This window comes from Solanum dulcamara, chromosome 12 (genome assembly GCF_947179165.1).
Source record: "Solanum dulcamara chromosome 12, daSolDulc1.2, whole genome shotgun sequence".
NCBI lineage: Eukaryota > Viridiplantae > Streptophyta > Magnoliopsida > Solanales > Solanaceae > Solanum > Solanum dulcamara.
This window is the reverse complement of record NC_077248.1, coordinates 6,276,333-6,415,761: the sequence shown is the minus strand read 5'-3', so window position 1 is coordinate 6,415,761 and position 139,429 is coordinate 6,276,333. Positions and strand designations below refer to the sequence as shown.

Sequence of the window (139,429 nt, the reverse complement as noted above, 5' to 3'; positions counted from 1 at the left end):
GTGAGCAAAATATTTTAAATTTTATTTTTAAAAAAAAAATCTTGGAATAGAAATACTTTAATCTTTAACTTTTAACTAATATTAATAGTTTATTTAACTTTTGTTAAGATGGAATATTTTATCCATGTGATAAAGTTTTTTTCAAAAAATAAAGAGAGTAGAGAAATTATATCACACACACCACTAAAGTGTGTTTTTCAAACTAATAAGTGATAGTTTAGATATGAAACTCACACTTTCAATAGTTTAGGTCTAAAATACAAAAAAGAGATAATTTAGATGTGTTTTTGACACATATCTCAAATATTTTTTGTATTCTACTTTAATCAGCTATTTTAGGACTTGTATGCGGCTTAGTTTTGTGATGTGTATCCTTGGAAGCGCTCAATTGTATGTTTTAAAGAAGTGTAATTTTCAATACTCTCCTCGTTCAATAATTTTTATGTAAATCACGTGATAAATTCTTTAATTAGCATTGTTGAACCTCAGAATTCTATAATACATGAATGATATAAGCTATTGAGAGTATGTGAAGAGTATTTGAACATTTCTTCTGAAAATATATTGTCAAAATTGACATCTTCACTCAGAATTCTATAATACATGAATTATGTCTCTCAAAATTATTAGACTTTTATTATCTTTTTATTTAAAAAGAAATTTGTATATATCAATAAGTTTTACGTGATAGACAAGAGAGAATTATTCGAGTAGTAAACAATCCTCGCCTCCAATACTAAAGTTGTAAGTTTGAGTCGGTAAAAGAGCGAAAACGTGGAGTTTCTAAGGAGAGGTAAAAAAAATGAAAAAAGTTACGTTACAGGATTAGTTTATTCCTTGGTGGAGCGAGGGTTGCAAGCGAGTTCATTTGAATTTTTTTTCGTCCGAAAATGATAATGTATATACGAGTTTGAATTAATAGATGTCGACCTTTTAGCTTTTGAAAACTACACACAAAGTTGATCGAGACACTACCGTTATAAAAATAATAAGAAAGTATAGACATCTTTATTTAGTTACAAGAGGATCACCAACACACCAACATGAAAGTTGCTTATGGGTTTCTATGAAACCAAAATACACTAGAACAAGATTGACCATCACTACCCATATTCCTCATCTTAAGAAGCAAATGAACCACAATCCCACACAAAAAGCCCAATGCAGCACTAGAGCCAACTAATGAAACTGATGTGCAAACAAGTACCACAAATGCCTCTTCTTTAGTGTTCATATCTCTTGAACACATAGCCAATTCAATCCCAGCAAACAACAAAAGAACCCCTAAAACCCCAACAGGAAATTGTGTCAAAACTTTCACCATTGAACTCCCTAAAACCAATCCCAAAACCAACTTAGCCACACCAAGAAGTGCCACACAACCACCACTCCTACCACCAAACTTGTATTGCCCTGCTAGCCCACCTGCACCATGACAACATGGCATTGCACCAAACCAACACCCTATTAAGTTCATCAACCCGACCGTCATCGACACAGAGGTAGCTGTAATATCCTTATCTGGAAACAAATCTGTTGACAGTTTACACACTGCAATCACAGAGTTTAGTACAGATAAAGGGAGTTGTGGTATAGTACCCTTAATAAACCCCTGCTTCCAAGCATGTTTTGATATACTCACAACTTCAATTTTTGATGGACCAAATTTAAACCCTTTCACAGCATTAGGCCCTCTTATAATAGCCAAAATAACACCTAACAAAAATATAAGAAAAGCTGAAGGAAGTGAAAAAATTATTTTCTTTATCCTTTCAGAAGAACCTGTTCCTCTACTTTGTTGATTCTCAATGTGATCTTCACCAGCCCCATTTACAATCACAATAAAAACCGCACAAATTAAAGCTAACAACAATCCATCTAACCCTACCCAATCCCTCTCCCCTCCAGATTTCGATTTCGCGAAATCTTGTACATTTTTAATGTACTTAACTGCTGTCATTGCAAATGACAAACCTTGCGCTAGTTGAATTCCCCTAACAACAGAAATTGGAATCAATCTATACACAATCTGCATCAATCCGGTGACACCCAGTACGAACAAGATCCCGGCGGTGCAAATTCCGGCAGCCATAACTTCCGGTATGCCGAATTCCGGGTTACTGATAGCTACAGCTGCAATAGATTTCATTGGCTGAACAGGCATTGGTACACCATAAATAGCTCCAGTGACAAAATTGTATACACCAGTGAAAATTAGTGTTGTACCAAGATTTAAGTGACTGGCAAGGGTTAAAGCCAAGACAATTGGTATATATGTGCCTAAATCACCCATTGCACCATTCAATTCAGCCCATTTTGATTTGAATGTCAAATTTTCCTTCAAGTTCACCATGAAATTTGGCTTAGGTGCTTGAGAATCAGGATTATTTTCTTGAAATGTGGACTCCATAATGATGAATTTATTGATATGCAAATACACGTCTGTGTATATATAATGGGAAATTGAAGAGGGTAACAGTTGACTTTACAATAATAATTAAATTGGGACAATAGAATTATTTATTGACACATTTGGATTTGACAAATGAGGCTTCATCTTCATTGCGCATCTCCATCATTAACCAATAAGTTAGAGGAATTGAGTGACGCGGAAGAATAAGTGAAAATATTACTCATTGATCTTCATGGGTTGAGGTGGAGAAAAAGGATAAATTTGAATACTCTCTCTATTTTAAAATAAATGAATTTCTCACACTTTATGAATGGTCCAAAATGAATAATTTTTTTCAAAATTTAAATATATATTAATTAACTTTTAAAAAAATTACCCTTCTTTTAATAGGGTTTTCAACCATCTTCGGTTTTAAGAATGATTTGCAAGAAATAAAAGGGTAAATATTGACACACTTCAAAATCCTTTATTTTGGAATGAGAGAGTATAAATCATCATATTTATTTTTATTCCGACAAAAATATGTAGTAATAAAATCGAAGAATAAGATAGTACAAAAAATTATACAACATTCAAATACTTACTAACCTTCCACTATAACCCCCACCCCCCCATCCCACCCACCCCACACATATTTCTATCTAAAATTACATTCTTGATAAGTTATAAATGTGTCACGTAATATTTCGCAAGTATTAAAAGCAAAATTTAGTAATAACCGAGGGAACAAAATTGCTATTAATCCTATTAAATAAGAGATGACAAGGGCAGCAAGCTAATTAATGTCAACGTAGAGCATCAAATGTCCCATCAAAGTGATGAAGGGACATTATAAGATACCAAAAGAAGAAAAATTGATGAGAGGTTGTTATAGAATGAAAGATATTTGCCGCTGAATGTGGAGAAGGCATTATTCTTCTTATAAGTACCAAAGTGTTGTGAAATATAGAGAGAGTACAAATATGTTTTCTTCTCGTGTGTATTTATCTGTGTTCTATCTTTTTTTCTATCTTTTCGTATTTCATTTCATTACCAACATTGGCAATTTATAGCCAAAGTGAGAGATGAATTGTAGTGGCAACTTGACCACTATAAGTGTTGCTCATACAAAAAGATTCCACTATTATAAAGTGGACATCCATTATTATAACCTAATACTCCCCCTTGAATGTTCATGTGAAATGTGTCTCGTTAAAACCTTACTTGGAAAAACTCAGTGGAAAAAGCCTAATGAAGAAAAAAGAGTACACAGATCTGGTAATACGTCTTGATTGCTTCCTCATTAAAAACCTTACCAGAAAAACCCAGTGGGACAAAACCTTGGTTAAGGAAAAAAGAGTGCAACGCGTATTTTACTCCCCCTGATGAAAACTTCATTTGATATTTTGGAGACGATGCATTCCAATCTTATATCTTAGTTTCTCAAAAGTTGATGTTGGTAATGCCTTTGTGAATAAATCTACCAGATTATCACTTGAACGAACGTGTTGTACATCAATATCACCATTCTTCTGTAGATCATATGTGAAGAATAATTTTGGTGAAATATGTTTCGTTCTATCTCCTTTTATGAAGTCACCCTTCAATTGAGCTATGCACGCGGCATTGTCTTCGAATATAATTATGGGTACTTTAACATTATTGTCCATACCACATCTTTCTTTGATGAACGGTATCATCGATCTCAACCACACACATTCTCTACTTGCTTCATGAATTGCTATTATTTCAGCATGATTTGAAGAAGTAGCAACTATAGACTGCTTTGTAGATCGTCATGATATAGCAGTTCCTCCGTGTGTAAACAGATAGCCTATCTGAGATCGGACTTTATGTGGATCTGATAAATAACCTGTATCTGCATAATCAATAAGGTCTGCGTAACCTTTGTTAGTATAAAACAAACTCATATCAATAGTACCCTTCAGGTATCGCAAAAAATGTTTGATACCGTTCAAATGCCTTCGCGTTGGGGATGAACTATACCTTGCTAGCAAATTGACAGAAAATATTATATCAGGCCTAGTTGCGTTAGCAAGGTACATAAGTGCGCCAATAGCACTGAGATATGGTACTTCAGGACCAAGAATTTCTTCATCATCTTCTGGAGGTCGAAACTGATCCTTTTATACTTCAAGTGATCGAACAACCATTGGAGTACTTAATGGATGTGCTTTGTCCATGTAAAATCTTTTTAAGATTTTCTCAATGTAGGCAGATTGATGGACAAAGACCCCGTCTGCTAAATGTTCAATTTGCAGACCTAGACAAAGTTTTGTCTCTTCAAGGTCTTTCATCTCAAATTCTTTCTTTAGATATTCAATCGCCTTTTGGACCTCTTTAGGGGTTCCAATGAGATTTATGTCATCAACATAAACGGCGAGTATAACAAACTTTGATTTTATTTTCTTAATAAAAACACGTGGACAAATGACATCATTTATGTAGTCTTTATTTTTTAAGTATTCACTGAGGCGATTATACCACATACGCCCTGATTGTTTTAGACCATATAATGATCTTTGTAGTTTTATTGAGTACATCTCCCGAGACTTATTACATACTTCAGGCAATTTTAATCCTTCTGGATTTTTTATGTAAATTTCATTATCAAATGAACCATAAAGGTAAGCTGTAACTACATCCATTAGATGTATTTTAAGATTTTTATGTACAGCTAAACTGATGAGATATCGAAAAGTTATTCCATCCATAACAGGTGAATATGCTTCTTCATAGTTGACTCCGAGTCTTTAAGAGAATCTTTGTGCAACAAGGCGTGCCTTGTATCTTATAATTTCATTTCTCTCATTTCGTTTTCGCACAAAAACTCATTTGTAGCCAACTGATTTTATACCTTCAGGGGTTTGGACTACAGGTCCAAAAATTTCACGTTTAGCAAGTGAGTCTAATTCTGATTGAATTGCCTTTTGCCATTCTGGCCAATTACATCTACGTCGATATTCTTCGACGGATTTAGGCTCAAAACTTTTAATATCTTGCATGAGGTTAAGTGCAACATTATATGCAAAAACATTATCAACCGTGATTTTAGATCGATCTAAATTTATCTCATCACCGAAAGAACTTATTGAAAGTTCTTCATTCACTTGAGTCTCAGGTTCACTGATTTCTTCAGGAATATCAGGATTACTCAAATCTTGATCTTCTTCAGGAGGCTCTTTTGTAGTATCATCTTTATTATTTCTCACGTTTCTCTTTCTAGGATTTTTATTCTTTGAACCCAATGGTCTACCATGCTTCAGACGTGTTTGGGATTCAGAAGCTATGATACTAGTTGATGGTCCTTTTGTGACATCAATCCGGATAGGCACATTCACTGCAGGGATATGTGACTTAGTTATCCGTTTTAAATCAGTAAATGCATCTGGCATTTGATTTGCTATTTTCAGTAAGTGGATGATCTTCTGGACCTCCTGCTCACATGTGCGTGTGCGTGGATCAAAATGAGATAGTGATGAAACTTTCCACGCAATTTCTTTTTCTGATTCCTTTTTCTCTCCTCCTAATGGCGGGAAAATTATTTTATCAAACCGACAATCTGCAAATCGAGCAGTGAATAAGTCTCCAGTCAACGGTTTAAGGTATCGAATTATGGAGGGTGAGTCAAACCCAACATATATGCCCAACCTTCGTTGAGGGCCCATCTTTGTACGTTGTGGTGGTGCTACAAGCACGTATACCGCACAATAAAAAATTCTTAAATAGACTATATTTGGCGCATGACCAAATACTAATTGTGACGGAGAGTATTTATTATAATGTGTCGGTCTGAGACGTACAAGTGTTGTTGCATGTAAGATAGCATGACTCCAAACAGTGATTGGTAATTTTGTTTTCATTAGTAGAGATCTTGCTATCAATTGTAGGCGCTTTATAAATGACTCTGCAAGGCCATTTTGAGTATGAACATGAGTAACAGGATGTTCAATTTTTATCCCAATTGATAAGCAATAATCATTAAATGCTTGGGATGTAAATTCTCCAGCATTATCAATGCGAATGGCCTTAATTGGATAATGTGGGAATTGCGCTCTCAATCTTATTATTTGTGCTAACAACTTCGCAAACACCAGGTTGCGAGATGATAACAGGCACACATGAGACCATCTAGATGATGCATCTATTAGGACCATAAAATAACTAAATAATCCACTAGGTGGATGAATATGTCCACATATATCTCCATGTATACTCTCTAAAAAGTCAGGAGATTCGATGCCAACCTTTAGGGTCGATGGTCTGATAATTAATTTATCTTGATAACAAGCAGCACATGAAAACTCATCATTTGTAAGAATCTTCTAGTTCTTTAACAGATGTCCAGTTGAATTTTCAAAAATTCATTTCATCATTATTGATCCAGGATGACCTATTCGATCATGTCATAGCACAAATGTATTTGGATTGGTAAACTTCTGGTTTACGATCATATGTGCTTCAATTGCACTAATTTTTGCATAATATAGGCCAGAGACAAAGTTGGTAATTTTTCCAAAATATATTTCTGAACTGAGACACTCTTGGTTATACCAAGATATTCAATATTCATTTCATTTAGTGTCTCAACATGATATCCATTTCTGCGGATATTTTTAAAACTTAACAAGTTTCTTGGGAATTTAGAAGAAAATAGTACATTTTCTATAACAATTTTTGTCCCCTTAGGCGAAATTATAGTAGCTCTTCCGGAGCCTTCTATCATTTTTGAATTACCAGAAATTGTAGTAACATTAACTTTTCTTCTAAGTAAATTGGAAAAATATTTCTCGTCTTTAAAAATAGCATGAGTTGTTCCACTATCAATTACACAAATATCCTCTTGATTTATCATTGATCCAAACAAGATTTGAGGCATTTTCATATTTTCTTCAATAAGAAATAAAATAAGTATTAACACATGGTATATTACACATATTTTATTTATTTACATTGACTAGGAAAATACAAACATCATATTTAATACAGATAAAAAGAAAAATATTTACATATTATTAGTCTTATCAATATTCATATTTTCGTCTCGAAAATTAAAGAAATCAGATACATCCAAATGCATGGGTTCAATATTATCTTCAGAGATAAAATTCGTCTCTGGATTATTTTCTGCCCTTTTCAGAGATGCCTGATATAGCTGAACAAGGCGATTTGATGACCGGCAAATCCGCGATCAGTGCCCCACACCTTCACATCTATGACATATTGTTTTTGAATTATTCTTTGGTAAAGCTTCTGGCTTTTTACCCTGCCTTTTATATTGTTGATTATTTCTCGGTGCAAGCCGAGCATCATTATTAAAATTTCTTCTTTGACCACGACCACAACCACGACTGGGGCCATGGCCTTTTTCTCGTTGGTTATAATTTGTCTGATTCACTTCAGGGAGGGGCAAAGAACCAACAGGCCGACTATCATGATTTTTCATTAATAGTTCATTGTGGCGTTCAGCAATCAGAAGGTGAGAAAGTAATTCAGAATATTTTTTAAAATTTTTTTCGTGATATTGCTGCTGCAGGAGCATATTCACGGGTGAAAATGTGGAGTATGTTTTTTCCAGTTTATCCTCCTCAGTGATCTCTTCTCCGCATAAATTTAACTGAGCTATAATTCTAAACAGAGCAGAATTATATTCAGTTATATTTTTAAAATCCATTAATCTCAGATTTAGCCAATCATGACGAGCTTGTGGAAGCATGACCAACTTCAGGTGGTCATATCTTTCTTTTAAATTTTTCCACAATTTAAGGGGGTCTTTTAATGTGAGATATTGTAATTTTAGCCCCTCGTCAAGATGGTGACGGAGAAATATCATGGCTTTAGCACGATCTTGATTGGATGTCATATTGTCATCTTTAATAGTGTTTGTCAGACCCATTGATTCTAAATAAATTTCGGCATCAAGTGCCCATGATGAGTAGCTACAAAGCTAATTATTAGGAATTTTCTTTGATAGCAAAGTTTTATGCAACATAAAGAACAACTATTTTTTGACTGGAAATGTATAGACGTGTTTATAAAGAAGATATGGTATAGATTCATGAGTTAAAAGTCTTATTAAACAAATTATTTACAATAATAGATTATTTTTTGTTAAAATAATAATAAATAAGTCTAATAAAAATGATAATATAAAAAAAAACTGCATTGTAAGTGAATAATTATTCAAAGTAACTATTGAATTTGGACAATATAATCATTAAACTATGCCCATATTTCCTACAAAATAAGAACTAACGAAAAAGCGATTACTTTTTTTTAACGGGACATGTCATATATTTAGAATTCATTTTTAGACACAATACCTCTTATCCCTTTAGTCAGAAATTATTCTCTGAAAAGGATTTTCATATATAGTGCTTTTGAAGAGTTTATGCTTATTTTTTTTTATTTTTAAAATAGAGTTCGAAGATTGTAAACTTGACATTCTTTTTTTTTTCGCTTTTAAATAAGAAAGACCAAATCTTATATTACCCAAACAATTTCCAGTTATTTAAGTTGGTACAATTAGCTAAAAAAAAAAAACAATAATAATAATCCATAAACAACAATGTGAAGGAAAGAGAGTACATAAGCCGCCAAAAATGTTCAAACTCATCAAAACTTTAAACTCTGCAACGTCCAAAAAAATATCATACTCAAGAAATGTCGCTCTTGAGCTTCGCTATACGAGAAAACCACAGATACAAAAGAAAAAAAATACATCAGTAACTTGCTCAGTATAACTCCTCACGTTGGTCTGATGTAGGTGATATATACGCACACCTTACCTTACCTCTCATGAAGCAATGCATCGGCTTGATCGATGCAACAACGTGATTTTCCGCAATTAATTGCGCCTAGAGGATGACGAACTGGTCCTTGAGCCACCACCAAACAAGTTGCGTTCTTCGCGCCTGACACCACTGCTCCACCTGTCAGTTTCGGGTGGTGGAGCCTCGCCTGCCACATCAATTTTCTCTCTCTGCTGTTGCTGCGGGAGCAGTTGCTCCAGCCAGTGGTGGAATCAGATTTTTTAATAAGGGGTTCAAAATTTGAAAAAGTAGACATACAAACTAGCCGAAAGAGGTTTGACATCTACTATTTATACATAAAAAAATATTTTAACCATGTATAATATGTATAATTTTTCGCCGAAGGAGTTCCCTGAACACCATGTAGGTCCGCTACTGGCTCCAGCTTCTGAGGGACGACCTACAGTTGAAGGCTCAAGAGGCCTTGGTGACACAGGCATAGATTTCCCCAAGACCTCTCTCTCCAGCCTTTTCTTCTCTTCAAGTTCTAGCTCTCGTAGCCTCTGCTTTTCTGCAATTGCATCTAACTTGGCCTTCCGATCAGCTTCCTCTCTTTTTCGCTTATCCGCTTCTGCAAAATTCTCAAAGCATTGTCTTAGGATTCAAATTCTAAATTGACTACAAATAACTACTCAAAACTACAACCCCAAAAGAAAAAGGGAAAGGGGAGATAGGTGAGAGGATAAAAGGAACTTGAGAGGGGTCAGTGTAGCTCCTAAACGCTTGAGAATTACAAACCAGACAATAACACAAGCACAAAAGGAGCACATTCCAAACGGTATGCATAACCTCAAAAAGGTAAGGTAACCGCTTAAATAAGCAATGACAACAAAATGCTGCTGCTAAAAAGAGGAGCAGATGAGATGAGCAGAAGCATAAACTTTTTGGTGAAAAACACTTCAATGAAAAGCCGCTAGATTTAATGCATAAAATGCATCTTTAACCAGAAGGATAACTTCACGTTTCCTCACGTCCTCCTCTTCCTGCAACCTCTTCTGTTGTTCCTCCTCAGTTCGCAGAAAGAACATCAGCTTCCTCCTACTCTCCCTGTCCTGTTTCGTCGTCTGAATTATCTGGTTTATTCGCTCCTGTCTCTCAGTTTCCTCACGTCCTCCTATTCCTGCAACCTCTTCTGTTGTTCTTCCTCAGTTCGCAGAAAGAACATCAGCTTCCTCCTACTCTCTCTGTCCTGTTTCCTCAGCATATCCTTTTATATATTAAATTCAAAAAGACATCAATGTGCAAGAATATAAAAGAATTTAGTTGGGGATTAGCTTACTAATTCCGAGAGAATTGATGACCGGGAAAGCTGAAAAGGAGAAAGCAGAAAAGAAACGAAGGTGAGAAACTAAAAATCAAGACAAATGTCATATAAGAAACCAACATTGATCTACCGCTTCTCTATTTTTTATTAAAAAGAATATTTAAAAATAAAATTAAAATTACCACTTCTCTCTTCTCTGCTCTGGGTTCAACATCAAAGCCAATGAGATTGGCTACCCTTAAACTCCTCTCCCTCTCATTTTCAAGCTCCAGATGGAATGCACCATATAAGTTATCATAAGGAAACACAGACAGTGCAGCTAGAACAACAGATGATGCTATCAACTGCAAATCATTCTGGTTTAAGTTCTTATTGAAACTTTTCTGAAGAGAAAAGAGTTTGAGCCATGCGTAAGAATGATAAAGATGATTTGATGACATCCAAAATATTTCTGTTCGCTTTCCATAGTACACAACCATTAACGATGGTTTAGGGGTTTTCTTGACCATGCACATTAATCCATATATATTGTGAAAAAGCACCGAAGCGCTCACTTTAAGCGTGAAGCGAAGCGAGGCAAGGCACTAGCGCTTTAACACCGTGAAGCGAAGCGATTTCAAAAAAGTGTGCGCTTCATGGGAGAAGCGAGATCTAGAAGCGAGAAAAAACCTCACTTTTTTTGAAAAAGCGGCACTAGGGTTTTTATTTTTAAAAAAATCTATAAAACTTATAATTAATTGTTCCAAGCTGCTGCGAATTCTTCTTCAACTTCGACAATTCAACCAGGTTAGTTTTTCTTCTTCTCTTCTTCTGTTCTTTTCTTTCTATTTCTATTTTTATTTCCATTCAGCAGTTCTGCCGTCTGCGCAACTGCTGCGATGTTCTTCTCTTCATCTCTTCTTCTCTTCTTCTTTTTCTATTTCTGCGCAACTGCCATCTGCGAAGAATTATTTTTTTCAAATTTTATTCAACAGTTTAACCATTTTTTTTTTGAAGATAAAGCATATGCTCTGTTTTTTTTCCACATAGTATGGCTGCTTTATTGTTTTTTTTTTAATTTTGCTTCAGTTGCTCTTTTAATTTTGCTGCAACTGCTCTGTTATTGTTTTGACAATTTGACTTGTGTGACTGAATTATTCTTCTATTTTTTCTTTATAGTAAGTTGTATTTTCTTAATGGCACAAAAAAGAAATCTAGCTTGGGCATATGGAATTGTCATGGGAAGTAACACAAAAATCAAATGTGTTTTTTGTGATATGACATATAATGGCGGAATATTTCGTCACAAGAAGCATCTTATTGGTGGTTATAAGATGTTAAAGTGTGTCCAAAGGTCCCGAATAGTGTGAAGGAAGAAATAAAAGAGTATTTTACAAAAAAAATGAATTTAAAACTCAAATAAATCCTGAAGCATCCATGGTTAATCTTGTTGATGATGATGAAATGGATGATGAAGTTGAAGTGAATATGCCAATGGGGCATATTTTATTATCTATGCATATTTTATATTTTATATTTTTATACTAAATAGCGTTTTTTCTGAAAAAAGTATACGCTTCACTTCACGCTTCTCGCTTCTGTGAAGCGAGCCCCTGTCACTTTTTTCCGCTTCTCGCTTCTCAAAACACTGAGTCTGTTCAATAGAACGAATCGCTTCCTGCTTAATCTCCAACTAAAATGGTGACAAACAAATTCATGCACCTCAAAGCAAGCTCAAAAGGCCATTGCCAGTGTATGAAAGTTCTACGCCTCTTATACGAATATTGTATATGATATCAGAGAAACTAATAGAAACCTGTCAAAGTCCAAGTTCTGTGCAACTTTGAGTTGCTCAATTCTTGTGTCCAGATAAAACTGTAGGCTTTCTGGAGATGACAGATCTGGACGGTCCCTCTGGTCTATAAACTTGTTAAGATTTGCCAGATGATTCCGTATGATTTCACAAAATCGACGAAACTCTGTTGTACGTTTGTACTGCTTACAGAACTGAAAGGCACGGTGCGCCGTCATCTGAGCATATCAAGAACACTTAATTCAATTTCATTTGTTGCACCCACACAATATATATTCTTAAAATTCAATTGGTACGAATATAGAAATTATTGTCAGCACTAAACAAAGATGCAGCAAGCTCAACAAACTGGATTTAGGTGTAACATTTAAGTTGCAAACAAGATCCCACCCTATGATTTTAAGCAAAAAAACGCAAATAATACCCGAGAAACGGCTATCTGATTTAACAATTTATGTTGTCAGATAGAAGCCCATCACATCAAGATAAGTAAATCCAATCAGTAGTAAATGAATAAGGAATGTTTTTCTGACAAGAAGCAAGTAACATCATAGTGCATGCAGACAGCTGCCTCAAAAGTAAACAAGAAAAAAGAAAGAGGATAAACAACCTACTAATTTTAACAGCAACTAGGTCCATGGGGTTTGATGCGAAAATACAAGCTAAGAAGTGAAGCATACAGTTGAGCGAAAATTATATAACATACATGAACTTAGCACCATTAATAATCATATTGCAATTAAAACAACAAATCTCATCATCCAATATACAGTAGTGCAATGTTGATCCAACTCCTGAGTTGAGATTCAGAGAATCGTCGTTTCTCATTTGGATCACTCTGCGCATTGTTACTTCAAGCACATACTTCTGTGAAACACCTCACTTATCAATTTATCACTTTAAGCGACGAAGCAATGGTTTTTAATATCATTGAAAGTTGAAACAACTTGCTCAGTAACTTACTATCTAAACAAGCTACTGAAAAGTCGGGATACCCAAATCCCTCATGTGCCGACATAAACACAGAATGAGGTGTAACCAGCTCACGATCAGATCTATCGTTACCTTTCTCTCCACTTACATAACTCAACATAAGATCTTCAGGTCTTTTATCAGCTTCTAAATCTTCCACATCCAGAGCTTCCTCTAGGGCCTGTGCTTGACTGCAAACCAGTTCAGCTCGCTCAGTGGCTAAATGCACAAAATGCTTTATCACCTCCTCCAGTGAATTAATGTTCACATGTTGACAAACACTATGTTATTGAATTAGGCCATCCTTGACAAACCTCCCCCTCTCATGTCAACACATAACTCTACATACTTGAACATTATTTTCTCATGTGTCTTTGTCCATGCTCTATACCTCCTTGATGTAATAAGATCATGAAGTGATTGCAAGGCTTCTTGCTTTTGTTCAACATTAATCAGCTCTGCATCAGAAAATTAAGCTCAGCACTGACTAAAGAGAACAAATGAGCACTTTTGAATGACCAATACAACCAATTCAGCAACCTAAAGACATAATTTGTGCTTGTAACTTTTCTAATATAAAACTATTAAGACACCTAAAGTTTACTAAGTGCTCCTCCCCCCCCCCCCCCCCCAAAAAAAAAAAAAAAAAAGTTGATGACAGAAATAACTAACCTTCAGCTCGCTTCAAAGCATTCTCAGGTTTGGCAAAAGTTGCCATTCTGAGGATCTAGATAACTAGACCTTTCCACCTGAAGATGAGTAGTTAGATGAGAGAAAATTAGAAAAAATCTTTCAACTAGAAATAACAACAATATGACCATCAAATACTTGAATCACACATCAAGGAATTGCTAAGACAAAATCCTATCAATGAGCCAAAGAAAAAGCAGGTATATTAGTCTTTTTTGCTAAAAACAAATAGCACAGATTTTGCAAATTTACAGAAAACTAAGAAGTTTAGAACAGAATACGTAATGTAACAGAAGTACAACGACTATTTTCTTTCCATCTCCGATTTTACAAACCGGAAAAGAAAAAAAGAAACTTTCTGCAAGACAATACAATCTCAATTCTTAAGCAAATCCTCACACAACTATCCAGATGAACAATGTTTCATAATCAACTAAACCTCAATTTGTGGTCCAAACTAGTAAATAATTATGTATCTCAAAACAAAGATAAGAGCATTAACAACAACGAAATAATGCGGAAAAAGATTATTATTACTAATAAACTAAGATGAAAATTCAACTTCAAATCTAAAAATTTACAGCACAAACTCAACGCAAAATATTCATTAAAAAATCCAAAAATTACTGAACCAAATGCATTATATGCATGTTAATGCACAACATACTCGTATAGATAATTATATATACTAAAACTCCAATTATAACCAAAGCAAATCAAAAAAGGGTGAAAAATAGAAAAACATGTGAAAACAAGTAACATTGCTGTACAAATTTATGAAAAATAGAGAAATTAATATATACCTGGATTTCGATCTATTTAACCGAACGCTGTATTTTCTTGCCATAAAACCTGCGAAGAAGAAGAAGAAAGAGCTGAAGGGATGAGATGTTAAGGTTTATAGTTTTTGGTCCTTTTATAAGGACCGGGAATAGTGTATAATAGTAATATCTCAGCTCCGGTTCAATTAACCCGGGTTTTTCTTACCTCTTGCCAAGAGGATCTTGGAATCGCAGTTCAAGGTAATTGGAGGCCTAAAGTAAAATATTAATTAGATGTCTAAAATTTGTATAAATTTATAAATTTATAAATTTCATAAGTAGGACCTGTTTGGTCATAGATTTTGGGGCTTGAAACAAACGTTTAGGGCCTGTTTGGTCATAGATTTAGGAAGCAATGTTTGAGTATTTTTGGGTCAAATATTTGTTTGGCCATAGAACTTATCTAATTTTCAATAGTTTAATTTTCAAATCTCAAAAAAAAAATCAAAACTATTTTTGGGCCAAGATGTAATCGTTGATCTTTTAAAATTATAAATATTGCGCCAAGCTTTTATATTTTATACAAAAAAATCTCATCTATTATTTTAGATTTGTTTTGCTTAATTTGTATTTACTTCAAATTTGTTTTACTTGATTTGTTCAATTTTTCTTCAGATTTGCAAATTTTTGCCAAAATATGAGGACTCTCATCGCCTACATTTAACTAATATTTGCTTACGATGCATCCAATTTTTCTTCATATTTTTAAATTCTTGTCAATATATGAGGTCTCTCATATCCTACCATAGTTATTATTTAATTTTGCACTTGTGAATTTTCGTAATTAATTGTAATTTGACGAATTGTAGTAACTAGTAATTGTGATAACAATTTTTATTAAAATACTATGTTGTAATTTTAAGATAAAATATTATCTAATTCATTATAAGAAAGATGATTTTCTGTCAAACTAATATGCATATAGGATTATGATTTGCGATAATGATAGTTTGAGTATTTTTTATAGTTTTTAGAACTTATAAGTCATGCTTCATGTTTTTCAAAAGAAAATCTACAACTTCAATCCAAACTTCACCAAAATCTATTTTTTTCAAACATATTTGAAAACCTATGATCAAATGCTAGCTTACTAACTTCGCCTTTTTTTGTTCCTTCAACCGAGCCACGATCTTACCATCACATTAGTAATTTTACATTTGATGAACAAGGACTAGGCCTGACCTGCATTAAAATTAGTATTTGCCAATCTAGATGAATACATCATATTATTATTCTGTCATTACATAGTGTCACATCACTCAATAATTTATCAACCATCTAAAGAATAAGTTAATACAAGGGCATCAAAAAGTAATTGTTTTTACAATTTTATCCCATTGAACTGCAACTATTCTTATAATATGATCCATAGTTTGACGAAGCACTCTCTAAATGTGAAATCTTCAGTTGTTATTACTTATTAGCATCTTCTCAAACTCCAGAACAAAAATCATAGGGTAAGATGTCAAACTTCAAAAACAATTTAAACGTGTCCTATCCTTCACAACAAATTCATATTAGTAGCTCGTAGAATCAAGCAACAAGTTAAACACTCACATGAATAATTTCTAAGAAAATAAAACACATCTTATATTAGACCACATAAAGCTCATTCAAGAACCAAACTGTAACGCTTGGTACTGATATCATCTCTAGCCAAGTTTTTGTCCCACAAGCTATGAACATTTTAACAAAGATGATTTTACATCAAGATTCTCCCTTTACAGGTCTATCTGATATCTAATCATCCATACCTAGTTCGCCCGGCTTTTAATTACATCAAGTCCCATTTCAGTTGGATCAGTAGCCTGCAACTCGATCTGAATTCCATCGAGCTCTCTCTTGAATCTGTCCTTTGAACTGGCATAGATCATCTTGCTTCTCACTCTTGCTGTGTCAGGGGACCTTACAAAGGAAAACCACAAATGAGACAAAACTGCTTCTATAGTATCCAATTAATGCATAGAAACATTAAGAATACCATGCGATGAAAAAGATCCTGCTTTTCTGGCAATTTTCCTCAGTCACGAAGTCAAAATCATAGACAGCATATCTGCATTCATCAGCAGGAAGACTTTCAGCAAAGTCCTCGTAGCTTTGAGTTGGCTCACCAACTTTTTCAACCACAACCTGTTTTTGCTTCTCTTCTATCTTGAAAACAATAAATCGGTGAGTTCTTTTTGATTTCAGCTCCAAGAATCTTAATTTGCAGTCATCATGCACTGCCATCCCAGATGCTGCGTTAGCCTATATAGCATGAACAATCACATCCCGCAATCATGTTAAAAAATTTCCACATTTTATTGATCACATGAGCATCTATAGCTCAAACATTCTAATGCAATTAAAAGAGTTGAAGAAAATTGTAGGAATGGACCTTCAAGATAAATATGTTGATCAATCAACACCCGTAAACCAGTAAAATTCAAATTCTACTCTGTTTCTTTTTTCTTTTCTTTTAACCGACATTTTGGTGATTTGAATTCCAAATTCATGGTTGGTGGTGGAGACATTTTCATTAGGTTATTCCTCACTTATCATGCCATTGCATTACTATGAGGGGTAAAGGTTTTACCAGATCCTGGCAACAAATGCAAGCAAAGTCATCATAAAAAAAGGGATTGAGAACCACGAGGTCTCAGGTTCAAATCCAAAAAACACTAGTTGATTTTTTCTCATAAGTTCAAGCCTTGGTGGACAGAGTTATCCATTACTTGGGTTGGCGGGAGGTAACATGTAATTATGAAATTAGTCGAGATTGACGCAAGTTCAGACACCATGATCCTATTCATTATAGAGTTAACTAGGATCCATTATACAGGAACAACATTTCTAAAAACATAAATCCTATATATTTTTCTTTTTTTAATTATAAGTCCAAAAATCCTAAAATAAAAATAAGAATGCAATCAGTTTGAATAAGTATCCATGTCCATAATATCAAAGGCAGTAGATCAAGCAAATTATCAAACACCTTCTATACCAGCTCACTTTCAGCTAAACCCAGATGAAAATGAATCAGAAATTTTCAACTAGAACTTCACAAAGTAATCAATAATCGGATCAATCCTAAAATTCACAAGATCTCCCACACAGCTGATCTCAAAAAATTCTACAAAAATCATATAACCAAATAGCTTCTATCTTATCAGATAAAACAAAACCCGAAACCCATATAACCAACCAAAATACATATAAAAATAAATTTAAAAAAACGATAAAAGCAAGAGAAAAAATGAATGAAAGACTCACCATGTTTGTTGTAGTGAGAAAGTGTGAACTTTGAAGGAGAATAAAAATTCAGAGAGATAAAAGTATGAATAGAAGAAGTTAAGAAGGAGGATTTTATGGAGCTGAATAACGGGATTTATGTGAATTTACAACGGAGAGGCAGTTTACTTGCGTAGGTTTGGGTGGGGGTGGGGGTGGGGGTAAAAGCAATGACTTTGCGCCGCGTAATACTATTCTCCCATAGCGGCGTTTAATTATGAAAAATTGTGAGTATTTTAAAAAAATATAATTTATATTTAAATTAAAATAAAATTTAAAATTTGAAATTGTGTTTGACTATGAATATAAATTAGAGTTGTTTTAAAATTTTTGTGAGTAATTTAGAGCGACAAAAGTGAAAATAATATTTTGGTATTTTTTTAACAATCAGGATTTTATAGCTAAAAGTATTTTTTAGAGTTTAACTTCATAAAAAAGGCTTTTCAAAAAATTATCGTCAAATGGCTCCTTATATTTCCTTCATTCTTTTTTACTTGTTCACAAAAGACTTTACATTCCTCTTGAAAAATAATAATAAAGCTCATATGTCACCACAATATTCATGATATTGAGCACAGTGACGTGGTAGTTAGTTAGGGAAGTTATAACTAACTTATGCAGAGTTAACTAGAGTAGTTTGTTATAACTATGCTAAGTAGGTTACTGATGAGTTAGTTTTAGTGTGAATTGGAGGTGTATATAATACCATATATCTCATTGTAATTGAGTAACAATTTTCTCTGAAATGAAAACTCTCTTTCTCTATTTTCTTTCTCCAGCTTAGATGTTTTGATCTCAGCTGCATTACAGCTCTAAATCCATGACACAAGTCCAAGGTTACTGAAGTTTACATGGTATCAGAGCACTCGATCTAGTGCAGAAATTCCGCAAACTCGATTCCTTCTTCTTCTTCCTTAATTTGATCCTTTCTTCTCTTCTGGTAATGGGTGATTCGGCTGCGACTGCAACTCGTACTGATCTAATCACAGATCACAATGATCCTTTATTTCTACAGACTACAGATACTCCAGAGATAACACTGATTGTTATTCAATTAATTGGTATAGAAAATTATGCTTTATGGAGCAGGTATATGAAAATTGTTTTGCTTGGAAAGAACAAGCTTGGATTTATTGATGGTACTTGTGTCAAGTCTTCCTACACTGGAGCTCTATTGAAACTGTTAGAATATGTTAAAATATATTATGCCTTTAATAATATATTTTGAATATATTCTAATTAATATTGTACTTTTGTATTTATAGCAAGCATATGTTAGAATATGTTAAAATATATTATGCCTTTAATAATATATTTTGAATATATTCTAATTAATATTGTACTTTTGTATTTATAGCAAGCATATATTTAGGTTCCTTAGTTTTAACTATTAGTATCAATCTTTGTATTTAGCATATCTTGTAATTTGTATATATTGACCAAGTTCAATGAAATTAAGCAAGAAATTCACTTCCTTCATGGTATTAGACTAGTACGATCTCCTAATCCTAGCCTTATCTCTTCTTCTTCCTATCTCCTTTCATCTCTTCTCATGGCAGATTCGCCCAAATTTCATCCCGCTCTCACCGTCACTAATATTAAGTCTCTCGTACCCGTAATATTAGACAATGAGCAAGGCTTGTATCATTCTTGGGCTACTCTGTTCATCAATCTTGCTAGGATTTATGATCTTTACAATCATTTGGTTCCACCCACGGAAGCGTCGGCTTTGTCTGCCAACACTACGACCAAGTCGGCTGATATGGCTCTTTGGAAGCGTTTGGACGTTGTTATATTGCAATGGATTTACACTACCATTGCTCTTAATCTTCTTCTAGCCATCGTCAAATGCAATGACACGGTAAAGGGCGCGTGGAACCGTCTTGAATCTCTTTTTCAAGACAACAAAGCCTCTCGAGCCACCCATCTCGAGGAGGACTTTAAGAACGCTGTTTTTGAAGGTTTCACCTCAATTGACAGTTATTGTAATTATTTACAATCTCTGGCGGACAGGTTGGCTGATGTTGATGCTTCGATGACTAATAGTCGCCTGGTTTTACGTCTTACCGGCTCTTTACCGGAGGCATATAGTGGTACGGTGGATTTTATACAAAATCAAGAGGCATTGGGTTCTCTCATAGTAAGTCAGATCACTCTTTATTCGTTTACAAGAATGGTTCTGCTATTGCTTATATTCTGTTATATGTGGATGACATTATTTTTACAGCTTCTTCTGACCATCTTCGTAAGCATATTATGGCTCTCTTGTCTTCTGAATTTGCTATGAAAGATCTTGGTCATCTGAGTTTCTTCTTGGGTATTGCTGTCACCCGTAACACCCACAGTGTCTTCTTATCTCAGACACAATATGCTACAAAAATTATTGAACGTGCCGGAATGTCTAACTGCAGTCTATGTCCTACTCCTATTGACACTAAGTCCAAACTTAGTGCAACCGTAGATACTCCATATGATGATCCGAATATGTATTGTAGTCTTGCAGGTGCTCTTCAGTATCCCACATTCACTCGGCCAAATATTTTATATGTCGTGCAGCAAGTCTATCTTCATATGCACGCTCCGACTAATGAGCACATGCATGCCCTCAAGCGTATTATACGCTATCTTCAGGGTACTTTAACCCGCGATTTGTATTTGTACAAATCCTCAATTAATCGACTTATCTCTTATACATATGCTGATTGGGGTGGGTGTCCTGACACCCGTCGTTCCACTTCTGGGTATTGTGTTTTTCTTGGGGATAATCTGGTCTCTTGGTCTTCCAAACGGCAACCTACTCTCTCCCGTAGTAGTGTAGAGGCGGAGTACAAGGGTGTTGCTAATGTTGTTTCTGATTCATGCTGGATTCGAAACCTACTATTAGAGTTGCATTGTCCCATTCAAAAGGCTACCATAGTTTATTGTGACAATGTGAGTGTGATATACTTATCCGGCAACCCAGTTCAACATCAACGCACTAAACACATTGAGATGGATATTCACTTCGTTCGTGAGAAAGTGGCTCGTGGCGAAGTATGTGTTCTTCATGTGCCGTCCCGTTATCAAATTGCTGATATTTTCATAAAAGGGCTTCCGCGCATTTTATTTAATGATTTCTGGGACAGTCTAAGCATAAGAGAACCTCCCGCTTCGACTAAGAGGGTGTGTTAGAATATGTTAAAATATATTATACCTTTAATAATATATTTTGAATATATTTTAATTAATATTGTACTTTTGTATTTATAGCAAGCATATGTTAGAATATGTTAAAATATATTATGCCTTTAATAATATATTTTAAATATATTCTAATTAATATTGTACTTTTGTATTTATAGCAAGTATATATTTAGGTTCCTTAGTTTTAACTACTAGTATCAATCTTTGTATTTAGCATATCTTGTAATTTGTATATATTGACCAAGTTCAATGAAATTAAGCAAGAAATTCACTTCCTTCAGAAATGCTAGGAAAGATGCAAGGCAATTGTATTATCCTGGATTATGAATGTTGTTTCGAAGGAATTGATGATAGGCATTGCGTATGCATCTAATTCTCGAAGAGTCTGGAGAATTTGAAGGAGAAATTCGACAAGGAAAACAGTATAAGAACTTTTCATTTGCATAAAGAAATAGCTTTTCTTACTCAAGGAAGCAACACAGTATCAGTTTAATTTTCAAAACTCAGTGACCTTTAGGATAAGTTTGAAGCCTTGGTACCTCCTCCAATATGTGCCTGTGAAACCTCTAAAACATTTGCTGAACATATCCAAAAATATAAAATTTTCCAATTCCTCACAGGTTTGAATGACTCATATTCTAGAGACAAGAGTCAAATCCTCATGATGCAATCATTGCCTAACTTGAACCAAATTTATTCCTTAATTATGCAAGAAGAAAGTCAGAGATCTCTATCAACTGTGATGCAAGAGCTGAAAGTGAATGAACCTGCTGTAATATTGCCAAATAAAACAAGTCCAAACTATAAACCTAAGAGAGTAGATCTATACTGTGACTACTGTAGAAGAACAGGACATACTAGACCTTATTGTAGAAAATTACTTGGACATTCCAATGACAAAGGTTTTCAGAATAATAGGGGATATCTACATGACAGAAGTGACTCTCAGCATGATCGAGGGAGGCATCAATATAATAGAACACCCCATGATCATAAGGCAAAAGGGAAGTATCCACCTAAACCTACAACAAACTACACTACTGAGGATACATAAAAACAATCATCCATATAGTTGACTCCAATTTTCTCACTAGAATAATACTATCAGATTCAGTAAATGATTAAAAGAGGTCAGGATAATGAGGTCACGACAAACATAGCCATAGTCAACACTGCTGGTACTTCTAACACTACTAATATACTTCAGGTATTGTATTGTCACTTTTATCTAGATTAGAGTAAACACAGTGGGTTGTTGATATAGGAGCTTCTAATCATATGGCCTCTAGGCTAGAATTATTAGATTACTCAAAACAGATGATTAAAATTGGAAAAGTCCACATGCCAAATGGTGAGAAATCTGTTATCACTCACACGGGATCTGTAAATATAATGGAGAATCAGCAGATTAGTAATGTACTTTATGTCCCAAACTTCAAGTTTAATCTACTCTCAGTGTCCAAAATTACTAAAGAACTGAACTATATGATAGAATTTTATCATGAGTTTTGTGTCTTTAGGACCTTTGCAATGACAAAGTGTTAGGGATTGGTAGAGAATCTAAAGGTCTATATCTATTTGAGATTGAATCTAAGTCACCACAATGCGTCCTTTAAGTTACTAATAAAGATGAAGTTGATGCTCAGCCACCACAATTTATAGTTGCTAATAAAGTGTAACATCATATCTCCTCAACTGCAGTCAAGGATTCCATTACACTAAGCACTTGGCATAAGAGACTTAGACACATGCCTATTGCTACAATAAACAAAATGGACAAATTTATGCATAGTGTGATAGATAGTTCTTGTGGTCTATGTTCTGTATGTCCTCTAGCTAGACAAACTAAACTTATTTTTTCAGTTAGTAGTACTCATTCAAATGCAATATTTGATTTGTTACATGCTGATGTCTAGGGTCCATATAGAATACCATTTGTTGATGGAAAAAGAGGTTTTCTCACTCTTGTAGATGATTTCTCAAGGTTGACCTGGTTGTTCTTAATGAATTTCAAAGATGAGACTATTTATCTATTGAAAAAATTCTTCTCTATGGTTCAAACTCAATATAATTCTACTATCAAAGTACTTAGATGTGACAACTCAGAGTTCATTAATACAGCAGTTGCATAATTACTTGCCACTCAGGGCACCACACATCAAACTACATATGTGTATACACCTTAGCAAAATGAGGTGGTTGAGATAAGGCATAGATATATTTAGAGGAAGGGATCTTTTTTCTGCAACGGAAAAAAGGGGATCTAGAAGTAGCTAGGGCCCTGAGGTTTAAAGAAGCTATTTCTATTACTTTTTAGGGTGATTGTGTTTTTACTGTTGTTCACATTATAAATAGGTTACCTTTTTCTGTTCATGGAGGTAAGTCTCCTTTTGAACTGTTTTTCAAAAAAGTTCCCACTTTAGATCATCTTAGAGTGTATGGTTGTTTAGCTTATACACTTAATGTTGAAAGGAGAGATAAGTTAGCAGCTAGGGCATTACCTACTGTATTCTTGGGATATTCAGTAATTAAGAAGGGATATAAACTACTTGATCTACATTTCAAGGTGCTTTTGTACAGCAGGGATGTTATCTTTCATAAGTCCATCTTTCCTTTTAAATAACTCAAGAGTAGTAATGATCCCATATTTTCTGTTATGGAATTTACTGATGATATGCTAGTTGATGCAGTAGAGCCTCCTTCTGTTACTTCTCCTATTTCACAATTTGAGCCTTTCCATGTTGTGTCTGATCCTTCACCACCACATGTAGAGCCTATGGTAGTTGAGTCACCACCACCTATTGTGCCATTGAGACAGTCCCAAAAGGCTAGGACCACTGCTAGATGGTTCACTGATTATGTTTCTAACAATTGTGCTTATCCTATGTCCAAATTATTGTGTTATGATTCTTTAAATCCTGACTATGCTAGCTGCCTAGCAGCTCACACTACTGAGGTAGAACCTCAATCTTACCATGAGGCTGCCAAAGATGCTAGATGGGTTCTAGCTATGCAACAGGAGATTACAGTTCTTGAAAAAAATGGCACTTGGGATATAGTTGATCTGTCTCCTCGTAAAGTTGTTATTGTCTGCAAATGGGTGTTTAAAATCAAGTACAAAACTGATGGTACTATTGAGAGATTCAAGGCCAGATTAGTAGCCAAGGGGTTTATCCAAAATGAGGGTCTAGACTACAAAAGACCTTCTCACCAGTTGCCAAAATGGTAACTATGAGATTAGTCCTTGCTATTACTACTTCTAAGCAATGACACATTTATCAAATGGGTGTGTATAATGCCTTTTTACAGGGTGATTTATTTGAGGAAGTATATATGCACCTTTTTCTGGTTTTGGTTCTTCACCAGAACCTTCACAACAGGTTGGTGATCTTGGGCGCATTTATAAGCCCATGCACTATGTTTGGCCATTGTTCTGTGGCATTCTGAGAAGTAATTGAAGCCAAATGACGTGTTTTGGATGAAAATCAAGCAAGTGTGAAATAAGGTATGAGTTCCAACATGTGCAGGGATTTTGCAAAGCAAAAGGCAAAATAAATATGGTCCTGGCGCTATAGTAGCGCGATGCGCCACTGCAGCGCCAAAACCTGCATATACTTTAGTGGCACGACGCGCCAGGATGCAAACTACTGCGGCATGTTTTGGGTGCGATAGTGGCGCAATGCCCCACTGCAGCGCCAAACGAAATTCTTCAGAAATTCTCTGGGCGCGATAGTGGCGCGATGCGCCACTACAGCGCCATCACCTTTCCACTTGTTTATTATTCTTCTCTTCAATAATTGAAAGGAGAGAGAACACTATAAATAGTGGGGTGTGCTAGGGCAAGAGCAGGCGGCCAGAGAGGTGTTTTTGGAGGCAGAAAGAGAAAGAAGAAGAGAAGCACAAAAACATCTTAGGTTCTTTTCTTACCTTAGTGTGTCCTAATGTATTTGGAATTGATTCCTGGTTGTTGTTATTTACATATGAGTAGCTAAACACCCAAATTCCGGGGCTATAGCTACGAAACATGATTTAATAGCATTTAAACTTGGTGGAAGATGGGTTGTTGATTCTAATTACTCTTTCATTCTTGTGATTATAATTTTGATGCTTGGCCAGCATTAAGATATATATGTTGTTTATCTTGAATTCGGAAGAGGACAGGTAGATAGAACAAAGAAGGGAAGGAATGTGTTCATACTAACATACGTTAGCATGATTAGTAGATAGGATGCTTGTGACACATACCTATTTACCACATTTGGTTATGATAAAGGATGATAGTTAAATGCGTTTTTATTGTTTCATACCTATCACCGCTCAAAGATGTAGTTAGGTTGGCAATGAAGATAGGCAATTATAGATCGGAAAACCATAATTGGATTATTAACCCTTTTTATCAGTAATTAAATAACCCATCGGAAACTAAGATTGAATGATAGTAAACATGATTTCACATGATGCTATAGCCCTGGAATCTCTTAAAGCCCGATTAATATACATAATTATAGCATTGTCTTCACTTCGAGAAAGTGTTTATATTTCCGAAAATTAGTAACAAACAATCTCAACCTCATTGCATAACTATAATTAGTGGAGGCATTTGAAAGAAACTGTTTGCCTTATCAAGGTCCCTGTGGGTTCGATATCTGGCTTGAAAGAGCCGCTTTACTACTTGAGAGACTACGTACACTTGCGTATGCAGTTGTAGCTATAACAAGTTTTTGGCGCCGCTGCCGGGGACCTCAGGAATTAGGCAAATTGACTCTCTATGTTGATTATGCTAGCTTTAACAACTTGGTCTTAGCTGTGAATTTTCGTAGGTAACTTAAACATTACACTGGACAGAGACAAAGAGCTTGTAGATCCGTTATCCGAGCCTGAACGATTCTTTCAACGGAAGAGGCGAACAGCGGCTTCGCAAAACTTAAAGCATAAACTAAATCTGGCGGAAAATCACGATTTAGAAGGAGAGGTCTTGCCAGAGGAGCTCCCTGCAGCCATGGCAGCCAGGATCGTACGTGATGTGGCAGTCCCACTCACTGCAAATGTCACCTCCAGCATTCAGAAACCGCCAGCTGGAGGGAGATTTGAATTAAAACAGAACATGGTGCAATTGTTGCACTCTAATGGACAGTTCACGGGATTGTCTCATGAAGACCCTCAAGTTCACATCCAAAATTTTTTGGAGATCAGCGACACTTACACGCCAATTGGGGTATCTCCTGATTATGTGAGACTAACATTGTTTCCTTTTTCTTTGATAGGAGAAGCCAAGAGGTGGTTGAAGTCGGAACCACCAAATTCAATCACTTCGTGGAATGATTTGGCCCGCAAGTTTCTTATAAGGTTCTTTCCTTCGGGGAAGACGGCTAAGTTGAGGGCTGAAATTTTGAGCTTCAAGCAAAAGTTAGGAGAAAATTTGTACCAATCTTGGGACAGATTTAAATCATTACTCATTAGTTGCCCTCATCATTATCAGGCTAACGAAGTTTTGGTCCATACCTTCATAGAAGGGTTGGAGCCTAACACCAAAATTCTTCTTGATTCAGCTGCAGGTGGGCAAGCCCTGGAGAAAACATATGATGAGTTATACACATTGTTAAATCGCATATCCCAAGGAAATCCGGAGTGGAATGGAGGAAATGCTCGATCTGTCACCCAAAAACAAGCAGGCATGTTAGAGGTTGATGCAGTAACTGCATTGACAGCACAAATTGCAGCAATGCAAAATATGATGACAACACATTTCAACACACTAGCAAAAGGACAGCAGCAGGCTTCAGTGAGCATGGTTCAACAACAACATATGTGGTGCGAAGTATGTGGAAGCAGTGAGCATGTGGCCGAACATTGTGGAGCAAATCCAGAATCAATAAATTTTGTAGGTAATGCACCTAAGGGTGTTGATAACCAAAACTATGGAAATACTTACAACCCAAATTGGAGAAACCATCCTAACTTCTCATGGGGTGGAAATCAACAAAATCATCATCATGGGCTAACTCAATACAGACCACAGGGAAGTGGACACCAATACAGTAATCCTAGTCAAGGATACAATGCTCAAAGTCAAATTGATCAAGCATCAACAAAATCGGGAAGCATGAGTGTTGAGGACATGTTGAAACAAATCATGACAGACCAAGCCAAGCTAGCTTCCGATGTCCGATAAAATCAACTGGCTACCCAAAATTTGGAGAAACAGCTTGGGCAATTAGCAAGTGCACATAGCTCTCGCCAACAAGGGGGCTTACCAGGTAATACTGACCCCAATCCCAAACAGGTGAATGTCGTGACTACTCGCAGTGGTCGCCCACTCACTGAATTGGCTCCCAAAGAAAAATTGGCAGAGAAAAAAGGCAAAGAGCAAGTCGGGCAAGAAGGTGAACCTAGCAGGTCAAAAGAAATAGAGGAACCAAAGACAAAACCTCCTCCTCCATTTCCTCAAAAATTTAAAAAGAAGAAAGAAAAGGAGTGTTTTGCAAAGTTTATAGATTTGTTGAAACAGGTGCAAATTAATTTGCCTTTGATTGATGTTTTACAGGGAATCCCAAAGTATGCTAAATTTGTCAAGGATATCGTGGCCAATAAAAGCAAGTTGGCTGAATTTGCAACTGTGGCACTCACTGAAGAGTGTAGTTCAAGAATCTTGAACAAAAGCAAGCTTCCAGCCAAACTAAAAGATCCAGGTAGTTTCACGGTGCAGGTAACCATCGGTAAACATAGTAATGCAAGAGGTCTCTGTGATCTGGGTGCTAGTATCAACTTAATGCCTAGATCCATGCTTAAGAAATTAGGCCTGGGGGAACTTAAAGCAATAATTATTTTGCTACAGTTGGCTGATCGTTCTGTAGCTAGACCTGATGGTATCATTGAAGATGTTTTGGTACAAGTAGGATCCCTTATCTTCTCTGTTGATTTTGTCGTTTTAGATTTTGAGCCGGACCCCGATGTTCCTTTTATCTTAGGACGCCCGTTCTTAGCAACAGGCGGGGCACTAATTGATGTGGCTGCAGGTAGATTGACTATGAGAGCACATGATAAAGTGGAAGTGTTCGATGTATATCATGCACTGAAATTGCCTGCAATTTATGAGGAGCTGTCTGCTGTAACCATCATTGACGAGGAAATATCAGCTCAATGTACTACCTCAAATGACCCATTAGCGAAAGTCGTAATGGGTCAAGATATTGCAGAGGACATGGAAGCTAAAGAGCTAGCAAGTATACTCGATATGCCAAATATTAACATGTGGAAGAAGAATGTAGAACCCTTAAACAGAGAGTTGGGTCCTTCACCCAAGCCTTCTCTCGAGGAAGTCCCTAAATTGGAGTTAAAAAAACTGCCAGCACATCTCAAGTATGTTTTTCTTGGAATAAATAACACTTTACCTATAATCATTTCATCTGCTTTGTCTGAAGCACAGGTCCTAGCAGCACTGGAGGTACTAAAGAGGCACAAAAAGGCCATTGGGTGGCAAATGGCTGATCTTCATGGCATCAGCCCCGCTTTATGCATGCACAGAATTTTCATGGAAGAAGGACATAAGGCTAGTGCACAACCACAACGCCGGTTGAACCCCATCATGAAAGAGGTTGTGAAGAAAGAGATAATTAAATGGCTAGATGCAGGCATAATATACCCAATTTCTGATAGTAAGTGGGTAAGCCCAGTTCAGTGTGTACCAAAGAAAGGGGGAATGACTGTGATAACCAATGAAAAAAACGAGTTAATACCTACAAGAACAGTGACTGGGTGGCGCATATGCATGGACTACAGAAAGTTGAATGATGCAACAAGAAAAGATCACTATCCTGTGCCGTTCATTGACCAAATGCTTGATAGGTTAGCAGGCCAAGAATACTACTGTTTCTTAGATGGATATTCAGGTTACAATCAAATCACCATTGCACCAGAGGATCAAGAAAAGACAACATTCACATGCCCTTACGGAACTTACGCATTCAAGCATATGCCGTTTGGCCTTTGCAATGCTCCTGCCACTTTTCAGAGGTGTATGATTGCAATATTTCATGATATGGTGGAAGACTTTGTAGAGGTTTTCATGGATGACTTTTCAGTTTTCGGAGAGTCTTTTGATCTTTGCTTGAAAAATCTAGAGAAAGTACTTGCAAGGTGTGAAGACACAAACCTTGTCTTAAACTGGGAGAAGTGTCATTTCTTGGTAAAAGAGGGTATTGTGTTGGGACATAAAGTGTCAAAAGATAGGTTGGAAGTGGACAAAGCAAAAATTGAAGTGATTGAGAAACTTTCGCCACCAATCTCAGTAAAAGGAGTTCGAAGTTTTTTAGGTCATGCCGGATTCTACCGGCGTTTCATCAAAGATTTTTCCAAGATAGCCAAACCAATGTGTGGGTTGCTCGAAAAAGAGGTAAAATTTGTTTTTGATGATGAATGTTTGCAGACATTTGAACTCTTGAAGAAAAAGCTGATTGAAGCCCCTATCCTACTAGCTCCTAACTGGGAGTTACCTTTTGTGCTGATGTGTGACGCAAGCGATACAGCCGTGGGTGCAGTTCTGGGACAAAGGAAGGAGAAAATTTTTCATTCCATTTATTATGCGAGCAAAACTCTTGATTCTGCTCAGGCAAATTACACGGTCACGGAGAAAGAAATGCTGGCGTTGGTCTATGCGTTTGATAAATTCCGTTCTTACTTGGTAGGTACAAAAGTGATTGTTTTTACTGACCATGCAGCTCTTAGGTACCTATTCAACAAGAAGGATGCCAAGCCAAGGCTCATCAGATGGATTCTGTTGTTACAAGAATTCGATATTGAAATCAAAGATAGGAGGGGATGCGAAAATCAAATAGCAGACCATCTATCAAGATTAGAGGGTTCGCCCCATGTGGCTGAGCAGGAGCCGATAAAGGAGGAATTTCCGGATGAGCAACTGCTGGAAATAGAGGTACAAGATCTCCCATGGTACGCAGATATCGTGAACTACCTTGTTAGTGGAGTGTTCCCTCCTGATGCTACCTCACAAAAAAAGAAGAAGCTTATGCATGATGTTCGCCTCTATATATGGGACGAGCCTTATTTATTCAAGCGAGGTGTTGATCGAATGGTGAGTAGATGTGTGCCAGAAGCAGAGGTACACCAAGTATTGGTTGCATGCCACTCATCACCATATGGCGGCCATCATGGAGGAGAGCGCACTGCACATAAGGTACTTCAATCGGGTTTCTTTTGGCCTACGTTGTTTAAGGACGCTGCAGGTTATGTAAAGAACTGTAACCAATGTCAAAGAACGGGCACCATATCACGAAGACATGAAATGCCTTTGAACAACATTCTAGAGGTTGAAATCTTCGATGTATGGGGAATGGACTTCATGGGTCCTTTTCCTCCCTCATGTGGAAATCAATATATATTAGTGGCAGTGGATTACGTGTCCAAATGGGTTGAAGCCGTGGCCCTTCCTACAAATGATTCGAAAATGGTGAGCAAGTTTGTGAAAAAGCACATCTTCACTCGATTTGGCACTCCCAGGGCAATTATCAGTGATGGAGGGTCACACTTCATAAATCAAACAGTAAAGAATCTCTTGGCTAAGTATGGGGTGAGGCATAAAGTTGCTACATCATATCATCCTCAAACCAGTGGGCAAGTGGAGGTATCCAACAGAGAGGTAAAACAAATATTACAAAAGACTGTGAATGCGCAAAGGAAAGATTGGTCAGAAAAATTAGATGAAGCTCTTTGGGCATACCGAACAGCATACAAAACACCCATTGGAACCTTCCCATACCAAATGGTATTCGGTAAGGCGTGTCACCTACCAGTGGAGTTAGAACATCAAGCGTACTGGGCAATCAAGAAGCTTAATTTGAATCCAGAGCTAGCAGGACGGAAGAGGTTGAATCAATTGCACGAGATGGAAGAGTTTAGGCTCCATGCTTATGAAAATGCTAAGCTCTACAAGGAGAAAACAAAGCGATGGCATGACAAGCACATCATCACCCGCACTTTCGAACCTGGGCATAAGGTACTCCTCTTCAATTCTAGACTCAAGCTCTTCCCTGGAAAATTGCGATCCAAATGGAGTGGACCTTTTGAGGTGGTGCGTACAACGTCACATGGAGCTGTGGAATTGTGGAATACGATGAAAACGTCTACATTCTTGGTAAATGGACAAAGAGTAAAAAATTATTTTGGTAAAGATGTTAACCGGGAAGAGGAAGCCATCGAACTGGAAAATGAGTAAGGCAATAGCTGGGTCGTGCCACGACGGAAAATAAGGCGCTGCACGGGAGGCAACCCGTGATGTGTATCGTAACTTAGGACTTATAGCTTGTAATTTTATTTTTCTTTAAAAATAGAGTTTGATGTTGCGATTATATATATATATATATATATATATATATATTTTCGTCGAGCCACGACCAAAAATAAGGCGCTAGGTGGGAGGCAACCCACCCAGTTGTTTATATAATTGTGAAAATTTCATGTGCAGAAAAACAGGTAGCAGTGTAGAACAAGTTGAAGTTAAGAAGAATTGGCTCTTGGCGCTACACTGGCGCGATGCGCCACTACAGCGCCAAAACCTGCACAAATTCTAGTGGCGCGATGCGCCAGGAGGCAAACTACTGAGGCATGTTTTAGGCGCGATAGTGGCGCGATGCGCCACTACAGCGCCAAGAGAAAGTTTTCAGAAATACTCTGGGCGCGATAGTGGCGCGATGCGCCACTACAGCGCCACAAGCAGGGTCGGGTCGAAAGCTTAAATATCAGGTTTAAAACAGACCAAAACCCCCAAAACCCTCCATTCCCTAAATTGCCTCCATCATCTCCTCCATTATCCGACCCTAAAACTCCCAAAACCTTTCTCTCTTCAACTTCCCCTCTAATTTCAAAAACTCTCAAAACTTTTCCCCTTTCACTTCCACTCTAATCTCTACTATAAATCACCTTCCTTCACACACATATTCTACCAAAGAACATTCACCTCACCAAATCATCCCTAAATCTCTTTTCTATCCTCTTTGAACTTTTCCAAACAACCACATTACCAAGCATCCGATTTTAATTACCCTTCTCCTTTTTAATGGCATCCAAAGGAAAACAAGTGACTCAAGGGGTTGGCAACAAGAGGTCCCGAAAAACTGGGACTTCTTCAACCACTGGACAAACAAGCTCAGGGATACCACCGCGTCGATTTGGTAGACAAGCAGTGGAGCAGTATGGATTAGATTGGTTTGACTTCCAGAAAGAAGCTAAATACATGGGAGATGAATATGTGAATGAAGGAAGGCTACAGACGGAGTTCCCCCGAGTTCACGAGATGGTCTACAATCTGGGTCTTCAATTTATTTTCGAAGACCAAGGTGAGTGTAATTTAACTCTTGTCCGTGAATTTTATGCAAATTGGAACACTGATCAGTCAAGTACCAATAAGGTAGAGGTTCGGGGTAAAGTTATCCATTTTTCAACTAGAAGTTTGAATGAGTTTTTGGGGACACCACATTATGATTTTAATGAATTTATAGATATGAAAGAACAGCCACCATACAGAGATATTCGTCATACTCTTTGTGGTACTAACTCTGTTGCCCGATGGGAGAGAGCAAAAGACACCGGTAGGCACAGTACGCTGCATTATTCACATTTGAATAGTGAAGCCAAGGTGTGGTTAAAAATCGTGTGTAGTGTCTTGTTGCCATGTAAGCATGTGTCAGAAGTGACTAGAGAAAGGGTTGTCCTAGTTTACCGGTTGATGAAGGGGTTGCAGGTAAATGCCGGGTCGGTGATCCGTCGGAATATGCTGAAATTCAGAAACAATAAGAGGTGGCGTTTCTGTTATGGAAGCATAATAACCCGAATGTTGAGAGCTCAAGGAGTTGAGGAAGAAAGTCACGATCTAAGTGCACCAAAGGTGCCGTATTTGATTTGCAAGGTGGTTGACGTTACCAAAACAAGAAGTCATGATGCAGCACAGGGACAAATGTTATCGGCTGTAGAACGACAAGCTCGCGACGAAAGTTGGATGGGTCGCATGTTTGGAATGGCAGAATTGCAATTGCGTACTGGTGGACGTCCGGCAACGGCCGAAGAAATGACAGAATTGGCAGAGCGCTATCCACTGACGGATAGTGCTATGCATATGTGCAGGGTAGGGCCGGATTTTCAAGAGCCTCTGGATGATGATGAACCCACCATGGAAGATGTGGGAGAAGACGAGGAAGATGAAGAACCAGAGGATACGGCTACCACTGCTCTTATGGTGGTAGATAACACAGCCACCATAATTGGAGGAGATGATGACTGAGCTATGCAGGGAGTTCTTTCTTTCACTCTTAAAACTATGCATTATTATAGAGCACTGGGGACGGTGCTTTGTTTTGGTGTGGGGTGAGAGTGTGAGAATTGATTGTATTGTACCTGTGTAGAAACTTTACTTTAGTGCATTCTAGTGCATTTTTCATTTTGGGTTTCTTGGTAGTTGTTTTCGGTTCTTTAGCCAAGGATAGTCCCTTTTGAACCGTATATATATAAAATAAAAATAAAAAAAAGACTAGTTTAAGACACTTAAATTCTTGTATTTGACTCAGGTGATGCATGCTTTCATATGATTGTGTAGTTGGCATTCAATAGTTATCATCCTTAAATTGTACATGTGCTATGTGGGAGTGGGGATTGTATGTATTCAGTGCAGACATATCGAGAGCTAGAACTTGCCCGGGGTACATACAAAACAAAATAGAGATTGGTTAGTTTAGGAAAGAAACTAGGCATTTCTTAAATAGCCTTGATTATTTTCCCTTGCTTTATACTAAACCCAACCTTTCAATACTCTCTTATTTCGAGCCTCATTCTAAAAAAAATAATGTGAAAAGGGGTACCAAATACTGATTCTTACCATCCCACCAGTTTAAATTACAACTTATGAAAATCTATGCAATCCTAAAACTATTGCATTCTTGTATTGATAGAGTAAAACACGGAGGGCAAGCCTATGGAAATCCTTGTGTAGCACATGAAATCGTTTGAGTGAGTGAGATGCACATGTTGAATTGTAAAGGATTTGATAATCTATAGAATGTCCAATTAAATGATGCATATGAGTTTGCTGTATTATAGAGTCAATTCTTGAGTTTAAGAGGTGTTGAACTAATTAAGGTGATTGAACATGTGTAGCCAGGTGCTTAAGGTATATCTGATACAGATTGCCTTATGTTCATGCTAGGATCAACGTCTACGCTCAATTCAGGTATTTGTTCGAGGACGAACAAAAGTCTAAGTAGGGGGTGGTGATCTTGGGCGCATTTATAAGCCCATGCACTATGTTTGGCCATTGTTCTGTGGCATTCTGAGAAGTAATTGAAGCCAAATGATGTGTTTTGGATGAAAATCAAGCAAGTGTGAAATAAGGTATGAGTTCCAACATGTGCAGGGATTTTGCAAAGCAAAAGGCAAAATAAATATGGTCCTGGCGCTATAGTAGCGCGATGCGCCACTGCAGCGCCAAAACCTGCATATACTTTAGTGGCACGACGCGCCAGGATGCAAACTACTGCGGCATGTTTTGGGCGCGATAGTGGCGCAATGCCCCACTGCAGCGCCAAACGAAATTCTTCAGAAATTCTCTGGGCGCGATAGTGGCGCGATGCGCCACTACAGCGCCATCACCTTTCCACTTGTTTATTATTCTTCTCTTCAATAATTGAAAGGAGAGAGAACACTATAAATAGTGGGGTGTGCTAGGGCAAGAGCAGGCGGCCAGAGAGGTGTTTTTGGAGGCAGAAAGAGAAAGAAGAAGAGAAGCACAAAAACATCTTAGGTTCTTTTCTTACCTTAGTGTGTCCTAATGTATTTGGAATTGATTCCTGGTTGTTGTTATTTACATATGAGTAGCTAAACACCCAAATTCCGGGGCTATAGCTACGAAACATGATTTAATAGCATTTAAACTTGGTGGAAAATGGGTTGTTGATTCTAATTACTCTTTCATTCTTGTGATTATAATTTTGATGCTTGGCCAGCATTAAGATATATATGTTGTTTATCTTGAATTCGGAAGAGGACAGGTAGATAGAACAAAGAAGGGAAGGAATGTGTTCATACTAACATACGTTAGCATGATTAGTAGATAGGATGCTTGTGACACATACCTATTTACCACATTTGGTTATGATAAAGGATGATAGTTAAATGCGTTTTTATTGTTTCATACCTATCACCGCTCAAAGATGTAGTTAGGTTGGCAATGAAGATAGGCAATTATAGGTCGGAAAACCATAATTGGATTATTAACCCTTTTTATCAGTAATTAAATAACCCATCGGAAACTAAGATTGAATGATAGTAAACATGATTTCACATGATGCTATAGCCCTGGAATCTCTTAAAGCCCGATTAATATACATAATTATAGCATTGTCTTCACTTCGAGAAAGTGTTTATATTTCCGAAAATTAGTAACAAACAATCTCAACCTCATTGCATAACTATAATTAGTGGAGGCATTTGAAAGAAACTGTTTGCCTTATCAAGGTCCCTGTGGGTTCGATATCTGGCTTGAAAGAGCCGCTTTACTACTTGAGAGACTACGTACACTTGCGTATGCAGTTGTAGCTATAACAGTTTGCAAACTCAAGAAGTCTATTTATGGACTGAAACAAGCCTCAAGGTAGTGGAACTTGAAGCTCACCTCTGCTCTTCTAGACTTAGGCTTTGTTCAGAATCATTTTGACTATTCTCTCTTTACTCATTATGTTGGTTCTGATTTTATTGTCATCTTAGTCTATGTGGATGATTTATCATCACTGGCTCTAATCCTGAACTTCCACAGTCCACTAGGCTTAGTCTTCAACACAAATTTAAAATGAAGGATCTTGGCTTTCTAAAAAAATTTCTTAGTCTTGAGATTGCTAGAAATGCTTCTGGTCTTTTGGTGAATCAGAGAAAGCATGCCTTTGAACTGATTGCAGATTTAGGGCAATGGGGGAGCTAAGCCTGCTTCCACACCAATAGATTTCAACCAAAGACTTACATCACATGACTTTGATGTGGCTACAGGAAATACTATTGATGATAAGTTGCTAGATGATCCAGGTGGTTATCAAAGGCTGGTAGGCAGACTACTATATCTTACCATGACAAGGCCAGACATTTCTTATGATGTACAAATACTTAGTCAATTCATGCACAAGCCTAAAGAGTCTCATATGACTACTGCTATCAGGATTGTTAGTTACACCAAGTAGGCACCTGGACTTGGATTGTTTATGTCCTCTATCAACTTTCAGCACTTATTTGCATATTGTGACTCAGATTGGGCCACATGTCCACAAACTAGAAAGTCAGTAACAGGTTATATTGTAAAGTTTGGTACCTCACTAATATTATGAAAATCAAAAAAGCAAGAGACAATTTCTAGAAGTTCAGTTGAGGCTGAATTCAAAAGCATGGCTTCGACAATAATTGAGTTATCCTGGCTAACTGGCCTATTCAAGGAACTTGGAGTTCCAGTTATACAACCAATAGACATGTTTTGTGATAGCAAGACTGCCATCCAAATATCAGCCAATCCCATCTTTCATGAACGAACCAAACACATTGACATAGATTGTCATTTTGTAAAGCAAAAAATACAACAAGGGTTGATCAAAACACATCACATTGGCACTAAAGAACAACCTGTTGATTTGTTTACTAAAGGTCTAGGCAACGCTCAACATTATCATTTGCTTGACAAGCTTGGAATGAAGAATATCTTCCAACCATTCAGCTTGAGGGGGAGTATTGAGCACAGTGACGTGGCAGTTAGTTGGGAAAGTTATAACTAACTTATGCAGAGTTAGTTAGAGTAGTTTGTTACAACTATGTTAAGTAGGTTAGTGATGAGTTGGTTTTAGTGTGAATTGGAGGTGTATATAATACCATATATCTCATTGTAATTGAGTAACAATTTTTTCTGAAATGAAAATTTCCTTTCTCTATTTTCTTTCTCCAGCTTAGACGTTTTGATCTCAGATGCATTGCAGCTCTAAATCCATGGCACAAGTCCATGGTTACTAAAGTTTACACCTGACGATTAACATTTCAAAATGTCTTTGAAAATGATTTGATTTGAATACTTAATGTTAAGAGTTAAATATAGTGTTTTTTTATGTGCTAAAGTAAACAAGTAAAACTAAAAATTTGATTGATTTTTTTCTAATGTTAAGAAATAAAATAGAATATAACAATCAAAGTTCAATTTATAATAGGTTTGATCGAACTTTTACATTATTTTTGAATGCTTGTCACGTATTATTTAAAATTATATCATATTGTGTTGTATCGTATCACATTGTATTATTTTAATGAATATAACATTTAGATATATTATAACATTATTTGTCATTACATAATGTAACGCATCAATAATTTGAATGATAAATCTACAAAAATAAATTATCTATATATAATAAAAGAAGCACAATTTAGTACATGTCAGTTTAAAAACTTCCCACTACTCCACAAATTATTTTTTTTAGTTTTCCAGTGTTCAATACACCACATTGGAGTCCGACTAAATATGTGCTATCTAACAAAGGCGACTCCGTACCTAGGGGAACTCAAATCCGAGATCTCTGATTAAGAATGAAGGAGTACTAACCAATCTTCCACAACCCTTGTTGGTCATTACTGTACAAGTTGATAAAGTTTACCTTAATCAGTTTTTCCTTTAAAATAAATAAATATATTATTAAATTTAAATAAATTTATTAAAATTTACGTGCATTAAACATATCCAACTAATATTTCTTAATCATAGTATGTATGAATTTTTTGATTTTTTTTTTTAATGGAAGGTATCTAAATCCATTTAGTTGTAACTAATAATATTCTATACATATCTAAAATAATCTCATTTCGTGATTTTATTTACATTGAAAGCTTGCCAAGCTCAATGGAAGTGGTAAGGTCCAATATTATCTCACTTTATCGTAATTGTAGGTTTTTTAAAATTTAAAATCAGTTTTTAAAATTTTTTAAATTAATATTTATAGTTTTGGAGATAATTACAACTTCTCCACTAAATTGTAATTTAAGAATTAAATTAAAAAAAATTAACTTCCATAAACCAACCTCAAAGCCCCCCACGTCATCATGCAAACCGCCCCATTCTTCATAGTTATAACTCATTACTTTATTTTACTTTCGGAAAAAAGTTAAAAAATTCTCTTAACGTATTAGAAGTGGTTCAGAAATGTCGTTCTTTCATTAGTTGGATCAAAAATATCCTTAACGTATAAAAATAGTTCAAAAATACTTTATTTTCACCTATTGAATCAAAAATACTCTTAACATATTAGAAATGGTTCAAAATTACCCTTTTTTTTTTATCTAAAAGTATGTTTATCAACTATTAAATACTAGTTAATATGCTTGCATTTCGTGCGATCTTAACATATTTTATCAATAATATAATATTTTTATAACATCAAAAAAATTCTAAAAATTCTTTTTAGCCTTCAAATTTGAATAAATTAAAACTCAACTTTTTAATTCATTTTACTTTTATTAGTATCTTAGTTATATATTTTTTCCATTGTCTAATAATTTTAATCTTTTAAAACTACTGAAATTTTTGTATAAATTATGTTAACTGATACTATATTTGCACTAAAGAAAAAATTCAACATCTTTTTATGGGCATACATAATGAAATTCCTCTTCTCCGTGATTAAAACAATGTTTTTATACAACATATATTCTGGTTAATTCACACGTTAGTTCGTATATTTTATTTAAAATATATACTTCTATAAGGCAAGACAAACAAACAAGAACTTTTCAAGAAAAAATACAAATAAAAAAATTAAATAATTGTCAAAGTACTGTTAAAAAAATTATAGACATATATTATTAGAATTAGTAAATTTTTGAGTCATTTCTAATATGTTAAAGAAATTTTTTATCTTATAGATAGAGGAAAGGACAAATTTGAACAATTTCTAATAGGTTAAGGATATTTTTTATTCAATAGGTGGAAGGGGGCATTTTTGAACCATTTCTAATACGTTACGGACATTTTTGACCCTATAAGTGGAAGAAATAGCAAATTTGATCAAATAGGTTGAAGGAGGACATTTCTAAACCATTTTTAATACGATATTTTTAAGCCTTTTCTCTTTTTATATTACTTTACTTTACTGATATCTATATCTATATTCTTTGTTTTCTTTTTCTACATCTATATCTCTTTTCTATAGTAGTCTATAGAGAAGATCTAATTTCAACATGATTGCTTACATAAAAAGGATAGTCCGGTATATTTAAGCTCCCGCTATGCGTAGGATTCAAAAAAGGAACATGATTGCTTACATGTCAATAGGAAATTACATTGAGGGCAATTTTGACATTTCAATATAAACACATACATGTTTTTTATAGGAGTAGCCTCGTATGCTTCTTGCCATTTCTATAAAAAGAAATTATATCACACATGGCTTTAATTTACATTACATATCACTCCACTAAGAGACCGTTTAGTTACTAGATAAGAGCAAAGTTATTCAAGTATAAGATTTTGTATAAGCTTTATCATGTTTGGTAACATTTTTATGTTTATGTATAAAATTCAACACACATTACTATGTTTGGTTAGCAAATTAGAATGCCACATAATTAAAGCATGTATAAATTATAAATCAATCTATGTATTATTTTATGCAGTGTAGAAGGTGAAATAATTTATACCTGAATAACTAATACATGAATAAAAAAGTTAACTTGACTAAATGACCCTTTATCACTTCCAATTAAATATAAGAGATAAGTATCAAAAACAAACCTAAATTATTCCTCTTTTTTGAGTTTCATACCTAAACTATTGAGAGTGTGAGTTTCATACCTAAACTATCACTTATTAATTTAAGAAACACACATCTCTCTTTTATTCCACTTTTATCATGGTGTGTATACTACACTCTCTCTTTTATTTAAAAAATATTGTCACATCACGCTCCACATGGATAAAATATTTTACCTTGACAAAAATTAAATAAATTATTAAAAGTTAAAATTAAAGATTAAAGTATTATTAGCTCCCCTTCCAAAAATAATTATTATTATAAAACAAAATATAATTTTTAAAATTAAAGATTAAAGTATTATTAGCTCCCCTTCCAAAAATAATTATTATTATAAAAAAAATATAATTTTTTTTCTTATCCCACTCCACCACCTTCTCTCACCATATCCCCCACCCACATTTTTAAATTTTATTTTAAATTTATAAATTTTTTTTATAAATTTTTTTAAAAAAAATTCTTACTTAATCCCTCCCCCTCAAATAATAATTTAGATATTATTTTAATTTTTTTAAAAAAAAAATCTACCCTGCCCAATCTAATCCTCCACTTCCAAAAAAATAATTTATTTTGTGTTATATATATACATATGATTTAGAAAAATATTTTTTTACTTACCGTAAAATTTTTCTTAAAATACAATTTTTATTCCTTTTATATTTGGTACGCATGTAGAAAAAAATATTTTTCTAAAAATATATATACGTATCTAACTCAAAATGAGAAAAATGTAAAAAAAATAAAAATAAATTAAGAGTAGAGGATTAGATGGATAGGTATAATTTTATTTATTTTTTAAAAATAAAAAATAATAAAAAAAATTTTAAAAAATAAAAAATAATAATATTTTTTTAGGAAAAAGTGGGGGAGGGGTGAAATATGAATTTTTTTTAAAATATTTTATGTTACAAATTTTAAAAAATAAAAGGACGGGGATTGTCGGGAGGGGGAGGGGCGGGGGTGAAGTGGGTGAGAAAAATATTTTAATTTTTTTTAAAAAAAATAATTTCATTTTTAAAAAAATAATCCTTTTTGGGGATAAAAATAAATTAGTATTTAACTTTTAATTAATATTAATAATTTATTTAATTTTTGTCAAGTTGAAATATTTTATCCATGCGAAATATCATGTGGCAAGATTTTTGCAAAAAATAGAGAGAATGTAAGTTGTGTTTGTCAAATTAATAAGTGATTGATTTATGTGTAACTAAAAAAAATTAAATAATTTAAATGTATTTTTGACACTTATCTCTAAATATAAGTCTTTTTCTAAAGTTACAATCACATCCATTATATTCCTTTTTTTCTAGATCTCAAATTTCTTCATCTTCTCATAGACAAATCTTGAAAAATCGATCAATCCAATGACTTAGGATAATACCTATGAATTGTTGAGGAAGGCATGGTGACGAATCTGAAATAGAATTTTTCGCTTTGCTCTTGGTTACTGCAGGATTCCTTGACCTCTGGTATCGGTTCAGACCATCTGATAGCAGATCCGACAAACTTTTTGGCAGCTCCGATAAAGTTTTTGGAAGACCAGCCGACTTATCATTTTTCTTTCCATTTTGATGTCTTTGGCTCTGTTTCTTTTTAGAATAACTTCTTTGGTTTTTTTTTTTTTTTTGCAGAACTTTGTGTTTATCAACAAAATGGGTCTGAGGCCCACCCAAAATTTGTTTAAAAAAATTTAGGTATTAAATAGAAAAGATAATCTTCCTCATATAAAAAACATATATACACATTGGTTCAACTATATGAAGAAGTTTTAAAATATGGTATCCGAAGTTTTTATATAAAACTTTGCCTAAACAAAATGTAAAAATAAAATAAAATACAAAGGTAAGAAAGGTCAAGGATAGAAAGGTAAACAAATAGTTTACTTTTAAGAAATATAGAATGCTTATAAAATTTTAATATAATAAACGAACACCCTAATAAATTATTAAAACTTACGTAACTAAATCCTGCATAAATAAACTCTGCATAACTAATATCAGGATTACTAATACCTACATAACTAATATATGTATTACTAATATCTACATAACTCTAACCAGCAACCAAACGACTCCTAAGTAACTACTTCATTATCTCTCTCCGCAAATATATCATTTAGATCTAATTTCAACATGGTTGCTTATATGCAGGGGTGTAAATAGATCGATTTGATTTGATTTTTCACTAAATAATAACTAAACCAAGCATATATATCATCAAATGTTGTCAAAGTAATGAAAATATTTTTACAAGAAACAAAACTGAATGTCCATTAGACCTATAGACCTAAAATTACCATTAAAAATCATTAACAATGCAAAAAATGCAAAAATATAGTAAATCAGGTTTCACAAAATATCTTTTGGTCACATCCACCGATCCTACTTGTATCGTCGGACTTCTTTGTTGGGCGATCATCTGACTCTTTGTCATCCACAATACTTCGCTGCCTTTTACTCGGCACTACTATAGCTTCAACTTCACTTTGATTACGATTTTGCATAGGACTATTAGACTGTGATCGTGTTATTCGGGTGGCAGGTACTGCAACCTTCGCGCTCGAACTAATATTCACAACTTGCTCACCAGATTTAGAGCCCTTTTTCTTTTTTGAAACATTGGTTTTTTTATTAAAAAAAAAAAACCTTTAGAGAAACAGGGGTTGCACTCGCAATTGAACTAACATCTAACTTTTTTATCGTTTAGACTTGAAATTGTATTCGGTGTCACATCAGTGTCTTTCTGCTCTTTGTTATTCAAGAAAATTGGGCTTACACTAGAAATCGAGATAGCATCAGACGCAACGCCAGATACCATATCAACCTTATTTCCTTTACCTAAAATTTTTCGTTCGTGTGACGAATCGTTTTGAAAAGCATGGACTATTAAAATAAAGAGGAAGAAATCAGTACATAAATAGTGTTCATACATACCTAGTACTAACATAGTAACATATATTAATTGAAAACAAAAAAACAATGCACAAACTAAGAGTCTTCCCAGAGTTTCAATGATAGCAACAAAATTTCTTCAGGGGTTGGGCAGATTATGATCATAAAAATAAAATTGGAGCAAGAAGAAAAAACAAAGGATACTTCCCTTGAGAATAGATGACATCAAAATATACAATGAAAACCCCTAAAAATCAGTTGAAGAAACAAAAAAAATGTTGATTAACACATTCAAAAGAACAAAATAAGGGCACAATAAGAAATAGCTAAAATCCACCGAAAAAGAATAAAAACATTATACTAAAAATGCACGATGTTAAACGCTATGAAACACAAAAAAGCCACACGAAGAACACAACTATAATCCACCTACAACACATAGCCAAAACCCTTAATCCCTAATAAAACCTAGAAATCATCTAAGAAGATTCAAAGTAATGAAAAAACGATAATAATCAACAAAGAACGAGATAGCTTACCTCAGTCGAAGATGAAGAAGACGACCTAAAATCTGAAAGCTAAGAAGAGGAGAAGAACTTCAAACAACCGTGCTTGTCTTTCTTGGAGAGAAGAGCTTGTTCTTTCTTCCAGAAGAGAGATGTATTAATTCGGAAAAATTACATCAAATATGGCCTTTTTATTCAAATTCGACCATTTTAGGTAATTTTATAAAGTTGAGCCAAAAAATTGATAAACATATTTTAGGTGTCACCAGGTGTAATTTTTTCTTTATTTTATGTGCGAGCCCATGTTTGATCTGAGCTTCTTTTGATTTATTTTATGTGCGAGCTCATGTTTGATCCATTTTCCCCAATCAGATATTTGTTTGGCTTGTTAGTTCTTAGCTCATTCTTTGTGAAATGTCCATTTGACCCTCACTTTGAGTTTTGTTGGTTCATATTCGGGCCGGATTGGCCCAGGCCTTGTCTTTCCTTGCAATGAATCGAAAGGTGAGAGGCAGATGAAATTCGGGTTAATTGAATTAGTCTTTCTAGATGTGAGGGGACTATTTTTCATGCATATAGTTGGCTAAAGCTTGAGGCTTTCTGTGGCAATGTTTAGCCTATCTTGAAGTCCCTCCCACTCCCACCCCCTTTCACCCTGCATGCTACCACTAGGAACCTCCTCATGAACTTAGGGTTGTTTGGTTTAGCGGCAAGTTATGAAAATGTTAGTAATGCAAAAATTATAATGTAAGGAGGATTAGTAATGCAAGATAATTTTTCTGGCTAGATATTTTGGTTTTGATGTATTCAAAATTACTCTATATCCAATTTTTCTAACCTTCTTTTTTGTCTCAAAAAGAATGACATATTACCTTTACTGAGGTGATTTATAGCCAAAGAAATCTTCACGGCTTATTTTAGATTAAGAGTTTCAAAAGACACTTTCTTTTTTAAACCACATTGGACGGGGGAATAACATACAATGTTTTTGTTTTTTTTTTGAATTTGAAATAATGTGCAAATGTTATTTGAATTCTATTTTACCATCACTCGCAAAGAAGAAGATTCATAACTTATTCAAGTAAAGGTAAAGGTGTGTAGCTTAGAGTATGAGTAGTCCGGTCTGGTGTATTTGTCAATGGATACTGCAAAACACGAACTTGATATGTTTGTTCAAATTTCGTAGTGATCGTTTCGTATCCATCGGTGACTATGCTATCCAGAACAAAGGTGAGGTTTGGTTAGGAATTGCTCTCATTGAGGGTGTTTCTACTGTGGATAATTGGATTACAACACCAAATTTGCAACTATGGGTTTATGATGCAATTCGTAGACCCAAATCCACAGAAAATTGTGTTTGTAAGTTTTCTTATTTTTAATTTTTAATTCTTATTTACAAAATTGTAGTTTTTATCTAATTATTTCTATTGTTACGTGTCTTATTTAGTCAAGCTTGTCGAGCACTTGTAATTATACATGATCCCAAGAATTTTCATGGCAATATAGCACACGGTGTGATGATTGGAGCGGATGCCAATGTTCTTGTTTACAAATTTTTGAATAATTAAGGACCGGCCGATCAAGGGCCTAGCACGGGGAAGGATCGGATTGGGTGTCGGCCCACTTTGTTTAAATATTGGGATGAACTGGTGCGTTTTTTGCCTAAACCTGGTTAGACCGGTCCGGCAGGAGACTGAGACGTGGTCTACCGGCCTAATTAATTAATTTTCTTCTTATTATTATTAATTTTTTATGTTTTTTTCTAAAAAAAAATAAAATTAATATGTAATATTTTTTTTTCTATAAATACCTCCAACATTTCATTATTTTTACCTAAAACAATTATCTAATTCTCTCTCAATTTCTCAATTCTCTCTTAAAGTGATAATAATTTTTTATTATTTTTTATAATTAACAACATCAAGTGAAAGTTTTCAACTTTCAAGTGTTCGACATTTCATCAATTTTACGATTCTTTCTTTGATTTTGAAAATTTGGTATAATTGTTTTTTCTCTTGATTTTATTTAGTATATTAATTCTTGAATAATTAATTATATTATTTTGGTGTATATAATTTTTATTATTTTAATTTGCATAATGGATAGATTAAAAAAAGTAGGACAGAGTGTTAAAAATTTGTGTATCGGAGGTAGTAAGAAAAAAAGTGGTTTCGATAGAGAAAGTATAAGTAGATTTTATTCTCATATGCCTGAAGCACCACCTAGTGAAATTGAACAAATAGGTGTAAGTGCACATAATATGAATGAATATAAATATCAAAAAACTTACAAGAACCAAATGAAGTTGAATTAGAAGTAGAACAAAACAATAACGACAATATGATTAGGGGTGGGCATTCGGTATTCGGTTCGGTATTTTCAAAATTTAGATTCGATAATTCGGTAATCGGTAATTCAAAGTATATACCAAATACCGAACTTTCAAACTTCGGTTCGGTAATTCGGTAATCGGTAAATAAAAATTCGGTTCGGTACGGTATTCGGTAATACCCAAATTTCTGCATCTTATAAGATCAACACAAATGCAAACACTTTTTTTTACAAGATAAGTAGCCACAAAACCATCTTAAATGCAACTTGTTAATGTTTCAATAACAAAAAAATCTCAGATATCCTCTACATAACAAAAATGCAACTTGTTAATGTTTCAATAAAGTAAAATCACACGAGAATACTAATGCACTATCATACAGTGCGACATCCAGGAAAACTGTGAAGTATCACTGGCCTATACAATTTGAAATTTGGTGGGGAAAAAATATCAGGCAATATCTAGTTTTCAACGCACAACTATCAAGAAAAAACTGATAATTAGAATCTCTGTTTTCTTTTTCATGATGATGTTGTCTCCACAAGAATGATACTTAGATACTGATGAACTAGAAATTGAATAGAAAAAACTGTTCCGGATCAATTAAAAGATCTATGTGAAAAGAAAATGTAGAACTTTTATAGTGATGATGTCTTACCAAATCAATGAACAGAAGTGATAAATGGAAATAATAATGCAATTGAAAGGTCAAGTGGCCAGTGATACTTCATCAGTTTCCATGGCCCATGGCCGCTTGCAGGTTGCTGTTCGTCGTTGCAGCTTGTTCGGTGTGTTCGTCGAAGTTGCTGTTGCAGCGGTGGAGAGGAAGAGGAAGAAGAATCAGGGGCTGCTGATGGTGGATCAACGTGGGCTTTTGTTCATCGTGCGAGCTCGGAGCTCGCTGTTCGCCGGTGACGGATGGTTGCTGCTGTCTTCTCTGGACAGCGGCTCGCGCGGAGAGGAGACGGCGAAGGTTGGTGGTTCTTGACGGGCGGCGAGCAGCGTGTGAGGGAGAGGGTCCGCCGGAGAAGGAAGTGAGGCAGTGGAGGATACAAATCTACAATGGCAGTGTGAGTTTTTTTGTTGGAGAGACAGGAGCCGTTTGGAAGTGAGAAGTGAGAAGTAGAGAAAATGAGAAACAGAAAGAAAGAATGAAAGTTAACCCTAGCCCTAAATGGATTTTTGTTGTAATGTTGTTGGAGTGGGCTGTTGGGTTATTGGGTTAGGGATTTGGGCTGCCTTAAAATAATTTCTAAAGGGCTTAGGCCCAACAGACATACAATAGTGGACTAGTGGTCTACTAGCCATATTAATTACGGTATTCGGTATTTACCGAACTACCGAACGGGAAAAAAATAAATACCGAAACCGAAACCGAAATACCGAAATTATGGACTTTTGGTACCGATTACCGAACCGAATTACCGAATACCGAATACCGAAATACCGAAATAGCCGGTTCGGTTCGGTAATTCGGTTTTCGGTATTTTATGCCCAGCCCTAAATATGATGGTTATGATGATGATACACCAACTAGTCCTGCTATTGTTACATGTAATGCTCAATCTAGAATTAGTAATCTTTCTCCATGGCCTATAAAAGAAAGAAAAAAACTAGTGTAGCATGACATTATTTTGAACGAATAGCCAGAACAACTAAAGTTCAATGTAAAGTTTGTCAAGATATTTTCGATCATAACACCGGAGGTAAAAAGGGTGGGAAGGGCCGATTGATTAGACATCTAGATAATAAGCATATTGATTGGACAGAATGAATACAACAACCTAGGGATGTTACAGGACCAATTCAAGGTAGATTAAACTCACAGACCGGAAAAATTAATTGGGACATATAATAAAACGAGTGATCGTGAAGAGCTAACGAAAATTATAGTTTTGGATTGTCTACCTTTTTCATTTGCTTCTTCTAATGCTTTTATTCATTATATACTAGGGCTGTTCAAAATCGACCGCTACCGATAACCCAACCACAAAATTGACTTATTGGCTTATTGGTATTGAGTTATCGAATTAGCGGATGGGAGTGAATTTAAATTTTATAATTAATGGCTTATCGGTGTGGGGGACGGATTACTCAATTTTGTTATTGGGTAAACCGTTAACCCGTTAAGAATTTATTATATTTTATTATATATTTTATCCCTAAACATATAAAATATGTATGGTAATTATAATTTATAAACCTAAAAATAAGCCTCAATAGGACAAGTCCATTTAGTTAAATAGGCAAAGCCCATTTAGAGTATAAGACCCTAATTTTACCTAAATCTAAATAAGTTGCCGATTGCACACTTGCACTTGCTGGCTACTGCCTCTGTCTTATACTCTCATATCTATTCTCTCATTCTCTTCTCTCTCAAAATTGAAAAACTTGTCGAAACAAATAGACAAATCATAAGCTACAACCGCCAGAAGGGGACGATTGCTCTAACTCTCAGTCTGCTCCCTCAGTCTTCGAAGTGTACTCCTCACTGGCTTTGACTTTGCCGCAATCTTTGCAACCCAAAATTTCCACTGCTTTCTGCTTTACTGCATACTTTCCACAAAACTCACAAAAGTACTTGCTGTGCTGGCTAACCTCCATCTTCTTAATCTGCTTATGCAGATTGGCACCATAACGGGTACCATACTTTCCAACGATTCCAGCCTTCTTGGTCCTCTTAGTCATTTCTGTCTATTGATTTTCCAAAATGTTCTTTTAATGCATGTTTACTCTTGTTGTAAATTTTGGCTAAAGCATGAATTTCTTTGAGGTTTCAGATCTTTGGTTCATTGATTCTTCATGTTAATGTGCTAAATCCTCACTTTATGTCTAAATCGGCTTCGAATTTGCTTTGATTATTTCTGTTAATTTTGATATGTGCTTCACTTATTTTGGTGTTATTAAACTATTGGTATAAAATTGATTATCCATATCGTAGCTAATTTTTGGGTTGTTGATTGAAATACAGGGACTTACATATCGTAGCTTACATGTTACCATCGATACACCGCCCAATAACCGTCCGATAATTGCTAATTCGATACCGAATCAATCGATATCTTATAGGTTGGCTAGCAGATTAGTACTTTTAAAAGCCGATAACCGTTAAGACAAACCGTTAAGTATAATAATCTGTCCGATCCACCCGATAAGCAGCACTATTATATACAATCAGTTTATAATCTCGTGTTTAAAGATATTGCTAGAAATACTTGTCGATCAAATATTTTTAGACTTCATGGACAATATGCATACTATTTACGTTGGTTATTACAAATCTTTCATGTAGAGTTTTTCCTACTTTTAATCTTGGTCGTGTTATAAATAAAAAATAATTATTTAAATATTATTTGTCATTGGATAGATAGTGATTTTGTCATGCAAAAATGTATTTTTATCAATTCAATACGATGAAGACCGTAGACATACTGCACAATTTATTTTTGATTATATATCAATGGTTGCAAAATATTATGGTCTTGAACACAAAGGTTTATGTATTTATTTTGATAATGTATCTAACAACACCGCTGCTATTAATTCTTTAAAAACTGAGCTTTCCCTTCTTTTAGCGAATACTTTTTATATTAGATGTGTTTGTCATATATATAATTTAATTATAAAAGATGGACTTTATTTTTTTAGCCAATAATTGAAAAAGTTAGGCACGTAATTAGTTTAATTCAAAGAAATAATAGAAATGTTAGACTTAGATAATTTAAAAGAAAATGTGAGGAAAATATTCTTAGACCAAGATTAATGTCCGAAGAAATTGAGACTATGTGAAATTCTACTTATGACTTTTTTAAGACTTACAATATTTATAGAGCCTCTATAACTACAATTTTTAATCAGTATGCATATAAATTTTCCGAAGTCATGTTGCAAGTATTTGATAGGATTAAAATTAATAATATTGTTATTTTCGTAGAAAACTTTATGCGGTTACTGTTGAATTGTTCGATACTTATTATCTTACTGTTTGTAAAATCTTAGCTTATATAACCGATCTTTCTTTATTGTTTATGGAATATAAACTTAAAGAAGGTTACAAAGAGACTGTAACTGAAATGATTGAAAATTTCAAAAAATATTATTTTCCTATTCCTCCTATTTATTTATTTGGTTTTATGTTAAATTCGTGTATGAAATTTGTTACTATGTCTGAATTTGTTTGCATTATATATAGTTATTTGGAAATTAAAAATGAAGAACAATCTAATATGTTTAAGACAATAAGTGATACAATTGATCATATTCAAGCATTATATAATCATTATGTCACTTTACTTGATAATGATATTCTTACTCATACTGTTCCTTTATCTCGTCCTTCTAATGAGCCATCATGAAACGACAAACACAAGGTATGTCTGTCCATTGTGTTACTAATTTATCTGTTTTAAATATAATACAACCTACTTCACAAACGAGCGTAAATCAAAACGAGCTTAATTGTTATTTGAGACAAACCCTAAAGTCCTATCAAAATAATGTTAGCACATTGAAATGGTGGAAGAATAATCAAAAACGATATCCAATACTTTCAACAATGGCTAGGGATGTGCTAAATATTTCAATGTTAACTATTGCATCAGAGAACGCATTTAATCAAGGAAGGCAGCAGATCGGAGTAAATCGACACTCATTAGGGAGCAATACCATGATGTTTTAATTTGTTTCAGAGATTGGATTAGATCATAGAGAAGAAATAAAGAAAGACTAGAAGATACGGAAGAAGAAAAAGAAGAACTTGAAGAAATAATGTCAATTGGAGATTGTTCGGCACAAGCTAGTCCAAATTACGGATTAGTTGATTTTAAAAATTATGAGTCAATTCCTATTAATGTTAATATAAATGTATTGGAGAAAATGATTAGAAATTTATAGAAATTACAATTTATTAGAAACAACTAATTGTAAGTTTGTAACTTTGTATGTTTTGAATTTTATCGATCTAGTAATAAAGTCAAAGACTCAATTAAGTCTTTGCATTTCTGTCACACCCCGGGAGGGTACCCTAGACGTAACCGGCATTCAGAAACCATTTCTAGCTCCCAAGCGAACCACATAGCCTGATCAGACATCCGTTCATCCATTCAATCAGCGGAAGACTTAAAATAAAGAGAATATTCAGCGGACAACTCAAATCATCAATCTAACTCAAGGAATAAAGGTCATGGGCCAACAAATCAACTCCAATATTTATCATTAAAAATAGTTTGACAAGAATAAATTAATGAAATAGATACTCAATCGATCCATCACTATCTAGTCTATAAAACCTCTATCACTACCATCTAATTGGTCCCAATGACATGTTCATGGCTACCTCAAATCAAAATGAAAAGGGCTAATTCGACGCAAGAATACATAAGCGGTGTCCTCCGAATGTAGGGGAGGACTCACCAATACGCTGAGTGCGAATAGATCCCCAATGATGCTCCTATTGACAATCTCTTAAACCTGTCTCTGCATCATAAAATAATGCAGGTCCAAATGAACGTCAGTACATGAAATGTACGAGTATGTAATATGGCAGAATAGAACATACCTCAAGGAAGAATAACATCGGTCCATATATCTCAAATCAGAAAGATAAGAGAGACTCAAATAAGACGTCATAAGTCTAAAGTAAGAATACAGTTTAGACAGAGACCAATCATATACCATATAATTCAATCCAATCATGTATAATACAGTTCAATCAAATCATTTACAATTCAATCCCTTCCAATCATGTACAATCCGATCTAATCCAATCTAATCACAATTCATCTAACCCAATCCGATTATATACAATCAACTCAACATTCAACCCAATAATCAAATTCAATCTAATCACATACCATTCTATTCAATCCAATCACAATTCATCTAATCCAATCCAATCATATACCATCAACTCAACAATCAACTCAAAAATCAACTCAAAGGACTCAACTCAGTAAATATGCAAATTAAATTATGCAATGTTTTACAATTCAACTCAATCATCTACAATCACAATCAAACCAATCATGTCAAGCACAATCCATTCAGTTTGAGAGTTTCTCTAACCGACAACTATCACCATATGAGCAAGTGATTGTACAACAAGCCGACGTTGTTGCCGTGTCCGTTCATACTTTGCCAGGGTATGAATGAATCAACCAATAATGGATCCAATCCAACCAAGTCCTATCATGTTAGGACAATAAAATGGGAAACATTCGACTTTAACGATTCGATCCCTTGGGAAGAATCTGACTTTAACGGTTCAATCCCCTCCTACGTTTGGCGACGTAGTTTATTGGTTCGAGTATGGACTATACTCTTACCTAATTCGGTGCTCGATACTCCTCCCAAGACTCAATATGCTCATATCTATCAAGTGAGTGAGATACTCAAAATACTTATTTAGTCTCTTAGGACTTAGTTTCAAATATACTCATTTAGTCTCATTGGACTCTTTTCAAAACTCAATCAGTCTAGTCTCATTGGACCCTCTTTCAAATCGACTCATCTCAATCATCAAACTCTTCTCTTCAAATTCGATACCATCTCAACTCAATGGATGTAGAAAATATTAGGTACATTTAAAATATAATTCCAACTCCTCAACTCAAACTCAAAATAGATACTTTAATGTAAAAATACTCAACTCATTTAGAGGCTCCTCAAACTCAACTCATACTTAAACTCCTTTTTAAATCAAAAATGAAAATAATCATTCTTTAGACTCAAAATAATGTATAAATAGTTTATGCAAAAAGGTTCACAAATCATTTATTTAAAGCTCCTTCTCGAAAGATCATTTATTTTCAAAATATTCATAAGACTCCAATCAACTCAAATTATGCAAATCACATACCACATAATCACATTAGATTCCAATCCACTTCATCACACAACATCCTCATTAACATAACCTCTTCATTCACATCATCGTCAAATATCATTATTCACATCGTCATCAAACATCATCATCATATATCATCATTCACATCATCATCAAACATTATCATCACATCATTGTCAAATATCATCATCACATCAATCGTCAAACATCTACTCCAAAGTCCTTATTTTAGTCCTATGTTCATTTTTTAGAAGCAAAAGGACATTCTTAACTATCCAATTCATTCTTTTCATTCCAATCAATACACATATACACAAAACCATCTATCTCAACCTCAAGATAATTATGACAAAGAAATCTCATCTTGGGTTCATGTGAATGAAACATGAATCCATACTCTCAACAAAACTCAACTCAAGAATATCGTCACTACCTATAAATCTATATACAAAGATACATTTCTAGTCAATAATATGAAAGTTGACATTTTAAGAATCAAGTTATGAAATCATCCATCAATTTCTAGTATATAAAGATATTCTAGGGTTTAGGAAAAGTTTCAAGAAAACCATCCTAGGAGGTTCAAATCTTTCACAACTCCTATCCAACACATACATGGGGCATATGGAATAACTCAATCCATATTTTAGGTTAGCCTTACATGTCTTGTTTGAAGATCATCTCACCGAAAACCAAGACTTGACTTGAAAATCTTGAATCCTTGAGCTTTTGAGAGGATCTCTTATTGGAGATGGATTTGAAAAAGAAGAAGAAGAAGAAGAAGAAGAAGAGAGGGAAATATTAGGGCTTTTAGAAAGAGAGAAAGAGACTAAAAAATGGTCCCAAAAACGTTCAAGGATGGTGTATATATAATTTGGGTAAATACCCAAATTGCCCTTTCTCCAAAAATCTGGAAAACATGCTAAAAGTGCTCCTGGCGCGATAGTGGCGCGTCGCGCCACTGCAGCGCCAAGTCGAATAGGCTTAAAAACCCTGCAACCCAATAGTGGCGTATCGCGCCAGGGACCAAACTACTGAGGCTGTTTTGTGGCGCGATAGTGGTGCGTCGCGCCTTTACATCGCCAAGCCTATATTTTTTGGGTTCTAGAAAATAGGCTTGAAAACCCTGTACATCTCGTAGTTGTGCATCGCGCCAGGGACCAAACTACTAAGGCTTGTTCCTGGCGCGATAGTGGCGCGTCGTGCCACTGCGGCGCCAAGCCCAGGTTTCCAGCAGTTGTCACCCAAGACTGAAATTCCTGCAGTACTAGTCCGTCTTAGGATAGTCATAACCTTTGACTCCGAGCTCCAAAAATTACAATCTTGGCGGCGTTGGAAAGAAGACTCGACGATCTTTAATTTAATAGGTCGTGGGTCACCTAGATCATCATATTTCAAAAGATATGATCGTTAGAAGTCGACCCTTTAAACGAACTCATTCTAAAACTTAGCCAAGACGAATTCTTTGGGCTTAGCTTGGTTCTAGGGATCCTTTATGACCCACATCACCTCTAACGCTCTTCAATTACTTGGAAACTCATCCTAACTCATGCATATACTTCACAATAATCGAGTTCGACCCTACACGTATACAAGAAATGTCCGAATTTTAGGGAAATTTTTTGGGGGGTGTTACAATTTCTTAATTTTTTTCCATAATTTTTGTATAATTCAATTAAATAATTTTATTTACTTTACATAATCATATATTGAAAATTAAATTTGTAGTCACTAAAATAATTCAATACTTGAAAAAATAATTGTAGCAATTATTACTTAAACAAGTATAATTTAAATATATTATCATAATAGATAGTATATTGTGGGTATATTTGATATACATTGTAAGTATATTAATATAATAGATAGTATATAGTGAATATATATAATATAATGTAAGTATATTATTACAATGGATAGTATATTATGAGTACATTTGGCATACATTGTAAGTATATATAATTTAATGTAAGTATATTATTATAATATATAGTATATTGTGAGTATATTTGGTATACATTGTAGTATACATGTAATATAATGTAAGTATTCTATTATTATAAATAGTTATAATTACTTCTAAATTAAATAGATAACGATACACTATATTGATGATTGACTCAAACTTTTGAATACAAAAATGTCGATAAAATAATAATAACAAAAAATCCAGCCTGTTAAACGCAATGGGCCAAAACCCGGCCCGAACCAATTGGCCTGGCCACTATACCCCTAATGGGTTGTGGGCTGGGCTGTCCAATATTTTTACTGTTGGCTCGGACCGAATCATCCCAGCCCGATTCAATGGCCTCGTGGGCACTTCGATTACTGAATTGGTTTGACCCCATCTGACCCACTTAACAACTTTTGGCATTCTATTGGTGCATCCATGTTGACTTACGCTTATATGGATATGATACCAAGGAAGAAAAGTGGCTCCACTCACCCTATCTAAAAAAAATAAAATCGTAACATATTTCGACAATGAAGCTCCTCAATACTCCATCTTGCTCCGCTTTTGCTATAGGGTTTGGACATTTATATTTTTGTTAATCGCTTTAGTCAAAAAGTGGACAAAAGAGGAGACTTCTTAAGTGTATATGTGGATCGATTTCATCATGAATACTTTGATGAGGTTGCTTTTTCTTCTCTTCCATGTCAAGGCAATGTGAGTACTCTTTCCATCCCTTTCCCATTTATCTATATTTGGTTAACTCTTTTCTGTTAGGTTTGATAGTATATAGTACAAATGAAAGAGCTATTATAAAAAGGGTAGGGAAAAGAATAAATAGAATTACTAAATAATGAGTAAAATAAAAATGAAAAAATATAGTAAGTGTGATCATACTAAATAGATCGTTACACAAAGTGAAACTTTTCATCATTACCTAACAATGAATTCAAAATGATACGATACAATGAAATTTAAGTAACAATCAACGGATAACAACCATCCAAACAAGGTATTAAAATTTACTTACCAATTTTTTTTTGAAGAATAATACAAATAACATTTGATTAATTAATTTCGCAAATACTTTTACAGATATTAGAATGTCAGTTTGTTTTTGAAAATTTTATTTTATAACATTATCTACTATAAAATATAATATACATGTGCAGCACACGTGCTACAAAGATAGTAGACTACAAATAATTAAATTTAAACCAATCCTTTTCACTAATTTTTTCCTCCTAAAACACCAATAAAGTGTATTGTGTGATTCCACGTCAAATCCGAACTGGACCTTATCACAATTCGTTCTTTTCTCATGAGTAGAAAAAAATATCAACATCGTGTGATATGTGATTCTACATCAAATCTGAATTGAATTTTTTCACTAATTTTTCTTTTTTCGTGATCAGAAAGCACACCAACAACGTGTATTGTATGATTCTACATCAAATTTGAATTAAATTTAGCCACAATTCTTTTTTTTTTCTCGTTAGCATGAAGCACACCAACAATGAGTGATTCTACAACAAATTTGAACTCACTATTCTTGCTTTTTTTTGTTTGCAAAAAGCACATTAACATTGCTCAGTGCATGGTTTTATCGTGCAAAAGGAGAAAACCACTGATGAAATTGAAAAGAAAATGAATAAAAGATGGATAACTGTATTATTGTTTTCTAAATTATCGATAAATCTAGTTTTGATCCCTTTCATCATTGTAAATTAAGATAATATTATATTAAACATTAACCATTAATAGAAATTTATACTTTTTTCTTTTCTATGTAATTGTTTTTTAATTTTAATAATATTAATTTTATTTTCTAACAATATCTACTATAAAATGTGACATATATGTGCATTCGAATTGGATCTTGTCATTATTATTATTTTCTCTTGACCATGAGACGCGAACAACATGCATTACGTGATTCTAGCTACATCAATTTCAAATCAAATCTTGTCACTATTTTTTTCTCGTGAGCAAAAAGCATAGCAACAACGTGTTTTGCATGATTTTACATAAATCTGAATTGAACTTTGTCGATATTCTTTCTTTTCTCATGAATGGGAAACACGCCAACAACATGCATTGCGTGAGTTTATTGTGAAAAAAAATCCTTAATGAAATAAGAAACAAATTAATAAATGATGGATAACAACATTTTTTATTCCTATATTATTGATAAATACATTCTTCATGCTATTCATCCTCGTAGATTAAAAAATATCATATTAATTTAACTTGATAAACATGCCATCATATTATGATCCATATCAAACATTCATAAAAACCTGTACTTTATTTGTTTTTTTAAATGTAATTATTTATTGAAAAAATTATCTTTATAATATAATCTATTACAAAATATACCATACGCCTGCAATACACGTGTCAATTAATTAATATGCTACAAATAATTAAATTTGAACATTGTCATTTTTTTTTTAACATTGCCATTTTTCTTTCTTTTCTCGTGTTTACGAAGCATGCCAATAATGTGTGTTGCGTGATACTATATCAAATATGAATTGGATCTTTTTTTTTCGTGAGCAAAAAATACATCAACAACGTGCGTAATTCTACATCAAATCTAAATTGGACCTGGTCACTAACAGAAAGCACATCAACAATGTGTGTTGTGTTACATACTCACATTATACAAATAATTAGGGCTATACAAATAATTAGGGCAGAACTAGAGGATCGAATTCAACTTTGATCATATATATATATAAATTATCAATTTAAAACTCAATAATTTTTTAAAAATAATTAAAATCATGAACTCATAATTCTGACTCCAATAATAAATAACCTTTTCCCAATATTTTTATGAGAAACTTCCAAACTTTTTATCTATAGAATAATTGATAAATAAAATAAAATAGAATTTGATCGATGTTCATCACAACAAATTAACATATTTGTTTTGCTAAGATATTATACAATTTATAGTACATGGATTAATTAGACTAATTTCTAACTTCACAAGTATAGTCTTATTATCATATTAAATTTAATTTGAATTGATTTTTATATTATGTTTTCTTTTATCTATAATAGCAACAACCATTATTATAACAACACGCTCTATATAAAATTATATCCCTATATCAGTTGTAACCTGAGTATCCAAATATTTATTATTTTCAAATAGCTAAAAAGTAATATATTACTTATATTTACATTTGTATCAGAGACATAATTACTTATGTGCATCTAGTGGAGTAATTGATTTATTATATTATATTACCCTTTTTTTTTGGGTGTTATATTACTTTTTTTTGTTAGTTCTTAATTAATGAAATATGAATGCCTTTTAAGATTTTAAACTCAATGAACATTTTTCTAAAAAAATAAGTTTGTGAGTAAATTTTGTTTATAATAGTTAAATAAGACTACAACATCAAATGATATTATAATAAGAGTAACTATCTGCTATATTAGGCAAGAAAATAAAAATAAATAAAACTATTATTATGGAGACGTTTGAGATTATTAGGGCTCATTTAGATATGAGATATAAAATTATAATGTGAAATCGCCTTAATTTGAAGTTGAAATTTTATTTTGATACATAATTTGAATCTTTAAAGTTATATTTATGTTGATAAACATGAAAACATAACAAGCTGTGAAAACTATAAAAGTTTCTTAAATTCTTATACAATTTCACCAATTGAGCAAACAATAGTTCATAAATAGCATATAGAAATTTTCTTAGGCACCACATTAATAAATCATATATCTTCATGTTCCTTTTAATAACTTGTGATTTAAAAATTCCAAATACATACAATTTTATAAAATATATTAGTCAGTAATAATAGTAACTAGTTATTATTCAATACAAATTTTTACTAATGAACAATCTTTTCACACCAATCACAATTCTTTTTTCTTTACAAAATATAAACTTATGAATCAAGTTTTTCATTTTAAAAAATTTAAAATCACGATTTAGAATCTCAAAATCACGTTTTTTGAAATATTTGAGATTTGAAATTATGATCCCATATGGCATATTCACTCGCTGATGAAATCATGACTTCATATCGCGTATACAAAACACAACCTTAGATTGTAAAAACCTAGGTTATTCTTTTTCTTATAAATTTTAATAATAATAATAATTTTCTCTATTTATAAATTAGACATCAAATTGGCAAAAAATGACTCATCAAATTGCCACGTATCACTATTTAGAATATCAAATTATATTTTTTGAAATGTTCGAAATTATGATTCCAAATAACATATTCATACGCTAATGAAATTAGGACTTCATAGCGCATATACAAAAGGCAACCTTAGATTGTAAAAACCTATGTTATTTTACCTATAAATTTTTTATTTTTCTATTTTTAATTAGATATCCAAATGGCAAAAGATGACTCATCAATTTTCCACGTGGCAAAATAACATAGGATTATTTGGTATGGGCCCTACCCAAAGATATAAAAGCAGTACCACAATTAACTTCCCCCCATGACCCTATCTTTTCCCCTTTCTCGTTCCTTCCAAATCTCATCTCACTTTCCTCCGTTTTTCCTCTCTCCTCTCTTTCATACCGCGAAAATCTCAAAAAAAATAATAAAAATTCAGTTTTTTTTTCCATTTATATCTCCTTCATCCTTCTTTGTTTCTTCATTTGAAATCCCTAATTAAAACCCTAGCCATAAATCTTTCCTTTTGATTGTTAAAAATCAAAATCAAAATCAAATTATGCGTTGAGTTCTCAGATCTGTATTCCAATTTTTGTGTTTTTTTGGTTATAAAAATTGTTGTGTTTATCCGTAGATCTCTCATAGTTGTTTTCTGTATATTTCGATATTCAGATTTGGCATTTTTGAGTTTTGAGCTGCGGAGGTAGGTTATAATTGAAGGAAGTTTTCTGGAATTGGTTAGTTTTCTTTTTTGGGCGGTTAAGTACCTTTTTTTTTGGAGTTGTGGTGAGTGTTTTTAGTTGATTTTTGCTCATTTTCGGAATAAATTTGTGTTTGTGGCTGTTTTATGTGTGGTTCTTTTTTTGTTAGGATTGAGTTTGTGATAAGGTGTGTTTGTGATGGGGAGAGGCGTTTGTATAGCGGTAATGAGTGATGGAATGATGGAGATTGAGAAACCCGGAAATGTTGATTTAAAGTGTGAAAGAGAATGGGCTGTAGATGGTACTGAACAGGAATCATGTGTCGAGAAGCAGAAATGTGAAACTTTAGAATTAGCGGCAATGAGTGATGGAATGATGGAGATTGAAAAACCCGTAACTGTTGATTCAAAGTGTGAAAGAGAATGGGTTGTAGATGCTACTGAACAGGAGTTATGTGTTGAGAAGGAGAAATGTGAAACTTTAGATGGTGTAGAATTAGCGGCAATGAGTGATGGAGTGATGGAAATTGAGGAACCTGTAAATGTTGATTCAAAGTGTGAAAGAGAACGGGTTGTAGATGCTACTGAACAGGAGCTATGTGTTGAGAAGCATAAATGTGAAAATTTAGATGGTGTAGAATTAGCGGCAATGAGTGATGGAATGATGGAAATTGAGGAACCCTTAAATGTTGATTCAAAGTGTGAAAGAGAACGGGTTGTAGATGCTACTGAACAGGAGCTATGTGTTGAGAAGCAGAAATGTGAAACTTTAGATGGTGTAGAATTAGCAGTAGTGAATGACGGAATGATGGAGATTGAGAAACCCGTAAATGTTGATCCAAAGTGTGACAGACAATGGGTTGTAGATGCTACTGAACAGGAGCTATGTGATGAGAAGCAGATATTTGAAACTTTAGATGGTGTGGAATTAGATTGTTGTACTAATCATGCTACGAACTGTGCACCTGAAACTGTAGATGGTGTAAAAGTAGAATGTTGTGCCACAAACTGTGCACCTGAAACTTTAGATGGTGTGGAATTAGATTGTTGTTCTAATCATGCTACGAACTGTGCACCTGAAACTGTAGATGGTGTAAAAGTCGAATGTTGTGCCACAAACTGTGCACCTGAAACTGTAGATGGTGTAGAAGTAGAGTGTTGTGCCACAAATCGCGAACTTGAAACTGTAGATGGTGTAGAATTAGAAGGACGTGCTACAAATCATGCACCTGAAACTTTGAACACCCAGGAATTGGAGTCAGGTGAGCAGTGGAAGAGATTGAATAATTGTGACGTCCAGCCGTATGTAAGGATTGACGTGAAGGACGCTTCGAATGATGATATATCGTCTGAAGTTTCAAATCCAAATTTGTCTCCAAGAGAGAACACTTTAAGTTTCCAGACTATCAGTAGTCAAGGGGTGGATTTGTTGAGTAATAATCAAGGTGGTTATGGAGAGATTACATCTTTTTCGTCGGGGAATTCAAGTGCCGAGGAGAGTGTCAGTGAGGAAGAGCATAATCAAATTGATGCATCTAAGGTAGTTGCCAAGTCCTCTGTGGTTCTTGAAATTCCAAAGGAATTTAGCACAACTGGTGTCAGGAAGATTATATTTAAGTTTAGCAAAAGGAAGGAGGATTATGGTAATGCATCTGCTGAGGCTGCTCTGCCTGTGACTGCCGGGGTTGATGATGGCTTTAGTGAAGCACAGACATGGAATCATTTGGAGTCTGATGGTACGAGTCTACATGGGATTTCAAGCACAAATGGAGCATTCTATCAACATAGAGATCCCTTTTTATGTCCTCCAAACATGGAACTAAAAATGTCTAAGAAGGTCAGTTCTGATGCTTACCCGACAAATGTCAAGAAGCTTCTGTCAACGGGAATTTTGGAAGGAGCACGGGTGAAGTACATTTCAACTTCTGGGAAGGTAATTTGTGGGTTTCTCTGTTTATACTTGTTATTTAGTGGTTTCTACGTAAGCCTGAAGCACTTGTATAAATGACTATCAGAGGGAGCTTCTTGGAATCATAAAAGATTACGGATACTTATGTGGTTGTTCACTCTGCAATTTCTCCAAAGTGAGTTTTCTGTCTATAAAAGTTTGTCTGTGTGCACATTAATGAACATACTGAACAGGTTTATGTCTAAGCAGGTTCTCAGTGCTTACGAATTTGAAATGCACGCGGGGGGCAAGACTAGACACCCGAACAATCATATTTATTTAGAGAATGGGAAACCTATTTACAGTATAATTCAAGAGTTGAAGACTGCACCACTTAGTCAACTAGAAGAAGTTGTAAAAGACGTGGCAGGTTCTTCTATTAATGAGCAATATCTGGAGGCTTGGAAAGGTGGTTTGACACTGATGTCTCAATTGATTTATATAACTTTTCTTTTCTGAAACAGCCTGATAATTAGCATGACAGTAATAAGTATTTAGGAGAAGATTCTCATGCTTTCCATGCGCTATACATTGTAGTCTCTTGTGAATGGTCATGAGAAGGGTTGGGGGGGGGGGGGATAAAATCATCATATTACTGCTTACTTGTCATAGAACTCTATTCTAGATAATGCTTATTTCAATAAATAATCAAGTTCAAACTCTGTAGAAATAAATAATTTGACCAGCTTAAGCATTTTCACAAGTGAGACAGTTCCCTTTTTCGGCAACTAGAATCAGTGGCATCCAGCAGGCTTGATGCATAATTATATTTACTGATTAACTTTTCCTTATCTTCTATATAAATTTAGATTGCTAAAATATAAAGTAGGAAGATATTTTAAGCACTTTTTCCAGCAAACTTGAAAAAGGCAGCGAGTACAGTGCAATGCAGTTTACAAATTTAATGCAAGGGTTAGTAAGGGCGTTGTAGGAACATAAGGGCAAAATTGTGTTTAGATCTTGAGGAGAGTTCAAGGTAGTTATTTTAGGGGTGAACATAGAGTATCAGTTCTTGTCAGTTGCGTGATGATTTGTGATATTCTCCTCTGTTTTGCAGCCAAACTCCTACTGCAGCACCATGAGGTGGGTAGTGCTTACCAATATTCGCATGGAAAAGTTTCAGGGATGTATCAGTATAAGCCAAGGTACATTTTTAAAGTGTTTTAATATTTTGATTAAGGTCTTTGCTCCTCCACCCTAACTTACTTTCTTATCAGTTTTCTTTGGTGGTTTATTTTATTTTATTCTGGCTTCTGGGTTGGTGTAGAACAAAGAAAAGGAGACCAAATTCTGGTGTCCTCTTCAATAGTATCCAATTTGTGCTCCATTGACCACTATGTTTTTGTGTCTTGAATAGCTGTAATGTGATTAGGAACATGAAAAGCCTTGCAGTTTCATAGTTTTCCTTATTGGCTTACCACTTGATTTAATTAAGCTGTGTCCACAACCCCCTTCTCTTTTCTCCTTCCCAATCATATGAATGACGTGAAATCGACAATTGTTATCTTCAAGAAAATGAGTTGTTGATTTCTGACCAGGCATTTCAGCAACTGACGTTATGTTCTGTCGGTAGCTGGATGTTTGATTGAATGTGCAATTGAGGGTTCCTTATAGTATGATTCTAAAATGATCATGTCTTGGTCTTAACTGTATCACAGTTTTTATTAGAACTTAGCTTAAAGGGTGATTTACCTAGAGTGTAAGTGCTCTATGCTGTCAACTGAAATAAGTTACATATAGTCAAAATACTTTGTACTGGTCTGTCATTAGCTAGCTTATAGTATGTTGAATGCTTAAGTTCACTTTCATTGACAACACTACAGAAAAATATTACCACAACACTTAGAGTTAAAAATGGTAGAATGTTGGAAACTTGTATATGTCAAATTCTGCTCCTGCAAAACTCCATAGCATAGCCAGTCCAAACCAGATAAAGAAAGGAATTTGCATTTTGCGGTAGGTTGACAGTTAATGTAGAAATGTCCTAACTATCTCTGAATACATGAAATAGATCGAAGTTGAGGGGAATAGATGTAGATGATTCATATAGTTGATCCAACTAATCTGAGATTGAAGCATAGTTGATTGATTGATGTTGCCAACATACTGTTGACCTTGAAATAAAAATGATGTAAGAACAAAAACTGTTTAACAAAAACTGTTTTGAATTAAGGTTTTCCTTTTAGGTTTACACTTGCAACACTGACAGAAAAATGTATGTTCATGAAGAGTCTTAAAAAAAGGAAAAATGGCTGTTTCAAAGTCCATGCTGGGAAACCACATCTAGCTTTCCATCAGTCATGCATATTGGGATTGATAAGTCCAATGTTGTAAGAGTTTTTAGTCAGCCCAAATAATTCAAATGTGCATCTTTGGCCAAGTAGGCCTCCTTTAGATGCACTCTAGGTTACCAAATTGACTTTAGTAATCTCATTTTTACTAGCATTTCATCCTACTGGGTCAATTTTATGTTCATCTAAAACCGTAACATAATTTAATGCATAATGAATGGATAAGTTGGTGCGTGGTCGGCCAGTTGCCACTAATTTGGTATTAGCTATGCCTATGTTGTGGTTGCTAGAGTAAATATTGACTTCAGCATCTATTGTGCAATAGCTCATGGCAACTTGATATCCCAAAAACTCGTAAGTTAAATAAATCAAGAGAACTTTCTAAAACAGGCCAAGTCAAACCGCATTGTTCTTTCCCTTTGTAATATGATCCATTTTACAGTTCTTCGCCGGTATCTTTTCTTTTTCCTCGTTTACTGTTGGAGATTGGTAGAAGAGTTTAGAAATGCTTAAGCTAGATCCAGGGCATCGGCTTGTAAGCTTGGTCCCGTTTTGGAGTTTATCCAGTTGTAGTTTACGTTTTTACGTAATAATGATATTGAGTGGTTTTGGGGTTGCTGAAACTTTTCATATTCATTTTGTTTGTAACTTTGCACTATACTATGGTGTACTTCAGTGATTGCAGTACGGTGATGGAAGATGGCCTTTATCCTGCTTCGTACTCCTATATTGACAACTTCCCTCCAAATCCATTTAGCTCTATGGAGACTGCAGAACCATGGAAGCATGTGGTTAAAAAGTTTGTAATCACATTATTTACTTTATCTAATTCGTGCAACTGGTCATTCTTTATGTAAATGCATATTCCTATGCTGTTGCTAATGGTGCAGTTATTTTGACAGGCCAAGGTGCAATTTTTCCAGCTCAACAGTAGAGCCAAAGAAACCTGCTGAAGGTGGCACAAAAAAAAGGTATCCTTTCTCTTATTTTCCTTTAATAAAAGGATATCTCCTTTTTGACTTAGCATTTGTCATTAATCTTTTTTTTTAAAACTATACGTAGGGATAATGACTTGCACCGATCACTGTTCATGCCAAATGGACTTCCAGATGGTACTGATTTGGCATATTATTCTAAGGGGAAGGTTAGATTCATTTCTATCTTGTCTCTTAATAGTCCTTTTATCACACATTCTTTTCTCTATTTTTTTTAATTATTTGTTCGAGGCTATTCAGCAGCAGTGCCACAATTATGATTTATGTGTGAGCAATTAAAATATTTCTGCAGAAAGTTCTCGGGGGCTACAAGCAGGGGAATGGCATAGTCTGCAGCTGCTGTGATACCGAGGTAAAATTTATAACCTACACGTACACACACATTTGTAATAAAATAAATCCAAATGTATGCATACATTTAAGTGTATGTGTGTGTGTGTGTATATATATATTGTAATATGTATATATGTAATGTATATAAATTTCAGAAGTGCTGCTTACTACTTCACTTGTTATCCATTTTAAACAGATAAGTCCTTCCCAGTTTGAGGCTCATGCTGGATGTGCAGCTAAACGTCAACCGTAAGTAGTTCTCAAAGACTATTATTTGCATAATATAAGCAAAACAAGAATGATCTGAATTATTTTGTCGATGGCCAGCTACCGTCACATCTACACATCCAGCGGACTTACCTTACATGATATAGCATTAATGCTGGCAAATGGTCAAAGTATTGCCACCAATAACAGCGATGATATGTGTACAATATGTGGCGATGCAGGAGAACTGATTTGCTGTGAAGGGTGTCCTCGGGCTTTTCATGCAGGTGCTTTTTTTTCCCCTAATGTTTGACATAATTCTCTATTGCGATTAGTCTTTTTTGTCTCTAAAATGTGCTGGTTGATAAATTGATAGATTGTTACATGGTTAGCTCTTTATATCATCTTAAAAATCACATTTTAGTGCTCTTTTCTCTTATTCGATTATAAATGAAGCCATGCCAAAAGCAATTTTGTAAGCCACACTGCTTGATTTTTGGTTGTTGAGTGGAGCTCTTTCTATTTCCCTGCCTAATAACCTCACTTGTGCTTACAGTTTTGCTCATATAAAACCTGTATGGTTGCAGCTTGTTTAGGTCTACAGTGTACCCCGACTAGTGGTTGGCTATGTTCATATTGTAGAGACAAATTTGTCCCTGGTAGGAAAACTGTTGGAGATGCTGGACCAATTATGATACGGTTGACAAGAGTGGTTAAAGCTCCAGAATCTGAAGGTGGTGGGTGCGTTGTTTGCAGGTATGCTGCAGTTGTGGTCCTTCAGAGAGCATTTACAATTTATATAGCCCTAGTTTCCGTTTATCTAACTTTTGTGATTAAGAACATTCTTGTGATGGATAAAATTAATTTGACACTTTAACCTTGTTTGATATCTTCCGAGAGATATGTAATGTATGTAGGCCTTCAAACGTTGGTAGTACATATTTTCATACAGTACTAGTCCATTGTGATAGAGCTGGTTAAACTGCAATGCGGTAGTCTCATCTTTTCCCGTTCTTCTACAGCTAGAACCCATTGTATTCTTCTCAAGATGTGGTTCATTCCCCTGAGTATGTCTTGCCTAGGTTTCGTTGCATTGCATTTAGGTATTCCTAGCACTTCAGGAATGAAACTAATTAAAAAACTAATCATCGTTATATTTTATGCATCTAGTAACAAGTTGACGTGTGTGGCAATACTGTTGTTGAGTAGTATACGTCAATGTTGTCAAAGGCTCATTTTACGGCACGGTTAAGCCCTGAAGCTCAGAGAAGCCCTGGGAAAGCGCTTCCTGTCGCTTAAGCTGGCGTCAGTGTATGTATGTATGTATGTATGTATGTATGTATGTATTTTTTCCCCTTCGTTGCACCTTTTTTTAATTACTAAAACCCACATTTTGTTCGTGCTTTGCGCTTAAAGCCCCATTAGACCTGGAACACTTTTTAGAGTTTTCACCCGTGTCAACACTGATATACATCAGATTTAGGTACCAGCAGGTGGAGGAACTGCTTCTATGATTTATTATTATAAGTAACTTGAAATAGTTGGGATAGTGTCGAAGAATTTGTCCGGTCCTACGATGCAGTTCATGCTGGCCATTATGTTACTCTTTCTGTTGACTTAATTGTCACATACTGTATGGTTTGCTAGTGCAAAATAACATGCAAATGGGTGCCTACAAGTGGAGATAATATACCCTTGAACTCATTTTTCCACCATATATTTCTAGGACCCCGGACTTCAGTGTTGCCAAATTTGATGATCGGACAGTTATGCTCTGTGACCAGGTATGCTTTGACCAACAGTTTACTTACCATATCCCAATGTTCTGCCGCTGTCTTTAATAATGCTCCCTTCTATTATGGTGTCATATCCACAGCTTCCTATTTAACTTTTTTTTTGTTGTGTGTGTGCATATGCAGTGTGAGAAGGAATACCATGTTGGGTGTCTGCGGGAAAGTGGGCTATGTGATCTGAAAGTGAGTCTAGTTTCTTTCTTATGTTGGATAACTGTGATTACGTTGTTCTTCAGTACTAATAAATACTTGTTAAAATTTGTGATAGGAACTCCCGAAGGATAAATGGTTTTGTTGCAATGACTGCAGTAAAGTTTATGTGGTACTTCAGAATTATGTTCTGAAGGGAGCTGAGGTCATTCCAGCTCCTGCAGCAGCTGCCGTAACTAAGAAGCAAGTCCAGAAATGTTTAATGGATACAGCTACAAATGACATTCAGTGGCGTATCTTAAGTGGGAAGAGTCGCTTTGCGGAGCATTTACCTCTTCTTTCCAGTGCAGCAGTAATCTTTAGGGTGAGCATTTTATTGTTCGTATTAAGCACCAGTTGGAATTTTTTTGGACGTCTCAGAGCATAAAGAGAACAATTACCAAAACTCTGATTTAATGGAGATTGTACATTACTGCTATAATTGGACATAAATGTTTTAACACTTGTGGTAAAGCTACTTAATGCTGCATGGTGGTGAAACAATGTGTATGGACATTAGGGTTCTGTTATTCCACTTGAGTCATTCAAATTGCAATAATGTTGCGACGTTTCTATCCCATGTTATTCAGTTGTTAGACCAAAATATATGACTGTGAGCCCAATATTTTCTGCAGAATTATCGACAGGTCTGCAGAAGTTCTCTAAAATTGGTGATTTCTTTGATATTGTTGATAACTGAACCTTATAGTAGATTTCAATCCTCAAGTATAATCTTGCGCATCACCAAGATTCTTGAACTCGAGAAATCTTGACAGAATGCCAGGCTGACCAGCAACACCATTGTTAGAAACAGACAAATCCTTCTAATTACCACATCACTGAATAATTGAGTCTACTTATAAAAAAATTGAATAATTGAGTCTTAATGTAGTAGGTCCAGCTGATTGAAGGATATAGGTCTAACGAGAAGAATTTCCATATGCACTTGTCCCTCTTATTCATTAATTGAATATCTAAAAAATTTATCCTTGAATTATGCGTCAAACTTCTCCTTATTCAAGTTGCTTGCGTAATTTTAATTGTCATCTCTGGCTTTCTGTGCAGGAGTGCTTTGATCCTATTATTGCCAAATCTGGACGAGATCTTATACCTGTTATGGTTTATGGGTGAGTATTCCTTCGCTTACAATTTATAACCCTAGTGTTACCCACAAGTTTTTCTTAGAGACTTGACCTTTGTTTTCTAGTCTGTGAACTGTATTAGAAAATCTGACACAGAATTCTTCTCGTGTTTGATCTTTTAGTAACGTCTATTTAGGACAACTAGTCTCAGGGTGCGGTGCTTTGCATGTGTCCCTTATATATCCATGAATACACAATTTAATATGTGCGTGGATTGAATTATAAAATAAAAATTAAAGAAAACAGTACAACGAAATAAAATGGTGAATGTTGATCCTAATTTGCTAGCCTATCAAAAGAAGGAATCATGCATCACGTAAGTCCTAGAATGTCTTATTGTGATTTCTCGTGTTGCCTTCACTTACCGAAGTTATCCGACTGTCTTCTTTCTTTTACGATTAATTAGCAAAATATATTTGATATAAATAAATTAAAGGGAGGTAATAGGACCTTAGTTTAGCACCTCCCTTCATGTGAGTGATTATGTAGGTTTTAGGATGTGTTTATTACACTTTAAAATAATTCAAGGGGGCAATAGGACCTTAGTTTTTAGATGTGTCCTAGTGATTTTGGCTATAGTTGAGGGGGGTACTTGTGTATTATCCCTAAATTAAATGATAAGGTTGTACTAATATATCTCTTAATCTTCTCTAAAATTAGATTATTTGCACATGACGTGCAATTGTAAGTATTTTTTTTTTTTAAAGAAAGGTAATAACTTGTATTGAAATCCAAAAGATCAGCATCAAAATTGCTGATGGAACTGTAGTTACAAGCTCAAAAGTGAAGCCAAATCAAAAACAAAAGAAGAGATCAGCCAGTAGCTGAAGGTCTAAAGCATTAACAGTTTCCTATCAGCTCTACTAGGTCTCCTACATCACTACAAATATCCTTTTTACAGCAAAAATCGTAAAGACTAAGGCAAAACAAAATGTCTAGAGTTCCTTTCTTTCCATATGTAAACCACCATATACAAGCCGGAATAATTTGCCACCAGTCTTCTGTACCACTTCTTCTGCCAACTTCTTTCCAGCCGCTATGGAGTGCAAAAGTGGTTTTGGGAACAACCCAAGAACCTCCTAGAATACAAAAGAACATGTGCCTCAGATTTGTAGTTATCTTGCAGTGGATGAAGAGATGTTCATTGCTTTTCCACTTCTTGACCACACAGTAGACATCTTGAGCAAATGTGGAAACCTCTTCTCTGTGATCTTTCTTGAGGCAGGCAGGCTCTTCGAACCACTAGCCAGGTGAAAACTGGCACCTTGGGAGGAATTTTGATTTTCCAGATGAGTTTAAGAGGCCAGTTTTGTATTTGAGGTTACTATAAGTAGATCTCACAGAGAAGCTGCCCTTGCCGTTGAGATTCCACCAAGGCTTGTCAGGGAGGCTTGTCAGGGAGGTGTGGGGTGTGGACATGGGATTCTAAACAATTTAGCAAGCTTGCAAATCTTTCTATTACCCAATCATTTAGAGCTCTTCTGAAAATCAAATTCCAACCTTGTGGACTCCAAATGTGACTAAGATTAGCCTGTTGTTGGAGACTAATAAGATAAAGGACAGAGAAGGAGTTTATAAGTTCATCTTGGCCAATCCACTTATCTCTCGTAAAATCAATCTTCAATCCATTTCCAGCTTTGAAAATGATGTTACTGAAAGCAAGCCATAAATTCCTGATGGTTTTCCATACACTAGTCCCAAATTACCGAAGACATGACCTTAGATAGGAGGGTGTGGAGGACCCATATTAGGGTAGAAGTCTAGTACAAACTCTCGTTATTCTTCCTTATTTGTAGGCGCATTAGCGCACTATAATTTCTTGTGCTCTGATTTCTGCTATTATATACTACTCTCTGTACTTTGATTACTCTATTTTATCTGTGTCGCTTTCGTTATTTGTTTTCACACAACGCTTTGAACTTCTTGTACTTCTTAGCAGTATTTGACCTCTTTTTATGCTTCTATTGAGCCGAGGGTCTCTCGGAAACAGCTGTCCTACCTTGGTAGGAGTAAGGTCTGCGTACACTTTACCCTCCCCAGACCCCCTACTGTGGGATTTCACTGGGTTGTTGTTGTTGTACTCCCAAAAGTGGAATTAACTTCATTGGTTAGCCATTGGTTTAGCAACCCATATTTATGTGATGAGATCTTTCCACAATGTTGTCTTCAGAGCTGAATCTCCAAAGCCACTTTTGGAGTAGACTCTGACTGCAGTACTTGGGATTTCTGATAACCAGACCACCTTGTTTCTTGTTCAGTGTGAGTGAATCCCGTTTAACAAGATTTTTGATGTTGCTTTTCTCTTTGTTGCCATGCCACAAGAAATCTCTCTTAAGGTTCTCAATTTTTTCCTCTACACTACTGGGAATAGGGAAGAGAGCCATCTCCTAAGGGGTTTTATGCTTTCTATAATAGTAGATACTCATGAACACTCCTCAAGTCATTGAATATTTCCTTATAAGCTATGTTGCTTGGACTTGGGTGCGGGTGTCGGATACGGGTATGGATCTAGAGGTCGGACTCGGCATGATCTAAATTTTAAGATTCGTGGGTACAGATCCGGGTACGGATACGGGTGTGGGGATTCGGCAAAAATAATTCAAAATTCTAATAATATAGCTACAAGAATATGCCTAGATTATGAGAGCTTTTTGTAGAAGCACTTACATGTAGTTTATACCAAACATGTTATTCAATTTAAAAGTTCAATTGGGTATATGAAGGTCATTAGTGTTTTTTTTTTTTTTAATAAGGGACAAAATTTAGATGAAATAATATTGTAAATAATGTGCACGTTCATCCACCTCTTCATTATACCAGTGTTTCAAAATGCACACCCAAAAGCCAAAAACAACAAACTCTCGAAAGAATAAAAAGAAACTGAGCCATCTTCCCCAGTTGGTTGACCCAGTCATCTTCCCCAATTTCTTTAAACTCTCTTCTTCCCAGCAACCATGAAAATCGAAATAGGAAAAATTATGGACCTATTCAAGCCCTTCCCACCTGCTGCATACACGCAAGGCACGTCGACCACTCTGCTAAGCAAACAGTGTTGAAGACATCTGAAACAGAGATAGAGAAACTAGTTAAATTTTCTACATAATATTAAAGGTATGCCATCCCATGTCTTCAAATCTCTACTTTTTGTTATCTTGAGAAATCATAATCTCAAACTTTTTCTTTAACGTGGTCATGAATTTCGGTCAAAGTGTCCGATCTCTATTGACCGGATCTGACACGAATTCCGTACCCAAACCCGTGTCGGTGTCGTGTCGACACGGGTACGGCGGCAAATGCCGGGTCCGAGCAACATAGCTTATAAGTATTCTCATTTCCATCCCAGATTCTTTAATTCTGTTTTCTTAGGCATTTAGCATTACATTATAGATGCTTTACTGTAAGCAGAGTTTATTGCATAAAGACATAATAGATGGCAGTATTGGCATGTAATTATGTTAAATATATTATCGACTTGGCAAGATAAATTGTTTTGTTCCGGTGTAAGAGATATTTGTACCTGAAGTATATGAGCAGATGGTTCATATTTTCAGCTTATTGGCAATTTAAATGTATAATACTTTTGGCAGAATGATTTGTGGTAAAGGAGTAATGAAGATAGATAAGCTCCAACTTATTTCTAATCTATTAGTCTGAAACTTATGTCAAAGAAATTGCCAAGTTATTGTTTTGTTGATTCTTACCTTGGATATTTGGCCTGCTTGTGTTCTTTTGCCTTTGGCTTCCAGAACTTGAGTGCTTGCTCTATTTGAATTGCATACACTTTGACTTTTCTAATTTCTGTATTCCTGTCTAATGTAGGAGAAACATCTCAGGTCAAGAATTTGGGGGAATGTATTGCATTGTTTTGATTGTAAAGTAAGCCACTGATTTCTAAGTTATTTTTCTGGTTTCATGATGATACTAATCTATGCCTTCTCAAGATTTTGCATTTATAGTTGGTCTGAAGTTACATACTATCCTGCTTTCCTGAGTTATTAATCATGTGTCTAAATGGATACAGGTCAGTAGTTGTATCAGCTGGTCTTCTTAGGATTTTTGGGCAAGAGGTTGCTGAACTCCCTTTGGTGGCTACAAGTAGAGGAAACCAAGGCAAAGTAAGCACTGTTTGACTGGACTCCTTTACTGTGCTTATTTGTGGTTTTGCTTGCTGATTCTGAAGCTTTACTCCTAGGAAAGAAAGCTATTCTTGTGGAACACAAGCTGATGATTCTTATGTTTCTTCCTTTGAAGGGTTATTTCCAGGCATTATTTGGATGTATTGAGATTTTATTATCTTCGATGCATGTTAAAAACCTGGTTCTGCCTGCTGCTGAAGAGGCTAAATCCATCTGGACAAATAAACTAGGTTTCAGAAAGATGACCGATGAACGTGTGAGTGGATCTTTTACATTATTATTGACAGATCATTTGTTTTTACCTTGTTTATCTGATTCTCCCTTTGCATCATGGATGATAGTGTTAAAAGTTAAATAATAGATTCAATTTTCTTAAAAAGATGGAGATTAGATTTAAACTGTATAATGTTAAAGGCTACCAGAAGATAGTGTAGATTTAAAGTCAAGTTATGCAAGCAAGTCAATTTCTAATTGCTGATTCAAGAGTTGGAGCAAGTGCAAGCTGTAGGACGTTTTATGGAGGATGTTAAGGTTGCCGCAAGGCAATTTGAGGAATATTGGTCTGGGAGTACTAGCAGACAAGCTTAAAAAGTCTTTGCATTCCCTCTATTCAAGCTGACTTCTTTTTGTGAGAGGGTTCTTTTGAACTGAATTTATGCCTTACTGATCAAAGCATGGTCACTAGACAGATTGCTAGTGGAGAGCAGTAGTAAGAGTAGTTTCATATCCTATAAAAATAATTGCTCCCTTTGTGTGTCACTGTGTCATGGACGAGGAATCAAAGTTGGGTTTGCTTAATATTTGTCAGGAGTTTTCTTGTGCCTATGGCTAAACAATGTTTGGTGTGCTTCCCCAGTTTCTACTACCCAATCTATTTTGCCATTTAGATGAATAATCTTATTAAGTTCTATGCTGATATCTTTTAAACTGTTTTAACAGTATCTGAAGTATTCAAGAGACTTCCAGTTGACGATATTCAAGGGGACATCAATGTTGGAGAAGGAAGTGCCGCAGACAGCTTATGAATTGTAATTCATCTTTGTGGAGGACGTGCACAAGGAGCTACATTGCTACCATATCTTGCACTCCCCTCTTATTTAAGAAGGGAGGGAGGGATGGAGACTGCTATATACTCAATGATCTGAAATGGAACTGGAAATGGAAAAAGTGGTGGTTCTCATTGCAGAACAATCTTTTCTTTGATACCTTAGAACATGCAAAATGCACTTTTAGCTGATGAATTTGAGTCTCAAGGTGATTGAATAGTACATGAAGCGAGGTGTTTCTGAAGGTACATAAAGTTGATGACGGACCTTATGGGGATCATCCTTAGTTGCAAGGACAAGTGTTTTTTATTTGGTATTTACCGCTATGTTTTCATAAAGTAGTATGTGGGTCTTATAGATTAGTTTTCAGATGATGTATAAAAGAGCAGCTGAGGAATGCTCTTCTGAAGTCCTTGAGGCATGCTGACCTTTTATCATGCGTGCGTGGGGGCAAACGTTTTTACCCCTTTCTTTTCGCAGTGATAGTTTCCTTTTGTACATTTGCAGTGCATACAGAGAAAATTTTGCCAGAAAGTAATGTAGGAGGATATATGTTATACAGGACCATAAGCTGTTTCTTGATGTGATTAATTATTGACTATATGTAGTGATTGGGTTAACAAAAGAGGAAGTAACAATTTGTTACTGATATTGTTGTAGTAATCCCTTTGTTCCATTTTGTGTGGCCAAGATCTACAACACTGAGAGTCATAATCCTAGTTTTCCATGTGAATATAAACATAGATTTTTAAAGCTTTTGGAAATGTTTATGCTACACTACCATCACCAAAACCATTTTATAGTGCCTTTTTGACTGAATTTATTTTAATCAGCTTATACGCGTAAAAGATATAAATTGTGTAACTCAACTTATTTTTTTTGGCTTATAAGTTGTTAACAGCTTATAAACTGTTTTAGATAAATTATATTCTTGTTAAAGTCGGAGCTTCTACAAACTTCCCAAATATATTCCTGTTGCTTACTTTTCCGGAAAAAAGGAAAAGAAAGAAGGCCAGAAATTGACCCATCCATGAAGACAAATGCGAGCTTTATGCCACTACTACTAAAATAAGAAATTCTTTATCATGAAATTTGCTTGCATAGCGTTTTCTTTTGAGCAACCTAATAAGACTAGTAAGTGAGTATTACTTAGAGAAAAATAAGACTACTAAGTAATTCTTTCATCGTAACCAACATGCAAATATTGACACTACTGGTACGTAAATATAACTTGTTCAAACAACTATTTAGAATTCCTAGAGCTTCTTGGAAAATTCGTTGTCAGACTTGATTAATCACCCTTTATTGTTCAAACTGAATCATTTTGTTTTTGTAATTTTCTAATTGTTTCTAAGTCTTATAAGTTGAATTAATCAAATTCAATTTTTCTCATTCTATCTCGGGTATCCATTCACTTGAAGTTGCTCGGCCTCGATTTGAGTTAAAAGTAGGAGTTCCTACTTCGAAGTAAGCCTATGGACTTGTTTTGAAGTTCTTTCCAATGTGCTGGTTCCTTTGGATTGGTCCAAAGGCAGAAACTATAACAATAATATAAGGGTGGGGAAGTATGCCGCTTTACTCCTGCCTTGACAAGGTAGAGGTTGTTTCCAATACATCTTCGGCTCAAATAAAGCATGTAAAGATAGAAACTTTATGCTAGAAATAATCCTTCCTAATCAGTCAGAATTAAAACTAACTAGGATTTAACCACAAAATTCTATATCATTCCAAACACGTAATCACAAGCTGAAACCAAGGACGGAAAGGAAAATGAAGAACAAAAGATCAAATACCAAAAAACACATGAAATTCTTTATTTAATTGCTACTGTTAACACTTACATCCACAGATAACAGTGGAGTATTGAAGACAATTAAACTCAAATGTTGATATTGGCAAAGGCTTGAAGGGCGTCACCAGTCAACCTACAAACCCTCCATTCCTGCATAATTTGAGCACCCATTTCTTCATAAAACTTGATCGCATTCACATTCCAATCTAGAACAACCCATTCCACTCTCCCATACCCCATTTTCGCCGCCTGAGCAGCCACAGCTGACAACAACATCTTTCCAAAACCTTTCCTCCTGTAACATTCCCTCACAAATATATCCTCGATATAAAACCCAGGTTTCGCCAAGAAGCTCGAATAATTAGGAAAAAACAACACAAACCCAGCAATCACAACATCATTTCCACACGATCTGAACGTCTCAGCTTCCGGGTCGTTAATCGGGAGATCCAGATTTACCCTTTTATGTATGGGGCTGAAATTTGGGTAGCTTTGGTCAATAAGAGGAAAAGGGTTTTGGGAAACTTCGAGAAGGAAAACGGTGAAGGAGGTGAACGGAGGTGGGGAGTTTTCAGGGAAGAGAGTAGCGGAAAGTGAAGATTCCGTGGCGGAAAAGAGATGAGTGAGTCGCTCAAAGACGGCCATCTGGTGAATGAGTTTGTGGACATGGGGTACGTCGAGGATGGTGGCAAGGCGAATTCGGGAAAAGACATTGTATCCAGTCGGAAGCAAGTCCTCAGAGATGACGGCGGGTGGAGACGACGGCGGCGGTGGAGGTGCGGCTGCAGCCATTTTTCTCAGTGAAGTTGAAAGGAGAGAAGTCTTTGCTGAGCTAAACTTTAGGTGAATGGGGTTAAGTGTTGTTGCCGTGGCATTGGACTTCTTTATAGAGATTAAAGTGTACTAAAATACCTAGAAATCGGAGGGAGAGGAAGAGGGAAAAAAAGAAAAAGAAAAAAGAGACCAAACAAGTGTAGACTCTAGCCCTTATTTTGTTCAGCAAAATGACAACTCCTATTTTATTTAACAAAGTTGTGAAAAATATTTTTGTAAGATGGAAATCAAAAGAGTGTTATTTTTTTTGAGTGTGTGATAATTATTTTTGAGTTGTTTTTAACTTATAAATTGTTATTTATTTTAAACATAAAATAATTTTAAATTAACTAATCAAACACTTAAAAATAATTTATAACTAACTTATAAATAAATTCACTGATTCATTGGACGTAATTTTTATTAAAGTGATACTTATCTTGTATAGGAAGGAGTAATACTAAAGTAAAGTAATGAAGGTTATTGTAGTATGTAGATTTTGTTTGAAGAGTAGAAGGAAAAAAATGTAATTTGTGAAATAAAGAGGGGAAAAAAATGAAAAGATAAAAAAGGTTGGGAGGAGAGAGAGAACTCAGTACGCGAACCTTCGATCTAAAGAATAGGTTATTTATTTATCAAGGTGGGTCCTTTAGTTTGTCAAAATACCTAATTGACCCCGTAGGTCTTACAATTCACCATTCATTTCTATCATAAAACCCTAAACCCTTGCAGAGGGGAATTGGTCCTAATAAAATCCAGAGAAATACAATCAGTTCATCGTTACTTTGTTGTTAAAATGGCATTATTTCGTCGCATTTTCAGTGGATCTTCAACGATTCTTCAATCACAGTTTTCTTCAATTCGTTTGAATTCAACACTCACAAGTCCAAAGCTTTTTGTCAGCGGTATGTGCATCAACATACAAATCTTATGAACACTTTGTGGTTTTATTGGTCATATATGTTCATCATGGCTTGAAATTTTTGAGATTTATTAGAAATATTAATTTTGGATTTTTAGTTCTTTTTGTTATGTTCTCGTGATAGTTATTAAATGAATGGTATCAATTATCTCTTGTATTTGCATTTTACAAAATTTAGTTATTTAGTCCGACACTCTATAAGAGTAAATAAGGATATAAAGTTTGAGTTTTTGGAAGTTTTCCTTGAGCTAATTCTGATATATCTATAACATCTTTTGATGCCTGCTATTATTTACACTCCATCCTAAGGCAACCCTGTTCCAGCTCGCATTGTATTTGAAGTTGAGGGTTTCACTTCTGATATAGTCAGTGAGAAGCTAAGTTCCGTATTCCGTTATTAGCTTTAGCAAGCCTGTTACTGCCTGAACAAACTAGTTCACGCATAGCCACTATTGTGAACTTGTCTTGACACTGCAGTTCAGAAAAGAAGTAGTTCCAAAAGAAGATTCCACCTAGCTAGCGCGCTCCTCACCTTAATGCCACACTTCGGCAGCTACGAACTAAGACGCTTCAGTAGAAAAGCTACATCCACGACCTGCATTCACCCTAACAGGCTAACCCGAGCTTACCTAGGGCCTTACTGCCTGAACCAGCGAGACTAATGTCGACATATACCTTTGAGAGGTCCACGTATACTATTGATAAAGTCTCTAAATTAATAAGGCCCCAGTTGTTTCAATTTGCTTGTGTTACTTTTGTTTTTAGTCCATTTTCAAATAGAATCTCTCGGTTTTTTTGTCAACTCTTTAATTCTAACTTTCCATATAACATGTTGTAGACCACAAGATTAAAGGCGTTTTGGTACACTCTACACATTTTAAATTTAAGACCACAAGATTCAAAAGTTTTGCCAAGTCAAAAACAGACAAATAAATTGAAATAGAGAGAGTAGCATTTTTGGTGTTCTTGTATCCTTTCTCGTGTTAAATTGTTTCGTGTTTTGACGAATAGGAGCTGGAGTTCTGGTGATTACTAGTTTCTAGTTTGGGTGAAAGTATTAGTACAGTAAGTTGGGTTAGATCAAAGTTATCAGATCCAAAGGTTATACTTTCAAGTTAGGTGCACAAATGAGAACATTTGACTTCTATGACTAGTTGGGATGAAGAAATTATGAACTGCAAGATATACAAAACAATTTCTTAATTTCTTTGGTGGTCTTCGAGCATGGTGGGGTCGTTATTAGTAATCTAGGAGGTCTAATTTACCCGGTAAGTACCAACAAAGTATGCTCACAACTGTGATTTTACCTCTTACTCTATATCCTCATCATTTATAAAATCTAATTACCAAATGGTGGTACAAATTCGGAAACTTCGTTTTATGGATGTCAATGAATCATCAACTATGCCTTGACTTCAAAATGGTTATGGTTGTTATATCAATCCTCTATATCCATTTTGGACCATTTCATTCTAATACTAAATAATTTATCCTTAAGGAAAAATTAGAGGTTCTCTAGGTCTATTTTTTCCTTCTAAATCTCATCCTTATAGACATATATGCTCTGTCAATATTGCAGATTTCTGAAGCATTATAAGTTTGATTGCTTGAGTTGGTTCTCCAGTCTATCTTGTGTGAATGTCTCCCCGGTGCTTGGATCTGTATAATTAAATGCTTAACCTTTTATAGACACGATGTCTAGTCTACTTGTTATTAGAGGATGATATCTGTTAGAAAATGTTATGGAAGTACACCATTGTTGTGGTTGAATGGTCTTTTGAATTGATGGCCTGAATCATTGACTTCATATTGTGAGAAAATGCCCAGGTCCGGCTTATGTAAGTTGATAGTTAAAGCTGTTTTGACCACCTCTTACCTTTCCACTTGGCCCAAAATTTTCATGCATGTCAGACTTATTTTTGTCTAATCTGGAACACAAAATAGAAGTTATTTCTACCTTGTAAAAGGAGAGTACTTCAGTGTATTATGATAATTTTGTGTACCTGCTTCAGAAGAAAACAAGGACGAAATCCAAGGTACAAGTGAGGTGTACCTTTGGAGTTCCCGTTTCATTTCAATCTGGTATTAAGATTGCAGTCTGAAGTTGTTTAGCTGTTTTGGTTCATCCGAAAAGCGGAAAAAGAGAAATAAAAGTCCCCGACCGTTTGGAGAAACTCTAGTTACCATCTCAAACATTTCTGAGTGTGTTTCTTTCTAACTTGGCTTTGCTTGCTTCTTACTTTTGCTTTCCGATCTAGTAAAAGGTGCTTTCAGCAGCCTCAATCTGCCAAATCTTGTATAGAAAATTTGTAGTGATGCCTTTCAGCACTAACAAAGATGCTCCAGATGTGTTGCTGTGGACAATGGCATCTGCCTATAATGAAATATGTTTTTTTGCAATTCATCTGTGATAAATAATTGTAAAGGAAAATCGGAAGAAGAGAAATTGGAAAATCTTTTTGATAAAGCATAATTTATTGGCGTGGGGCAAAACTCCCCCATACAAGTGCTAAAAGAAAGTGGAAAAATATTAGTCCCATTTTTAGCCTAAACTCTTTCTTCTTATGGTTCTTTCCCTTTGATACGTCATGGTGCAGGGCTTTCAAGATACACTAGTGATGAAAACCTTAAAAAGGCATTTGAAAATTTTGGAAATCTTACTGAAGGTAACACTAAAATATTTCCTTCTCATCTTCCTCTATTTGCTAGATTCCGATTTATCTGTGATAAACAGTCACCAATTTGTTTTTGCTATGTGTTGATGTACAGCAAAAGTAATTACTGATAGAGCAACTGGGAGATCAAAGGGATTCGGATTTGTTGCTTATGAAACAATAGAAGAAGCAGAAAAGGCTCGCGAAGGAATGAATGCCAAGTTCTTGGATGGCTGGGTAATTTTCGTTGACCCTGCGAAGCCAAATATGCCTAGACCTCCACCGCCACCTCCACAAGATCCACTGAATTTTGGGATTACAACAAATAAGACCGTTGGTTGGACTGGTCGATGATGATCAGAGACTGGTGCATCTTAATGAAATATTCGATTGCAATATCACATATATTGGCCAATGACTCGACTGAAATATTTGATAGCAATATAACATTTTTGTTGAAGGATATTGTACTGTACTAAGAACATGTTGTTCGAGGTGGAACCCTTTCTCTGCCAAATATTTAAGGATTCTGGATCCTCTGACTAACTATTTAGGAGGATTGTTTTGAGTTATAGTAAACACTTTTAAGTATTCAAGAACCCAATAGTTTTGTTGTCAAACATAAGGCCACAATTGTTGAGGGTCTATCGGAACAAACTTTTCTATCTATACCTCAGTTCTTACTTTTTAGACTTCATTTGTGGGATTATACTAGGTATGTTGGTGGTGTTATAGGACCGCAATAGTGTCAAACAATTTGTTTCGAGTGTGATTCACACGGATTTCAATTTCTCAATAAAAGTATTATCAATAGTTACAACATACTCAAACTAGTTCAGAGACAAGTCATTAACAAATCTATTACTCAACACACCCAGAAAAAAGATGTTCAGTGACAATCAACATTTAGAAATTGAACATCTAATAATCTGTGATCAAACACAGAAAAGTACTCAACTCCATGCTGCTCTCCGTTGAGCTCCTAATCTTTCTATAGAAGCCTGTGTTCTCCTAACTTTCCAAACTACTTGGTATGCCATTCACTCAAATGCCAAATAGATTGAAGATGGGAAGGTTAAAAAATCTCCATTCAGCCAAGGGGAAATGTGCAGAGCACCTCAAGTGCCTCTTCGTTATACAGGAGCAATTTCACCGGCCTGTCAGCTAGACCCTGTCAATCATGGCAAGGAAATTAAATCAAAACAAATAGAAAAAAGATGAGGGAAGTTCCATAGTTGGACACTATGTTCTAGTTGCAAAACACCAAAGAAGAAAAACATTGCATACGAATGAATACTGCAGGAATGGCGAAAGACAAGCAGCAGTAAACATAGTCCTCAACAAGCTTGATAAGGCGGAGATATAGATGCCACAAAATGCGGGGAAGACTGAAAATAATCAATCCAACCATGACCAGGGAGGCTTTCAAGCAATCTTATTATAGAGTTCCAACATTGTGCATCAGATGCTCTTATGAATAGATCAGGTGTAATACTTTAGCATGACGAGAACTAGAAGCCTTACTGAGTGAACTAGCCCCACAATAAAGGTACTGGTCTTACTATGACTTGCCAAGGTACTTGCTCAATATTGTTGACTTATAAAAATTCACGGTAGAAGGAGATGTGCTCCATAGGTTTATGCTTTTTGGTAACAATATTGTGTCTTGTATCATCCTTGTCTCGGCTTACAAAAAAATTGTTGTCTCAATAGGCACATTTTTGTATTGTAGGAGGAGATTCAACAACCCAAAATTGGAAGACGTTGCATATGAGGGTAGGAACAAGAAAAATAAACTAGATATAGTGTACACACTGCTATTCAGAAGCCTATTAATTCCATTTCTAAGAGCACAATGTTATATATTCCATTGACATGGATCAGGCAGAGATCCTTTTTTGGGGGATCAGCGGGCAGAGATCATAATTTGGTTTCTGGCTGAAGCAATCCATATAATTATCATACTATCGCTAGAAAGGTAGCTGAGCATCTTAATATGACATAGTACTTGCTGTACAGCATAGAAAAATTAAAATTTACCTTCCAAATCCCAGCCCACTCCTGCTAATTTAACAACCACATTATGGGACCATAAAACAACCCCAATATACCGAGGCTAACTTTTACATGCAACCAAACAAACATATATTTATATATATATGAAGTTGCTTCTGCAATACGCTAATAGCCTTCCCCCTACTTCATCTCCTTCGAGAAAATGCACGTAATACTAAGTTTTACCCTCTTTTATGGTGCAGCAATACAATAGTGGTCAACCGGCATTACAATGTAAAGCTTTTTTCAAGAAACTTGTTTATTTTCATCTATATAATCTAATCTACTAAGATCCAAGAGAAGCATTACATGACCATTCAGTGTGTTTCCCACAGACCTCTTGGTTTCCAAGCACATTAACTTTCCACTCTCAAAAAATGCATGCAATTCCTATCTGACTACATGTTCACATTTATATCAAGTTACTGGAAAAAATATCAATCTCGATGCACCGAATGCAATTATTTGGTCAGTTGGCAGTCTCATTCTCGATAACAACTCTATTGAGTAAGCAACAATGAAATTTATTGCAAAGGATTTGGAGGTTGACACTGGAATTAATGAAAGGGAGTCTCAATTAGGTACAAAAGAAATCCAAGTACAACTATCCATATACTTTAGACAGAAACTATTCCAAATCTGCTAAGAGCATATCTTATCCTTGAAATGAGAACTCCTAATATATGTTCTTCATTAATTAGCAAGATCCTAAAACTGCAACAAAAGGAGGAGGAAGTACAACTACTTTGGTAAATTTTCAAGCTTCAAAGAAGAACTAATTCAAAAGCAGCTTGTATTCATTAGACTCCATAACCAAAACATTTTTCGACACAACAAAATCTTCTCAATGCCAAACTAGTGGGGTCATCTATATGAATCCGTTATATCTATTCAGCTCTACTTGGATTCATTTAGTTCCAATACTCAATACAGAAAAAAAGCATCCAAATGACAGAGAAAAAGAGCATTTTTCGGACTACCATTTTCTTTTGGGATTGCTAAAGGTTATTCTTCAGACTACCATTTCTATGCTAAAAGTACTTCAACAATTCCAGATGTATACAAATTGAGCATCAGATGCTACAATATTGAGAAGACTGAAAAGTGTTATTCTACAAACCTTGGAGAACCAGCATTCATATTCCGACGAAGAATCCGGCCCTCACTATTAGATTCACCCGATTCAATCAACTCTTTCAACCCCAAATTCCCCACCTTCTCCTCTTTCTCAACATCCTCTTCTTCCTTCTCCTCCTCTGCCTCCTCTTTCTTCTTCTTCTTCGTCAACTTAACACTAACTCTTTCAAAGTAATTCCCATAAATATACTCCGGTGTATACCCATTTTCCTCATCAAACAACATAATATGTCCATGCCATTCCCAAACCCGATAATCCGTACCTGGGTCTTCATGAAACCCGACACATATATGATGTTCACCAATCGTAACAGCCTGACCCGAATTGGGTTTCAATGAATCAATCTTTCCAGTAAGTATTGTTCTGATTATCTGTTTTTCAAGACGGGATTCTTCTCTGGAAAGCTGGGACTTCGAAGAAGATCCATTGGTATTATAGTCTTGATCTTCTTCGTCGTCGTCATCATCGGAAGGGAGGTTGTTGAAGAGAAGGTCTTCGAGTGATTGTGGAGAAAGAAATGGTGGGTTTGATGAAGGAAGAAGAGGAGAAGGAGGAGGACGGATATGGAGTCTGCCCATTAACGATTGGAGAAGAAGGTTGTCGAAATTTGGGGTGGTGGAATTGGAATTCATGGCGGAGATTGGATTGAAATTGAAGGGTTTTAGGAAATGGTTTTGGGGTTTTGAGGTTTTTGTAGACCAGAGAATAGGCTGAAAAATATCTTTTGGGGTTTAAAATGGATAAACGTTATTTAGAGCGTGTTTGATGGGCTTAAAAAAAACAATTTTTATGTATAAAGTGCTTTTAGAATTTTGAAGTGCTAAAAGTTATTTTTATAAATAAGCTGAGTGTTTGGATAAAAGTGATTAAATGAGGAAAATAATGTGAATTTTAGGATTAAAAGAATAAAAAAAATAGTTTGAGAATTTAGTTAAAATATAAGGGATATAAAAGTAATTTATATGGTCAAAGAAAATGAGCACATAGAAAAAAAAGTTAGAATCCTAACTTTTCATTTTTAACTGACTTTAAGAACTTTATGCCTTAAAGTTAGTATTAGAAAAATACGTCCAAAAGCTAAAAAGGGGTTTTAAGTTGGTCAAAGACCAACTTAAAGCCCATCCAAACGGGCTCTTAGACACTCCAATTAAGCTCTATTTCAATTGAACATCTTACTAATTTACATTGTACTAGTGCAGTGGTGAGACAGCTTTAATTTTAATTAAAATTCTCAAGTTCGAGTCTTGGATATGAAGAAAAAATTTATTGAAAGCGACACCCTCAAATGGATACTTCAGTGTGCAATCCAGATTTAGTCAGGACTCTGATGCGAGCTCCGAACACTAGATGAAAAACAAAAAAAAATTGAACATCTTCATTTTTAAGCAATAAATTATTTCAATTAGATAATTCTTATTTAAATTTTAAAAATTTAATTACTTATTTTTCATTATTCTATTGGATGGTTAAGTTAATAATATGACATCTCCTTAATTATATGCATAATCTCAAGTAGAAAATGTTTGGGGTTTTAAGACTTATTGAGACGAACATGTTTAAAGAAAATAACATATTTTATTTAGTTAACTTAACTACATAATAGACAAGTGAAAACACGTAAGAAAATAATCAAAATTTGAGCCGAAAGTATCTAATTGAAGCCCGCAAAGGCATGGTTGTGTGGTTGGGAGGCAGAGGGTTCTCTTACGGGTTCCAAAAAATAATCTAATTGAAACATTTTAATAAGAGTTGAGGTGTTCAAATTGAAACATATCTTAGTTCAAGTGTCTAAATAGAATATGGAGATCAAAATATGTATTACGCCTTTTTTTAAAATAGTTTTTATATACTTTTGAGGTCTTAATAGGTATTTTTGAATTGAATTCGGAGTGTAATTTGGGCATTTACTTGAATTTAGAAAAATAATTGTAATGTTGAAAATTGAGCAAATTATTTCACTCATAAAGCATACATTGCGAGAAGTAGAGGTGTCAAAATAATATGAAAAATCGACTGAACCGACCGAATCTAATCGTATCGAATCGATTTATATGATTTTTTTAATAAAAATGTGGACTTTTATTTAACTGTATAACCGTCCCGAATAATTGGGATGATCTATTTAATTTATAAAAAAATCAAAAAAAATTGAACTGAACCGAATAACCTTACGTGTATGTAAATATATTTATATATTAACAATATAATAAATTTAATATATAAATATATTCTATAACATTTTTCAAAATATAAATATAACCTAGGTCCTAGGCATCTGGTGACTGAAGGACTTTGGATTTTTACTCTTTAATTATCTTTTAATTTATTAGATTTAAAATTAAAAAATACTATAATAGAGACTCCATCAAACAATACGGCAAAATTTATGTAAGCACTCCTATTAAATGTTTAAGATCAAACAATACGCCAACAAAGTTTTAGATTCTTGGTGAAGAATTAAAGTATTTCGAACATACTTGTGAAGAAAATATTTTAATAATAGTATATTTTGAGGTGATATTTTAAAAATAAAAAAAATCAAAATCAAATCGAACCATACCGATATCGAAGAGAAACTGATATGATGGAAATGATTTTAAAAAATCTAATTTTGGTTATACATTATAAAATACCCCCCAAAAAATAAGACGGTATAATTTTAAAAATAACCGACCAAACCTTCTCGTTGACACCGCGAAGTGATGATAGTTAAAATTTAAGACATAATTTCAGAGATTTTTCTTAAGATTTTATTTTGTAATGAGAAAATACATAGTTACTCCCCTAAAGTAATACTTGTTTTTTAGAAGATACTCGAACTTTGTGGAGGTTTTATTATCCCTTATTCTTATTTAAAATTGATTTATTATCTCATTAAGAGCCTACATGGCATGTAAAGTGTATTTCACTCTTCAATGACGGGTGAGCTAAGCCAAAAAGTAAATAAATATTTTTTTCAACATTTATTTAATTAGATATACTATTTTCTTTTTTTTTTCTTTTATTTATTCTTTCTTTTCCATTATCTTCTTCACCCAATATTAAAAACCCAATTACCTTTTCTTTATGGAAAAATTACCTATTTACACATGTTATATTATCATATTTACTAATACTCCCAACTAGTTGGAAAAATATCAAAAATCCCTATTTTTTTAATTCTCTCACTCTTTCACTGATACATCACTTTTACCTTATATCAGTTACCTAAATTCACGCCTATTCTTTAGCCTCCTTGATGGCAGTTTCTTGTTTTCAATTTCAGTCCATCTATTACTCAATTTCAAGAATCTAAGTAAGGTATATTCAAGTTTTTTCTTTAATGGTATCTCACTTCATTCTCACCTTCTTCGATTTCCTCTGTTTTTTTCTATAATTTTTTTTTCTCACATTGTTCACTGATACACATGGAATCCACTCCATCTTTTAGTGTTGGTCTCACTCTGTTGAACAAAAATCAAGAAAATCTTGATTCACTGGACGAGGTTAGATCCAAACATCGTAACGATCCATCAGTGATAGATAAGCTCCGTGAGAAATTGAAGTCGAAATCTCAAGTTCAACATTCACCCAAAGAAGCCGACAAGAAGATTGAAGGGGTTTCAACACGCCCTAATCTCCCAAAGGTATGAGTTTCTATAAGTTTTTTTAATGTGATTTTTTATGAAGATTTACTACTCCTGATACATATAATTTTATGTATCAGATTCGTATGTATCAAGCTTACATGAGAATATGATACATCCTGTTTATATTTTTTTTAAATGTCATTTTATAAAGTTTTACTGATTTCTGATACATATACTTTATGTATCAGATTCTTATCTATTTTCTGATATATCGTCTTTTTGTATCAAATGCTCATATATCAGGATTTACTGCTTCTGATACATATTATTTATATATCAGATTCTCATGTATCAAGCTTACATGAAAATCTGATACATCCTGTTCATATAATTTTTTTAAATGTCATTTTTCTAAAGTTTTACTGATTCCTGATACATCTACTCTATGTATCAGATTCTTATCTTTTTTTTTGATACATCATTTTTTTTATCGGATTTTCATGTATCAAACGTTAATGCTCCTGATACATCTTGTTTATGTATCAGAATCTCATGTATCAAGATATAATGCTTATGATACATCATGTTTAAACACAAAAATTAAGTTGTATTTAATCAGTTTTCATGTCAATGCAGGGAATGAAGTAAGTCATCAAGAAAATTCCCTCACACTCCCTAAGATTCGGCACTGCATATATGTCTAATTTTATTGATGATTTGAAATCATCAATAAGTGATGAAGCTATACAATTATTTCGACAAACCATATTTGGTCACTATCTAGATATGCCCCAGTGCAATTTTCAAGGGCAAATCATCAAATGCCTTCTTACTTCTTGAGGTCGAGCAAAAAAACAGAGAGGAATTGCACAGTATAGGTGCATGTCTGTAATGTCGGAAGGCCAAGGATGGTTATGTTAGCGACATCGATGATCTAAAAAAACCTAAGAGAGATTTCATACCTCCTAGTCAAGGAGAATCGATGGACATCGAGTAGTTTTTTTAAAATTTTTATAGTAGTAGAATGTACAATTATGTTTTTGTATCAATAGTAAATATTTTTTTGGCTATTCAACAATTTAGCAAACTTTTAAGTTTTTCTAATATTTATGTATCATATTTTGATTTATCAAATTTGAATGCTTGCGATACATCTACTTCATGTATCAGATTGTAATGTATCAAGATTTAATGATTATGATACATCTACATTTATGTATCAGAATCTCATGCATCAATATTTACAGCTTCTGATACATATTGTTTATGTATCAAATTGTAATGTATCAAGATTTAATGATTCTGATACATCTACATTTATGTATCAGAATCTCGTGCATCAATCTTTACAACTTCTGATACATATTGTTAATGTATCAGATTGTATGTATCAAGATTTAATGATTCTGATACATCTACATTTATGTACCAGAATCTCATGCATCAATCTTTACAGCTTCTGATACATATTGTTTATGTATCAGATTGTAATGTATCAAGATTTAATGATTTTGATACATCTACATTTATGTATCAGAATCTCATGCATCAATCTTTACAACTTCTGATTCATCTACAACCTATAACAATACAACATGTTATGTATCAACCACAATCCAGTTGACAAACTAATACAACAACCTTTAAAGTATCAACCTTAATACGTCGAATGTTTATATATCCACTATTCTTATGTATCAAATTCGAAATTACTATCAATACCAAGTAACTTACAATGAATATAATTACCAATCATCCGTGTATCAATTATTGATATTCAATTACTATTCTGATTAATTGATATATGTATCAAATACAACCCACAATGTAAAAAAAAACTATGTAGATGTAAGTAAATGATCCAAATAGAATTTATCCTGACATAACAAAACATCATTTCTCTTTGGGATTGAAATTACAAGTCTTTCTGTTGTGGCCTTCATGGCCACAACGACTACAAGAATTTGTGTTCGTTCTTATCTTCTCACTAGAGTACTTTTTTCTTCCTTTCTTTGGTCTTTCTGGCATCCTTTTGTATCTTGGTGGCAAGACGAATTCTTCCAAAATTTCTTTGGGAACAGAACAATCTTTCTTTCTGGCATTGAAACCATTGGAAATTCATAAGTATTTGGCAACGCCTCTGGCTTGTAGTAATCAGAACAGTATGGGTGCATGTTTGTAATGTTCTTGCTCTTCAACACTGCAATTGTGTGTAGACATGGTATCTCGTCTAGTTGAAACCTGCCACGATTGCACGTTTTCCTTTCAAGACACACAATGTATCTTATACCTGACTCATAAACAGAGTAAAGATATTCTGATGAAGCAAGAACCTGCATTAAATAATTATCACAGATATGTATCAGCAATGATGTATCAAATACAGAAATGATGTATAAGGTAATACTGATAACAGGAAATACAGAACTGATGTATCTTATAGCTATGTATCAAAGCAACTATGTATCAAGTAGATAACTACTTAAAAAAAATAACTGGTGTGTACCTTCATTCTCGAACACTTCATTGTGTTTGATACTAGGATATCTTCGAATTTCCTACCCAAAGTATGTTTTGTATAAGCTGCTATTTCCCTATTTTTGCAGTTCCAAGCACCAAATAACATTCTCGTTTGCTCCAAAAAGTCAATTATAGGCAGCTCTCGTGCTTCAACAAGACATCCATTGATATGCTCTGTTTTTGAGTTTTCTTTCATAGTCAAGCTCTGTTTCTTTTTTAAAGAATTCTTTGTCTTAATTAGCATGGTAATTGATTGAAACAATCAATCATAACTTGAATTACGTTACTTTCCATAAATAACCTAACAACATTAATTGTTTTACACCCCAAAACTGATGTATCAGCTCAGCAAGTAATGTATCGGAAATTTGAAAAAAAAAAGAGAAATCGCGTAATTTCATAAAAATGAGGGATACATCGTAATTGAGTCTTTTCAGTATGTGATTTAGGTAAAGTATACTTTCTTTAGCTTCTTCGATTGAGAAGACCCATTTACTTCAATCAGTTTTTGTCATTTTATTTCCTTGTCTTCTTACTTCTCTTTGTTCTCTTTTCCTCTTTTATCCTCTATTTATTCAAAATAAATAAATTGTGAACCTCTTTCGCATGGCAATTAAGAAATTTCGATTTATTGTGATTAGTCAATTAGTTAGAGAATATTATAAAACTCCATTACCTTCATCATAATGAAGTTCTGTTGCATCATTATTGTAATACTGTTGGAAAGGAAATAATAGATTGGAGATGATTATTAATTTTCAATTTAAAATTTGATAGTAATTTTATTAATTTTAATTTTTGATTTGGCGATATAAATAGTGGAGGTGATGTTATTACAAAGACGATGATGGAGGTTATAGGGTTGGAGTAATGGAAATTGAAAAAGAAAGAGAGAAAAAATCTAAAGAAAAAAAGAGTAAAAACAGTTACTTAATAAAATAAGAAAAAAACAAAATGAAAACAAATATTAAAAATTAAACAAATGTGACACATGGCAATTAGTAAGTGATGGATGAGTACACTTTTTTCTTGCAATTGAGAATGGCTGAAAAGTGGGATATTTATAACACTTTAAAATTGTTTAAAGGGGTATTAAAACCCCAGCAAAGTTCGTGTTTTTTTCAAAAACAGGTCTTACTTTAAGGGGATAATTATGTATTTTCTCGTGTAATACTAACTAGAATTTGGTAATAGGTTTGTCTGGGCTTTAGAAGAGTCAAACAAATACCAGTATTATATACTGTGAATTCAAAATATATATTTGTTCCTTGGTCCCAAAAGAGAGTTAGACTTGGACATTCCAAGAGCTAAATTGACAAGGGACCTTAGAAAAGATACTAGACAGATAAAAGCACAAAGTAGACCTAAAGTAAATAATACAAGTTTGAAATTTTTATATGGAACAGTACATCATTTTGTAATTCAACTGTCAAAATTGAATAATATTTGGGCGATTCAGTTCAGAAATTCTAAATTCTCATACTCAGAAAACACAAACCATTTAACGTGTTTAGATAATTCCAATTTTGTTTGCCACATCCAAAGCATCATAGTCTGGTGTCAACCTCACGTAGGCCTTCTTTGTTCCGTCAGGCCTGAACCAGGATTACAAACAGATAAGCTATGGTTGAACAATAAGAAACAGCATAATACTAGGAAATATATTTAATATTTGCAGATATGACAATGTTAATGCAAACTCTCTACATATGTCGATCTTCTTGACGTAGTTTTAAAAGATGCAGAATAATGAGACAAATTCCTTAATGCACATATTACCACAAAACTAAGCTTAAAAGATGAGAGGCTTTTGAGATTGTTGGACAGGCATCGATAACCTTATGAGGAGAACATCAGTAATGGTGTACGAAAAAGAGATGTGCAGCTACCTTTCTCTATTAAAAGAAATCGAGGCCAAGAGAAGTAGAGAACAACTAAAGTGCCTATTAACCAAACAAAAAACATAAAACATAGAGCAAGAAGAAAGTGGTTTACCTGATCAACGTATTGACTTTCTTTATCTGGATGTCATACATTTTCTTCACCGCATCCTTAATCTTCTTTTTGTCAGCATGAATATCAACAATAAATACAAGTGTATTATTGTCCTCAATTTTCTTCATTGCAGACTCAGTGGTGAGAGGACATTTAAGAATCTGGTACTGATCAAGTCTGTTCCTTCCAGGTGCACTAATCCTGGGATACTTGGGATTTCTGTCCTTCTTCAATGTCTTAGGTCGATGAAATGTAACTTTTGTTCGTATCTTTTTTGACGTCTTCTTAAAGGTTGATCCCGATTTCACAGCCTTGGCAGCCTTGACGGCTTGGGCTTTGGGGTCACCTTTTTTAGCTACATCTGCTGCATTGGCAATTCCAAGTCCAGATTAATTAACAGATCAGTATCTCTACTAGCAAGAATGCATGCAACAGAAGTTTCTTGATTTTATTTTCTAATGCAAATCAATTTTGATACTTCAATAACTCACATCACCTCTGTTTCTGTTGCATCACAAGATTCCAGGTAGAAAATAGCACCAGTAAAAGATACAAATCTAACACCTGATTTTACAATCAAACCTAAAAATTCACATCATTGTGATTAACCGTTAAACCTCATGGTTATCAATTTAAGCACCAAGCCATTCGCCATTCCAGCTAGCTCTAACTATCTGAACATGAATAATTGTAGCTCTAAGCATATGTCCCAACGCACATAGAAACGCCTTTCCAGCAAACATGAATAATTGCAACCACTCAGCTCTAAGCATATGCCCTAACCCTCATAGTAATTATCCCATCCCCATCTGCCCAAAACTTGATTGGTTCTAACTGCAACTACCTCGTATATCACTTGCATAGGCGACCATGAGTGGTAGGTAACATAGGAAGTTCATTGATAGTTTCTTATTATATAGCAAATCAATTTTAATTCTTCAACAGCACACATTACCCAACATTCCCTTTGCCTAAAGGCTATGCATTTATCAAACAAACTAGCATAGACAACCACCGCCATTATCTCAAAAAAAAAAATCCTATATAATCCAAAATGCTGCAAAAATTTCTAACTGTAACTACCTCCTCTTATCACTTATGATTCAAACAACAACAACACGAAGGATAGAATGTATGCAGACCTTAACTTTTACTGAAAATGGTGAAGAGGTTGTTTACGATATACACTCAGCTCAAAAACGATAAAAATAAATCAACTTATTCAATTATGACTCCCTTAACTTCAAGGGGATGCAACAAATCTCCAAATAAAATGAGCCGTACATTCAACAAATATGTTAACACTTACGACCAACTACATCATTCTGAAACTCAACAATGAAATCTAACTACTAGAATATTCTGCCATAAAACAATAGTACTTTTTTCAAGCTTAAAACAAAATATAAAGCTTATTACTGAACACAAACTTAAATGTATATCTAATTGGGGTCAAAATTAGAAATCAAATGAGAAAATTAGTAGATTCAAACATGTACCTTTAGCTGGAGCCATTAGAGACAGTTCGAAATCCTACAATGCAAAACTCAGATAAGCTCTCCGATGTGCTGCTTAGGGTTTTTTCACAGAAGACGATGAGGATTTATATTAGGGCTTGGCATGCAGAGCCCAGCAAATTGGGCCGCTCCTTTGAGGTTTATAAGATATGGGCTTTTAGTGACTCGAATTGACTGAAAAAAAGTTTAAAATTTGAACAAGGGCCAACTTGGTCGTGAGTGAAATTGACACTTTTTTTTGACATGAAATTTGGATATCGAAAATAGTAATTTTTCACATAAACATGAAAAACTTCACATTTCATGAAAACTACTAAATAAAATTTAATTTTTACAATATTATCAGATGAGCAAATTATAGTTCAAAAATAGGGTATCAAATTATCACAAGGCACAACATTAACAAATATCATATCTCCATTTTCTGTTATAAATAAATGATTGTTATTTGTGTCATTACAAACTTTTAAATACACATAACAATAACAATGACGTACTTATTGTAATCACATCAAAATGGGGTTTGGAGGTAGAGCGTATGTAGACCTTACCACTACATTACATATAGAAAAATTATTTTCGATAGACACCCATATTTTAAAAAAACAAATCAAGGCAATACATAAAAAAATAATGAAAAAATGAGGAAATCATGGCAAAGTACTTAGATAATTTGATAAATCCTCATGAATAGTAATCACAACAAGATAATACGATAATGAAGTACAAAAACAAATAGATAGTAACCAAACTCATAGGACAAGAAACTATACAAGAGTCTAGTAATATTGTGACTAATAGTACCGAAAAGATAGGCAAGACAATGCTTGACTATCTAACTAACCTTTTATCATAATTTGTATTCTTCATAACCTCCTATCAAAGGTCGTGTCCTCAGTTTGCTGAAGTTGCGTCATGTCTGGCCTAATCACCTCTCTCCAATACTTTTTCGACCTACCTCTACCTTTCCTGAAACCATCCATACTTAAACCTCTTACCCTTCAGCACTAAAGCATCCTCTTAGTCCACTAATTCAATGAATCAACAATAGTAGTAATGAACTATACTCTTATATGATATAAATAATTTCTTCATGTCAAGCATATCTTTTATTATTTATTTGCAAAATTTAAATTTTAGAAATGACAAATACTTTGTCTCGGATAGGACACCGATAATCTATATGTTTACCTATGTAGTTCTTGAACATGCTTTCAAGCCACTCCACTTTCTAAGGGAGAGTACTTAAATAAGAAAGGACAACTGTCATGTGTCTGGTTTGTACAAAATATAAAATTATGGTTAGGATTTAAAATTTTAAAATAATGAAATCACAAATTTAAAATTGAAATCCTACTAAAGAACTAGTGAATTTGACCGTGCTTATTAAAAATCTAAGTACATTTAAAATATTTGTCTATTAAGTATCTAACCTTAATTGATTTTCCTTTATTTAAGATTTAAATTCTAGTGCTTTCATAATTTTCTTCTTACTTAAATTCTAAAAAGAAAAAGGCGAATAAATAAACAATAGAATATGAAACCCCCAAAAACACAAAACTAATTCAATTTAGCCTAAATCAATAGAATCAAATTGTATGCATTTTTTTGTGTGTAATTTTTGCCTCTCTTTTCTTCTCCTTTATTTTCTTACTTCCATTTCTTCTTCTTTCTTGTACAACTTTAACACACTACATTAAATATAGGATATAATTCACAAGCTTAAAACGAAATTTCAAACGAAATATAGGATATAAATGAAGAGTAGCATGTAAATTGAGAATAACAACAGACATACTTCTTATTGTATTCAATAAAAAAAAGATCAAACTATCCGGTTTCAATTGAAACAGTATAAAGTCCAAAAGAAGGATCAAATCTATCTCTTAATTATTTTCACAAAATAATTTAATTTTCGTCAAGAATAATATAAAATTATCAAATCATGAACTCAATTAATAAGAGAGAAATAGAATCTGAAAACCAATATATGAAAGATACATACTAATATAATATTTTCACTTACAGTATATACATTATAGATGCATATTGCATATCACATTTGTTTCCTCAATTTTCAAAGTATGTATTTTTCTGGAAAAATAAAAAAACAAAGAACTAAGAATATGAGATGTGAAAACAAACTTAGAAAGGAAATATTATACAATCAAACATATAAAAGAAAAAACTTAAGAATTATGACACTTTTTAAAGTTACTCGTGAAAGTAAATACTAACCTGACTAATATGATAAATAGTTTCTTTTAAACTGTTAGAAAATTTTTAAGGTCAATATGTGCATTCATTTTTTCTAATTTCTACATTTTCATAAATAATTGTTAAATGGTTTCCAAATTCTTTTAAGGTCAAGAGCCATTATTGGCACCATTTCTTTTTCTTAATGTTTTCACATTTAATTTAATTATCATTGATTAGAAAATGAGGAAAATGTAAAAAAAATTGAGAAAAAAGATAAATCTCATTTTGACTTCTTAAATCTAGCTTTATATATATATATATATAATTCAAATAAGAAAAAGGAAAAAATAGAAAAAAGATAAATACAAATGAAAATCACAAAGAGATGCCACATCATCTTGGCCATAAAAATTTCAAATATAACTTGAAGCTGTATTTGAAATTCGGAAAACACCCAAAACTTTATTTTCACCTTTTTCACTTTCTCTTTTAATTTTTAAATTTATTTTATTTTTAAAAAATCCTATTTTTTTCATTTTCATAAAATAACCTCATTTTAAATTATATTCCATGTTCAAATATTATTTTAAATAATATATTTTAATTCTAAATATTAACTCCAAAAACTATGCCCAAACACAATTCCAACTTTGAAAAATTCAAATAAAATAAATATATTTTTGTTAATTTCTTGGACAAACGCCTATAAATTTTTTGGTTAGCTATTTGTTAAAAATAATCAATGTTTTTTCTCATATTTGCCAAAATTTTTAGAGGAAAATTCATAAAATAACCGTAAATTCAATTTATACATATGTTAGAAGGAAAAAAAAATCACTCAGATCACGTCACATCAAAAGTGCACCCCAAAAGATTAATATCATCACGGAAATATAAATACTACTAAACGGTCATCACTCAAAATTCACCATTACAAAAATAAAAAATAGATGAAAAATACACAAAATTCAAAATTCACTATTATAATCATAAAGAAGTCACCTATTCAACCCTTCTACTACTATATGCTTGTATAAATCCAGTATTCACAATATGCTAAAAGAAAATAGCACCAAATAAATATCGATCAAATTTTTTATATCGTCAACAAAATATTCTTCCTAATTCAAAAATAAATAAATTAAAGAGGACAAAAGAATTACCTTTACAAGTCTACATCACTTTTTCTTGTATCAACAATTCAACATAGCATTCATTGCTACTAAAAAGGAATGAAAAGCATATATATATATGCAAAGAAATTATTGAAAGATTATTACTCCCAAAATTTAATGCAAAAAGTAAATGCAAGAGTGATTGGTAATTATTTTTTAGTATGTAACCAAATAATCTGATCTTACTGTATGGGAGTTATAGGGAGGGGAAAGATGAAGAAACATAGACATTCAATATGCACTAATTATTCGTTTTAATAGGAGAACTAAAAATTAACATTAAGGCATGATATGTTACCACTACGTGGGCTGATTTTTAAATACAAAAAACAATTTAAAGTACATTATTGTGTTATTATTATATTGTGAAATGAAGAGAAAATGTCCCAAAAAAAGGAGAAAAATGATAAATGTAAATGGAGGCCATAAAGAGGTGCCACATCACCTTGTCTATATTTCTCCTTTATATTATATATAGATTTGAAATCAAAATTTTAAACTGAAGTCAGTATTGAAATTTTATCCAAATATCATAAACAAATACTTTTCCTCTGTCCTACTTTATATGATATAGATTGACTTAGCATAGAGTTTAAGAAAAAAAAATTCAAAATTTGATCGTAAAGGGTATAATGGGTATTTTAAAGAAATTTACTAAATATAAAAATGTGTAATTCTTTTTAGGCCTAACTAAAAAAATAAAATTAAGTCATATAAATTAAGACAAATGAAAAACTAATTTCAAATCAAAATTTAAATTGAGCTTCAAATTATATAATCGAACGCCTACCAAGAAACACTCACACCATGTAACTAGTTAAACCCTTTTATAATAAAATACGTAAAGTGTAATTTCAAATTGAAATCGAAAAGAAAGAAAAATACATGATATATAAAAATACATCAACGAGTTTTTTTGAAAATTCAGGAGTTAAATAACCAAAATTCTTGTCAATTTTTTTGTTGAAAGTTCGTGAAGGGCAAGATTTTGCACAAACAATTTGACTAGTAAGTGAATATGATCAACCTAGAACTATGGTAGTTTTTAATTATTTCTTTTGGTCACATCAGAAATTAATCATCAAAATGGTATTTCCGTTTCAGTTGTAAAATCAAAATTTTTACTATGAATGTTCAAGATTTAATATTTATTTATCATGATTTAATTTTTAAAAATTAGTCTAACTAATTTTGATTAATATTTTAATATATTATAGGATTACATTGAATATGTTATTATTGTTTGTTGTTGTAATATTTTAAGATATATTTATTTTACTATATTGATATGAGAAGAATCGTAACTATTTTAAGATATATTTATTTTACTCTATTGATATGAGAAGAATCGTAACTTATAGTATTTTTATGTATTTTTTATATTTAAATTATATTTTTAAAATATTAAATTAATATAATTTTATTTAATTTTAAAAATTAATTAAATTTACTCTCAAGAATTAAAATAGGACAGTGAATATGGTCCATATGAAACGGAGGGATTATAGGGTCATTTCCACATTGAGCAATTGTTTTGAGCTGTAATCGCACTCATTAAATAATTTATGTACAATCATAGCAGAAAATAATATATTATAAGCTGCATATGGGTTCTAGCTAGGTCATAATAATCTAATAATGTCATTTTGTTAATGTCAGCAAAAAAGATTTCACGGGTTTATCTTATAAATAGTATAATATTATAAACTATTAGATATGGAAGAACGTGCTAGTGCGGATTTAATATATGTTATTCTTTAATTTTTTTATGTGATATAATAGAATTTTGACTGAAAAATAAATATTTTATATATTTTTTAAAAATATTTAAAATTATTAATTATTATGATTTATATTTGTTTTACATCATTTTTAAATAATATATATTACTTGCTCTGTTTCTATTTATATGGTACAAATGAAATTTGGAGAGTTAATTAAATTTTTCATATGATTTTTAAATAGTTAATTATTGTGATTTATAATACTTTTTACGCAATTTTTATATAATATATATTGCTCCATTTGCCTCAAAATTTATGTGGCAATAATAAAATTTTGAGAGTCCACCAAATATTTTATATATTTTAAATATTTTAAGTTGTTACTTATTATGATTTATAGTGCTTAATTTATAGAAATTTTCAAATATATAACAAATTAAAAAAAAAAAGTAAGACAGAAAATACTAAATTTTTGAGAAATACTCTAAGCTGGAAGAAGACATGTCAACGAGTACCTTTCTAGCTGAAGTGGGTCCCACACATTTCAAGCAAATCACCCTTAGAGCTCACACACAACTCAAGCACAAAAATTGTGGGTTTGTAGCCTAAATAGTATAGATAATAATATGTTTTCCCTTTAATTTGATGTTATACTTTTTTATTTATTTATTTTAACCAGAGTGGTTATAATCCCATCTGTTGTTAATCGTCATGAGGATGTTATATTGATTTCATTTTTACTGCACTCATGAATCTAGACGGTGCTAGAGTATCGCAATGATTCATTCGAATTCCTTTCGTTAAAAAATATATTGTATACATAAGATCAAATTCGTTTTTATGTGTAGAGTAGATATATTGAAACTTTTTGGCCTTTTCGAATGTTTATTATTATTCTTTTGTATTTTAAATCTTCTTAGTGAAAATTCTGATTTCATCACTATTTACAAAATTTTAAAATAGGATGCTTTTATTTATTGATCAACAAAAGGTTGGGTTTGATAATTTTTGGAATAGATCGATAAAAACATAGGTGGATCCAAAATTTTAAGTTTATACATTACTATAGTCAAATAAAAACTAACTTATTAGATGATGATTGTCCAAGAATTAATGTATAGTGCAAAAGGTCTACCATTCACATACACTCAACAACATACAACAACAAGATACCTACTATAATGTCACAGGTCTTTGAAGAGTGGTGTGTTCGCATATTTTGTCTCTTAGGAAGATAAAATTATTATTTTCGATAAAATCCTCAACTCAAATAAATCTGTTTAGCCAAACCCCAAAAGAATCTATAGTTAGCTAAGTGGTCCTTTATAACCAATTAAAGCATTTTCACTTTCAAGAAAGGCTCCATTCCTATCATGAAAAAGAAAGGTGAATGAGTTGCTCCTATTTCTAAGTGCTGTTCTTTAAGGCCGTTTATGTGATGTGGTCCTTTGTCTGGTCTTATTTCCATGCAAAAATTTGGAGAAGTGTCTAGGTGCAGAGTCAGATTTATAGTATAATTATGAGTTCACAAAATTTGACAGTATTATCAATTGTGAGACAAGATCACTAAACAATAAACATGTATAGAATATAAAGTGCTCTTGTCTCTTCCATTAAATGGAAACATCAAATATTAAAATTTATCAATTTAACTAATTGACATTTGTGTCTAATAAAAGAATTAAAAATAAAAAGAAACAAATCTGAATGTAAGTAACTCTGTCCGGAATTTAGCGAAGTCCAATTTTCTTGATGGAGCAAAGATCAATTGAATAAATGTAAAATAAAATAAAAATTAGATTAGATGAAAATGTAAAAAAAATAAATTAGATTTCACTGATGTGACTAAATTATATTCGCGTTGAATAGAAAACAAAAAACAAGAAGAAACCAATGTAAATTTAAGTAAATCTGTTTTGGATTAGGCAAAGTCCAATTTTTTTGATCATAGAAATTGCTATTGTCTCTCCGATTAGATGAAATCGTACAAAAAATAGAACTCACTAAGTTAGCTAATTTACATTCGTGTTGAATAAGAAACAAAAAACAAGAAGAAACAATGTGTATTTAAGTAAATTTACTTGGGTTTGGACGTAACACAGAGATTAATTGTGAGCAAGAATCACTGAAACATATATAGAATAGAAAGTGCTTTTGTCTCTCCTATTTGATGGAAACATCAATAATTAAATTCATTTATTTAATTAGTTTACATTCATGTTGAATATAAAACAAAAAACAAGAAGAAACAAATGTGAATGTAAGTAAATTTATCGACTGGGTTGGACGAAGTGCCTTGGGATTGAAAAAAATACCTTTTAAGTTAAAAAATAAAAAGTCAAATTAAAATGATTTTTAAGTTAAAAAATAACAAATAGGGAGAGTTCTACCTTTAATTTTAAACTTTTTAAAATTATTTTAAATTATTTTTAACTTTATCAAATACTTTCAAAAGCTAAAAATGACTTAAAAGTAGGTTTGATTAACTTTTAATCCAATCCAAACAGACTCTTAGTTTATTTAAAATAGCTTAATAAACTAAAAATAATTTATAAGCCTCAAAAAATAAGTTGGAGTAGCCCATTAATTGCGAGCTAGGAATTAATTGAAAATGCTCGTCTCTTCTGTTTGGATGAAAACATAAAAAAAATTGAACTCACTGTTTTAACTAATTAACATCAGCATTGAATAAGAAACAAATGTGAATGTAAGTAAATTTATCTGAGATTGGACGAAATTCATTTTTTTTGATGGTGCAAAGATTAACTATGAGTGAACCACTAAAATATATATAGAATATAAGATATTTTTGTTTCTCCTATTAGATTGAAACATTGATAATCAAAATCACTGATTTAATTAATTTACATTCGTGTTGAATATGAAAAATGAAAACAAATATGAATGTAAGTAAATCTGACTAGAATTAGAAAAAATACACTATATTCATCACTATTCTTACACATACCGCAAGACCTTTAAAGATCCTCCCCTGTACTTGACACGTGGCATAGCATGGGCTTTCTCTTTCTTGCCGGTCCAAATAAGAGTTGATAGGACTGGCGCCGCTAGAACCTTGTTGGGCTGCTGCCTGTATCATTGTGGGCCTAAGTTTTCACGTGGGCTTTGGTGACGTGGCAATCAAAAACACAAATGCCTTAGAATAATCATTCGTAATCTCCATTCAACCAATCATCTCTCTCTTCCCACATGGGACTTAATAAAAAATAATAATATTCTACTTCATAATACCTCTTTTTTTATAATAATAATTAAAAAAAAAGTTCTATCTTTTTCTTTTTTCTCTATAAAGTCTTCGATCCAAGTGGTGATTAATTAGTTGTAATTTTTTTAATGAAATCTATAGTCATTGCTTCTTCTAGTGTTTAGTTTCTTCTCATATTCATAAAATTTAGCAAAAAGAAGTGGTTATTTTGATTGGATTTCTTTGAAGAAATCTTTCTTTGAAGTATATACATATCAATGGGTGATTCTTCATCTCAATACATCCACTTGGTAAGTAAAGTATTACTTATATCTTCTTTTTAGTATTCCTATTTCTTTCATTCATTACGTCTCCCACGCTCTTATTAAAAATAATTTTTCTATTCTAAAAAATAAAGACAAAGGTTTATGTATACCTTACTTTTTTTTTCAGACTTTATTTGTTATGTTGTTATTGTTGTTTCTTCTTAGGTTTGGTGGAATCGGATTAATTGATTGTCAAGACAGGGTTAGAATTTTAAATTTATAAATTCTTAATGATCTAGAAAAGTTAATTTATTGAGTTTTAAATTATATAATATTTTAAATATAAATATAGAGTCTGGACCTTTATTGATGGCATCGAGTTATTAAGAACAAGTTAATTTTGGAATAAACGGATTGATCAGGTGTAGTGGTTCTGCTTACGAGGTTGATAGAATTTAATAATTTTTAATTCAGATTTTGTATTTATCTCTAAAAGTTTATTTGATATATATCTATATATATATATATATATATAACTTAGTAAGCTATTTTTTTTTAAAAATAAAATTTATAAATAAATTTTAAATTCTAGCTCGACCTCGCAGGTGCATCACTTGATTGAAGAGTGTTTATTGTTCAACATGAGCAGAGAGGAATGCATGGAAGCACTTTCCAAACATGCAAATATCCAGCCAGTTATCACCTCCACAGGTAATTAATTCTCTTGCTTTTTTATTTTTATTTTTAATTTTAGATATCAGATTTAAATTAATAATGCAAATTTATATAATCAATTCTAACTTATTATTTCTTTTGTCCAATGTAGTAGCCAGACTCACATGTGGTGTAATTATTTGTATACTTTGTTTTTATTTTCTTGATGAACTAATTAAGAACCTTTAATAACTAAAGACCGACAGCATAAATTCAACTTGAAAACGAAATTTTGGTTGCTTTGATTTTTTTCGTTCGTATTTTTATTATTTATTAAATGGGTTGGTTGTTATGCAATAGCAATATCTTGTTTGACCAAATTTTGAAACGATAAGGTACATATTTTTCCAAGAAAAAAAATAATTATTTCAAAGAATTATATTTGTTGTAATTTACTATTCAAAAATAAAATCAAGTTAAAAAAGAATACAGCTAATTGAAATACTTTCATTGTCTTATTTAACATTTAAAAAAACGTGAAAATATTGGCTTTGAGGAGCAAATAGTTGAGTGAGCCAAGATTTCTTCATTATTAAATAAAAGTCTTGAATTCAAGTTCTAAATATGAATAAAGAGCGTTTTCTTTTTAAATGAATCTAACGTATGAAAATTTGAATTAGTCCCATTCTAATATTAATACGGACAAAAAACAACTATTAATCGAGAAACATGCGCGCATGTATCATGCCTGAAATATGGATAGAGATATAATTGTCATTTCAAGTTTTTATTTATATTTATAAGTTCTTTTTATTTGTATGAATAGAGACATTCTCTGCTCACTTATTCCTGTTAATAATCCCCTCCCCACTCAACATAATTGACAGAATCCAGAATTTAAAATACATTAAATTTTAAATTAAAAATATGAGTTTTAAATATTTTTGAATTATATTTCGAAGTTCTTTTTATTTGTATACACTATTATATAATTTCTAACAAGAAGCAGTGAATTCTATTTAACTTGTGACTTTAATATTGAATCCATCAGTGCCACATGCCCACATTACAAAGGCTGTCCCAACAAAAGAATTTACTCCATGATTTTTACTCATTGGATGACCATTTGATCAATCAACTCGTCTTTGTGTGGTTTTCTTAATTCTTCGTTATGTGATTATTGAGCTAGTTTATTTTCAACAAATTAAGTCGAATGTGTTTATTAAGTTAAATAAATGTTATTTACATATAACAGTATGGAAGGAGTTGGAGAAGGAGAATAAGGAGTTTTTCGAAGCGTACAATAAAAAAGACAAGGAAGAAGGATCAATGAGGACTAACAATAATAATAGAGAATCCGGAGCGGAGATAACAAGACAAAGAATCCACAAGTTGCTTTTGGATTCATCCTTCTCTAAAGACAAACCATAGCACTTAATTAGCTCATGTATTTGTTATCTTCTTGTGTTAAAAATAATAAATCAGAAAATAGATGAAGTAGAAATTTATTTTGCACCCATAGTTGACACACTATTTGTGTGTTCTTAAGAAATTTAGAATCCATTTAGATTGATTTGTTTTTTAGGTACTTTTAAATTAAAATAGTTTTAAAGCAGTTTCAATTTGTAGTATTTGAGTAACATAAAAGTTGTTTATAAGCATTTATTTTTAAATTAAAATAAGTCAAAAATTATAAGTTATTTAAAATTTTTAACTTATGACTTTTGACTTATAAATCATAAGCTAAAAAGTCAATCCAAACATATTATTAATCCACTCATTATTTTCAAAGGTTTATGGTTATTTTTTGTCAGGATAGATGAAAAACTATTCTGTAAAAAGCGACCCTTTAAATTATAAAACTTTAGCAAACTCAAATGACAGGAAAAACACACACTAGATTTATTTCACTGCAAAACAAAAGTACACGATGGGCAGAAAAAATATTTATGATAACTTGATTTAGAAATTTTATTGGATCCTTTTCTGCGTTCAAAAATCTCACTTTTCTTGCACTTCGTTTTGAGAAATAACTAGGACCAATGAAATCACATTTAACTTTAACATTTTTCTAGTGTTCAATCAAGTGGTTTTCCACAATAGTCTCTAATTCAGATAAAACATTAGCAAATTCACTGCAAAAAGGCCTCGATTTCAACTATTTGGGAACATTGTACATGAATGAGATCAAAATATTTTAATAAGTTAGAGCTAGACCAACATTTCAGTTTTATTGCTATTAGATCGTAAAAAAAGGTATCATCAGTGAAAATTTTAAATTATGGTAATTCAATAAAGTTTATGAGTTATTATATTGATTCGCCGCAACTTGCATGCAATCCTTAATAGCATCAAACTATTTTTTCAAAAACGATACCATGTTGTCACGACCCAAATACGGGTGTGATGGCACTCATCTCAACCCACCGAGATAAGTCAGCCTAATACTCAATGAAAAGTAAATGCGGAAGTAATTGAGATAAAAAAGGTTTAACTCAGTCAAAAATAAATAAATAATCTCAAAATCCCTCAAGACTGGTTGTCACGTATACAAGCCACTACTAAATTACCGAAGTACGAAAGAAAATACAGTCACAATGTCTTTGTCTCTAGAGTAAGACTAAAACATAATAAAAGAGTAAGAGGTGTCCGCTAGATGGATGTAACAACTACCTCAACACTCGAGATGATAGCCTCGGACGTGGTAGAGAACACTAAGAGATCAAGAAGGTCCGGGCTCACAACCTACACAAGTGTAGAAGCAAGGGGTGAGTACCAAACAACACGGTACTCAACAAGTGGATAACTAAAACTAAGCAAAGCTCAATAAATACAAGTACTCCTATCCTCCCAACCGAACCTTCTTAACTACAACCTGCATAAAATCAGCCCAACTCTCCACTTGTACAATAATAACAGTAATACAGTCCACAAATACTCATCAATAGTCTCGTCAATAAATCATACCAAGTCAAGTTCAGCACACAGAGCAATATGGGGGTAAACACAAATTCACAAATGTCAGAAAGGTGCAATGCAGTGCAATGAAATGATGCATGCCTGTCCCATCGGTACACATCCGCTGATTCACAGTCCGAAACCCATGGGGGACATTTCTGTCCATGTAACCTGCCACGGAGCGTGTGGTCCGTCCCCTCAATATATATATCCTGCCACGGAGCGTGTGGCCCGACCCCTTTATTTCATAATACCTGCCATGGAGCGTGTGGCCCGACCCCTTTTGTTTCATATCATTTTCAATCTCAACACAATATGTCAGAACCAATGCAATCAATTCATGTTCATATAATTCATGATAATAATATGACAACAACCATAATTTTTCCTATCTCACATCAACATAGTCACTTCACATGCCCAAAATAAATCCATAATCACAACATATCAATTCCACCAATACATGTCATTAGATCACCATTTTATACCCCTCATCTCCATTTTTAAGGTCAATCATACAGTCAATAACCCAGTCCAATTCTCATTACTCCCTAGTATATATGACACGGAAATATAAGCATCTATAAGCTTAAACTGAGGTTTAGAAATTCACTTGCCTTAATTAATCAAGCAGTCACTCCGGGACTTGAGCCTTCCCTTTTTGTTGGGCCTCCAATTCAACGTAATCTAGTCAAATGAATAATCACAATAAGATTTTTGAAACTAACAACGCCCTTATTACCATATGTCTAGCCTAGACCCAAAAACTCACACAAATCTATAATCACATTCCTAATCTTGATGCCACTTAAGATGTCAACTCCCATATTTTCAGAATTTCAAGCCTAGGGTTAGGTTCTAATTTGCCCAATATAATAAATTTAATGGAATTCATAAAATATAATATACCTAATATTTAATTATCTATCTCAATATATCAAAATTCGGAAACTAACTCATTCTATGTCATTGAAGTCAAATCTGAAATTTTCTTTTTGATTATGTTCACTCATGATAAAATAAACTCACATGTCAAATTTCAGCTAAAACGGATCGTTATTCGACCCCCAAATCAAGATTTTATGTGAAGAACCCTAGGGTCATATTTTCTTATTTTAGTATTATTTCTCCACCAATATACCCTAAAAATATGTTCATAATCGCATAAAAATTTAATGGAAAGGATGAGAATAATTACCTTGACGCTTTGGAATGAAAATCCCTATTTTTCTCTTCTCCTTTATTTTTCTTTTCCCCTTTCTTTTCTTTCTTCCTCCGTATTTTTTCTCTCCCAGTGTTCGTCGGCGTTGTTCTCTTTTCTTCGTTACATCTGATGGCATTAGGCCATCAGATTTTATATATAATTTTTTTTCTTTTCTTTTATTATTATTTTTTCCTTTTTCAAACTAATTATGTATTAAAATTTACAAATCCTACTAACCTATTTTAATAAATATAAGAAAAGTGGTATAGGATATTAAATAAATTAACACTTTAGCCCATCAATTAAATTAATTCTCTAAAATTATCTCTCAACTAATTAACCAAAGTTACCAAATAGTTCAAATAACCCATTAAAATTTTACGGGAAGGGTCTCGTATGAAAGGAGGAGGACTCATTCTCAAAATGACCTAACGGGTCATTACACATGTCTTGATCCAATTTTTTTCATTAAACTTAAGAGGTTAAGTTTTGCAAAATATTAAATGCAAGGATAAAATTTAAATATCAGCACAAAAATATTCTATTTGTTCGAATCACCTAGTGAATTTAAGGGGTTGTTTGATTGTTGGTTAAGAAGAGACTTATTCATGTATTAAAATTAGTATAGCTAATATCATGTTTGATACTACTTTTTTTTGTTGTTTCGTATAATTCGGCACACTAAGGGTGTGTTTGGTATGTTGAATGTATTTTCTAGAAATATTTTTGTTGTAGACGGAAGAAGGAAGAATAAATTTTATGAGTGACATTTTAAGTTACTTGTCTTCTTCCTACCTTATCCAACGCCTCCAAACGCCCATCTCTTGATCATCCACCCACCCTCAACCCTCACTCCCCACCTCATCTCACCCTATAAGAAATTCACTTATTTTTCTTCGTACTAAACACACCTTAAGTATAGCGTGTGATTATCATTTTACCTGCATAATTAATTGAAAAAATTACATAACTATGCAAATATACCTAGTATAACTATTCAACCACACAGACCACAGTAGTCATTACACAACCACACGACACTTTCCAAACCCTCTCATGCTCAACTCTCTCCCCCTATCACACTCTCTTTCCAAATTTTTCCCTCTCCAACTCTGGTAATAAAGTTCAAATTTTTCAAGGCTCAGAAATTTCTCTTTTGCGTATTTAGTCACTTTGTAGAATTTGAAGGTTTTCAAGAATTCAATAAATGGAAACTTTGAATAGTTTTTACTTTCGGAAGCAGATTTCGTGAAATTTTTAATGGGATTTGTTTGTCGGTATTGGTTGTTTTCTTCTGTATTTTCTTCCTTTAAGTATGTATCTATGCACATATACACTAGATACATCAGTGGATATTTGATACTGACTTATTTGATGAATATATCAATGTATACTTGATACTAAATACATATATATATATTTATGTACGGAGACACTGTATACATCACATACATATTTGATACCAAATACATGTATCTATGCACAAATATACTAGATACATCAGTTTCCTCTTAGAACCAATATGTATCTATGCACATATACACTTGATACATTAATACATATTTGATACTGGATACATGAAATTAATACTGCATACACCAGATATTTGATTATAAAAATAATTGATATCAAATAAAAGATAAAATTGACACTCGTTACATTAAATTGACATTAGATACACTGAATGAAGAGAATAAGGTTACATTGTATGTTGAATAAAACAGAAAAGAGACGACCGCGAAAGGAAGGTAGTATCTCAAATTCAGTCGGATTGCGCATCGAATACATATTTGATACTGGATACATGAAATTAATACTGCATACACCAGATATTTGATTATGAAAATACTTGATATCAAATACAAGATAAAATTGACACTCGTTACATTAAATTGACATTAAATATACTGAATGAAGAGAATAAGATTACATTGTATATTAAATAAAACAGAAAAGAGATGACCGCGAAAGGCAGGTAGTATCTCAAATTCAGTCGGATTGCGCATCGAATACATTTTATCATAAAGCAAACCCAGACACAATTTGTAATTAAGCAAGCTATCTCTTCTTTCTGAAATTTGCTAAAAAAGAAAAAAAATTTAGTACATTTGGTCCACTTTAAGAACCCTCTTTAAGAAGTAAAGTAGGATTCTCTTTGGATCCTGGTTGTTGAAGAAAAGCCCAAACCTTTAGCCCTCATGAAGCCCAAATTATTGCCTTCTCCGGATTGCCAACTTTTTTCGACCTCCATTGTTGCCGGAGCTCAACAGCCCTTTCACTCTCTTCTTCAGCCACCCCACCTCACCCCCACCCCACCCCCAGTGTACTCCTAACACCATGAATACCATTAACCCCTTTTCTGCAAAAGCAATCCAAATTGACAAGAAAATCAACCATTCACTTCATCACCATCGTCCAGTTTTGTCTAAACCCTTTTCTTCTCTCTGTTTTAGAACCCCATTGTTCCACTCTTTCTTACCCATTAAAGCCACTTCTTCATTTCCCTTTCAAAACCCAGAAACCCCTAAATCCACTAACCCTCAAAACCTTAACGACCAATCTATAACACCATTTTCGTTTTCAGTTCTGTTCTCATTTCTCAAGCCCTCAATTATTGCCACAATTACAGCTACTTCCATTTTCTTAACGCGATTCTATTTTAACCCGAAGCCCACCTTTGCTGTGTCGCTTTCTCCCGCGCACACTACAGAGTCAAACGTAAAGAATTCAGCTTCTGACGAGGAAAACGAAAAGGCCCTCGAAGATTTCTCGCTGTCGAACCCGAATGATGTTGATGCTCTGAGGAATTTGATGGAAATTCAGATAAAGAATCGAAAATTAGTCGATGCTATTGGCACTATTGACAAGTTGATTGAGATAGAGCCAAATGAGACTGAATGGCCTTTACTGAAATCCCATTTATATGTTTACAATGACGAGCTTGAATTGGCCAAAATTGGGTTCAGTGAGATCTTAAAAAAGGACCCTTTTCTCGTAGAGGCTTATCATGGGCTGGTGATGGTGGCATCACAAGAAGATTCAGTTGAGGAGTTGAAACAAATAAAGAAAAAAGTTGAGGAGGGGATCAAGATGTGTAAAAAGGAGTGTAAAAAGAGTGAATTGAGGGATTTTATGCTGTTGCTTGCACAAATTTGGGTAATTGAAAGTAAATACGAGGATGCGTTGAAGGTTTATCAGGAGTTAGTGAAGGAGGAGCCAAAGGATTTCAGGCCTTATTTGTGTCAAGGGATAATACATACTTTGTTGAGAAAGAAAGATGAGGCGGAGAAGAGTTTTGAGGAATATCGAAGATTAGTACCACAAGGGCATCCTTATGCTAGGTACTTTGATGATAATTTGATTGCAACAAAGCTTTTCTCACAGAAAGTGGAGAGTGAAAGATATGGATCAAAGAATTAGCTAAGATTGAAGGCTGTGTACTTCAGTTTAATGATTGAGATATGGTGGAAATTTGGTTACATTGTATGTTTTAGTTTATCTATGGTGTTTGTTTGTTAGATATTTAGATTTACTTATCTCTTTGGTTTCAAGATGTAGGTAGTTTTATTGAGGTGTAGCAATAAGTTCCAAATTGAGACACTGGAAAAAAAAAAGTTCTAGTCGGGGGAGTTGTTTTCCGGCTTTTAATTGTCCAGATGTATTCTCAGTGACATGGTGTAGTAATCTTGTTAAGGAAAATTGGAAAGAGAATGATACTTGTGATTTATTTTTTTCTTTTTTCCTAATGAAATATCGATACTTGTGTCATGTGCTTGTGTCTTAGGTGTTGTAGTTGACACTTTGAGGGTTAGGAGAGTAGACTGATATTACACGGGAAATTTTGCTGCTCACGGAGGTGCCAAGATCACTGCATGAGTCCTCTGATTCATTGAAACAAGTCTAGTCATTTGCATTTTAGCTCTTTTTGCAGTATGTTTATATATCATTGTTCTTGAGTTATCAAATTTAAATTGTCCCATGCTACACTTTCATTTGAAGCCCCAGATGGGAATTGCTCGTTAGTGCTTGACGAATCAATCAAACAAGTCAAACCAAGGCCTTCCTTCTATAGAAAGCAATTGTCCTGCTATACCCACAATCCAGCTGAATGAACTGTCTCGGAGAGCAGCGGAAATCACCTATCTGAGTAAAACAGTGCGTTCAAGGATTTCTCTCTCACCTATTCATAGGTTTGTATCAACTAAGTCTCTGTCTACTTCCCTTGTTCCTTCCTTGCGGAGGAGTTAAAACAGACTAATTTACTGAACTGGAGAAGAAAATGACGTCAGTTTCTTGAAAATTGTCAAACTGCGATCTGTCTTCGAAGATCCTTTATAAACATGTCTTTGTGAGAACTGCACGTCCATGTTAGTTCAATCCTCGGTTTTCCTCTTTAACCTTATGTGTTTTGATGTTTTTTATTGGGGGCACGGAGGGAAGATTAGGTCTGGAGAAGATATCTTGTGTTGTTGAGACAGAGATTAGCAAGATTACAAGGCTAGTAAATGTTGTCTGAGTTTCAAGCTCGACTTATTAAGTTTTGTGTATCATTATAGTTGCTTATCTAGTTTCAGGAATACATGGCTGTTTTTTTTAATTGATAGATGGAGGAGTAACTTTTATTTATATAGACACAGCTAAAGTTAATGCTGGTGGAGTTACAACCCAAAAAAGTACAATAACCATCAAATGTATGTTATGTACTAATGAAGTTAATCATGGCACCAGAGTTCAATACTAGTTGTATCTCCTACATGTATTATGTATAGCCAACTGGAACAGTTGCTCTTTCCATCATGTTTTAAGAGTGTTTATGTGTGTGTATCAGAGTATTTTTCGTTTTAAGTGTGTGCGAACAAAGTCTTATATTAATAGCTGAAAAGAAAAAGAAGCTACATATGAAGTGTAAGATATTCTTAATGGTGTGAAGCCTTTTGGGAAAACCCATATGGGTTTGGTCCAAAGTGGACAATTCAAACTACGTTAAGAGTATCTTTGGAATGACTTAACCTAACAACACATTCGGACCAAAGAACAGTTCTTGTTATTTTATGAATGCTTGAGCTTGTAGCATGCAACCTTATCCATGCATTGTGCTTGGGCTTGATATCAGGAAATGCATTTGTTGAACTAGAGTACCAGACACAAATAGATATGTATATATATACAAGCTGACTGCTCAAAGACATTATGCCCTTTTTTTTCTGGGCACCTCCCCTCAAATCAAATACATAATTTACATAAGGACAGAAACACATAAAGAACCCCCCCCCCCCCCAACACACACACAAAAAAAAAAAGAAAAAAAAGAAAGAAAGAGGAGAAAAAGACCCATTGTTGTATCAAATATCATTCATGAGAAGGATAATAAAGAGTGGCAATCAAGTAAAGCCCACTCTTTCTTGCTGCAGTTATTCCAGAATGCTCAGTCATGTCCACATCCTCAGGCTTCACACCATCAGGTAATTTCCAATCAAAATGATACAACAAATTAGCTAGTGGAAGATGAACATTGATCAAACCAAATGTAATTGCAGGACACATTCTCCTTCCAGCACCAAAAGGAAGATATTCAAAGTTATTCCCCATGAAATCCACAGAGCTCTGCTCTAATCTCTCAGGATAAAGCTTTCCACATCTTCCCAGTACTTTGGATCCCTCCCCATCGCATAAACGTTAACCAACACTCTTGTTTTTAAAGGGATAGTGTAACCATTGATATTTGTTTCTTCCCTACATTCTCTGGGGCCTAAGAGGGGGACTGGAGGATGAAGTCTCAAGGTTTCTTTAACAATTTGTTTTAGGTATTTCAATTCCTCAATAACATCCTCATTGAATGTTTCTTTTCCTTTGAATGCTTCTCTTACCTCAGCTTGTGCTTTTTTTAACACACTTGGGTTCCTCATCATTTCTGTCAAGGCCAATATTGTTGTTGTTGATGAAGTTTCTGTTCCCGCGGAGAACAAATCCTACATATCATTAATTAAAGAAGAATTAACCTAAATTGGGCTGCAGTAAGTAGATAAAGAGGTCGTTCTGCTCCTTCCTAGGGTTCACTAAAACAGGGGATACTCCGCGAAAGACTATTGATTGGCCTGTCGAGCATCTTCCCTCGTAGAGTGGCTCTTTTATAAGAAAAAACTTTCTCAGTAGAACATAAAAAAAGAGAGAATTTGAGTCAACCACAAGGCCAGATAAGTAGCTAGCAGATGTATAGTGCAAGTATAATTTATGTATAATTAATATGTAAATTATATACACTCGCTAGGAAAAGTGATCAGATAATCTCAAGGGCTATTTATGTAAGATCCCTATATTTTAAATTGAATGATACAGAATGAGTTAAATAAAAATTTCAAATAAGCAGTACTTGTCAAAGTTCTAAAGTTATTATATCGTGTATTGTCTCTTTAAAAAAGAATGATACTTTTTGTATTCAGCAACTCAAAAATATAAGAGTAAGAATACTTACAATCATAATTGCTTTGATGTTGTCATTGGTGATTGGGATTTTAAGTTCCCCACTCTCCATTAATCTTAGTAGAACATCAACTAAATCTTCACCTCCAAATGCACCATTTCACTTTTTACCACTTGCAATATTCTTTTTGTGCTCATTGATAACATCCTCAGCCATAGCATCAGCATTTTTTTGAACTTTCAAGATTCTACTCCTCAATCCACTTAGCATATGAAGGATCTTGATTGAAGGGAAAATGTCAGCCATATTAAATCCACCTACCAATTCCATCAATTCCTTCACAAATCGAATGAATTTCTTTTGGTCTTTCAACAATTTCCCAAATGTTGCTTTGCATGTAATTGAGCTTTCGTACATTAAAATCTATTCCGTAATGTTTATCGGCTCGCCATGTGTCGATGACCAGATGAGTTGCACGAGACGAGATGCCTCGTCGCGCCTGATGGAACTAAATGACCGGACGTTCTTGGCAGTGAGAAGTTCCAAGATGCATACTTTATGCAGATGTCCGTGCTATTGTAAAATACTATGTCGATGGATACTAATTTAAGCCTCGATGCAGAAGTGAGGTCGTGAGTTTTTAGTATCTCTCGCGCCATTTTCATAAAAGAAACTATTTCTCGTAGAAATTTCGCCTAGTTGAAGGTGCATGAAAGGACCATATTTTTTTCCCAATTTTGTGAGTGCATGATGAGGAAGTCCACCTTCTAATGCCAAGTGATGGATACTTCCTAAGAAAGGCAATTTCCATGGTCCTGGAGGAAGTTTCTTGTTTAAGTTTCTTGATTTTTTCCATTTCACAAGTAGTAAATAGAGGAATGATAGGAAAAGGAATAAGAAAATGAAATTGAATGGAAAAAATTGGAACTCCATTAGATTGCAAAAGCTAAGAGAGGGTGTCTCTCAATTCTCAATTGTTCAAAGCTTTGTTGTGTAGGACTGTCTTTTGGCCTACTATATAATCCTAACGCCAGAGAGAAATGTTCCAAGAGTAAGGGTATGTTTGGTAGGAAGGAACATGTTTTCACGAAAATATTTTCCTAAAAAATAAGTAGTTTTCTTACTTATTTTCTGATATTTGATTATAAGTAACCATAAAATATTGTAAAATCTAAGCAAACACTATGAGATAAGATTCGCGGTGGCGGTGAAAAGTACTGAAATGCCACTAATGAAACTTGTTTTCCCTGATTTTTTTAGAAAAATCATTTTTTTTTGATTTTAGAGTGATAGGATCCTAATTAATACCTAAATGTTTCTAACTAGATTCTGACATATATTACACATATAATATTTCCCGCCCCTACCTAGAGACTTCAAGACAAAGAGGCGACTGTCAATTATCCTCTAGAAATTCATATTGATTAATAGATCTTCGCGTCCACATGCAACATGACAAAACCTACATTCCGATGCATTGGCGGCTGCTAAATTAGTATAAACTTTGGTTTTATTTGAAACAAACTCCGAGCTATACATTACTCATGTTAATTTGTCAGCTAACTTTAAAGTATTAGTAATTTAAATTAAATAACCTACTAAAACAAGTTAAATTACCTTACTTCTACATTTATAATTAATGTATATATTACCATGTCATTTGATGCATCAATAATTTCATCATTTTTTTTATATATAGATCATTAGATAAGGATAGTATACAAGATTTCAATGGGGCTACCTTAGAAGGAAGGATACAACTATTTATCAAAACATCTCGAAGTTGACTTAGATCAAGTGTTCGAATAAAATCACTAAAAAATGCGTGCTAACTTAATTTACCTATAACATTTCATCTACATGAAAATTGATTTATTAATTTGGAGGCGTATTTAATGAAATAAGGTAAATTGGCCTTGGTTCAAGTTGAAACAACTACAGATAGAGCAGGAGGTTTTTGTAGAGATGCATAGGGCCAGTAATTTAGTCATGGCTTTTGCTTCACCATTGTAGGCATGCTCAAAGGCGAGATTCTTCCTCCCTGACACTTGAAACAAATTATTCTGTTAGATCAAAAGCTTGCACAAAAGGATTGAATGTCAGCTACCTAGCATTTATTGGCACATCACGAGCAGTCCCTGTGCAGTCGAGCAGTCCCTGTTTATTTAGGATACTTTATTTCAGCAGTCATTGTTTGTTTAGATTACTTTAGTTTACTTCGTTTAGGAGTCTTTCCTCTGTAATTCTATTTAACAGCTTTCGTACTTCATTAATAATAAGTTGTCTTCCTGCACGCATTCTGTCATTACAGCATTAGGATCTACTATGACAATGACAAGGCCCACTTTTTTTTAGCTAAGGTGGATATCCTTGTAGAATATGGAGAATGTGCTACACTTAATGTTAACATTCCTTTTTGCCTGGGTTGCTTTGCAATCTGTGATGTATACATGAGGTTTTGGTCTAGTCCCCCATGCTTTTGTGTTTGATCATGAATAACTTACATTACCACAAGGACTAACATCCTGGTTATTAAAAAAAGTTATGTAAACAAGTCCAATACTACTAAGTACTAAGCATTAGCTGCTCTACATATATGGAATATATATTTATTATTAGCTTCCTCGGACCCCGCGCATAGCGAGAGCTTTAGTGCACCGGACTGCCCTTTTATTTATTATTAGAGAACACAATGCATTTAAGTAAGTTTTCGTTATAACAAAAAGGCTTACGGTTTGAAGCTGTCAGTACCACAGATAGCTTGCTGGATGGTAAGGTATTTGAAGCCAAGGATTACACCAGCTCTTATAATAGAAACGAAATGTTCACAATGCCATGCGCAAGATGAATTCAGAGAATGTATTTCCACAACCCTGTGGAGTAGATTAATGTAACCCCATGGAGCAACTAGACACAACAGGCACAGATATTTCAAATGTTGTATGCAGAGTATATTCATGATATTTGGATACAGAGAAACATGAGAATCTTTGAGAAGAAAAGTAAGGAATGGGGAAGTCTAGCCAGAGAAATTGCTACTGTTTGCTGTTTCAGAGCATCTCCTAGCTAGAATAAGAAATGTAGTTCATAAGCTTAAATATTTATTAGTTGTTTAGCTTTGTAGTACATAGTTTTGCTGATTTTGAACATGAGCTAGAAGAGTGAATCCCTTCTGCTATATAAAAATCACTAAGCATTGTACTCATACTCACTCCATTTCAATTTGATTATTCTGTTTTGACTTACACGGAGTTTAAAAAAGTAAAGAAGACTTTTAAATCTTGTGGTTTTAAATATGTCATTTGGAAAGTTATAGTTAAAGAGTTGCCAAAAACAAGGAGATATTCAAAGTGAAGCTATTATTGAATATATTACACAGCATAGGCAAGCTGATATATACATACAAGCTTGAAACAAAGATCATTAAATACATAATTCAAACCAAAAAAGGGAGAGAGGATAAAATACACTGACTGTTGTATCAAGTATCATTCTTGAGAAGGATAATAAGGAGTGGCAATCAAGTAAAGGTCATTCTTTCTTGCTGCAGTTATTCCAGATGTCTCAGTGAAGTCCAAATCCTCAGGCTTCACACCATCAGGTAATTTCCAATCAAAATGATACAACAAATTAGCTAGTGGAAGATGGACATTGACCAAACCAAATGTAATTCCAGGACACATTCTCCTTCCAGCACCAAAAGGAAGATACTCAAAGTTATTCCCCATGAAATCCACTGAGCTCTCCTCGAATCTCTCAGGCTTAAAGCTTTCTGCGTCTTCCCAATACTTTGGGTCCCTTCCCATCGCCCAAACATTAACCATGACTCTTGTTTTTAATGGGATGGTGTAGCCATTGATGTTTGTTTCTTCCCTGCATTCTCTGGGGACTAAGAGAGGGAGCGGAGGATGAAGTCTAAAGGTTTCTTTAACAACTTGTTTTAGGTATTTTAATTCCTCAATAACATCTTCATTGAAAAGTTCTTTACCTTTGAATGCTTCCCTTACCTCAGCTTGTGCCTTTGCTAATAGACTTGGGTTCCTCATCATTTCTGTCATGGCCCATATTGTTGTTGTTGATGAAGTTTCTGTTCCCGCAGAGAACAAGTCCTACATTTCATTAATAATTAAAGAAGAATTAGCATAAATATTGGTGTGTCCATCCATCTGCTTAAATAAAAAAACTAGCTTGTAATTCCATAGAAGAAATGATGTTTCTGTTTGGAAAATAACCTTGATATTGGATTTGATTCTAATTATATGATTTGATATGTTTGAGAAGAAACAATTACACTATTCAATTATCAAGGGGGTGGAGTGGGAGTATAGAATCAGCCCCTTAATTAGTAGAAAAACTCAATCTTTTCATGTTCGGTTGGTCAAATAACGGAAATGACCTCCCTAATGCAAGTAGGGAAATCAACTCCAACAAGTGGTATTCCATGTTGATTGTGTCCTCCCAATCCTCCAATACGCCTCATCTTCACCCCCTACCCCATAGCCCCTCATCTCCACCACCCCACACTTTAACTCCATCTGCTATAGCATTTGTCTAGATTATATATAAATGATTTTAGGATAATATTTTTTACGTTCATATCGAACACAAGGAAACAGTAACTTACAATCATAACTGCTTTGATGTTGTCATTGGTTATTGGGATTTTAAGTTCCCCACTCTCCATTAATCTTAGTAGAACATCAACTAAATCTTCACCTCTTAATGCACCATTTCCCTTTTTATCACTTGCAATATTCTTCTTGTGCTCTTTGATAATATTCTCAAGAATAACATCAACATTTTTGTGAACTTTCAAGATTCTACTCCTCAATCCACTTAACATTTGAAGGATCTTGATTGAAGGGAAAATGTCAGACACACTAAATCCACCTGCCAACTTCACTAATTCACTCACTATTCCAATGAATTTCTCTCGGTCTTTCAACAATTGATTCCCAAATGCTGCCTTGCATGTAATTGAACTCTCATACCTTAAGATATGTTCCCTAACGTTTATTGGCTTGCCACGTGTTGATGACCGGATGAATTGCACGAGGAGTGAAGCCTCGTCCCGCCTGATGGAACTAAATGATCGGACGTTCTTGGCAGTGAGGAGTTCCATGATGCATACTTTACGCATCTGTCTCCAGTAATCTCCATAAGGACTAAACGCGATGTCCGTGCTCTTGTAACATATTATGTCGAGGGCTTCTAATTTAGGCCTCGATGCAAAAGCAAGGTCATGAGTTTTCAGTACCTCTCGTGCCATGTCCATAGAAGAAACTACGACCGTAGAAATTTCGCCTAGTTGAAAGTGCATGAAAGGCCCATATTTTTTGCCCAAGTTTGTGAGTGCATGATGGGGAAGTCCACCTTCTAATGCCAAGTGATGGAGATTTCCTAAAAAGGGCAATTTCCATGGTCCTGGAGGAAGTTTTTTGTTTAGGTTTCTTGATTTTTTCCTTTCCACAAGTAGTAGATAGAGGAATGATAGGAAAAGGAATAAGAAAATGAAGTTGAATGGAAATTGGAACTCCATTAGATAGCAAATGCTAAGAGAGGGGTGTCTTAATTCTCAAAGTCAGAGCTTTATTTTTATAGGCTCCCTTTTGGCCTAAATATATAAAAGCTTCTTACATAACTGTACACGTGACAACTTTTTTAACAAAATGTTGCATGTATATGTAATGTATTGATATTGTAATAATAATGTATAACTATGTATCAAAGATATATATATATTTATATATGTTGTTTATATAATATTTATACATTGCACACTTCATCTTTATCAACGAGCTGATTTTTTTAGTCAGGTAATTTTTCCCTACAATGAAATCATCAAGCAGTATGCAGTTTGTTTACGTCCCTAGATCGTTATCCATTTTTAGACAAAGCAACAAAAGAGGTAAAGACACAATAAGATGTTAGTTTTTTGTCGTCTACTAAGTATGAGGTTAGAAATATATTATAACTTTCTTAATTCTACGTGGAAGAATTTTGGAACAATAAAAACACAAACTAAATCGAAAAATAACCTAAAATGAGGCCTAGAAATATATTATAACTTTCTTAATTCTACCTGGTTGAGTTTTGGAACAATAAAAACACAAATTAAATTGAAAATTACCTGAAATGAGGCCTAGAAATATATTATAACTTTCGTAATTCTACGTGGTTGAATTTTGGAACAATAAAAACACAAATTAAATTGAAAATAACCTAAAATGAGGCCTAGAAATATATTATAGCTCTTCCCACTTTTTCTAGTATTATGAAGCAACTGTCAAATGGTTATCCAAGGCAATTTTTCAATGAATGGTTTAAGATTAATTTCCTTAACTATGGTTAAGAAACAATAACTATTTGTGTAACTATGGTTAAGAATAATAACTCTTGCAAATCAATAACAAAACAGGTAAATCCATGAGCAGGAAGCCATTATTCTAGCCAAAAAAATCAAAATAAAGAACCAACAAAAACCAAAATTGTTTTTTCCAATGCAAAGCCACGTTGGGACTCTTTCAAAAGTGAGATACCGCTTTAATTTCATAAGAGGGAAAGATTACTTCGTCATGTAGCATAGCAGTGTTCATCTAACTAAAAATGTCATAAGAGAAGAAGAATCATAGCGTAGGATCGACATAAACAATCGATTAAAATAGTCTAATGATCAGAAAGCAAAATTCTAAAAAGGGTGAAAGAAACAGACACAATCGAATTTGAATCTCACGAAAAGAAGAAGAAGATGAGTACTCACTCATCTTTGTATTTGGTATTTTTATATAGTCAAACAAGAATTTCGAAATAAAATGGATAATAATGAAGCCTGAGAATTTGGACATGACTTGAGTGTTCTGGAATAACTGCATCAAGAAAGAGTGAGCTTTACTTGATTGCCTCTTCAATTCTTATTGTTCTTCTCAAGAATGATATTTGATACAGCAGTCAGGGTATTTTATGTATTTAATTATATTTGTGTCATCTTGTTTCAAGCTTTTATATATATATATATATATAAATATATATCAGCTTGCCAATACTTATGTAATATGCTAGTTTCATGGAAGTGTGTTTCACATTTATTCCAAAATATTTAGTAAACAAATTATATTGCAATACGTTAACTTTATTTTAAGTGATACACCCATATTTTAGTACTTTCTTTGATCTATAAATTAGAATTCAAAACATACAAAACAAAGTAGCAGCAAGTAATCTGAAAGCAGAAGCTTATAAATTTGATGTTACTTTTTTGATGTAGTATTTCAATTTAACAATAAATACATGATTGAATATATATAAATAACCTACATAAAATAAAAGTAGTCATCCCACAAAAATTATAATAATTATGTATGGAAATCGATACCAAACTAATACTATCATGTCCTGAGACCCTACCCCAGACGTGACATGGCACTCGTAACCCCATTAGGTCCGAGAGCACAAACTAACCTGCTTAATCTGGATAATCTAATATAAATATCAATTTAAATACTAATGCAGAAGATAAGGCCCATTTCAATTAATCTTCAAAAGAATTCAAAAGAGGAAAACCAATTCGACTCTTTAATAAGAAAATCAAATCCAACTAACCATACGTCTATGAAATCTCTACTAATAGAATAACAATATCTACGTCGGGACATGGCCCCCGACATACCATAAAAAATCCAAAGAAAAGACTGATAAAGAAGAGTCCGCTTTCTAGAAGATGGAGATCTATTGCTGTCCGGAACCACGAACCTATGTCTACGATCCTACATCATAAAATGATGTAGCGTTCAAGGACGATCAGTATGGCGAGTACTGGTATGCAAACTGGGGGAAGGACAAATAATATACATACATATAACATAACCACAAAGGAAAGGCAAAATCATAACTACAGAACCACAACATTTAGACATAGACCTTTCAAAAATTATTAATCCTAAATATGGTAGTGTTCACTGGCATAATGCGACCCACAAACTATATGGGTCCGGCCTCCGTCCTATCAAGAGGCCCAATCCATGTATGCCACATGAATTGAGAAATATAAGAATCTGGTGAACCAAACTCTCCCAAAGAAAAGTTTGTAGAGGCTGCTCTGATTAGCAACCTACAACGGTCAGCCATATTTAAGGAAAAGGACCTTTCAAGTCGGCAAATTCGATTTCGGGTGATTAGTCACGAGGACTTTACACCTTTTCGGTGATACTATCAAACTCTCTTTAAGCCCTATTAAAACATTTACAAGTTTTCATTTATTTAGAGTTATCTGAATATAAGGTATATTTCCATTGGTATCGTCATACCAAGACTTGCAAGCCATTGTAACCATGCCAAAATGTTTAGTTAACCATTTCGAATTCTTAACTCGTCCTTTGAAAATTAAAGACTTATTTATGATAAAACATTTCGTTCAATGCCATCATCCAAGTCTTTCTAAATTATAAGACAACATATTAAATGCAATATCATTTACATTTTACTAGGACTGAAAAATACCCTTTGTTCATCATTTTAAATCAAAACCTTTGAAACACTCATAGATTCCCAAATTCATTATTTGTATTGAAAAAACCCTTTTCAAAATCATATGAGGCAATTCACCCATTCAAAACCAACAATTCAAGTTCCAAAATCATAATAAAGTAATTTGAAACAATTAACAAGAGAAAAATATTTGTAATCAATTTTAATGAAAGCATTTCTCAACCCTAACCTCAATTCATAATTTAAAAATATGATTAATACAATATGATCCTTATATGAATAGTTTGAAGTACGGAGTGTTCAAACATACCTTTTGACGAAGAACTTAGAAAAAGGACCTTGAGAATTAACCTTAGATCTTGATTCTTGAAGGTTAGGGAAGAAGAGGAGAAGAGTTTGTTATAAATTATCAAATCTCCTTGAATATGGCTTTTGATGGAAGTTAATAGTCATAGGTTAGGGTTATGGGATGGTGAAAAGATGAAAATATCCCTCCTAAACGTGAAAAGAGGAGAAGATTAAAAAGTTTTCATAGAACATGTGTGGCCGCACCGCTGAAGCCTATGTCATGCGTCACTTCATGCAACCTTAACAGTAGCACTAAAATTGCCGTGTGGTCATGCGACTGACGTCCTCTTCGCACGGTGGATCACACAGAATACGTAGTGCTCACTAAAATGAGCATAAATTTTAGCACATAATTTGGATTGACGAACGGTCGAAGACGTTAGAAAGAAGGCTTTACGACCTTTCATTTTCTTGGTATTAGGGCACAAAACTCTTCATATACTACAAGTCTCTTATAACTTTAATTCATATTCAAAGATCTTCCCATAGTAAGAAATTATTTCCAATACGTATGCCACATTAAAAATCATCGGGTTTAAGGCCTATATGCATTTAAAGAACGGCCCGGGCCATAGTTAAAAATTTGGGGTGTTACAATATTCCTCCCTTGGAATCATTCGTCCTCGAATGAGAAGTTAAAATATGTTTAGCACGATGTGAGAAATATACACCACCAAAGGAACCCATGTTAAGACCTTAATTGCCAAAACCAATTCTTTTAGTACCACCAACCCAACATATGAACCCAACCATTTTGGAGCTACATTTAAGGATAGGCACGAAGATAAGAATACGTAGCAATATAAAGATAAGAGTAGTATTGGTAATGTCACGACCCAAGCCTAGGGCCTAGATGTGACATGGCGAATGAGGAACCCGAAAGTACCTCAAACAAGCCTCTTAGCATTCTTTTAGCCTTTCATAGGTAATGACGATAAATAGACAAGCGGAAATCATAATAATAAATCTTCAACTTACATATGTCCAACAATACCTCTAACTATTAGATTTAATGGGGCTAAGACAAGTTCCTAGCTCACCCTCAATCATAATAGAAGAAATGCCATAATAAAATATCTTAACATATCATAAGCTAGAAAGATAAAGGAGTATTGTTTCCGGAACATGGGAACTCACCAAAAGTAGTCTTCAATGGAATATCAACTAGCCATGTGGAGGAGAACGAGGAGGAGCACCGATCCCTACATGGTGATATCATGTAGGCAAAAGAGTATGCGTTAGTACTTTGAATGTACTAAGTATGTAAGGAGGCACGAAGATAAGAATACGTAGCAATATAAAGATAAGAGTAGTATTGGTAATGTCACGACCCAAGCCTAGGGCCTAGATGTGACATGGCGAATGAGGAACCCGAAAGTACCTCAAACAAGCCTCTTAGCATTCTTTTAGCCTTTCATAGGTAATGACGATAAATAGACAAGCGGAAATCATAATAATAAATCTTCAACTTACATATGTCCAACAATACCTCTAACTATTAGATTTAATGGGGCTAAGACAAGTTCCTAGCTCACCCTCAATCATAATAGAAGAAATGCCATAATAAAATATCTTAACATATCATAAGCTAGAAAGATAAAGGAGTATTGTTTCCGGAACATGGGAACTCACCAAAAGTAGTCTTCAATGGAATATCAACTAGCCATGTGGAGGAGAACGAGGAGGAGCACCGATCCCTACATGGTGATATCATGTAGGCAAAAGAGTATGCGTTAGTACTTTGAATGTACTAAGTATGTAAGGATGCATGAACATTGAGGAAATATTATAACATTTATGTAATATGGAACATAATGTAATACATGCATAATAAATCATATGGATATCCTTTAAAACATTCATTTTGTGAGAAAATAACCATAACCGACATTTAAGACCATGCGAGCTATTACATGGAATCCAACATAACCCCCTACGTTGGCCGGGGAGACTACTTGCCGGGTAGAACTCCGTCAACTTCATTCATTTCTTTAACTTTAACTTTAAGGGCTATTTATGGATCCATTAGCCTAAGCCTACAAGGGCTCCTATGTTGGCACATAGTTAATGAGACAAGGGGTTGCTACTAGGATTCCCTTACCGAATTCCACCTCAATGCCTCATTCGGTGCTAAGTCAATCCCACGGAATAGTTTAATACTTCAAAATATTCATAGCATATAACTTGAGAATTCAAACATCATATTCGGTAGAATAGCTCATTAAAACATTTGATAATTCAAATATGCAAGAATTGTCCTTATTGCATAAAGAATCCATGATTCATATCATTTCATCATTCTTTCATTTCATAAGACTCTCTTTTTGATCATAGATATTACTTTCATAAATATTTATTTGGAGTCAAAGCTTTCAAGTCAAACTTTATTAAAAACATAGTAAAACTAGGTGGGTTCAAATCACTTCAACTTGCAAATATGTATGTAAATAAATATACATAAATACTTTGAAATCCATTAATTAAAAATCATGCTTTAAACAACCCACCATGAATTTCAAGAACCTTTAAATAGATAAATAAAAGAATTACTTGTAAACCATCAATTCATACATATGAAATTATGTTGCATCAAAATAGAGCAATAATCATTAGTTTAACCATGATTCATACTATTAAGAAAAATTAAGAATTAACATAAGAAAATATTACTTGAAATCAAGATATTTAATTAAAAGAGTTTTTGGACTACATGGGTGGAAGAACCCATGGATAAACACCCACATAACTGAGAGTAAAGCTTAAAGAAAATAAACATAATTTATCATATAATCAAAATAATTTAGATATGAGAGTGGAAGGAATACTCTCATTGAAACCTTACATACCTGGAAACTGAAGCTTTAGTTGGTACCGAAAGACTTAATGAACACTCTTGAGTCCTAGCTTCTCTCCTTGCCGGAACATTTTGTGTACTACCCGGAGTATATGAATCACCGGAATAGTATTTCTTCACTACTAAGAACTAAAACTATATTTGAGAATGTGTAAAGAAGTGTATAGAGAGAAGATTTGCTTGAGAAAGCTTGATGAATAAAATGAGGAAATAAGGTGAGTATTTATAGGTGGGAAAGAGGGACCTAACAATAAATAAAATAATTATAAATAAAAATCTGAAAATTTAGTGAAATATATTGATGTCATGGATGATGTTAAATGGAGGACAATTTATGTCATGAGTGATGTCAAATGTATCTAGATCTTTCTATGGTATGTGAAATGAGTTATCTTTGACAGAATACTCTTTTTGGGAGCTGCGTTTGAATAAGATAAATTCCTTATTAGGATTTGGTGTCTTCATAAGAATTGTAGATATGGAAATCTAGTTTCATATCGTTCAAGAATCAACCCATTTGGATAAACCTACAGTGAGATATGATTTTTCTTCTATAAACACTCATTTCCATCACAGCATCCTACCTTACAAAAATTAATTTATTTGACCTACTTAACCTCCGAATATTAAAATATGGTCTTCATAAAAGTTGTAGGTAATGATCTTGTAGTTACCCTGAAATTTGAATCACTCAATTTGGATATTCCTATGAAAAGTTATGACCAATATACAGAGGTTGTATCATGTTTAGGAAAAAATTGAAACATCGTATACAACGTTTTTAGGAGATGTTACATTATCTCCCCCTTGGGAACATTCGTCCTCGAATGAGAAAAGACTTAGCTTGAGTAGAGTAGAGTATTAACAAATAACCTATCATTAATGCAACCGTGTAATTTAAAATATATTTCATAATTTTGCAAGCATATGACAAGAAAAGTTGAGATGTAAAGATTTCAAGTAATTGAGCAAGGGCAACTTAATACCTTAGGTTTGGGTAGAGGGGAAAAGATGAGGGTATCTCTTAATCATATCCGCTTCCGCTTCCCATGTTGCACTTTCTATTTGTTGATTCCTCCAAAGGACTTTAACAGATGCAACTTCTTTGTTCCTCAATCTCTTAACTTGCCGGTCCAAAATTTCCACAGGAACTTCTTCATAGGTCAAGTTTTCTTCAATATTCACTACTCCCATAGGTAGAATGGAACTAGGATCACCCACACGTTTTTTCAATATAGACACGTGAAACACCGGATGAACCATGACCATTTCCAATGGTAATTCCAACTCATATGCAACCTTACCAACACGTCTCACGATTCTATAAGGCCCTACATATCTAGGGCTCAATTTCCCTTTCTTGCCAAATCGAACCACACCTTTCATGGGTGAAACCTTCAGATACACCCAATCATCCACATTAAACTCAAGATCCCTTCTTCTAGTGTCAGAATAGAACTTTTGACGACTTTGAGCCATTTTCAACCTTTCTCTAATGATCTTCACCTTCTCTAAAGCATCAAGTACCAAATCAGGGCCCAACAAGGTCATCTCGCCTACTTCGAACCAACCAACTGGTGATCTACATCGTCTCCCATACAAAGCCTCAAATGGCGCCATCTCAATACTTGAGTGGTAACTATTATTATAGGCAAACTCGATGAGAGGTAGATGATCATCCCAATTCTCTTTAAACTCCAACACACAAGCCCTTAACATATCCTCTAGTGTTTGAATCGTCCTTTCGGCCTGCCCATCCGTTTGAGGATGGAATGTTGTGCTCAACTTTACCTTAGTACCGAGGCCTTTTTGAAATGATCTCCAGAAGTGTGAAGTGAATTGAGTACCACGATCCGAAATAATGGATAATGGTACACCATGCAACCTCACCAACTCCCGAATATACAACTTGGCATAGTCTTCAGCACTATAGGATGTTTTAATCGGTAGGAAGTGAGATGACTTAGTCATTCTATCAATAATTACCCAAATCGAGTCATGACTCTTCCGGGTATGAGGCAAACCCACTACAAAATCCATATTCACATCTTCCCACTTCCAAGTAGGAATTTCAATGACTTGAGCTAGTCCACCTGATCTTTGATGTTCGGCCTTTACTTGTTGGCAATTTGTACATTCAGACACAAACCTTGCTATGCCCTTCTTCATGCCACCCCACCAATACAACTCCTTTAAGTCTCGGTACATTTTTGTTGAACCGGGATAAATGAAGTATCTAGAATTATGAGCCTCCATCAAGATCAAACTCCTTAGGCCATCAACATCTGGAACACATATCCGACCTTGGTAGTATAGAACCCCATCTCCCCCTTGGGAAAAGACCTCTATCTTTTTTTCCTTTACCAACTTCTTTAACTCAATAAACTTTGGGTCAAGATCTTGCTTTGTTTTAACATCCACTACCAAAGAGGATTCAGACTTATTTTGAACAACCATACTCCCATCATTAGTACTACCCAACTTCACCCCTAATCTAGCCAATCGGTGAACATCTTTCACCAACTCCCTCTTCCTTTCATCCACATGGGCCACACTCCCCATAGATACTCTACTAAGTGCATCAACAACCACATTGGCTTTAACCGGATGATAGCTTTAGAATAATCATGTATCGCCTGCTCTATAATAAAGTTTGAGTCATAGCTTTAGAAAAGGCCGGTGAAGAAGGTGGATCACTTCGCAATTTCTTAGAAGACACAATACCGTCAGACGACTACTCTCTAGTGGAATTATCACAATTAACTATGTAAAATCATCAAAAAATAATGTGTCGGATCCACTTACAAAAGTTCTAACTAGAGAGGCGGTTGAGAAATCATCTAAGAGAATGAGACCATAGCCGAGGACAAGTCAACATGGTGGTAACTCTACTTAGAAGACTGGATATCCCAACATCTAAGTTCTAGAAGAAAAATAAGGGATTGACGGTTCAACATTGTAAAAATAAACTTGTGGTCCATTCTCATGATGAGATAATGTTCAATATCAAGGATAAGTGTAAAGACGTTTTAATGGTTTCTAAGTTTGACACAAGATATATTAAAGAATATATCTACATGACTGCATGTTTAGAAATCACTTATGTAAGTATGAAGTGCAAGCCGCTATAAAGAGAATTTTGTAAGAACAAATTTCTACGAATCACACATTTTTTGCATGCATATGTTTTAACAATATAGCCATTCCCAATTCATGTGGAGAACTTGTTATATCCCGCATTTTGGTATTTTTGGATAATTCGAGAAAAACCGCGGGAAGTTTAAAATAAGGCCATATTTTTTTTCGTTTAGCACACAAGTTGCTTATGAAAATTATGAAGTGAAAATATCAAGAATTGCTAGGGGCAAAAAGGGAAATTCGCAATATGACTCATGAAAATATGGAGGAAGATAAGGGGCAAATTTGGAAATTGGAAAAATAAAATTTTCATGAAGTGCAATAGGTGGCCATCCATAGTGATGGCCAAAGCCCATATGGATTTTAAAAAAAAAGAAGAGAAAAAGGCCCAAAAGATGACTTATTAGTCATCTTGGTTTTTTTTACTTTCTAGAAGCTTCAAAAAAAAAAAGAGAAAAAGAATTAGAGAAGTCCAAAGATGACTTAATAGTCATCTTATTTCCATTCCTAGAACTTTCAAGAAAGTTGGAGAAAGAAAGAAGGGAAAAATTAAGAGAGGGAAAATTGGCATAGCTAGGGATTTCATCCCTTGAAATCTTGTTTCAAAAATCATTTCTTCTAGTATTTCAAGCAAGTTGAAGGCCCTAATCAACATAGAGTGATTGTTGGAGCAAGAAGACTATTCATTCTTGCAAGGCACAATTCTAGCTAAGTTGAAGAACTAAGTGGGAAAGGTAAGGATTCAGTCTTCTTTATATGTTATGGATGGTTGGTATATGTTGTAGAGTGAAGAAATGGATGAAAATTCATAAAAATATGGATGTAGTTGTGTGGCAAAATATGGGGGTGGTTTGACAAGTTATGGTGAATTGATTCTATTTAGTATTTTAGTTGTTATGGATTCTATGTTGCTAATAAAAGCTTAAGGATCCTTATAAAGTTGTAGTAGTTGGAGACTTGTTTTAGAAGTTTGTAAATTTAATGTAATGTTCTTGCATATATGGAAGCTAATATTGTTAGTATGATGTGGTTAGTGTGTAAATTATTGGGTTGTGGTAATTGAATTTGAAAGAAGGGATTAGATTGTTATTGTTATTATTGGAATTGGAAGGTCTCGGAGAAAGTAGTATATTAATTTGGTAGGGTTGTTGGTAAATTGACCGAGTTGAAATCTCGGATTGTTGTTGATAAAATTGGCCGAGTTAGATTCTCGGGGATGGTGTATTTATAGGGGAAGTGCTGCCAAAATTTCGGTAGACAAAATGTTAGTTTAGAATGAGTTCTTGGATACCTATAACTAATGTTGGCATTCATTAATCTTGTTATAGATTTTTGGGAAGGACAGTTAAATGGGATTGACTAAGGAAGCGGACAAGGTATGTAAGGCTTACCCTTTTCTTTCAAGGCATGATTCCGATGTTATGGTTTCATAAGTGCTTCCATATTTTCTTTGTTTTCAAAAGCTAGGTGTCAATGGTCCCAAGGAAATGACTACTTTTCCTATAACCCGTCAATGTTTTCCAAAATATCTATAGTTTTCCAAAATAAAGGTTTACAATATTACAAGCTTTTATGACAATAACGATGGATATGTTTTACAACGACATTGATGACGTCGAGAATGAGAATATGTTATAATGGCTATGATAAGAACGGATTCATGTCTAAAAGGTTTTTGATATTACTCTCGTCTTGATTTTAAAATAATAGTCTCATCTTATAACAATTGTTCCTTCAAGGTGAGACGAAACGACCATAATTAATCCATAATATAATCGGAGGTTACCGACCTTCCATCACTCCAATAAATATGTGACTTTCGTTGGGCTCTCATGCATGCTGTCTATATGTATATGCATATGTATATGGGGGATATGGGGAGGTGTATATGTGGCGCTATAGACACATTTCCACCTGATCAGTTGGAGTAATTTTCATCCCGGACGCGGGATGCCCGGATGCGGGACATATATGGGCGATATGACATATTTTATTTTCTATGTATATGAAAAAGAAATGTTTTTAAAGAAAAAGACAAGCATGCATGGCATCCGTCCTAAAAGGCACACATATGTACATGTTACTCTCTTATCTCACTATATGCTCTATGATTCTATGACATGGTTGTTCATACCTTATGTTCTTTATTATGCTGATTTTCATGCCTTACATACTCGGTACATTACTCGTACTGACATCCCTTCTTGTGGACGCTGCATTTCATGCCACGCAGGTAGGCAGGAGGACGAGTTCGGTCCTTAGGAGCTCCACTAGTAGTACACCAAGAGTGCTCCAGTTGTTTCGGAGCTTCATTTTATCGGTACTACTTTTGTGTATATATTTGGACACGGAAGAAACCGGCCCTCCTTGTGGTCATATGTATCTTGTTTAGAGGCTCGTAGACAGATATGTACAGCTAGATATTTTGCAACTTTGTTCGTCGCTGTGTAATATGTTAGCAAAGTCTGTTGACGCATGGTTATAACTATGCTATTAACAATGGTATCTCTCATTCGGCCCACTCAGTAGTAAGAATAGGATACGTATAGTAGGTGCTCGGAATAACACTTTTGGGTATCCGTCGCGGCCCTAGTTGGATCGTGACAGAACTGTTGGTTTTTTTTATGGGTAAGCCTCAAAAGAAGAAGGTATAATATAATGTTAATTGAGAAATGGAGGAAAATAAAATGGAGGAAAAATCAAGTGCATTTTTCCCTCATGGGTGGTGAAGAGGAGATTTTTTGTGCTTTTAATAAGAAACACTTTTTCTACCTATTAAAAAGCTAAAAAGAGGGTCTCCCCTCATGTTGTCGTTGTTGCTCGCTCGGCTTTGCCTTTGGCATGTGATTCATTGATAATTATTTAGACAAAATTTAATTATCATTCCATTAATTAATTTCCTTTTTTTCCTAATAATAATAGTAATTTGCGGAATTAATTTAAAATTTACAAAAAATATTCAAAAATGAATTATTCCTTCCGAACAGACATTTTTCGCCAACAGGCGTTATACTTGTTCTGAACAGGTGAGTTCGCACATCTTCAACCCAGATTATTGGCTGTAAACAGTGAGGTTTTTCCTCAGCTTTCTGCATTGAATATACTTTTTCTTCTACATATATTTTCTTACAAACAAATATCAAGTCTTGTGTGATTTGTTGCTGACTTTTGAATTCGCTGAATAATGAAGTTTTAGATACCACTACTTCATTAACATCTAGATTCATTTTATCTTGGAAAAAAATAATTCATAACCTTAGATATAATCAGAAGATTAAATTCCTTAAGGACACACATGAATTCTATAGTGTCCAATATTAATTCTTTTCTTTTTAAGATTTTCTAATTTCTGTCTTTTTAGTTTACTTTGACTTTTTGATTTATTGTTCTGAGCACAGACAAGGGCGGACCCATGTTTAGCATTCCAGGGGCTCGAGCACCCATTAACCTAGACGCCATTATATATTTTTATATAGAAATCACTTAAAATTATAATATATTGGTTGAATGGCATCCATTAACCAAAAGTTGGTGTGCTTGCTTTGGTTTAGTTTGTGAGTTGAAGAAGTACGTGGAGCAGAGTGCTGAGGGTTTGGGTCATCACATTTTTTTTAAAGCTCCTCTCTTCTTAACCTAAGAATTCTTATGTTTCTTACTTTTTCCTGACTTTTCCTTCTTTTTTTCAAAAATATATATATTCTGTTTTTTCTCCTTAGTTCACTTTTTACTTTTTCTAATGATTTTTCGTTAATTTCTTTTATTATTGTTTTCAAATACTTTTTTTAAAGCTCCTCTCTTCTTAACTTAAGAATTCTTATGTTTCTTAGTTTTTCCTGACTTTTTCTTCTTTTTTTCAAAAATATATATATTCTGTTTTTTCTCCTTAGTTCACTTTTTACTTTTTCTAATGATTTTTCGTTAATTTCTTTTATTATTGTTTTCAAATACTTTTTTACGTTTGGTTTTTAACTTCTTTTTTTAATGTTTTTTCATCAACTTTTTTGTTTTGTCATTGGCTTTTTTTAAAAATAAAATAAAATATTATATTATATTCATATAGTTTTGTATTTCTATTTTATTTTATGATCGTTATCAACTTTATGGTAAATGAAAGTCAGCATCCATCACCTTAAAATCTTGAATTCACCACTGAACACAGACTAATAATAACACAGAGTATATGAATTGATCATTGAACAACACATGAATATATTACAGAAGTATTTTTTTCCCATTATTACACAACTATAGGCAAGATAATATATGTCTCAAGATTGAAACAAGCTGATACAAATATCCATAAATACATAATTCACAGACAAAAAAAAAAGATAGGATAAAATTTCATTCATGAGAAGTATAATAAGGAGTGGCGATAAAATTTCATTCAGTAACAAAAATAGTTTTAGATATTTTCCTTATAAGAGTAAGAATACTTACAACCATAATTGCTTTGATGTTGTCATTGGTTATTGGGATTTTAAGTTGCCTACTCTCCATTAATCTTAGTAGAACATCAATTAAATCTTCACCTCCAAATGCACCATTTCCCTTTTTACCACTTGCAATATTCTTCTTGTGCTTGTTGATAACATCCTCAACAATAGCATCAACATTTTTGTGAAATTTCAAGATTCTACTCCTCACTCCACTTAGCACATGAAGGATCTTGATTGAAGGGAAAATGTCAGCCACGCTAAATCCACCAATAACCTCACTAATCCAATGAATTTCTCTTGATCTTTCAACAACAATTCTCCAAATGTAATTGAGCTTAGGTGCCATGAAACTCGTTCTGTAATGTTTATCGGCTCACAACGTCTTGATGACCGGATGAATTGCACGAGGCCTGAAGCCTCGTCCCACCTGATGGAACTAAAGGAACGTACGTTCTTGGCATTGAGAAGTTCCAAGACTCATACTTTGCGCATCTGTCTCCATTATTCCCCGTAAGGACTAAACCCGATGTCTGTACTCTTGTAAAATATTATGTCGGTGCCTTCTAATTTAGCCCTTGATGCAAAAGAGAGGTAGTGAGTTTTCAGTACCACTCGCAACATGTCCATAGAAGAAACTACGATAGTAGAAATTTCGCCTAGTTGAAAGGTCCATATTTTTTGCCCAATTTTGTGAGTGCTTCATGGGGAAGTCCACCTTTTAATGCCAAGTGATGGATACTTACTAAGAAAGGCAATTTCTATGGTCCTGGAGGAAGTTTCTTGTTTAAGTTTGTTGATTTTTTTCCATTCCGCAAGTAGTAAATAGAGGAATATATGATAGGAAAAGGAATAAGAAAATGAAATTGAATGGAAATTGGAACTCCATTAGATAGCAAAAGCTAAGAGAGGGGTGTGTAGGTTTTAATTCTTCTGGCTTAATATATAATCCTAATGTCAGAGGGAAAATGATCCAAGAGTAAGGCTGTGTTTGGTATGAAAGGAATATATTTTTCACGATAAATGTTTTCCTGAAAAATAAGTGTATTTCTTGCTTATTTTTCGATATTTGTTAAGAAATCAAAAAATATTATAAAATTTAAAATTTGAGCTTTCTTAACGTGGCTCATTTGACGACTCATTACATGGATATCACGCAGACACTATGGAATAAGATTGGGGTGGAAAGGAGATAGAATCACATATTGTGTATAATGCCATTTATGAAACTTGCTTTTCATGGAAAATCATTTTTTCTTATTTTTATATGGACTTATTTTTCTAGGGAAAAATTTGATTATTTTATTTTTGAAAAGAGCTCCACACAAAACACACACTAAATATAATAGTAAGCTTAAACGTGCAAAGTCATTATCTCATCAAATATAATACTAAGTATAAAGTATAAACTAATTATATGGAAGTTGAAATCGAGATAGAGACCATTTATAAACTTATAATATATGCTAATCAACGTTCGGGGAAACCAATAAACCACTTTTTACTTGTATTTTATTCAATTATCAAAGTTAATTGCTATCAATAGAATAAAGAAAATATCTTTAATTAATTTAACGTCAAACCCATGATGTATTAACAGCCATTAAATTAGAGCTGGCAATGATGTGGAAAATCTTATGCGGTTCAATATACGCACGTTTTTGCGTATAATTGATCAATATCTTACTTTCTAACTAGATGCTAACAAATGGCTCAATCATGTCATTTATTAATATTGGGTTTATTTATGCTATTGGATATAATTAAATGTGACGTTCATGACGGAGAATGGACTAGCCAGAGCGGGTGATACAAAAAGGAATGATGGGTTTCTAAGCTGATAAGTTTCCGAGGAAGGGATGTTTATAATATTTAAGCAAATTCAATATTGAAATGTGAGAAAAAAATATTATTTTTAATTGTAAGACATAATATAATTGTACTCCGTCTATATTAAGTGAATTGTTGGGGTATGACACATTCCTTAAAAAAATATTTAAGGAAAAAAATTAAAGATTACTTTTCACTATTAGTCCTTTGATTATTCCTCAACTATTCTCTTAGAAAATGTAAAGTAGTTAAAAAATTTCAGAAAAAAGTCTCAACAATTTTATTGAACTTTAAAAAAAATTCGATTATTTTGAACTACAAAAAAAGTCTCAAAAATTCCCTATAGTCCTCTACTATAACATAATGGACAAATTCGTGTGGACTATCAAGCTAAAGCAGATAATTTGTGTCAAGTTTGGATCATGACAATAAACCAAGAATTAATTTAATATTGAAAAAAGTAAGAATTATTTTATTGACATAGACTTTTAATAGATCACGAGTGAATTTAAGATTGAATGAAAATTTATTTTATTGCCAAAGACTTGGAAGTCTACAAGACATAATTAAGAATATCTTGATAAACCCCTAATTTAGTTTTCATTTAATTTATGTGATATAATTTAATTACAAATTATTTGTTTTTTGAAACTTGTAGTTATCTTTTGTCATGAAATTCTTGTGACTATAAAAAAAAAGACAATTTCAAATATATACAATAAACTAATTAGTTTACTGCAATGATCCTGAAGGTCATTTTTGGCATTTTCGATAAAATTTCAGTTTTACCCCTCCCATTAGTTTCCCTAGGTCACCTTTGTTTGGATTTGAAAGTTAGTTTTTGGAAATCTTGTTAAAAGTTGAGGTTTTGCATGAAATATGGGTTCTAAAGGCTTAAGTTGTCAAAATTTAAGTTTTGGAGTTTCGAATCTCGGAATAGAATTTTGTTAATTCTATCAGCTCCGAAATGTGGAAATTGGTCTAGAAGAGTTGTCGCAATCAGATTTGGAGTTAAAACATGGAATTTAGGTCTGAAGATGAAAATTGAGCTAAAGTTTGGTTCAAGTTTGACTTTGTCAACATTTGAGGTTGCTCGGATTGAATTTCTGATGGTTCCAATGATTTTGGTAGGTGATTATAACTCTAGAAATGACTTTGTTATAATTTTTAGAGGTCCCTAGAGTATTTTGAGTATTTCAAGTTCCGAAACTAGTTTAGTTGCGACTTATCGAATTACGGGTCAAGAGGCCTTGAATTCGAATTCTGATGGTTCCATTGATTCCGGAATATCAAATTTAGTAGGGTTGCATATCTGGTTTGTGTTCACGGTATTCCAATCGAATCCTAAGGGTCCATTCAGAGACTTAGCCTTGTGAAACTTGCTGCTGTCAGCTGGTGCCTCCAATTACTCTTCGCGTTCGCAAAGGAGTCCTGTCGCGATTGCGAGGCACCTGACTTTTGACCTTTGCGATCGCGAGGTCTGGAGACACGATCGTGATGAAGCGAGGGCCTGACCTTCGCTATCGCGACGTAAGTGGGTTGCAGTCACGAAGGGTTAAAAAGCCATGAACAGTGTCTTTTCCAAAAGACGGGATTAGGGCCATTTTCCTCCATTTTGACATTCTAAGCTCGGTGGAGTCGAATTTTAAGGAGATTTTTCATGGGAAACTATTGGGTAATGTATTTCTAACACTTTTCCTTAATTTCCATTGAATAATTTTGTATTTTAACTTCAAATTGTGGATTTTAAATTGGAGATTTTGGGGTTTTCTTAAACATGAACTTTTGAAGGAGAAATAGGGATTTTGAACTCATTTTAACTCCATTTTTGAAATGAATTTCACCATTAGACTCCTTATTACTTGTAGAATGTTTTCACCCCAAAATAATCAGATTCTACGTTCAATTTCTGATATGATATTTTTGACCCTTTTATCTTTTTCACCCGAATTTCTTGATTTTAGTGTCAATAGATTCGAAAAATGATTGTGAGTTTATATTTGATTAGATTGTGATGATTTAGAATATCGTCAGAGAGGAAAGGTGGTGATTTTGGATTGTTCGTGACTTTTTGGCTAAGGCAAGTGAAATTCTAACATTATTAAGTATGTTAAACTTTGTATTTTTCCTGTGTGAGTAGATTAGGGTATACTGGGTCATTAGATTGAGTAAATTACATGAGTTGAAGTGTGATAGTGTAATTTGGATAGAGGTATTTGTCTAAGTATTGTGATTTGCGAGGTATTGATCTATTGTGTGATTGCGGACTATATGACATCTTGTGTGAATATTTATGTTGTTTGACTAAATACTTGTGCATATATTATATCTGTGATGGCTGAGAAATAATATGAGTGAGGTACTGGATATTGGGACCGAGATTTCTACCGGTCTAAGTAATTTGACGAGTTTTTTTCCGGCGACAGAGGTCTCATCCGACGGATATTATGGCTAAGGTCTCTTTCAGCAGATATTGGCCGAGGTATGATAAGAAGAAGGACATCGCTGAGTTTGTATCCAAGTGTTTGACATGTCAGCAAGTTAAGTGTAAACACTAGAGATCCGGGGGTGAGTTTCAGAGGATGCTCATTCCCACTTAGAAGTGGGAGAGGATCACAGTGGATTTCATGGTGGGTTTTCCCACTATAGTGGGAGGCTTTGATTCCATTTAGGTTGTGTTCGACCTATTGACCAAATCGACTTATTTCATATCAGTTAAGGTTAGTTTCATGGCAGATAGGTCTGCCTAGCTCTATATCAGTCAGATTGTTAGACTCCATGGGGTCCTGTTTCCATCATATTAGATCGGAGCTTATTGTTTACATCTCACTTCTGAGAGGCTGTGCTGCGTGGATTGGGTATCCGATTGGATTTGAGTACCATATTTCACCCTCAAGCGGATGGGCAGTCTGAGAGGACTATTTAGGTCCTTGAGGATATGCTATGGGCATGTGTGATTGATTTTGTTGCTCAGTGGGATCAACACTTGCCTCTGGCAGAGTTTGCTTACAACAATAGTTACCATTCCAGCATCCGGATGGCTCTTTTTGAGGCCTTGTATGGCCAGAGATGTAAATCGCCTATTAGCTGGTTTGATTCTGTGGTGGTGGATAGCCTAGACACCAATTTGCTTCGATATGACATGGAGCGGGTTAGGCTGAATCAGGGTTGGTTGTTGACAGCTTAGAGTAGCTAGAAGAGTTATACTGAAAGATGGATTAGACCTTTGGTGTTCATGGCTGGTGACCAGGTATGGTTGAGGGTCTCTCCTTTGAAGGGTGTCATGAGGTTCGAGAAGAAGGGAAAGCTCAACCCTAGGTTTATTGGCCCTTTTGAGATCTTAGATCAAGAGGGAGAGATGGCCTACATACTTACTTTTCCACCTAGTCTGTCTTCTGTACATCTAATATTTCATGTCTCGATGCTACGATGCTACATTCCGGATGAGTCTCATGTGATTTCCCATGACTCGGAGAAGTTGAGCCTAGATTTAACATATGAGAAGGAGCCTGTGGCTATTTTGAACAGTCAGGTTTGAAAGTTGAGGACTAAAGAGATAGTTTCATTGAAGGTCTAGTGGCGGCATCGGTCCATGGGGAGGGCTACTTGGGAGTTAGAGTCATACATGCGGGCCTGTTACCCCCATCTTTTTGAGACTCTAGGTATGTCCCTTGCTTTATGTTCGAGGACGAACATAATTTTTAGTAGTAGATGATGTAATGACCCTAAAGGTCATTTTTGGTATTTTTGATAAAATTTTCATTTTACCCCTCCTGTTAGTTTTCCCGAGTCACCTTTGTTTGGGTTTGAATGTTAGTTTTTGGAAATCTTGTAAAAAGTTGAGGTTTTGCTTGAAAGATGGGTTCTAAAGGCTTAAGTTATTAAAATTTGAGTTTTGAAGTCATTCAGAGTTTCGAATCTAGAAATGGAATTCCACCAATTCCATCAGCTTCAGAATGTGTAAATTGGTGTAGGAGAGTTGTCTGAATCAGATTTAGAGTTAAAATGTAAAATTTAGGTTCGAAGAAGGAAATTGAGTTAAAGTTTGATTCAAGTTTGACTTTGGTCAATATTTGAGGTTTGGGTGCTCGAATTAAATTTCTAATGGTTCCAATGGTTTCGGGAGGTGATTCTAACACTATAAATGTTTTGTTATAATCTTTAGAGGTCCCGATGATATTTTAGATATTTCGAGTACCGAAACTAGTTTAGTTGTGACTTATCGAACTTTGGATCAAGGAGGCTTCAAATTTGAATTTCGATAGTTCCATTGAGTCTGGAACGTCGAATTTAGTAGGGTTGCATAATTGGTTTGTGTTCATTGGATTCCTATCGAATTCCGAGGGTCCATTCGGAGACTTATATCACGCCCTAGGAGAGTACCCTAGGCGTGGCCGGCACTCGAAAGCCATTTCTGACCTTCAAACGAACCACCTGGTCCAGTCACACTTTCATTCGATCACATTCTCTCTGCGGAAGACTCAATCGATGAAGTACTATTCATAATTTAGGGCCAAAGGCCAAATAACTATCAAATCAACCAACAGTTATAGAAGAACTACTCAAAAGAACAATCCAACATTCCCACACTCTAGTTTATTAAGCCTCTATCAACAATTTGGGAGGTGCCGATGACAAACCCATGGCTACCAACAATCAAAAATAAAGGAAACAACACAAAACTATACAGGAAACTCAACATCCTCCGGAAATTAGGAGGACTCACCAACTAGCTGGGAGCGTGTGGATCTTCAACGGTGCACCGATTGATGATCTCTAGTACCTATCTCTGCATCATTAAACAATGCAGGCCAAATGGCGTCAGTACATAGAATGTACGAGTATGTAAAATGGCCGAATGAAACAACATCAGAAAGGACCGAATCAAATCGACTCAAAATCTCAACTCAAGAGAAATAACAACTCAATCAAGTGTCCTAAGTCTAAACAAGAATATGATTTAGACAGGACCAATCACATACAATTCAACTCAATCTGACGCAGAGTACTATCAAGACCTATATGGGATTTTCTCTTATCCGACAACCATCACTTATGAGCCAGTGACAGTACAACAAACCGACGTTGTTACCGCATCGATTCATACTTTTGCAGGGCATGAACGAATCAACCAATCATGCATCCCATCGATCCGTCAAGTCCTATCATTTCAAGATAATAAAATGGGAAACATCCGACTTTAACGGTTCGATCCCATGGGAAGCATCCGACTTTAACGGTTCAATCCCTTCCTACATTGGCGGCGTAGTTCATGGGGTTCGAGTATGGACTATACTCTTACCCACTCGGCGCTCGATACTCCTCCCAAGACTCAACGCTCATAAAACTCCATCCAATCAACTCAATCAAATCATATCGACAAGTCTCATTTACAACCTTGTCAACTCATCAACTCTATCACAATCAAATCTCTCCCAAATCATACTATCCGATCAATCCCAATCACATCTTTCAAGAGTAATTTAAATGTACATTTATAGCAACATACAAACATATCCCGTCATTTCTCTATTCATTCAACACGTCTTTGGAACTCATCACAACTCCAAGGTTTTAAACCAACAATTCAAGATGAATAACATATCGAGAAAATCAACATTTTTATCGAAATCAACATAGTTAAGAAAATCAATAAAGTATGTTTAACAACTCATCTCTATCAACGCATACTCACATGAAGGCGCTTTTTAGAAATTTCTTGACTCAACAACATCAACATAACAAGAATCAAATTAATAGATGACAATAAGTTTGACCTTTCATCTCAATCAACTCCTAACAACATGAAGCACATCACTTTCTCGAGTCCACAACATCCACATAATAGAAATTAGGGTAATAGATGAAAGTAACCTATTTGGACCTAACTCCATCAATAACCTTCATTCTTATGGACAATAAATCTCAAAGAAGATGTAGGGCACATAGGTGGACTCAACCCATGCTTTAAATAGTCTTACATACCTTAGAGTAGATTTTGAAGAAACCTTGTTGTTGGGTCTTCAATGGAAAACTTG

At 34.1% G+C, this 139,429-nt stretch overlaps 11 protein-coding genes and 3 pseudogenes across 14 annotated transcripts; 5 read left to right on the top strand and 9 right to left on the bottom strand.

The window, feature by feature from the left end:
- Positions 1–930: 930 nt before the first annotated feature.
- Positions 931–2,643, bottom strand: LOC129876318 (molybdate transporter 1). The gene has a single exon (XM_055951729.1). It carries the CDS (start codon positions 2,408–2,410, stop codon positions 1,055–1,057), a length of 1,356 nt encoding a protein of 451 aa, XP_055807704.1. The 5' UTR covers positions 2,411–2,643; the 3' UTR covers positions 931–1,054.
- Positions 2,644–9,581: 6,938 nt separating this feature from the next.
- On the bottom strand, positions 9,582–14,981 carry LOC129876933 (eukaryotic translation initiation factor 3 subunit A-like; annotated as a pseudogene).
- Positions 14,982–16,261: 1,280 nt separating this feature from the next.
- Positions 16,262–18,159, bottom strand: LOC129876404 (actin-depolymerizing factor 1). The gene is made up of 3 exons (XM_055951839.1): positions 18,017–18,159; positions 16,746–17,011; positions 16,262–16,669 (listed from the first exon to the last, which is right to left on the bottom strand). The coding sequence occupies exons 1-3, from the start codon at positions 18,017–18,019 to the stop codon at positions 16,519–16,521; spliced, it is 420 nt and encodes a 139-aa protein (XP_055807814.1). The 5' UTR covers positions 18,020–18,159; the 3' UTR covers positions 16,262–16,518.
- Positions 18,160–23,873: 5,714 nt separating this feature from the next.
- LOC129876931 (uncharacterized) lies at positions 23,874–31,445 on the top strand. The gene is made up of 5 exons (XM_055952406.1): positions 23,874–24,442; positions 24,527–24,597; positions 26,038–27,098; positions 27,423–28,972; positions 29,447–31,445. The coding sequence occupies exons 1-5, from the start codon at positions 23,874–23,876 to the stop codon at positions 31,443–31,445; spliced, it is 5,250 nt and encodes a 1,749-aa protein (XP_055808381.1).
- A 27,636-nt stretch (positions 31,446–59,081) lies between these two features.
- LOC129875540 (uncharacterized) lies at positions 59,082–74,196 on the top strand. 3 transcript variants are annotated; one of them, XM_055950850.1, is made up of 20 exons: positions 59,082–59,477; positions 59,611–61,373; positions 61,456–61,524; positions 61,599–61,797; positions 62,446–62,533; positions 64,356–64,478; positions 64,582–64,650; positions 64,742–64,823; positions 64,967–65,026; positions 65,204–65,256; positions 65,335–65,501; positions 65,802–65,970; positions 66,941–66,998; positions 67,134–67,190; positions 67,276–67,521; positions 68,262–68,323; positions 72,158–72,214; positions 72,360–72,453; positions 72,590–72,730; positions 73,414–74,196. In XM_055950850.1, the coding sequence occupies exons 2-20, from the start codon at positions 59,640–59,642 to the stop codon at positions 73,504–73,506; spliced, it is 3,621 nt and encodes a 1,206-aa protein (XP_055806825.1). In that variant the 5' UTR covers positions 59,082–59,477; positions 59,611–59,639; the 3' UTR covers positions 73,507–74,196. The 3 variants fall into 3 exon arrangements, with proteins under 3 accessions (XP_055806825.1, XP_055806824.1, XP_055806826.1); XM_055950849.1 differs by having other exon boundaries at positions 59,082–59,526; XM_055950851.1 differs by lacking the exon at positions 64,356–64,478 and having other exon boundaries at positions 59,082–61,373.
- Positions 74,197–75,217: 1,021 nt separating this feature from the next.
- LOC129876277 (probable acetyltransferase NATA1-like) lies at positions 75,218–76,310 on the bottom strand. The gene has a single exon (XM_055951662.1). It carries the CDS (start codon positions 76,102–76,104, stop codon positions 75,400–75,402), a length of 705 nt encoding a protein of 234 aa, XP_055807637.1. The 5' UTR covers positions 76,105–76,310; the 3' UTR covers positions 75,218–75,399.
- Positions 76,311–76,794: 484 nt separating this feature from the next.
- LOC129876201 (organelle RRM domain-containing protein 2, mitochondrial) lies at positions 76,795–80,384 on the top strand. The gene is made up of 3 exons (XM_055951559.1): positions 76,795–77,030; positions 79,645–79,713; positions 79,817–80,384. Exons 1-3 carry the CDS (start codon positions 76,922–76,924, stop codon positions 80,053–80,055), a joined length of 417 nt encoding a protein of 138 aa, XP_055807534.1. The 5' UTR covers positions 76,795–76,921; the 3' UTR covers positions 80,056–80,384.
- Positions 80,385–80,594: 210 nt separating this feature from the next.
- Positions 80,595–83,643, bottom strand: LOC129876200 (uncharacterized). Its single transcript, XM_055951558.1, has 2 exons — positions 82,877–83,643; positions 80,595–80,872 (listed from the first exon to the last, which is right to left on the bottom strand). Exons 1-2 carry the CDS (start codon positions 83,524–83,526, stop codon positions 80,866–80,868), a joined length of 657 nt encoding a protein of 218 aa, XP_055807533.1. The 5' UTR covers positions 83,527–83,643; the 3' UTR covers positions 80,595–80,865.
- A 6,710-nt stretch (positions 83,644–90,353) lies between these two features.
- LOC129876393 (60S ribosomal protein L23a-like) lies at positions 90,354–92,573 on the bottom strand. 2 transcript variants are annotated; one of them, XM_055951825.1, is made up of 3 exons: positions 92,478–92,573; positions 90,979–91,339; positions 90,354–90,578 (listed from the first exon to the last, which is right to left on the bottom strand). In XM_055951825.1, the coding sequence occupies exons 1-3, from the start codon at positions 92,491–92,493 to the stop codon at positions 90,494–90,496; spliced, it is 462 nt and encodes a 153-aa protein (XP_055807800.1). In that variant the 5' UTR covers positions 92,494–92,573; the 3' UTR covers positions 90,354–90,493. The 2 variants fall into 2 exon arrangements, with proteins under 2 accessions (XP_055807800.1, XP_055807799.1); XM_055951824.1 differs by having other exon boundaries at positions 90,979–91,342; positions 92,478–92,570.
- An 8,364-nt stretch (positions 92,574–100,937) lies between these two features.
- LOC129877117 (uncharacterized) lies at positions 100,938–103,263 on the top strand. The gene is made up of 3 exons (XM_055952596.1): positions 100,938–101,109; positions 101,670–101,775; positions 102,974–103,263. Exons 1-3 carry the CDS (start codon positions 101,077–101,079, stop codon positions 103,147–103,149), a joined length of 315 nt encoding a protein of 104 aa, XP_055808571.1. The 5' UTR covers positions 100,938–101,076; the 3' UTR covers positions 103,150–103,263.
- A 4,723-nt stretch (positions 103,264–107,986) lies between these two features.
- Positions 107,987–109,648, top strand: LOC129876249 (protein SLOW GREEN 1, chloroplastic-like). Its single transcript, XM_055951625.1, has one exon. The coding sequence runs from the start codon at positions 108,218–108,220 to the stop codon at positions 109,298–109,300; it is 1,083 nt and encodes a 360-aa protein (XP_055807600.1). The 5' UTR covers positions 107,987–108,217; the 3' UTR covers positions 109,301–109,648.
- Positions 109,649–111,206: 1,558 nt separating this feature from the next.
- Positions 111,207–113,269, bottom strand: LOC129877057 (premnaspirodiene oxygenase-like; annotated as a pseudogene).
- Positions 113,270–115,777: 2,508 nt separating this feature from the next.
- On the bottom strand, positions 115,778–117,889 carry LOC129877027 (premnaspirodiene oxygenase-like). The gene is made up of 2 exons (XM_055952505.1): positions 116,926–117,889; positions 115,778–116,410 (listed from the first exon to the last, which is right to left on the bottom strand). Exons 1-2 carry the CDS (start codon positions 117,838–117,840, stop codon positions 115,790–115,792), a joined length of 1,536 nt encoding a protein of 511 aa, XP_055808480.1. The 5' UTR covers positions 117,841–117,889; the 3' UTR covers positions 115,778–115,789.
- A 13,619-nt stretch (positions 117,890–131,508) lies between these two features.
- On the bottom strand, positions 131,509–133,165 carry LOC129876927 (premnaspirodiene oxygenase-like; annotated as a pseudogene).
- Between the last annotated feature and the right edge of the window lie 6,264 nt (positions 133,166–139,429).

Bases quoted from the DNA above. Each gene is read 5' to 3' on its own strand.
- LOC129876318 (XM_055951729.1), bottom strand. From the start codon at position 2,410: ATGGAGTCCACATTTCAAGAAAATAATCCTGATTCTCAAGCACCTAAG.
- LOC129876404 (XM_055951839.1), bottom strand. The intron at 16,670-16,745 runs GTATTCTTAATG...TTCCTTTGTAAG, and splicing joins AGGATCTTTTTCATCGCATG to GTCCCCTGACACAGCAAGAG.
- LOC129876931 (XM_055952406.1), top strand. From the start codon at position 23,874: ATGGAATTTACTGATGATATGCTAGTTGATGCAGTAGAGCCTCCTTCT. The intron at 24,443-24,526 runs GTAACTATGAGA...GCCTTTTTACAG, and splicing joins TCTCACCAGTTGCCAAAATG to GGTGATTTATTTGAGGAAGT. The intron at 27,099-27,422 runs GTAGGTAATGCA...TTGGAGAAACAG, and splicing joins ATCCAGAATCAATAAATTTT to CTTGGGCAATTAGCAAGTGC.
- LOC129875540 (XM_055950850.1), top strand. From the start codon at position 59,640: ATGGGGAGAGGCGTTTGTATAGCGGTAATGAGTGATGGAATGATGGAG. The intron at 64,479-64,581 runs GTTTGTAATCAC...TTATTTTGACAG, and splicing joins TGGAAGCATGTGGTTAAAAA to GCCAAGGTGCAATTTTTCCA. The intron at 64,651-64,741 runs GTATCCTTTCTC...AACTATACGTAG, and splicing joins GAAGGTGGCACAAAAAAAAG to GGATAATGACTTGCACCGAT.
- LOC129876277 (XM_055951662.1), bottom strand. From the start codon at position 76,104: ATGGCTGCAGCCGCACCTCCACCGCCGCCGTCGTCTCCACCCGCCGTC.
- LOC129876201 (XM_055951559.1), top strand. From the start codon at position 76,922: ATGGCATTATTTCGTCGCATTTTCAGTGGATCTTCAACGATTCTTCAA. The intron at 77,031-79,644 runs GTATGTGCATCA...GTCATGGTGCAG, and splicing joins TCCAAAGCTTTTTGTCAGCG to GGCTTTCAAGATACACTAGT. The intron at 79,714-79,816 runs GTAACACTAAAA...GTTGATGTACAG, and splicing joins TTTTGGAAATCTTACTGAAG to CAAAAGTAATTACTGATAGA.
- LOC129876200 (XM_055951558.1), bottom strand. From the start codon at position 83,526: ATGAATTCCAATTCCACCACCCCAAATTTCGACAACCTTCTTCTCCAA.
- LOC129876393 (XM_055951824.1), bottom strand. The intron at 90,579-90,978 runs GTAAACCACTTT...ATCCTGGTTCAG, and splicing joins AAAGTCAATACGTTGATCAG to GCCTGACGGAACAAAGAAGG.
- LOC129877117 (XM_055952596.1), top strand. From the start codon at position 101,077: ATGGGTGATTCTTCATCTCAATACATCCACTTG. The intron at 101,110-101,669 runs GTAAGTAAAGTA...TCGACCTCGCAG, and splicing joins CATCTCAATACATCCACTTG to GTGCATCACTTGATTGAAGA. The intron at 101,776-102,973 runs GTAATTAATTCT...TACATATAACAG, and splicing joins GCCAGTTATCACCTCCACAG to TATGGAAGGAGTTGGAGAAG.
- LOC129876249 (XM_055951625.1), top strand. From the start codon at position 108,218: ATGAATACCATTAACCCCTTTTCTGCAAAAGCAATCCAAATTGACAAG.
- LOC129877027 (XM_055952505.1), bottom strand. From the start codon at position 117,840: ATGGAGTTCCAATTTCCATTCAACTTCATTTTCTTATTCCTTTTCCTA. The intron at 116,411-116,925 runs GTAAGTTACTGT...AATGAAATGTAG, and splicing joins ACATCAAAGCAGTTATGATT to GACTTGTTCTCTGCGGGAAC.